Source organism: Rosa rugosa, chromosome 4 (assembly GCF_958449725.1).
Source record: "Rosa rugosa chromosome 4, drRosRugo1.1, whole genome shotgun sequence".
Lineage (NCBI taxonomy): Eukaryota > Viridiplantae > Streptophyta > Magnoliopsida > Rosales > Rosaceae > Rosa > Rosa rugosa.
The window spans coordinates 27,337,857-27,480,465 of NC_084823.1; the positions used below are offsets into that span (position 1 = coordinate 27,337,857).

Here is a 142,609-nt window from a genome sequence, read left to right on the forward strand (position 1 = left end):
TTCACTTGGTGGAAACAGCAAACTTCTCATGATAGGTAACCCCATACTTGACTGTTACCAAGCTGATTTCTTTGGTCTTAGGCCACTAATGATCAGCATATATATATATATATATATATTCCTACTTCCCGTGCCAAATGATTTCATGAAACTGTGTGCTTCTATCCTCATATTCTCTGTATATTTGGTTCCTCTTTGGAGGCTTTTCATGCTAATCTTACTTTTCGTGAATTTGCTATTGTTCCAGCTTGCAACAATCTTGCTAATATCACTGCCAAGGAGAGACTCAACAATCTTAAATATTCAAGTTGGGCTTCTTGCTAGGATGAACACTAGCATCTTCATTTTCAATTAGAATCATAAGACAGCTGAATCTGACTCCACTTTCACGTTTAAGAATATAGAGCTCATGGCAAGCTTCAAACGAGTAAATAATAATCCCCAAGCCCTTCAGCCTGCAGAACTTCTCCACTACCAATAGAGTACATAAAAGCATTAACGCATTCACCAAATCATTCCTTACGACGCCACCAGCCCCAATCATACGCTGCAAAGTTCTAGAGCCATCCACATAGAGCTCAAATCATCGAGCATTAGGCTTTTGACAAGGCTAACAATTCGGCCCTGTGAATCCATCTCTCTGGGAAAGACTAGTTGACTTCCAAGGACCATATATATTCAATGATAATCTCAGGAATATTGTAAGGAGTTTTGAAAATGGAATTTAAAAAAATCCCCTTATTCCTCCTCCACTTCCAGATAAACAAACAACAGAGAATAAACATAGTATTATATTCCAAAGAAGAAGACGATGCATTGCATAAAAATCTGACATACACTAGCAGTAATCCAGCCATTCCAATTTAAATGAGAGGGAAAGTACCTTGCTAAAAAGAAAAACTAAGCTTACACAGTTAGAGAGCAGCCTACAACAAATATGCATAACTAGTTATACAGAGAAACGCCCAACGTTAATAACAGAGAGAGAATGAATGAATGAATTAAAATTAGCAAAGAGATATGGTGGTTGGATGGAGACAATCGAGGAGTTGACTGCGGCACAAGGGACATGTGCTCTTGTCCATAACTAACCATCGAACAACACATGATTTGTGGAAGGCATGAGAGCACGTACGGGGTTCGAATGAGAGTACGAGTCCCATCAAAGTCTTCCATACAAAGAGTGCACTTATCCGAATCCTTCTCGGCCACAAAGCTATTAGCCATGAATTTGTCTAGAACAGTTGAACCTTCAGCAGTAGATGAAATTCTCGCAAACAAAGCATCCAAGTCAGTACTCGAATCAAGACCGCCGCTTTGACCAACTTCAGCAGTGATGCAGAAGGGCATTGCCGCCGAATGAGGAGGACGAGTCGCAAGAGCCGAAATCTGGGGGCCAGATCCTCATATAGAGTCGGAATCCCGGGTTTAAGGAAAGATGAGAGAGTGCCTAAATGTGCCCTAAAATTTACCTAAACAGCAAATTGTTTCCATATATATCACAACAACAAGGCGAAAATGATCTCACCGCATCTAAGAAGCACCGATACGGGTACAAGTACCCGGATACGATACGATCGGATACGTGGAAACGGCAAATCTTAAATGTAATAAGAAACGGAAACGTGAATGAAACGGCAATTAAATATATATATATATATATATATATATATATATAAGGATATAAGGAGAAGTCATGAGCATAAAAGATTCCGAGCAGAAGAGGAACGACCGAACGACGAAGGAACGACTGAACCACGAAAGAGAAACGCTCAATCTGGGTCTCGTTTTTGCAGAAGAGAAACGATCTCAATCTGGGTCTCGTCCAAGCAGAAGAGAAATGATCTCGATCTGGGTCTCATTTTTGCAGAACGATGCTTTGGCTGAGGTCGCGTCTCTCTCTCGATCTAAGTCTTTTGTTTGTTTGTTTGTTTTTTTTTTTTTTTTTTTTCAATTTTTGCAGAGTAAAAAGTCAGTATTACCCCCACGTTCCCTATTTATTTACATTCTGGCGTTTCCGCATTGGATACGGACGTATCCAAACCGTTTCCAAATTCGGATACCCGTTTCCGAGCCGTTTCCCTTTTCGATACTGGATACGCGGGCATTTTCGCGTTTCCGTGCATCATAGCACCGCATAGACATTAGAATCTGAATCTTACGGCGTTGCAATTCCTCGGCGAGTTGTTGCCGTTCTGTTCTCAGGGCCTCGAGGATAAAGTCGGAGTCTAGCGAAGATAGGGCGAAAACCCTTTCTAGATTAACCCTGACATCGTCGTCGACTGAACCGATTTGGCATTTTCGGGTGGCTCTGGCTCTGCATCTGCGCGGGGGCGTCGGCGATGAGGATGGTTGCGATTCCAGTGGTGGTGGAGTACCTTGCTGTGAATCTGAGGGTACCAAACACAAGGAAGAACTCTCAAGCTTCACTGGGAGGCCCATTTGATAGATCGATCCTGATCTTATTTTCCAATTGATCGAAACCCTTAACTATCAATTTGAGATCTAAGAACTGAGAGATTTGGGGGAGAGCGAGATTTGATCGATCGCGAGAGAAATTGCAATTGGGATTAGGAGTGAATCTGCAGGGGTTTATGCATATTTATTCCAGAGGAAATGAGATCGTTGCGCCTTATGGCGGTTCACGCGTTTCCAGCTGCCACGCGTTTCCAGCAGCCACGACGCGCTTCCAGTTTTTTTTTTTTCTTCCTCTTATTTGTAAAAGATGATCAAAGGATTTCACTCCTACCCCCATGGTGACTCGAACCCATGACTTCGTCATTAGGTAGTGGGTGCTCTAAGCACTGAGTTAACACCACTTCGTCAGCTTATTTAGGGTTTACGCGCTTCCAGCTGATACGACGCGCTTTTGCAATTCGTTGCTTTTTATATATATATTTTTTGAAATCGTAGTTTTTTTTTTCCTTTAAATTTGAATCTTTTTTCTTTTTCCCAGTAAGAATCATCTCAAGAGAAATTTTATAAATGCAAGTGTTGTTATTTTGCTCTCGATTGGACATTAAATTAACCATCATCCTTTGACTAATCTCTGGTGAGTCTACTTAAAGAAATTAAATAATATGTTAAAAACTTGCCTTGTCTTGATATCACTACAACTAAAAAACCAAACACGTGACACTAGTCCTTATCGGAAAAAAAAAACACGTGACACTAGTTATACGATGTCACACACATTTCCGTGGTTTGAATGATTTTGATTTATTGAGATGATGCTTTTAAAATATCGGTCTTATGGTATAAATTCAACCAACGACTGCCTTTGATAATTGACTTACACTACTAACCGAATTATTATACACTTGATACATCTTATGGTCCATAGGCATCATTGTCTAACCGTTTGATTTATGACCTTTTGATTAATTTCTGTGTTATGAATGTTTGATTAATTCTTTAAAGTTCAAAAAATCTATTTTGGGCATTTGTTAGGGTTGCATGCAAAAAAAAAAAGGAATGGAGGTGTAGTGAGTGAATTTAAGGTATAATGAGTATTTTATTGTCTTGTATGTGAATAGTATAAGGGAAGTTCTATTCATACCTCCTAAAATGATAGTTGGACCTCCAACAAATTTTGGAAGTTTTTAAATCCAACTTTACCCTTCTAAAAAATGAACAAAATGAAAGATAAAAAATAAATAAATAAAATCTGCACCTTCTCTCTCTCTTAAAATGGAATAAAGAACAAAAATTATAGAGAAGAACAATTGAGAAAATAATGATCGAAAAGCAATTTCTATTTCCTATTCTTTTTGTTTCTTTCTAGTTTGGCTTAATTGCTTCACTTCATGGAGTTGATCGTTAATTGTTATCTTGGTCTCTTTTTATGGTTTTTTTTTTTTTGCTAGAGTAGACTATGTTGCTAGCCTGATTTGGGTTTAGAGAAATTGATTTTGATAATAGTCCTCCTGTGGTATTATAAATTGCACGATTTATTAAGAAATAGAAGGAGGTTCATAAGAGTATCCAAGCTTACAAGGTGAATGGTGTTAAGTCATGGCCATGAACTGAGTTTTAAGTGATGAAAAAAAAGATATTAATAGTAGATTTGTATTGGGAAAAATTGTGTGGATACAAAAAAGGGCAAGATTGGAAGTTTTGTTTAAATTTTAGAATGGGAGGTCCAAATACCAATTTAGGAGGTATGAAAGTCGTTATTTGAGAAATTCAAACGGAGGTTTACTGAGCAAATATTTGTATTTAAAAGCAAAAAGGAGGTAATGTAGAGAGTATAAGAGGTCAAATGAGCAAATTTGGAGGTCTCAATAGAAACTCTCATTATTTTCTTAAAAACCAAGCATGCAGTAAGGTCTTGTGAAAAACTCTTAATCCTCCTGTTTAATGAAATCTCAAAATCCTTTCAAAACCTCTCATAAAGAAATATCTCAAATCACTTTAACATCTCATATGATAAGTACCTCAAAATCATTTAGAAATCTCGGAAATCTCGTTAAAATTTTCATATCTCAAAATAGGCGATGACCAGAGGGAACTGCCGACTAGTCATCTCATGTGTGGTGACCCGAGAGGGGGGTCCCATAGTGCCGCGACTCCGAGCCAATGAGGAACCGACATGTCACGAATGACATCCCGATAACTCATCAACCCGAAACCGCAAGGCCTTTTGAGTTTAGGTTGTTGGTTTACAAAACACTTTCTTGGACAAGTCATTCTAGCAACCTAACAACATATTTTTAGAGGCGGAATTCAAAGTGGGCTAAAGGATTTGGGCTTATAATAGGAGTCCAATTTGGAAAATAACAAATCACTAAGTAAATACGAGTATGAGAGACGCGCCCCAGGGTTACGGGTCTCCCAAAGTTTTGTAAATAAGTGAGTAGAAAACAAACAATTAAATAAGAAGTAAATAGGTAAGTTACTTCAAAATCCGATAAGGGACCAAAACCATCTCTTGATAAAGCTAAAGAGAAATGCGCCAAGCCGGGTCATGTGCCTCCCCTGTACGCTTCCCGACCACATGCTCGAAACCTGCACACTATAGTAGGGGTGAGCTTTCGTCCTCGCATGCCCAATAGGGGCCGACCCAACCATGCTAGGTTTGAAAAATAATATACTTGAAAATATTACTACATAATATTGTGCACGTTTATCGAAAAATGCTTTAAGAAAAGTGGCAACCACAAACATTTGTTTTCTTTCATAAAACATGTGCAGTATGCTTCACACACTTGGAGCTCCGACATACTTACCCGCCGGCTAAAGTAAAATAAATCAGTGACCGATCTGGTTCGTCCTGAGTAAGAGAACCAGCCAACTACTCTGTAGTCCTTGTGACTACAAGTAGCGAAAGTGTCCATTTCCTGGCTCTGAGTCTCCTATGACTGGTTCACTGTCTGTACTTACCTTTCCCCGACAAACATAGGAGCACAGCCCCCTCCGGAGGTTCACGGTTATCGACACCGTGGGATCCCTAGGAATCAACGCGTCTAGGTCCCATTCACTTTCAGGTCACAAGTACACACATACAAGGGTACAGTATCTCAACATGCAAGTCTAGCCTCGGTTTTCACAATTTGCAATTATCAGTTCTGAAAACACATGTATCACGAGGCATCGACTAATGAACAACCAAAAACGTTCTTGCAGGCAACATACTATCATAGTATAGCATTCCACATATACTGAAAAGCCTCTAACAAGGAAGGGACAACTCACCCTACCTGGAATTGGAGTGCTCGTCCACATTTTGGTTCGTTCCCGACTTTCGATACTTCTTCCAATTTCATGTGCACACGCTCGAGTCCTTTATAATAAAAATTATATCCGATGAGTAATTAATTCATAACTCACTTTAAAATTCACCAAGTAACCCATGATCGATAATTATTAGAAACCATTCCCGAACAATTCACTTAGAATGGTAAACTCATTCGGGATATGGTGATCATATTTCTTTCGATAATATAGTTCGAGTTAAATAGTTGATGTCATTGTCTAGTATTCATTTCTTAAGCAACAAACACCCTTACCATTCCCAAATAGTCCAAATGAAATGGCATTTGAAACATTTGAGATATGGTGATTAAACTTAACACAAATGTCCCTTAAATATAGTTCGGTTCAACTCAATTGTTTTTCCTTTGTTTTAGCATTCATTTACCATTCCCGTATGAGTTGGTTTACTACGTTCATTCCGGGATATGGTAAACTAAGAAAGCACCTCTAATTGTAACAGTTTCATAACTTTAATCCAATATCCTAATTTAGCTCAATCAAATAAAAATCCACCATTTTCATAATCAATTTCTCAAACAATTGTGGTTACTTAATCCCTTTGACCTCGTTCAACACATCGAGTTTTAATTCTCAATTACCACCAAAATAAACTCTTTGGCAAAAGACATTTCCAAAATTGATATCAGATACACCTTCTTAATTGACAAAACCAACTACGTCACATTCAACCAGTTTCAATCTCAACTACCAAACTGTTTAAGCATTTGACTAAAAATGTCATCTTAAATTAACTTCATTCAATCCATTTTCCAACCCATTCAACAACATGCTCTAATCACCCAACTCAACCACAACAATTGCAAGATCACCAAACCAGGCCCTTACCATTTCTTCTTTTCTGGGTTAGAAGCTAATTCAACGTATCTTCATTTCACCACTGTTAACCATCCACATTCCTAGCAAGCAAAACACAAGTTAACAGACAACCCTCATTCAGTTTCATATTCAACAGAGTCTATGATCCTCACCTTGATCGATTTAAATCGAAACTGTCCCAGTAGCTCCTCTCTTCCCCAAAGCTTCAAAAACGCAGATCCCACAACACCTCACACAATCCCAATTAAATGACAAAGTTAGGGATTTTGTTTCACGTCAAAGCAGAAGCTCCAATCAAAGGGGAAACGTGAAGATTACCTAATAGAGGCGGTCTTAAGCTCCAACAGCCGTGAGCGGCGGAGCTAGAAATTTCTCACGCGCCTGCGGTGGCGTGTGCGGCGCACGAGGTGGCTCTGGTCGGAGTCGAAGGTCTGGACGATTGGGTTTTGGTGAACAAGAACACGCTGACTCCATTCACAGTGGTGGTTTGGCTTGATTCGTGCTGGAGATGGGAGAACGAAGGCATGCAGAGCCTTGGGCTCCGACGTTGTGTGTTCGGCCTCGTTCAACGTCGGCTGGCGACGGGGCCTTGAGAGCTTGATGTTCGGTGCTCTCTGAGCTCACTGGTGGCGACGGTGTACTGAAGAGGTGGCCGAAAATCAAAGAAGGATGAAGAACAGTGATTGCACAGGTTTGGAAATCGGGTGTGGAGGTTGAGGCTGATGCATGGTTGTAATTTCTCTTGGGTTTTGGTCGGATTTGGATTGTGGTTCGATTGGTGGTAGCAGTGACGAGAGGTGGTGGCCGGACAGTGTGCTTCCGGCGATGGCAGAGAGAAGGAGAGCGGAAGAGAGAGGTCGGGGTCGATGCATGGCTTCGATCTCTCTTTGGTTTGGGTCGGATTCAGGTGGTGCGTCGATTGGTGGTGGTGGTGTGGTGAGATGGTGGCCGGAGATGGAGTCTCCGGTGATGGCAGAGGGATGAAGAAGAGAGAGGGAGCGAGAGGTCGGGGAGAGAGAGAGAGAGAGGACGCGGCTGCAAAGGAGAAATGAGAGAGTTTAGGTTTTTAGGGTTTCCAATTTCCTATTTATATTCATGAATGTGGAATGACGAATTTGCCCTTCTGACAAGTTTCACAATTCTCGTAGCTAATTACTTCCGGGATTTAGGTTCGTAACTTTTCTTTTGTTCGTTTTTCATCGGAAACTTCCTAAGTCACTTCTCGACTTCATCTTAGGCCCAAAACTCGATCTCGTAAAAACCCAAAATCCAAAACTTTGTCATAACTCAATGTATCGTCTTCGAAACTTCAACAAACGGTTGCCTCACTAAACTTCTGTAACCTTCTAGGCCCAAATGAAAGAATCTCGGTCCAAACTTAAATCATAAGGCCCAATAGGTGGTCTCGACACCCAAAACAATTTTCGAAATCGATTTCTTCACTTAAATCACCTTGCGAAAATCTTATTGGTGAAAAATTACCTTTAAAAATTAAACAAAATTTTCGGGGGCTCACATCATGCAACTTAGAGGGAACTGCCAACCAATGACGCATTGGAGAGTACTGCCATCCGGACAAGGAGGTGATGGTTAGAGGGTATCGCCGACTAACTATCTCATGCCACATGGAGGGGACTGCCGACCAGACTATTACCTGGAGGGTCTGCAGACCAGGTAATGCATGCATGCGCTGACATATTTACCTCCTCGAATAAACTGAAATCGATCTCCTTAAAATAGAAAATAGTTAACTCATGAAATATCGAGCAATCAATCATACTCAAATACTTGATTATCATAATCGTAACATATGAATCTTCATTATTCTCTCAATAACTAGACACTCAAAATGTTTTTGGGAATGAAACTCAATATCAACTCCGTAACTCATCAATTTAAATCATCGAAAGCATAATTCAATAAATCTCGATAACTCAAATATTCGAAATCAATAATTCTAATAATATTTCTTAATCAACCACTTTCTGAAAACTATTTCTCAATAACTCATAATTTAAATAGCTCGATAAATAATAAAGTTCTCGGAAGAAAATTCAATACTAATCTCGTAAATCATAAATAAATCTCATTAACCTAAGCTCATAAAATCATAAAACTCAATAATTCAAATCATAAATTAAATCTCAATCGGAAAATAATAATATACTGCATGCACAGTTAATTTAAAAACAAATGTCCACTCACAGATTGCGGCTACGACGGTCGTCCAGCTATTTCTTCCTCGAACTCGAATTACCCATCGTCCTGAATAGATCAATATAATATATAATTGTTTCTCAAGAATAGGAACCAAATTTACGATAATAAATTCGAACCCCTAAAACCGATAAATCATCGGATGCTCGAAATCATAACGGAACGAGCCCAACTTCATACGTTATATCGACTCAATAATTATAACAGCCTATCAAAAACTAGGGTCGATCCAACGGTCGGATCTTCCCCAAATCAAAACCCGAACTTCTCAAAACTTTGGAAATTCATATCATTCTCAATGTGCACCAATCGATACAAAGTTCATATCTACACGCTCGTAACGATACACTCGACCCAAAAAACCAAACTAGGATGTCGGGAACGGCCAGACGCTCCCCCACATGCCGCTACAGACGGCTACGACTGGGCTCCATGTGCCGCTGGTTCCAACCCCGAATTGGGTCACCAAATTTCATCAACACGATCATCTCAACATCCCCAACAACTTTCTCAATTATGACAAAGCTCAATTTCAAGTCTAATTATCAGAATTTACCTCGAAAGCCCTAGATTTCTTCTTGCCGTCAATTCACCTTATTCCGGCAAAATTGGAGTTACCCACAAGTTGGTTTCGAACCATGAAGAAGAGAGCTTCAAGATGTGGGTGGTGGCGCGGCCTGAGGTGGCCGAAAAACCAAGATTTGGCTGGAAAACCCAAAAACTCGTCGGCAAGAATTCTTGCTTGCTACACCTTCCACCGCCACAATCGCAGTACGCCGCTGCTGCAGAGAGGGAGAGGAAGACAAGAAGGTCCAGATGGGACCAGTTTCACTGCTGGAGGTGGTCGGAAACGTCGCCGGCGAGGCCGAGAAGGGTCACCAAATTCTCTCTCTTTGGGCTCTCTCTCTCTCTCTCTCTGACTTCCCAAAATGGAAGCCCCCAAAAATAGTAAGTTTCCCCTTCGGGAAACACCCCAATATACTACAATGAACTCCCAAAATTACAAAATTGCCACCATGTTTAAACCTTTATAACTTCTTCGTTACAACTCCAATTTTAACGTGTCGCCTGTCCACGAACTCGGTTTAACGTTCTCTACAACTTTCTAGAAAGAAGTTTTCTCGAAAAGTGTACAGAACAAAAAGTCAACCTTTTGACCCCCCCCCCCCCCCCCCCCCCCCCCCAAGTTCGAAACGAAAGCAAAAGTAAAGATAATTATCATTTACCGTTCAAATGACTAGTAAACAAGTAAGTTTGGGTACGGTGTGTAACAATTTCACCTCAAGCAATTTCTCAAATAGGTTGGGCTGCCTCTCTCTCAGTCCATTTCTTGACTAAAACTCGATTTCGCCTCACCCAGATCTGCTTTAAAGGGATTTCACGTCGAGCTGTCCAATTCTTCCTTACTTAGAGAGAGTCCAAGTAGATTCGTCCTTTTAGAAATTTCTTGAATGGATTGGACTGCTTCTCCTTCAACCCATTTCTTAATTAGGAACCAATTCTAATATTTTACAGTCCTACACCCATGTTATCTGTTTTTGCCCACATTTAGATGGGTTGCAAGCACCTAATCTCTTCTTGCCCACATTAAATGGGCATGAAAATTCTCCACCTCCAAAAGTTGGCCCAGACCAAAATTACCCAATAAGTTCACTCCATTTTTGTTATTTAAAAAAAAAAATTATATCTGGAGGTCGCAAAAGATTTCAATTAAATCAAATTTATGGTAAAAATGAAACAAGTCCAAGTAAAATCAAAGTTGGAGTAAGCGCGAAGCACGAAACTAGAGACAGATAGCGAGAAGAAGGTGAAATTGCAAGCTCTAAGTGCTCGTAAAGCAAAGCCATCTAATAAGGAAATGAAGGAAAATGATTTCAAGCAAATGTTGTGTGATGACAATGAAAAGCCTGCTCAACAAGAAGTGGGGATCAATTTCTTTGTGGAAATATTTGCTAAAAGGAAGGAAGAAGATGCTCAGACATTTGTTGAGGATATACCTGAAGCAGAAATCATAGATTGCTTTACTGAAGAGGAGCAAAAAGAAGATGTGGCGGATGAAGAATACCAACCTCCTTTGGATCAAGAAGAACCTGCCATGAGAAACTGTTCGAGTGAGAGTGACTGATGGACTTTCTGTAAAACCTAATTGGACTATCATACAATATGGAACTTCATTAATCACAATATAAGATCATCTTAGGAACAAGAATTAAGGATTACACAATGTGATGCAATCCGGATAACTTGCAAATAAGGAAAGTGTGATTATACTCTTTGCAGGTTGAGGAAACCTAATTCTATGTGGACTATAATTAGTTTACTAAGACATGAAGTAAAGTATGCTTTGCAGAGGAGTTGAATCCATGATTCACAAGGAAATCTTTATGGGAAGGTTTAGGAATCATCAACTCATATATAAAGCAAGGTCCCTGTTCTCACAATTAATCAAGCAATATTGTCTACCCCATTATAGACTACTAAAGCATTGGAGAGAACAGAAGACTTGTGCTTTCGGCATTGCGATGGCTTCTACATCATCAGGTTAGTAATTCTTCATCGAGTTATGGTTTGTGTTTCTTGAATGTATATGATGGATGTTTGTTTGTGTTACTCTAACAATTGGTATCAGAGCCTATCATATGCCTTTTGAAACCGAACCTAAATTTAAGATTTATTTATTGGTGTTGAAAAACCTAAAGAAACAAAAAAAAAAAAAAAGGGGGTTTATGAAAAACTCACGGATAATTAGAAGCCCACTTAGCCCATTAGTTGTTGTATCTTGGAAAGTCAAAAACAACGGACAAAAATTTTCTACTCTCGCTTCTCTTCTTCACGTCAAAACACAAAAGGGGAACTTTTCTGGGTTCCTTAATTTCTGGAGATAATTTTCGAATTGCTCCAAATTTTCAATACACATGATGCTTGATGACTTCTTTTGGGTGTATGTATTTTGAATTGCACTAATATGCAGGAACAATTTGCTTAAGGTACACAACTCTTGAACTCTTCATCTCTGCTATGAAATTTTTCGATTCTGGGATATTGATTGCTTTTGTGATATATGGATAGTGAAAAGCATGTTATATCGTATTGTTCTTGCTTGATTAGATTACATAATTGAATTGTTTGATTGCTTATATGGTATTACGTTATCATTAGCTGTCAGGATTGCAAATTAGTTTCAATCCTAAAGAACAAGTTTTTTTTTTTTTAGGAGCTGTGTTTTTATAAGAAAGACTAAAGCAAGCACTCATATACAGATTGGTCAATCCACCTAAAGATATCCTAAAGTTCTCATCATGTTTGTTCACACACACAAAATTTCTTCAAATTTTTTTTTCTTTTTCCGCTGCAAAACCTTGATAAAAATAAAAGCTTTTTGTCTGTATGAACAAACATTAAAGAACCTCAATCTCGTTTTAGGAATTTCAGTAATGTCTCTCACCATAGTGGTTATGTTGTTGGAATTCTTAACTCAAGGATTTAAGATTGAGATTGCAATTCTATTCTGAGCTACTGAATGTTCTTCCACAGAAGGTTTAAAATTTCATTAGTAAGGCATAGAATTGGCACATTACAGAGACATTAAAACACATAAAGTGGGGGTGTTTTCTTTTAGCCACAGCAAAGAAACATTCATAGAAACTAGTGTTTTAAGAATTCTGGTGGTGTGGTAAAGAAACTAAAGGCTTGTTGTATCTTCTTGCTCATATGTGTTGTGCAATAAGCAAACTGCAGAATGGGGTTAAAATTTAAAGAATGAACTCAAATGCTTGATAAAGAATGTTTCATGCATATTTTCTACAGAATGTATGAATTTTACTGAGTGCTTATTAAGGTTATTTCTTTCTTTTTCAGTTATGAGTCAGATGACAAAAATTGAAACACTTACTGGTAGCAACTTTAAGAAGTGGAAAGAAGATGTAGAAATAGCTCTAGGACTTATGGACATTGACTTGCCACTTAGAGTTCCTGAACCACCAAAAATTACTGATACTAGCACCAGACTTGAAAAGGATAAAGCTGAAAAATGGGAGAGCAACAATAGGATGTGCATCAAGATTATGCAGAGGGCAATGACTGATACGGTAAGGGGAGGGATTCCTGTTTGTGAGAGAGCCGCAGATTTTTTAGCAGCCATAGAAGAAAAATTTAAGGAAAGTGATAAAGCTGAAATAACAAATCTCATGAATACCCTTTCGACCATGAAGTATGATGGTAATGGAAGTGTTAGGGAGCACTGTTTGAAGATGATTGATATTGCAAGTAAGCTGAAAACTCTAGAAGTTCCTGTAGCAGATCCATGGCTAGTTTATTTAGCTCTTTCTTCTCTGCCTCCTCAGTTTAGTCAACTAGTCACAACCTACAACACTCAGAGAGATAAGTGGACGATTAATGAACTCATATCCATTTGTGTGCAAGAAGAGGATAGGATTAAGAAGGAGAAAGGCAAAGTTGTTGCCACAGTGAACTTGGTGACAAAAGGGCAGTCAAAGAACTATGGAGTTAAGAAGCCTACATTCAAAAAATTTTCTAAGGGTTCATCTTCTGCTGGAGGATCTCACTTTTCTAAGGATAACAAAACTTCCAACTCAAATGTTTTCAAATGTTTTTTCTGTGACAAAGTTGGGCATCTAAAGAGGAACTGTCACAAATACAGAAATTGGTTGACAAAAAAGGGTATGTTTTCTGTTTTTGTTTGCTTTGAGTCTAACTTAGTACATGTTCCTTCTAATTCTTGGTGCCTAGATAGTGGTTCCCCTATTCACATAGCTCATACCTTGCAGGGATTCATAAAAAGGAGAACACCAAATAAAGAAGAACAAAACTTGTTCGTAGGGAATGGAATGAAGGTTGCAGTAGAGGCCATAGGAGTTGTTAGGCTTTTGTTAGGATCTGGTTTTTTGTTAGAATTGGATAATGTTTTCTATGTACCTTCCATGAGAAGGAATTTAATTTCTTGTTCTCAACTTGTTGACAATGATTTCAGTTTTTTCGTTAATAAAATTGAGTGGAAATTATTTTATGATAATTCTGCTGTTGGCAATGCTTTTCGATTTAATGGCTTGTGGCAATTGGAATGTTCATATCCAAATGAGTCTTTTCTTGTTGAATCTGCTGGTGTCAAAAGAAATTTAATCAATGAAAAATCTTCTACTCTTTGGCATAAAAGATTAGGACATATTTCTAAAGAAAGAATGCAGAAATTAATCAAAGAAAACATTTTGCCTGTTTTGGATTTTTCTGATTATGATGTCTGTGTTGATTGCATTAAAGGAAAGCTGACAAACTTTAGAAAGAAAGGGTCAACTAGGAGTCTGCAACCTTTAGAGCTAATTCATACTGATATTTGTGGTCCATTCTCTACCCAAACCATATGTAGGAACCACTATTTTATCACCTTCATTGATGACTATTCTAGGTTTTGTTATTTGTACCTTATTTCAGAAAAATCACAAGCACTTGAAAAATTTAAGATTTTTAAAATGGAAGTTGAAAATCAGTTGGAAAGAACAATTAAGGTAGTGAGATCTGACAGGGGAGGTGAATACTATGGGAAATATGATGAAATTGGGCAACATAAAGGACCTTTTGCATTGTTCTTAGAGGAATGTGGAATTGTAGCTCAATACACAACACCGGGGACACCTGAGCAGAATGGGGTAGCTGAGAGGAAGAATAGGACATTGTTGAATATGGTTAGAAGCATGATGTGCACTACTGGACTTCCTAAATTTTTGTGGGGTGAGGCACTGAAGACGGCAAATTATATATGCAATAGGGTGCCTAGTAAAGCAGTAGATAAAACTCCCTTTGAACTTTGGATTGGTAGAAAACCTAGTTTGGCACACCTACACGTTTGGGGAAGCAAGGCTGAAGCTAGACCATATAATCCGCAGGAGAAAAAGCTAGATTCCAAGACTGTCAGTGGTTTCTTCATAGGTTTTCCAGAAAAATCTAAGGGTTTTAGGTTCTACTGTCCCAAATATCATCTGAGAATCATTGAAACAAGGAATGCTAAATTGTGATGACCTGGATTTCTGTTATTTAATTTTGGTAATTAATAATGGACCAGTTGTACGAATAATTATTATTGTGCTTTATTCGTAGATTGTATGTGAAGTGGAATGGTTTTCGTACGTATAAATATTTGAATTTCACAGTTTAGGGGGTCGTGTGAAGTTTGACTTTTTATATGTTGGGATTCTTGGAAAACTTCCTTCACGAAAGTTGTAGAGCGCGTCGATACGAGTTCGTGGACATGCGGAATGTGGGAATCGGAGTTCGTATGAGGAAGTTATGGCTATCGGAAGAAGTTTCCGTTTTAGTATAAATATGGAAAATCTGAAATTTTATTTCATTTTTCCCTTTCCTTTTCCGGAAACCCTTTCCCTTCTCTCTCTTCTCTCTCGGTCGACCCCTTCAGAAACGAAAATCTTCGACTGACCCGACCCGGACTCGGCCGACCCGACCCGACTTTTCCGGCGGACTGCGGCGGTCTCCGGCGACGAAACTTTCCAGACAGGTTCGCCTCCTTGCTCCGGTCGTCTCTGTGGTGGTCTCTATCGACGATTCTCCTCCACGGCGGCGCTGCAAGGCGGTGCAGTTCGTGGTTTTTCAACCCGACCGGAAAACGCAGCTCCGACGTCGGCGGCGCTTCAACCTTGGCCTGGGGAGTTCGCAGCAGCCTCCTTGTGCGAGCTGTGGTGGTTGTTTGGAAGGATACACGTGAAAACTCGATCAACTCAGTTGGGTTTACTGTTCACGGCTTGTGAGGTAGTTTTCGATCCCTTATGGTTGTTTTCTGACTTCGAGCTAGTTATGTGTTGGCACAAGCATGCTTAGATGAAGCTTTTTGATGTTGGGAGTTTTGTGAAATATTGAGTTTTGGTCGGCGGCGGTGCGCCTCCGTCTGTGGCGGCGTTCCGGCGGTGTTCCGTCCATGTATGAGACAGTTTCTGGTATTATATGTCTTCTACTCGTTGATACGAGCGTTTCGATATATAATATGCAAGTTTTGGAGTTCGAATGAATTTGTTATGATTTTTATCGTTTCATATCGATGAATTTATTCGATCCGTGAGGATTTGAGTATCCGATCGACTTGTGGTTTGGACACATCGATCATGGAAGTGTTCCGGTGACCTTGGGAGGTCTCGGATGTGGTTTTGCCTCGATTGGCGCCACTTTGGGGATTTTAGTCCAAAACAGGGGTTTCGGATTTAAATCAAATGTGAATCGTTACTAAGTGGATACCGTTGTGATTAGGTACTTGACGAAGTATTTGGACGGTTAATTGGCGGATTTACCACTTTGTTCTTTGTTGAAGACGCAGCGGGAATTCAAGGTGAGTAAATCTCACAAGGATCTTTATGAACAGAAGTACCATTATTGTTTTGGCGTTAATTATTTAACTGCAAACTATAGTTGGTATTAGTAGGCATTCCTGAGCGAATGACTACATATATATATATTTACGTGAAATATATATATTCTTGTGGATGGTATTTGATGAATAATATGCATGATGATGCTTATATTATTGTTGAATATGACTTTTCATGGAAACAATATTGTGGAAAAAGATGTTTTCTATTGTTGAAATGTATTGATGTTTGATGTTACATTTTTGAGTCAAGCGTGATTCATTTAAATGTATTGGTCTTTGTACCAAGAGTCACAGATGGTGAGCAGGGATAAGGAAAGCCGAGATTAGATGTTAGTAACGTTTTAGGTCAGGTGTGACTTACTTAACGTTCGACTTTGAGACCGGACGGGGTCTGAAGGTCATAGGTCACAGATGGTGACAGGTTGCAGATGGCGACCTTGATGTTTGATTTCACGATCAGACGGGGTCTGAAATCATATGTCACAGATGGTGACAGGTCGCAGATGGTGACCAAGGCAGGAAATTGGAAATCACGTCCTTGGTAGGACGAGTGATTACGATTTCAATAGAGCTCTAGTCTGTCTGTCATGATAGCTTATGGGAGTAACGGTCGAGGTTGCTTGAGACTCATAGGTATGCAGCTTAAAGGAGAGTTCCGATGGCATTCTTCTTTAATTGTCTAGATGAGACTTGAATTGCTACTTGATGGTTAAGTTAGCAAATAGGGCATGGTCATAGCGGTGACTCATGTTGTCCTTTCTATGGAAAGGATATGGAATGTTAGAAGGAAATCATGGTGGCATGTTTCCTTAAGTAGATTGACGTGAGTTGTTGATTGATGTTCATGAGTTACTCATACGAGCTTGAAGAAGCTTACCGGGTTTGTTGTTTGGCAACCCCGGTGCACCATTCAATGGTGTAGGGGCTAATCCTGCAGGTCAGGAAAATCGTGGCTGAAGTTGAAGGAGCTTGTTGGCAGCAGAACGGGTAGGAAGCAATTTTTGTTGGCTTTGCCAATATATGACTTCCGCTATGCAGTAAACTCTGAGGAGCATTTACGTTTTATTTTGTGATGACAATTTAAATTCGTAAATCTTTGTAATATATAACTCTGTGGAGCGAGTGTATATTAACTTGGATGGTTCAGTGTATCAGTAAGTACTTGTTTTAAGGGAAAGATGTTCCAGGTATTTGTATTGATGACTGAACATTCACGCATGTATAATTATGGGATTATATATATCGATTTTTATTGTTGTTAAAAATCAGGGGCGTGACAGATTGGTATCAGAGCGTAAGGTACATATTTGGTGACAGTCAATACTCCTCGAGTGATGGCCCGTCTGCAGCGGATCCCCATCGGATGCTCTTCGGTATTGATATAGTCATTGGGTATGTAGTGAGCGTTAGGAAGTGAGTCGTCAGGGTAGTGTTGGCTCAGTGGATGAAGGTTAGGAGCTAGATGTAGCTTCTATGAGTTAAAGACTTTTGAGGAATGATGACCTTTAGTTTTAACTCAAGATTGACGTAGGGGATGGAATTGTATCCTCTGACGTAGTATCGTGGTTGATTGAGTCATAGCGTTGACTTATACTTGTGTTTGAGAGTTATACAGGTATTAACCACATGTTGCTATGCTCCTTAGGTGATGGATTCTCAAGGAGGCAGAGCTAGGGGTCGCGGTAGACCCAGAGGCAGGGGTAGAGCCCGAGGTAGGGGCAGGATTCCTCCTCCTGTTGAAGAGGTATTCGATAATGACGTTGAGGCATCGAATGTTGAGCTGCCTGTTCCACCTGTTGTGGAGGCCGCAAATGTTGTGGATCCCATTCGTTTGTCAAAGTTGGCAAAGGAGATATCGAGGTTGGGAGGAGTCCCATTTCAGGGAGGTACGGATCACATGTTGGCAGATCAATGGATCGAGAACATGAAGACCTACTTCGAGATGGTCGTCTGCGACGACATTGAGAAGAGGAAGATTGCCACATTTATGCTCCAAGGCGATGCACGGGTGTGGTGGAACGGCACACAGAGGGTGATGGATGTGTCCACCATGACCTGGGACGGTTTTGTGGAACTGTTCAGGAGGAAGTACTTTCCGCCTTCTGTGAGGGAGCAATTGGAAAGGGATTTTGTCTCGTTAGTCCAAGGGACTAAGAGTGTGAGGGAGTATGAGGCTGAGTTCTCAAGGTTGTACCGCTTTGTAAGGCAGATGGATGCTGAGAGCTTAGCTATGAAGTTTCAGTGGGGACTGAATGCTTCAATCCGGCGCGATGTCGCTGTTCTGGAACTGAAGACGGTGGAACTCATTTTCGCTAAGGCTATGGCCATTGAGCAGGAGAACCTGACTTTCCAGGAACAGGAATCGGCTGAGAGAGATTTCCAAAGAAAGGGAAAGGCAATTGCGGGGGGCAGTAAAGCATCTGGAAATCGAAGTGGATTCTGGAAGAGACAGAGGACTAATCAGCAGGCGCCAGCTAGGGCTGCAGCTGCACCTGCTAGGGTTGCACCTAATAGGCCGGTGGCGAACCCGAAGTGTTTCAATTGCAATGAGATGGGCCACGTTGCTCGAGCTTGCACGAAACCTAAGAACTTGGCATGCTTCACATGTGGCCAGACGGGGCACTTCTCAAAGGATTGTACCCAGCAGGGTAGGGGACAAGGGAATCAGCAGAGGCAACTGCCTCAGGGGCAGGCTAGGGTGTTTGCTATTGGTCAGCAGAATGCCGGAGTGGAAGGTACCTTATCCTTATTTGATTTCTTTGCTAGGGTGTTATTTGATACGGGAGCGTCCCACTCTTTCATATCTAGTTCTGTGGTTGATATGTTAGGTTTGACTCCTAGGCCTCTTGCTAGACCCTTGTGTGTTATTTCCCCACTTGGTGTTTCCCTTGAGCTTGATATGTTTTGTGATGCATGTCCAATTGTGATTGGTGGTAAGGAGTTTACCGCGACCTTGATTGTGTTAGCAGATCATAAGTATGATGTCATTTTGGGTATTGATTGGCTGAGGCCAAATCATGCTATGATTGATTGCTTTGAAATGGTAGTGTCATTTCATATACCTGGACAGCCAGTATTTCGTTACCGGTGTCTTAGGTCAGATACTGCTATGAGGGCAGGATTCTTAGCTCACGTGGAGTCAGTGAGTTGTGCTGCGGTTATGACAGAGATTTCTGTGGTTTCCGAGTACAGTGATGTATTTCAGGATATACCAGGGTTACCTCCAAGGAGGGTAGTGGACTTTGCTATCGATGTGATACCAGGTACTGCACCTGTATCTATGGCACCATTTCGGATGGCACCAACTGAACTTAGAGAGTTGAAGGAGCAAATTGATGGTTTACTTGAGCAGGGGTTCATTAGACCTAGTACTTCTCCTTGGGGTGCACCTGTGGTGTTTGCGAAGAAGAAGGATGGTTCACTAAGGTTGTGTGTGGATTATCGGCAGTTGAACAAGGTGACGATTAAGAATAGGTACCCTTTACCTAGGATTGATGACTTGTTTGACCAGCTTAAGAAAGCTACTGTATTCTCGAAGATTGATTTGAGATCTGGATATCACCAGTTGAGGGTGAAGGACGAGGATATTCCTAAGACTGCTTTTAGGACCAGGTATGGACACTTTGAGTTTGTTGTCATGCCTTTTGGTCTAACCAATGCACCTGCTACATTTATGGACTTGATGAACCGTATGTTCAGTCCGTACTTAGATAAGTTCGTGGTAGTGTTCGTGGATGATATTTTGGTTTATTCCAAGACGTTGGAAGATCATGATAGGCATCTGCGGATTGTGCTACAGATTTTGAGAGAAAAGGAGTTGTTTGCGAAATTCGAGAAGTGCGAATTTTGGCAAAGAGAAGTTAAGTTCCTTGGTCATGTAGTTTCGAAGGATGGAGTCTCTGTGGATCCTTCTAAGGTGGAAGCAGTGATGAACTGGGGCCAACCCACTACAGTTACTGAGGTACGTAGTTTTCTGGGTTTGGCAGGTTATTATCGGAGATTCATTGAAGGATTTGCTAGTATTGCTTCAGCTTTGACCAAGTTGACCAGGAAGGATGTTCAGTTTGTGTGGACTGAGAAATGTGAGCGAGCATTCAATGAGTTGAAGAGAAGATTGACCACAGCCCCAGTGTTGACTATTCCCACAAGCGGTGGTGGTTTAGTCATCTATAGTGATGCATCTCATCAGGGTTTGGGGTGTGTGTTGATGCAGCATGGCGGTGTTGTCGCTTATGGCTCTAGACAGTTGAAGGTGCATGAGCGTAATTACCCCACTCATGATTTGGAGTTGGCTGCAGTTGTGTTTGCCTTGAAAATTTGGAGGCATTACTTGTATGGAGAGAAGTTCGAACTCTTTTCGGATCATAAGAGTTTGAAGTATCTGTTCTCTCAGAAGGAGTTGAACATGAGACAGAGAAGGTGGATGGAACTCATAAAGGACTATGATTTCACCTTGGAGTATCATCCAGGAAAGGCCAATGTGGTGGCGGATGCTTTGAGTAGGAAGCCCAAAGGTATTGTTGCTTCTGTTATGGTCCAGGAGTGGCTTATGTTGGAGACTGCATCTGAATTTGACCTTGTACAACCAAGAGTTGAGAATGGGAGTTTCCTTGGAAGTATCACGGTACAGCCTACCCTGATTTCCAGGATTATTCAGGGTCAAGCGCAGGATGTGTTCTCACGTGCAAGGCTGGCAGAGTTAGTTGCAGATTTGATTGATGATTGTCCTTCTGAGTGGGCAGTTGGATCCGATGGTGGTTTGAGGTTGAGATCGAGGTTGTGTGTTCCGGATTTTGATGAACTCAAGGGGGAGATCCTTCGGGAAGCACATCGATCTCGATACACTGTACACCCTGGAAATACTAAGATGTATCGGGATTTGCGAAGGCAATTCTGGTGGAATGGGATGAAGAAGGACGTGGCAGAGTATGTTTCCAAGTGTCTTACTTGCCAACGTGTGAAGGCTGAGCATCAGAGACCTGCAGGTATGTTGAAGCCATTACCTTTTCCCGTGTGGAAATGGGAGCAGATCTCAATGGATTTTGTCACTGGACTGCCTAGGTCCAAACGGAATCACGATGCAGTGTGGGTGATCGTGGACCGTTTGACGAAGTCGGCGCACTTCCTACCTGTGTCAATGACGTATTCGGTTGACAAGTTATGCGAGCTTTACATCGAGGTGATCGTGAAACTTCATGGAGTGCCTGTGTCGATTGTTTCTGATCGTGATGCTCGGTTTACTTCAAAATTTTGGAGCGGTTTCCAAAAGGCCTTGGGAACTGATTTAGATATGAGTACGGCATTTCACCCTCAGACTGATGGGCAGACTGAGCGAGTGAATCAGGTGTTGGAGGATATGTTGAGAGCCTGTGTGTTGGACTTCAAGGGAAGTTGGGAGGATCATCTGCCGTTGATTGAATTCTCCTACAACAACAGTTATCACTCCAGTATTGGCATGGCACCATATGAGGCCCTGTATGGTAGGCCATGTAGATCTCCGATCTGCTGGGCAGAAGCGGGAGATAAAGTGTTATTGGGTCCTGAGATTGTGCAGGAGACCACTGAAAAGATTTCAGTTATCAGGGACCGGATTCGAACAGCACAGAGTAGACAGAAGAGTTATGCAGATTTGAAAAGGAGACATGTTGAATTTAATGAGGGTGATCATGTGTTCTTGAAGGTCTCACCCATGAAGGGTGTGGTGAGATTTGGCAAGAAGGGGAAGTTGACTTGGTCAAGGTATTGTGGAGTCACCATGACGAGGGTGATGCTTCTTGGGAGTTGGAGTCGGATATGAGAGCGAAGTACCCACAGTTGTTTGTTGATGAGCAAGCGTGAATTTCGGGACGAAATTCCTTTAAGGAGGGTAGAATGTGATGACCTGGATTTCTGTTATTTAATTTTGGTAATTAATAATGGACCAGTTGTACGAATAATTATTATTGTGCTTTATTCGTAGATTGTATGTGAAGTGGAATGGTTTTCGTACGTATAAATATTTGAATTTCACAGTTTAGGGGGTCGTGTGAAGTTTGACTTTTTATATGTTGGGATTCTTGGAAAACTTCCTTCACGAAAGTTGTAGAGCGCGTCGATACGAGTTCGTGGACATGCGGAATGTGGGAATCGGAGTTCGTATGAGGAAGTTATGGCTATCGGAAGAAGTTTCCGTTTTAGTATAAATATGGAAAATCTGAAATTTTATTTCATTTTTCCCTTTCCTTTTCCGGAAACCCTTTCCCTTCTCTCTCTTCTCTCTCGGTCGACCCCTTCAGAAACGAAAATCTTCGACTGACCCGACCCGGACTCGGCCGACCCGACCCGACTTTTCCGGCGGACTGCGGCGGTCTCCGGCGACGAAACTTTCCAGACAGGTTCGCCTCCTTGCTCCGGTCGTCTCTGTGGTGGTCTCTATCGACGATTCTCCTCCACGGCGGCGCTGCAAGGCGGTGCAGTTCGTGGTTTTTCAACCCGACCGGAAAACGCAGCTCCGACGTCGGCGGCGCTTCAACCTTGGCCTGGGGAGTTCGCAGCAGCCTCCTTGTGCGAGCTGTGGTGGTTGTTTGGAAGGATACACGTGAAAACTCGATCAACTCAGTTGGGTTTACTGTTCACGGCTTGTGAGGTAGTTTTCGATCCCTTATGGTTGTTTTCTGACTTCGAGCTAGTTATGTGTTGGCACAAGCATGCTTAGATGAAGCTTTTTGATGTTGGGAGTTTTGTGAAATATTGAGTTTTGGTCGGCGGCGGTGCGCCTCCGTCTGTGGCGGCGTTCCGGCGGTGTTCCGTCCATGTATGAGACAGTTTCTGGTATTATATGTCTTCTACTCGTTGATACGAGCGTTTCGATATATAATATGCAAGTTTTGGAGTTCGAATGAATTTGTTATGATTTTTATCGTTTCATATCGATGAATTTATTCGATCCGTGAGGATTTGAGTATCCGATCGACTTGTGGTTTGGACACATCGATCATGGAAGTGTTCCGGTGACCTTGGGAGGTCTCGGATGTGGTTTTGCCTCGATTGGCGCCACTTTGGGGATTTTAGTCCAAAACAGGGGTTTCGGATTTAAATCAAATGTGAATCGTTACTAAGTGGATACCGTTGTGATTAGGTACTTGACGAAGTATTTGGACGGTTAATTGGCGGATTTACCACTTTGTTCTTTGTTGAAGACGCAGCGGGAATTCAAGGTGAGTAAATCTCACAAGGATCTTTATGAACAGAAGTACCATTATTGTTTTGGCGTTAATTATTTAACTGCAAACTATAGTTGGTATTAGTAGGCATTCCTGAGCGAATGACTACATATATATATATTTACGTGAAATATATATATTCTTGTGGATGGTATTTGATGAATAATATGCATGATGATGCTTATATTATTGTTGAATATGACTTTTCATGGAAACAATATTGTGGAAAAAGATGTTTTCTATTGTTGAAATGTATTGATGTTTGATGTTACATTTTTGAGTCAAGCGTGATTCATTTAAATGTATTGGTCTTTGTACCAAGAGTCACAGATGGTGAGCAGGGATAAGGAAAGCCGAGATTAGATGTTAGTAACGTTTTAGGTCAGGTGTGACTTACTTAACGTTCGACTTTGAGACCGGACGGGGTCTGAAGGTCATAGGTCACAGATGGTGACAGGTTGCAGATGGCGACCTTGATGTTTGATTTCACGATCAGACGGGGTCTGAAATCATATGTCACAGATGGTGACAGGTCGCAGATGGTGACCAAGGCAGGAAATTGGAAATCACGTCCTTGGTAGGACGAGTGATTACGATTTCAATAGAGCTCTAGTCTGTCTGTCATGATAGCTTATGGGAGTAACGGTCGAGGTTGCTTGAGACTCATAGGTATGCAGCTTAAAGGAGAGTTCCGATGGCATTCTTCTTTAATTGTCTAGATGAGACTTGAATTGCTACTTGATGGTTAAGTTAGCAAATAGGGCATGGTCATAGCGGTGACTCATGTTGTCCTTTCTATGGAAAGGATATGGAATGTTAGAAGGAAATCATGGTGGCATGTTTCCTTAAGTAGATTGACGTGAGTTGTTGATTGATGTTCATGAGTTACTCATACGAGCTTGAAGAAGCTTACCGGGTTTGTTGTTTGGCAACCCCGGTGCACCATTCAATGGTGTAGGGGCTAATCCTGCAGGTCAGGAAAATCGTGGCTGAAGTTGAAGGAGCTTGTTGGCAGCAGAACGGGTAGGAAGCAATTTTTGTTGGCTTTGCCAATATATGACTTCCGCTATGCAGTAAACTCTGAGGAGCATTTACGTTTTATTTTGTGATGACAATTTAAATTCGTAAATCTTTGTAATATATAACTCTGTGGAGCGAGTGTATATTAACTTGGATGGTTCAGTGTATCAGTAAGTACTTGTTTTAAGGGAAAGATGTTCCAGGTATTTGTATTGATGACTGAACATTCACGCATGTATAATTATGGGATTATATATATCGATTTTTATTGTTGTTAAAAATCAGGGGCGTGACATAAATTTATTGAAGAAACTCAGTTGCAAGAAAAGGAGGATTTAAGCGATTTTCTCATAGAACAAGAAGAAGCAGTAGCTAAAAGTTTATCTCAGCAACATCAAAATTCAGAAACCTCCTTCTCACCTATGTCAGTTGTTCACTCTTCTATTAGTACACTTCCTGATGAAGAAAATCTGGAAAACCATGTTCCTGAGCCGATCATTCCCATTGAAAATCATCACAATCATGATCCGCAGATGCTAGATCAACTTGTAGTGCAGGAACCTCCACCTCAACCACAACCACAGCCTATTCAACCATTAAGACAATCACAGAGAGTAAGGAGGTCAGCAATCCCTAATGATTACATAGTTTACTTACAAGAAACAGATTTTGATTTAGGGGAAGAGAGCGATCCTGTCACCTACAAACAAGCTGTAGATAGTATTCAATCTAAACAATGGAAGAAAGCTATGGAGTCTGAATTGCAATCTATGAGTGACAATGCAGTTTGGGAATTATCAGAGTTGCCTCCTAATGTCAAACCTATAGGCTGCAAGTGGGTGTTCAAAACAAAGAAAAATTCAGATAGGAGTGTAGAACGACATAAAGCTAGACTAGTGGCAAAGGGTTTTACACAGAGAGAAGGGGTAGATTACAATGAGACTTTTTCCCCTGTTTCAACAAAGGATTCTTTTCGAATTATTATGGCTTTGGTTGCACACTATAACATGGAACTACACCAAATGGACGTTAAAACTGCCTTTTTGAATGGAGATTTGCATGAGGATATTTATATGACACAACCTGAGGGGTTTATTGCTTCTGGGAATGAAAGGTTAGTCTGCAAACTTAAGAAATCTATCTACGGATTAAAACAAGCTTCGAGACAGTGGTATTTAAAATTTGATTCTGTGATGGTAAAGTTTGGTTTTGAAGAAAATCCTCTTGATGAATGTGTATACTTGAAAACTAGTGGGAGCAAATTTATTTTTCTGATTTTGTATGTGGATGATATTCTTCTTGCCAGCAGTGACTTAAATTTGCTTAATGAAACTAAGTCTTTTCTGTCTAGAAACTTCGATATGAAAGATTTAGGAGATTCATCTTATGTTCTGGGTATAGAGATTGTCAGGGATAGAACTCGAGGTCTTCTGGGATTATCTCAAAGGAATTATATAGAAAAGGTGTTGAAGAGGTTTAAGATGGAAAAATGTGCTCCTGGTGATGCTCCTATGACAAAAGGAGATATGTTGCATAAAGATCAATGCCCTAGAAACAGCTTAGAGCAAGAAGCAATGAAGGATAAGCCTTATGCCTCATTGGTAGGCAGCCTCATGTATGCGCAGGTCTGCACTAGACCTGACATAGCCTACTCAGTTGGAATACTTGGAAGATTTCAAACTAATCCTGGACATGCACATTGGGTTGCTGGAAAAAAGGTCTTGAGATATTTGCAGAAAACCAAGGATTATATGCTAGTGTATAAGAAGATAGATGGTCAAGAACTTGCTGTGTTTGGTTTCTCTGATGCAGATTTTGTGGGAAAGCAGAAGGTTCAGCAACAAAGAAAATCAACTTCTGGTTTTATTTTTATGTTGGCTGGTGGCGCTATTTCTTGGAAGAGTGTGAAACAGACTAATATCACTACATCTACCATGTATGCTGAATTTGTTGCTTTATATGAGGCAACTATTCATGGAGTGTGGCTTAGAAATTTTATTAGAGGCATGAAAGTTATAGATACCATACACAGACCCTTGCCAATATATTGTGATAACAGTGTTGCAGTGTTCTTTTCGAAGAACAATAAGAGATCTTCAAAATCTAAATTTGTGGATCCAAAATATCTGTTGGTAAGAGAGAAAGTAAAGCTTGATGAAATTTGTGTAGAGCATGTGTCTTTTGAGGATATGTTGGCTGATCCATTCACTAAACCATTATCTGTTGCAGTTTTTAAAGAACATGTTAAGAATATGGGTTTAGTTGAGTCTTTAGATGTTGTTTGAATCAGTGGGAGCTCATAATTTGTTTTAGAAGCTCAGCTTGGATGTAATTTTCATTAAAGAACATCTTTGTATTTTCTGATTTATATGGATGATGAACTATCAGTTAAGTTTTATTATTGCAGCTTGAATTTGGTGTTTGTATTACTGCAGTAAATTATGAAATATATGTATCTATGTGCCTGTGTTTGGAAATTTGATTTTATGCAGGATAAGAAGACTAAGAGCAGCTGCTTATGATCCATACTAAACTGTCATTTTGGTTTTGGACAGTGAGCAGAGGATCAGGATTCTCTTTGAGATTTTGCAGGCTTCAATTTGAAGCATTTATAGCTCTGAAACTTTTTAGAAGCTAAAGGAGGACCATGTGTGAGGTATAAAGTATAAATCACAATGCAGACGCCTCATATGTTAATTTTCATGTTCTGTTGGGGACTTGCATGATTATAGTTCTGTTCTTGTGATCATAGAGTGCTATCATTGTCAGTTTTCTTTGGTAGTTTTCTATGGTTCATTTACAGCAATTATTTTTGTGAAAGTCTTGAAATTAGGTTCTGCGTTATTGTGTAATAATAAGTGATCACTAAGGAGTTCTTGTAAATCTTGTTTTGTTGGTTAATGAAGCTAGTATGAAAGTCCAAGTGGGAGAATGTAAAACCTAATTGGACTATCATACAATATGGAACTTCATTAATCACAATATAAGATCATCTTAGGAACAAGAATTAAGGATTACACAATGTGATGCAATCCGGATAACTTGCAAATAAGGAAAGTGTGATTATACTCTTTGCAGGTTGAGGAAACCTAATTCTATGTGGACTATAATTAGTTTACTAAGACATGAAGTAAAGTATGCTTTGCAGAGGAGTTGAATCCATGATTCACAAGGAAATCTTTATGGGAAGGTTTAGGAATCATCAACTCATATATAAAGCAAGGTCCCTGTTCTCACAATTAATCAAGCAATATTGTCTACCCCATTATAGACTACTAAAGCATTGGAGAGAACAGAAGACTTGTGCTTTCGGCATTGCGATGGCTTCTACATCATCAGGTTAGTAATTCTTCATCGAGTTATGGTTTGTGTTTCTTGAATGTATATGATGGATGTTTGTTTGTGTTACTCTAACACTTTCGAGCATTGAAGTAGATTATGCCAATTCTGAAGCAACTGACATGGAGTGGGAGGAAGGGCAGTTTTCCCTTGCAGTGCTGTATGATGATGATGATGATGATGAATCTAGTTCAAATGCTGGGTTTTCATCAATTCAAGATGGTGATATGCATGAAGCACCTGTGATCAAGTCTGATGCCATTGTTACCGACTGCAATGACATCATTCATGATTACTATGAAGTACTGCAAGAACTTTTCATAGAGAAAACTCCATCTTTTGAGACCCAACTCAAAAATGATGGCACAAAACAGAATTTCTGGCATTGAAGAATCTGAAAGATTGACCTATGACCAATTTTCTTACACTGAGGATTCATTTGAAGAAGACAGTGAACTATCAGAGACAGAAATAGAGATATCTTCATCTTCAATACAAGAGCCAACTGAGGACCTAACAGCAACCAGTGAGGAAGTTCAAGAGAAAACCAGAGTTTTTGAAGCAGAGGATCATGAAATGGAGTCCCATCTTGGAGATGTTGAAAGCCACTACACTGCTGCTTGTGAGACGAATGAAGCTTCAAATAGCCAACCAAGGAATGAATTTCAAGATAATGGAACAACTATGTCGACAAGTAACCACATTTCCAATGCTGCTCAGGATATCAGCACAACATATGAAGCTGAAACAAACGCAGAGAAAGAGGATTCAGAAACAGATAAAAGTGTTGTCACTGTTGTTTCTGGAAGAGGCACAGAAAGTTGAAGACACCAAATCCTCAGCAGATATCCAGATTTCTGATTCAGCAAAAACTATGGTTGTACATGATGAAGATGCTAGTAAGGTTGGTGATAATGCAGACACTGCTTAAGATTGTAATTCAGGCTAAGGTATTGTTGATGAAAACACTTTTGTTGACAGTAAAGATAACCTGGCCAATGGGGAGTACACGGATAATGCTAAAGCTGAATATGACTATCATATCTTCACAGGGAAGGATCAAAGTGAATTTAAGAAGGAAAAGATCTCAAGTTCCAGTGAAGGTGAGGATCAGAGTGATCTAAAGCTGAAGCAAATAGATGTAGCAGAAAACAGTGGCGGAGACATTGATAGAATGGAAGTGGACAACACTTCAGAGCCAGAAGCAGCAGAAACTTTCCTCATGGCCAATAGTAGCATCAGTCCAGGGATGAAGAGAAAGTTTTCCCATCAAGAAAGCAATTCGGATGAAGAACTGCAATACACAAACTGGAAATGGAAAATCAATTGCAAGAGAAGTATCAAGGATGAGGAAGAACAATGGAAATATAATCAAAGAAAACCCAATTACCTGCCATTGGTTCCTGGCCCTGAAGCAGAGAAGGTTGACTTGAGGCATCAGATAATAGATGAAAAGAAAAATGCAGAGGAATGGATGCTCGACTTTGCAATCCAACAAGCTGTAACTAAACTTGCTCCAGCTAGGAAGAAGAAGGTGGCATTGCTTGTTGAAGCTTTTGAGAAAGTCATGCCAGTGCCGCAATATGAACCCCGTTTGAAGCATTCTTCAGCAGCCTTCAGTCATGCAAGACCTATGCAAGCTTGTAGCTGATGATAGTCGCTGAGGTGAGTACAATATCATAACTTCCGAGATCTATTTCTAAGTTCGTATTTGTAGTTGTTGAAAGGAATTCGTATCTCATACATACAGGAGGAAATTTCAGAGTGCTATATCTACAAAAAGTCAATGAAGTAGGAGGTATCCACAGGTCCAGAGAAACAACTATCATTTCTCAGTTCCTATCTGAATTTATAGAGGAAAACCATCATGCAATGATGGGATTCGACATTTGGAATCGATTCTGAGATGTGGGTGTAGTAGTATAGCTTGCACAATAATTTATGTAATGCCAGTTTAACATTATAATGGTGTTGAACAGATGTTATCAAGCAATCTTTTGCTGTTGTAAGGGTGCACTTATCTCCCAGACATTGTACTATTGCTTGCTTGATAAGTCAAGTGCAGAATGACTGCAGTGTTCACCTCCTATTTCATGTTAGCAACTTAGCAACAATGATGGAGCAAACAAATCTAAAGTTCATGCATGCCACAATTGCTGTGAGTAGGTTATAAGTTGCAACTTATCTTGTATGTCAAAAGGACTGCGAATCTTAACAGAAAAACAGGGCAAGAAAATGATGACTGCGATCATCTAAAGTCTAGTTCTCACTATTCCTCATAGTTTGAAATTCTAAGCAAGATCATACATAAAAATCATCAACAAAATTGACAACACTGCTCAATGCACAATTCTTAAAAAATTGAACTCAACTGTTGGCTTGTAGTACAGCAAAGTATTTTCAATTTTTCTTTTACAAATTTCAAATAATTACAAAATTATGGCACTAACTTCTTGTCTAGGGGAACTTGACTTTGATTCCAGGCGACTCCAAAAGAAGTGAACAGAGCTTTGCAGAGTAATTTCCTAGACCACTGAGGTCTAATCTTTGCTCTTCCAGACCAGTTTCAACTTCAAAAGAACTAGTCTCTGAACTTTCAACTTGTTCTCTATCATTTTTACTTGTGATTTCATCGTTAAACAACCCAAGGGCATCTGTTGTAGAAAGGGAATGAACAGATTCATACAATCCCTGAAATCGAGTCCTTTGTTCTTCCGTTTCAATCAACTTCTCCCTTATACCATCTGGAAGGGAAGCCAATGTACTTCATTTTGGTTGAAGATAGACCAGAATAAGTAAAGAGAAAAAGAACATATAAGATATGAGGAACAAAAAAAATAATTGCAAGTGAAAAATTTAGTGTGGAATGAAGAACTTACAATAAGAAAAAAAGAAAAAAGAAAAAAGAAAAAAAAAAGGGAACTAACAATAAGAAATACAAACTTCATATATTTAATTTTACCTTGTAACACCTCTCACAAGACCCCAGTTGTAACCAACAAGGACTGATTGCTTAAAGCCAATATTGAATCCCTCCTGAGAAGAAGCTTCCTTTCCGGCTATAACACCATCACGGTATCCCATCTGCATATTATCAAAAATTAAGGATAAACTAGGACCACTTGATATAAAAAAAACAACAGAACATAGAAAAAGAAAAAATTTTGAAAGTTTGAACTGTAAAACAACCGTATGGAATTGGTCACGTCTCCTCTGCCATTCCTTGTCCATATCAGAGGCTTCATTCACTTCGTTATCAGAACCACACCATGAAGATCCATCTTCATCCGACAACTGAACCTTAACATGATCTGAAACCAAAAGTTGAACAAATAACTAAACACAAAAATCAGCAAAACTACAATAATCACCTGACGGACAAAATTTGAAGTTAATCTAATACACATCGTTGCAAGAACATATCAGAGGCAAACTTTTAAATCACCAATTATCAAAAAAAAATTGAATTACCATCTAAACCACTTTGTTTACTGGTGACATTCAATGTGGAACCCAATTGCGATTTTGATAGCTGTAAACTTTCTGAGTAAAGCTCATCAGCAAAACTGCCCTCCATCTCTAGAAAAACATATGAAAGAAAACCCAAATCAGTATTGCAATAAGGCAATGAACTGAAGTAGCATACACAATTATAACAAAAACATTTTCTTGAGTCCATATGCAACACACTTCAAAAATTCATTTTCATTTTAAACACGTTGACGAAAACGTGCAAAATTATAGTCAATTGAAAGGCCAGTCTTATAATTGTACAAAATAAGCTGACTACTCTTCTCTTAATAATACTCTTCTCTTAATAATAGTATAGATAAGACACATTGAAATAAAAAGTGCATTTGATCGTGGGAGCAGTACATGCTTCAACAATTGCAGTTTATGATTTCAACAATGTTACATCTTCTGACAGAAAAAGCAGTGTACAGAAAATTACAGAACAGCTACATCTTCTGACATATCCATTTCGAAAAATGAAGTTAGTTGAGATTCAGCTTGCTCTTCATAAGACTCGTAGTCACCAGCATCTTGTACATATCCATGTCGCTTCATTTGTTCTGTGAGAAAATTCAAAAGACAATAAATTTCATTCTTTTGACAATGCCTTTTATCTTTCACCAGGAAAACATTCAGATGACCCTGTATTTCAATCCAACTGCAACCCGGCTGCTTGACAACCCCCCGTTGCCTCATCAGCTTCCTTACTCTTACAACATCGCTCCATCTCCCAAGCTCAGCATACATGTTTGAGAGAAGAACATAAGGTCCAGAATTCCTCGGTTCAATAGCTAACAGCTTCTCTGCCACATATTTCCCCAAGTTAATGTTACGATGAACTTTACAAGCAGCAAGCAAAGAACCCCATATAACGGCATCGGGTTGCATTGGCATGACCTCTATTAAATTCTTAGCTTCGTCAAGGCAACCCGCTCGACCAAGTAGATCAACCATACATGTATAATGGTCCTTCAATGGTACCACCCCATGCTCTTCATTCATTGTGTAAAAAATATTTCTCCCTTCTTCAACCAATCCTGCGTGGCTACAAGCACATAGAACACCAATCATAGTAACATGGTCTGGTTGCTCCCCTGATACCAGCATTTTTCTAAATATTTCAAGAGCTTCAGTCCCATAACCATTTTGCGCATGTCCCACAATCATAGCATTCCATGAGACATGATCCCTTTCCAACATATTTCTAAACACCTGACAGCCATCTTCAATAGACCCACATTTCATGTACATATCTATTAGAGAATTTCCAACAAATATATCAGGCTCTTCACCAACCTGGAATTGAAATCCATGCTTCAATATGTGTGAATGAGCTTGCTTGCCAAGCTGCAGATCAACAAGACTTGCACAAGCATTGAGTAGATTTGCAAATGTGTAGTGGGTGGGCCAAACAGACTCTCTTTTCAAGAGGAGAAAGAGACCAAGGGCCTCTTCATTCTCTCCATTCTGTGTGTACCCTGCAATAAGTGCATTCCAAGAGACTACATTCCTCTCCATCATCTTTGTAAACAACGACCTTGCAACTTCTACACTTGCCGCCTTTGCATATCCACTTACCATGGAAGTTTCTGAGACCACATTTCTGATAGACATCCCATCGAAAACCCTTCTGGCCTCATTTATTCTGTTGCATTTTGCATACATATCAACTAATGCATTTCCCAATACAACATCGTTCCTATATTTATCACATTTCATAATGCAAGCATGTATTTGCTGACCTTCTTTCACGGCGGACAAGCTCGCACAAGCACTTACCATACTGGCTAAAGTCAACTCGTCCGGTTTGAACCCACAAGCCATCATCCTCACAAACACTTGTACGGCTTCGCTTGCTGGACCATTTTGCTCATAACAAGTAATCAAACTGTTCCAAGAAACAACATTTCGCACACTCATGGAATCAAATACCCTTTGTGCAAAAGCAACATTCCCACATTTTGAGTACATATCAATAAGTGCAGACCCCATATAAACATCTGAAGAGTAACAAGATTTCGCAATGAAACCATGAATTTGGACACCCATTTTCAGCTCTCTTAAACCCGCACAAGCACTAAGAGCGCTACCGAACGTGTATTCATTCAGAACAAAATCCTCCCCATGCATGTTAACAAAATATTCCAAAGCTTGTTCAAAGCGACCATGCTGTGCAAACCCCGAAACCATCGAGTTCCATGAGCACTGGTCAGGCTCCGGCATCGACCTAAAACTCTGCAAAGCCTCATCAACAAAACCCAATTTCATAAATGCGGTAATGATGCAGTTCCAACTGAAAGTGTTCCTCTCAGGCATTTTATCAAACACCTTACGTGCATCATCGAGTGAACCACATTTCCCATACGCGTCGATGAGCCTGTTCTGGATGAAAACCTCCGACGAAAACTGGGTTTTGATGACGCGGGCGTGGACGCGACGGGCATCACGCGCCGACTTGGTACGAATGCAGGAGTCCAAAAGCTTCCCGAAGGGTGAGGAGTCGACGAAAGCAAGGTCACCCACAATTTGTTTGAGCAATCCTTGTCTAAATCCCACCATTCCATTATGTTAGCAACTCATCAAAATGGAAGCAGAGTCGAGAGATTTGGGTTTTCAGTGGAAGCACCGAGACTCCTACTGATGGAGGGACTTCCAGTAGGAGTCTAATAAGATTAAGACTAATAGGACAATTAAGACTAATAGGATTGAAAATCATAAGCGAAATCAGATAAAAATTAGCTAAATGAACCACAATCCAGATGAGTAAAGATATAGCTTGAGCATATGAAGCATCACCTCCTTATCAACAGCTAATGTTGTGTGGACAATAGAAGCAATTTCTTCAGACTCATAATGTACCTCTAAGTCACTGCACAAAAGAATTCTGTGTTAAAAAGAACAACTGCTCCTCCACAGGTAAAACAAATCCCAAATTCAGATCAAGTGGTAAAAAATGAAAGTGGAACAAACGATCTCAACTTCCCAGAGATAAATATCCCTTTAGTCCTTGATACAGAGTTGGCTACAACATTACCTATAAGTCTCAAACTCGGTAGCATTCTCACCCATTACTTCAATATACCAGATTCACCACACTACTTCAAAATGTATCGAAGTTTCTCAAACTGGATCTACCCCAACATATCTTATTCTTCCTCCCTAATTAATACTTACGTCACTAGAACTGCTCCCTAAGTTGGTTGTACCTATAAAACTGAAACTTTGATTTCATCTAGTAACAGTTCCTGTTTTCAAGCAATCTAAGTACATCTTCCATAGTTTCACATCCTGAATATACATTCCATTCAAACCTACTAACTCTACTTATTGCAATATTGCATCCAAACCACAAACAAGATCAGCACATCAAAAGTAGGGATCATAAAACAAACGTAGAAACTGAAAATAAGGAAAAGAACAGAGAGCCCGAAAGCTACAAATACAAATAGCAGAACCAAAAATGAAAATAGTTCTCCAAAAACCCAAACCCAAAATGAGGCATTTGCAGCTAACAGAAACCATAATTCAAATGAAAGAAACACAAGCCAGCAGCCAATGGAGTCAAGTTAGATAACAAAACCATAAACACAGATGAAGAAGATCGATCAAATTAGAGATGCAGAGATCCAAAACGTAATGATAAAACCCTAGAATACAAAAGAGAAACGAAAGCCCAAGGTGGAGATCGAACCTGAAGATGAGCGATGCAAGAAGAAGAGAGAGCGAGAAATCGAGACGTTGGGCAATCGTCGTTGTTCGCGTACTGGAATTTCGAACTCAAGGGAGGGAGTTATCCCGTCTAATAGTCCGCCCTTTAAATCCCGTAATCTGTTTTGTTTACCAAACGACGGACTTTTAATCCCATCTAAGAGTCATCTCCCTCATCCAAACACTGCCTAGAAGTTTGGCTGCGTTCCGAATTATAATCTGGTTTGATGCCAAATCAAACTAACCGATGAGCATTCTGTTGCTAAACCTAAACCAACAGATTGTTAATTTGCACCTGTAGTCTGAGTTTTTATTGCAATGATCTGTTCATAGGGCCACAAGCAATTGCAATATTGTAACTTTTCGAAATTTTTTGATAATTAAATGGAGAATTCTGTCTTGCGATACACTTTCATAATCTGAATTGTTCGGTTATTTGATAAGTTAGAGTCTTCAAAAATCATCTTTAGAAAATAATAAATCAAATGGTTGATGTTAAAATCATCTGGATAAATTGTCTATTTATTTGATAGAATTAGATGCTTTAGAGCATCTCCAACAAGTTGGTCAAAAAACTTGTGTCAAATTCGAATTTGAATGATGATGTGTTATTTTTTTTTTTGGGTTAATGCTTATACACCCCATAATCCTGAGAATACTTCTCATACACCCCACTGTATGATTTTTCTTCCTCTCTACACAAGTCTTTCCCCTTTCTATTCCTACCTACCCGTCTTGTCAATTTCTCTACCATCAGTACCCCTTGTTGCTTTCCTTTTCAGTTGTTGTTTGTCTGCCTTAGAGTCTGCATATTTAATTTTGTTTTGAAACGTAGTGGGCCCATCAGAGTTTTATTCGTTTGAATATATATACAGATGTTGCAATCATCCTCTATTTCAAAGGTAAACAGTACACTTTATTATCCAGAATTTCGATAGTTGACAGACTTGAGTTAAATGCTATCTGCAAAAACACTAGCAAAGAATTGAATCAGGAAAGAGAAAAATTGAGAAAATTGAAAGACTATAGAGAACGTCTTCCTAGAGAAACTCCCAATTATTGGGATATCCTCTATAGACTTCAGACAAGAATTTATAAACTAGAACAAGATATTGATAATCTTTTATATGTTCTAGAAGAGGAACAAAAACCTCTTGATTATTTGAGCATTGGTTAGATCCGCAAATCACTGGTATCAGAGCTTGTAAAATAGCTCAGCAGGGGAATCCCCGATGGGGACAATGTCTGATTTAATAATAGAGAGACTGAATTCTCTATTAAAATCTTCTGATGAAAAATATCAGATCCTGCAGAAAGAAATTTCTAGATATCAAGAACATCTAGAAAAAATTCCTGTTATAATCCACCAATTGGAAAAATTGGAAAACAAACTGGATTATATCAAAGATCTTCCAAAAACGGAAGAAGAAAAGCTAACAAGTGTTAGTAGAAAAATCAATGAACAGCAAAAAACGCTGGATTCTATGAAAAATATACTGAAGGACAAGAAAGTGCCTACAGTAAAACCAAAGAAGGCTAATGGATTCAAACCATTAGAAAGACCAGAAAAAAATCCTGTTCCAAACATGATTTTTCTGGATCCCTCAACTAGTTCTACTAGTATTCGGTATGAAAAGCCGAAAGAAACTCGAGATGTCAAGATGATGAGTATCTTTGGGAAAAAGAAAGGAGTGAAGAATTTGAATACAATGAAATCGAGCATGAGGTAAAAAACGCCTCAATTCCAAAGCTAGATTTCAAACAAATTTACAAAAGGGGAACGTTTGACCTGATGGATAGCCATCATTTCAAATTACTTGAATTTACAACCCCCTCTACAACAGGAGAAACAGATCTATTACTGATCACTCCTGCAGAAGTTGCCCGAGCAAAAGCAAAAAATTATCAATTTATGCATATTGGAGCAGTCCAAATAGGCATAAAGCTTCTAGCTCGTGAAGGCATAAACTGTTCAGTCCTGTGTGTCTTACAAGACAACAGACTAACAGATTTTCAAGCCAGTCTGTTGGGAACCCTTGAAGCATCTTTGTGCAACCAAGTGGCATATTTCAACTGCTTCCCCAACTTCTCAACCAGCTTGAAAGATGCAGCTCACTGTCTAAGACTGAGAGTCAAGACAGATGGCATATCCATGAAAAATGATATGCAAGAATTGGCAATAGTATACAGGATATACTATAAACTGATGAGTACTACAGTAGAGCCAAAGACAAGGATATCAAACATCCCTGGTCTTACTACTGGATTCCTCACCAGTCAGAAGAACCATTCACAGCAGATCCACAAGGTTACTTGGAATGAAGTAACTTTTCCTATTGAATGGAAGTTATCTGGTCCGAAGCTACCAGCAGAAAGTGCAAAAGCTAAAATTTACGAAAGTAGAAAGACTGGAGAAATCAGTCTAAATTTTGACAATCACAGAAAAAGTGATGTCTGTCCTGAGAATATCAGGATAAACAAAAATCTTCTCAGAAGAAGTTACAGCACTAGAGAAGCTAGTGTCAGTGGCACAAAAGGCTCTGAAGAACCATCAGAGTCCATCTCCATCACTGAAGAAGAATTGGAAGCTGATCTAAGCAGACCAGCTAATATGTTTAGAGCACAAAAGCTCTATGATCTCTATGAAGAAGCAGAATTTTGCGAAAATCCTGAAAGATTAGAAAAACTAATCGAAGAAATGAAAAACTTCAGTCCAGGAAAGGAAAGGAAACTCCTTCCCTACCAAGATATTGAAATGGAAGAAGGAGAAAGCTCCAAAACTTCCATCACCAGAGAAAAGGGAAAAGTGAAACTCCCTATACAAAAGGCCCCTACGGGCAGAAATGGAGAAAGAAATTCTCAAAGATTTGTCCCAGAGGACAAGATTCCCAGAGTACCAATTTCCAACTATGGTATCTGGCTAGATCTAGACAAAGCTCTAGACAAGAGGAAAACTCTTGACCAATGGGTAGACAGCCTAATGATGGCATCCGCTCTTACCCTTGGAAAATTTGAAACTCCTGATCTTCAGATGTATTTTGAGACTACTCTCACTGGGGTAGCCAAGAAGTACTACTTTTCCTTCAAAGAAACTACCAGAGGAAAAGAATGGCTAGAAGAGATCAGAACTTCAAAATCTCCGTATGATTTTGCAGCACCGCTGTACGATCAGTTTTGTGGAGATCTTTCAAATTTTAGTGAAAAGGCTAAAGAAATGGCCAAATCAAATATCCATGCACTAAAGATTTGTGACATGAGATATTTTGAAGAATACTTGAATGAATTTCAAGAATATTACTGTACAATCGGAGAACTAGAAAATACTGATCTAGTCAACCTGTTGCACAGGAAACTCCCTGAACCATGGAGAACAGCTGTGCGAGAAAGCATAGCAGAAAAACCAATTGAAAGATTTTCAGTTGGAGGAATTGCCGACAGAATCCGGCAACTATTGAAAGAACAATGCAAAGCCAATCTTAGAGCTAAGATGGCCAAGAAACAACTCAAAGGAGTTGAAAATTTCTGCTATGGAATATTGGATATACCCACTAATTGGGGATGTCATGAATCCAAATTCCTCAGAAAAAGAAAAGAAAAATATTACTCCAAAAGATTCAGCAAGGGTAATAAGAAGAGAGATTGGAAGTTTAAGAAAAGCTACAATCACAAGAAACAACAGGAGAAAAATCCTGAAAAGAAATTCTTCAAGAAAAAGAAGAATACTCATCAGCATAAACAACAACCCAGCAAGAAAGCTTGCAGATGTTGGTTATGTAAAGCTGAAGGGCACTATGCCAATGAATGCCCAGAAAAGGGTAAAAGATCTACTAAAGCGCTGTTCGAGGAATACGAGCCTATAGTAGAAATAGCTAACATGAAGGGCTACGAAATAGCCTATTCTGATGATGAAGAAGACGACAGGTCAGTTTACTCTGCCTGATCCGAAGAAGAAGATTCATCTGAGTCTGAGACAGATTCTGAAGTAGAGTACTTCGAATCCAGACAAATGAATGTTTTGAAAATCAAAAACTGGGATGAGAGCAAGACAGAATCCTTAATGTCTTCTTATCAGGTAAACCCTGGTACATTCGTTTGTGACTACTGCCTATGTCACGAAAAGAATGGTCTCCCTATGTTTTGTGAGGAGTCAAAAAAGACTTATCACAAAGAATGCTTCATAGCTGAAGCAAGAAGAAAAACCAAGAACGGTCTTGTTAGCCAACTGGTTGAACAAGAATATGAAGAATATTTCTCTGAACAAAAAGAGAAAGAAGTAGAAACTATGTTCCAAAAAAATTACGGAACCATCTTCCTCAAAAATAAAGGAAGAAATCATCGATGAAGAAAAAATCGATAAAGATATTGAACTGGTCGAAATACCAGAAAAGGTAGAAATGGTGAAACCACCAGAAATCGCTCATCTTTTAGAAAGACAAGAAGCAGCTACAGCAGCCACTGAAACATGGGATCTACTTGGTCAACCTTCTGGCAAGTTTGACTATAGAGTCAGATATGACCCTCCCTCATGGTTCAGAAATCCAGACTGCGAAGAGATAATTCCTACAGACTGGGATGATACAGCACCCAGGAGTTCTGATAAATCTCCCACTCAGGAAAATGTTCCAGAAGAATGTCAACCATTCATTCCAAAGGAACAAGTTCAAGAAAATGAGCTTCAGCAATCAAAAGTCGTCTCTACAAGTAGATACAGCAACTACATAGAGATTGGACTAAAATTCCCTGATCATGAAAAATATCATCTACATGCCTTTGTAGATAATGGATCAGGATTTACAGTTGCAAAGAGATTTGCAATTCCAGAAAAACTCTGGAAAGAAGAAAAGAAAACAGCTACTGGTGTTACTTTTGATGGAAGCCATCTCACCATGAATAAAGTAGCAAAAAATGTTCATATCACCATTGGTGGAGGAACATTTACCATCCATAACGTTTGGCAATCTGAAGGCCAAGGCGCAGATTTCTTGTTGGGTAATGATTTCATTCTCCAACAGAGATTTATTCAGGATGAAAAAGCAATTGGCTTCAGAAAAGGAGAACGGGTGTTCTGGGCTGATAGGCTTACTCAGGCCAAAAGTGTAGTAAGTCCTCACTTTACTACCCAATATCAGAGATCGCAACAGAATAGTGGTGATCTTAACCCCTACAAACCGAAAAAATTTGTACCCATACTCCAAATCAAACAACAAGAAGAATTACTTGTTGAAGAATCTTCTGAAGAAGAAGTTAAAGAATCTTCTGAAGAAGAAGAAGAAGAAGAATCTTCTGAAGAAGAAGAAAAAGAAGCAGAAGCAGAAACTAGTAAAGAAGAAGAAGCTAGTTTCCTCCATGAGCATTACCTCAAGCACTTTCAGAATAAGCTTGAGTCTCAGAAAATTCCCACTCTTGAAAAAAGCAAGAAGCTACTCGAGGAAAACATCGATGATGTAAACCCTCAGAAGTTTTGGGAAAAAGACCCAGTGGTCTGTAAGTTGAAAATACATGACAAAAATGCTATCAGTCATATCAAAACCATTCCTCAATACAAAGAGGAAGCTCAAAAAGGTTTCAGAACAGATATGAAAGATCTCCTGAAAAAGAGATTAATTCATCCTCATATCTTTGAGAAGATCTGGAAGTTCCCAGATAGAATTCCTGATGCTAAGAGTCTAGAGAGATTCCTTGGTATCCTAAATTATGGGAGAGACTTAATCCCCCAAATCTCAGGGTTAACAGCAATGTTATCTCCTAAGACAAGTTCCAAAAGAAAATGGAACTTCACAGAAGATGATGAAAAAAATGTGAAGCAGATAAAAAATCTCTGCAAAAACCTCCCTCCTCTTCAACAACCAGAAGAGAATGATGAGATTATCCTCCAAACAGATGCGAGTGATAATTACTGGTCCGGTGTAGTTCTGGCGAAAGCGCCTGGAACTAACATTGAAAAGATCTGTAAATTTTGTAGTGGCAAGTTCAGCCCTGCAGAACTAAATTATCCCACAGGGGAAAAAGAAATTTTGGCTGTTAAGAAAACAATTTTAAATTCTCCAGCTTTTCTTGGAAAACCCTTTACTGTTCGCACCGATTGTGCCAGGGTAAAGAATTTCAAAAATTTCAAACTTGATAAAGCTGCTGACAGAGGAAGACTAGCAAACTGGCAATTATTCCTTAACCAATATGATTATGTTGTTGAATTAATTGCAGGAAACAAGAACTATCTTCCAGACGCCTTAACAAGAGAATTAGCCATGTTCAGTAGAAGAAATGATGATGACGACGAAGGTCGCAATCCCAGAAGCAGAAAAACTGGGAAAGAACATGAACTCAATGAGGATCCCAAAGAAAAAGTCCTCAAGAGAATCTTGCTGAGTCCAAAAGGCTTAGCCACAACTGATCAATCCCAGGGTAAAGGATTGGCTAGCCCGTCTCAAACGGCAGACGGTAAAGGCTCATCAAGACCGTTGACGGCTGTTGCTTTGCCAAAAAGCAAACCCACTCCAACTGGAGTAATAAATGTTTTCAATTATGAACTTAGAACGTTCGATACTCCTGTGTTCAGAACTGGCAGGAGATTAGCTTACCACCAGAAGGCAATTCTGGATAATCTTTTATTTGCCTTTCAGGAAAGAAGCAGTGGTCTAATGTTTCCAGCTCTATTTGCTTTAGCTGAAGAACTATACGAGAATGCTAGACCACAGTTCGAAGAGATACAGCAGAGTGCTGTCAAGAAAGAAAAAATTAACTTCCTTGAACATCCAGAAAGTGCTAAGGTCCCTATCATGGCACTCAATGAATCAGATTGGCATGATTTCCACAATCTGATAGGAAGACACAATTCAGAAGACCTAGTTCCTCCAACCCTATTCATTGTCTCAGGATCATACGTTGGGAGATACTTGGTTAATGTTCAGAGTGAACATCCTCAAGAACACAAGCTTTGGCTTGTTGAAAATGGTTTTGTCCATAATCTATGGAGCAAAACGAATGATGATCTAAAAGGTTTGCCGCCCATCATTGTCAACACAGTCAAAAATATCAGAAGAAATGACTATACACTTCGACTGAAGTTCAGATCCACTCCCCCAGAATGGATCCAGAAGGCAAACGGTAAGGTTGAATATATTCCTCCATATCATTATGTGAGAATTATTCAAAGAAAATATCTTCAACCAGCCTGTGTAGCATACAATGGCCAACCGAACTCAAGCATCCCGTGGATGAAGGCCATGGCCTTAGACTACATCAAGAAGATCATCTCTGAAGATGTCAACAATACCTTCCTGGCAGCAGGAGAAAAGACAATCATCACTGCTTACGATCATTCTGACGTAGTCAGCAGTGACCTATTCCTATCTCTCACCAAAAAAGAGATAGACTCGACGATGGCATGCATGCAATGGGTGGAAAGACTTGAAAATGACAACCACTACAAGATGTATGTTGATACAGACGTCGAGGACAATGCGACAACCACTCGTATGGCCCAGGCAGACAACAACTCCTTTGTCTTTGGCCACCACTCTGAAACAGATGAGAACATGTGAAGCAACAGGTGAAGAATCAGCACCAAATTTGCAACTGTAGACCTTTAGACTTTTCTAAAAGCTACTTTTGCTTTGTCCTTTTTCAAAAAAGGAACAAGTAAAAAATACTTCACTCTTCACCTAACATCCTTTTGCTTTTCCCGAACGACCTCTACCAACAAGAGCACTCAGAAAAGCAGAAGATCACGGAGTTGTCCTGTACATTTTTGTGTTTTGAATTCTAGTTTGAGTTCCGCTCTCTATATAAAGAGCTTTAGTTTCATTTGTAAGGCATTCGAAACGGAAGACATCAGTCCGATATCGAAAATATCCATATCAGTTCTAAATTCGAAAAACAGAATTAGAAACTTGAGCAGAAGAGTCTTCTCTCAAATAATAGTGTAGCAGTGTGCTTCCCTTCTTGTTTAAGTGTGAAGTAGTGTGCTCTCAGTACAAGTAAGTACCTGTTCTCATTCTTATGGATAGCTAAACAGCCTTTTGCTGTTTACCTGAGAATGAGGCTCTGAATGTTCAGCATGTATGTATATTTGAATAAATGAATTCAGATGGTTGCTCACCCACTTCTTCAACTAATATAAGTCAGCATTATATTTTCATAATTATAGATGTTGTTGTCATAATCATCGTTGTCAATCATGTTTCTAAATGCATGCATCCTATAGAAATCCAAAGTCTTAATAGTATTGTTCATCTGGAAAAAATCAGTCTTAGAACCAAAAATTAGACCAAGCCGCAGTGATTCCGCCAGTTAAAGTAGCCGTTAGGCAGGAGGCCGTTAGGTGAAAAAACTTGGGCATGTTGAAGGCTAGTTTTGTTTGAATTTTTGTCGTCTAGGGCAAAGTTTTTTTTGGTCGAACAATATTGTTAAAATCACGGGTCAACATAGGATACAGAAGACCTTTTTCAAAAGAAACCATCTTGTTAGTCTTTTTCTATCAGCAATAGTGAAATACAAAAGTTTTGGGCAGTTGGGAAAAATACAAGAGCTTTTTGGGTATCCGGGAAAAGACCCTTTTTTTTTTTTTGATCGGGTTAGTTGTTAGTAACTCACACACCCATGCAGTGGTATCCCAGCGCCAGGACACCTGCACCGACATTGCGGCGAAAGCCCTGGTAAAGCCAGACTAATCCACTGCACCGCAGATGCAGTGGTATCCCAGCGCCAGGACACCTGCACCGGCATTGCGGCGAAAGCCCTGGTAAAGCCAGACTAATCCACTGCACCGCAGACGCACGAACCTAAAGGATCCCTCAAATCTGCTGGCCACGGGATGGAGCTGGGATTCGAACGCTAGACCTGGGGGTTCCAGACTAGGCCATTCGACCAACACACCACACCACGTGATTTGAATGATGATGTGTTATGGTCATTTTTGACAAATTTTTTGTCCAATGGATTATTTATATTTAAATATTATTTTATTATTTTTCGAAATTTTTTATAACAAAAAGATTCTCTTTCTTCTCTATCTCCTGTTCAGCACTTCAACCCAACCATTTTGGGTCTGGTTCAGAAGCTCTATGTCTTCTTCTTCTTCTTCTGCTTCTCTCTCTCTCCGATTCTCCCCCTCTCCCTCCCTTCCCCCTTCTTCCCCCACCCCACAAAAGCAACCAACCCAAAACCAAAATTTTCCCCTTTTTATGCTCAGACCAAGATCTGCAAAAAGCATCAAAACAGAGAAAGAAAGATTAAAGTTTGAGTCTTGATCAGGAAAGAGCTTAGCTTGACTTTGCAATAAGGATGGACACAAGCAAGCAAAGCCCAATTAATAGAAGAAGCAGAAAGATATCGAATTATTGGGATTCATTTTGATCTGCATTTGGGTGTAAGATGTTCTTCATTTTGCTTATCTCCATTAAATCACCAACACCAAATCTCAGATCAGAAATTATACTTTGCGAATATTTGCCAGAAATTCATGAATGTTTGCCATAATTGTTTCTGGTATGGTAGAAAGAAATTGAGAGATGAAAATCAGAGAATGATTCATGAAAGGTTTGTCATAAGTGGCTTTGTTCTGGGTAAGACGAAAGAGAGAGACTGAGAGAGAGGTGAAGAGAAGCAAAGAGCGAGAACAGAAAAAATTTGACAGAGTTGGGGAGAACTGTCAAATTTGACAGATTGGTTTGATATGTCAAATCCACATAGGATTTGACAGATCTGTTGGAGTTGGGTTGCTCTATCAATTCTTACCGTTACCTTGTCCATCTGGCAAAAGACCTCTCCGTTGGAGATGGTCTTAGTGCTTTATGTAATTGTATAATTGTTTTTGGGAAAAGAAAAACCGTCGCAGTGTTTAACACATAAACAGTTTCCATCGCTACGTTGTAATCGAGTTACATATCGGGTTATCTTTCCGTTATGTCACCGTTATTTCAAAGCAAATAGAGTCGCCAGTAGAGCGCTCTTTGCTAGTTGGTGCCTAGTTGAATACAGTTATTTGGTAGAGACTCATGATAGTATTTCAGGATGTTCTCTAGATGTTTATTATTGTAATCAGGGGTTTAGGCTTAATGTCCCCCCCCCTTGTATTCGACAGTTTCATTAATCAAGGCTTGAGGGCAGTCGCACCAGCCCTTTATTCAAAAAAAAAAAAACATTTTCCACCGTAATGAATAGTTTCCATTAATTTCTAAGGAGTATTACGTCAACAAAGTTGGTGCAGCAACTCACTAGGCAACAGATTGTTGTTTTTCTTGCATCTTATTTCCCACCGTCCATCTCTTTTATTACCTTATTTGGCTAATAGGAATTTGTTTTCAACAATTGTTTCATCATCTCTAGTAATGTATGGTTTTCTCCGGTCATGTTCACCTACTTAGTTTATTTCTTACTCAATTCTGTTAAACTGTCATTGGATATAAATCCAACGGTGAAGAATAATGAGGGTCACACGTTAAATCTAAATAAAATGACAGTTGAGCACATTTGAGTAACGAACTAACTGAATATGTGAACAAGACTATGATTTCCCTTATTTATAGAATTGGATTGCCTAGGGGATGAATGTTGCTCAACTTTCTCGTTCAACATTCCCCGATTATTAACTGCCACATGGATTATGCATCACTCAAATTTATAACATTAATGTTTTGATTCAAATTTACATTTTTTTTTTCGAATTTACCCATCATAAAGGAAAATTTGTTTTCGTGTCAACATATCCTGAAGAAAAGAGAGTAAACCCCAAGTCGCGACGCCTCTACGACGTTCAAGTCATCTTTCTGGCCACCTTGCTACAAGGAAATATCCTTGTATGGAACTACAGGGGTATTGTTAACCTCGAAACCCAATATGCATTGATTGATTTGGTCCATTCTAAGAGGCCTTATCTCATCTTCTTAGCTGAAACCCTAGCAACTCCACAACTGATCAATTCTCTCACATCTCGTCTAGGGTTTGCGGACAACATTTGCTTCCCAAAAGAGCAGGATTTTCAGGGCCTGGCTCTGCTGTGGAGTTCTGAACTCCATGTAGATCTACGAACTAGGTCTGCACATCATATTGACGCTGAAGTCAAGGAATTAGAAACCAATGAGGTATGACGCTTCACCGGTGTATATGATTTTGCTGTAAGGGAGGAGAGGTATAAGACGTGGTCCTTGATTGAAGCTCTGGCAACAGAAGCGTGTTCTATGTCATGGTTGATGGCTGGGGATTTCAACTAACTAATGACACAGGCTGATAAGTCTGGTGGCCCTCCTAGGGCGTTTGCACCAATGGAAAAGTTCCGGTCTACCATGAACGCTGCAAGCTTACTAGACATGGGTTTCTTTGGATATCACTTTACCTAGTTCAATAAATTTACAAAGGAAAGATTGGATCGCTGCTTCCAGTCACTATCTTGGAAGCAAATCTTCCCTTTAAGCAGAATAGTCACATTACCTCCATCGGACTCGGACCATAATCCTCTGCTTGTAGAGGTTAGGGCTGAACGTGCACCATTGCTTAAAGGTAACAGATGATTTTGTTTCGAGGAGATTTGGCATGGTAATGAGCAGTGTACTGAGATTATCAAGCGAAATTGGGCTACTCCTTTAATCGGCAACATGCTGCAACAACTTGGCTCCAAAATACATATTACTAGTAATGACCTTATGCAATGGCATGGACCAGAGTTTAAAAAGAAGAAGGCTGAGCTCCGGCAAATTCAAGAGAAATTGTATGATCTTATGAGACAACCCTACTCTCCCTGGAAATATGAAGAACAACATGTTTTACATGTCCAACAAAGTCAGCTACTAGCACAGCAAGAAAAGTATTGGCGGCAAAGATCCAGAGTTATTTGGCTAAAGGATGGTGACCGGAACTCTGCATGCTTTCACCGCAAGGCATCTAATAGGAAAAGTAGGAATTCAATCCGTTGTCTCAAAAAGAGTGGATTGACGATCCTAGAGAGGTCAAGCATCTCTTGCTTGATTTTTATAACATGACATTCACTTCTAATGGTGTAGATGATGATGCCATCTCTGAGATATTCAGAGCAACTCCAATGAAAGTCACTGCCATGATGAATGATGATTTGAACTTACCCTACTCAGACGATGAGATCAAAGCAACTTTGTTTCAAATGCATCTCCAAGAGTCCCGGGCCAGCGCAGTCCATACATCAAGACCAACAATATGCCAATATTTTTGAAAGAAGAAAGGAAGCATACCATCCGGCCCGGGACTCTTGGACGGATGCATTTGAAACAGGTGAAACATCTAGCATGCTATTTGTAATTTCTTGGAAAAAGGTGAAATTTGGAAAGAGTCAAACTACACCAGACCTCATTCCAAAGATCAAAGCCCCTACTATTGCTTAACATTTTCGGCCTATAGCATTATGCAATGTCATTTGTAGGATCAGTTCAAAGGTCGTTGCAAATAGGTTGAAAAAATGTCTTCTGGAAATCATCTCTCCACTTCAAAGCGCTTATGCTCCTGGAAGATTAATTTCAGACAACACTTTGGTTGCTACTGAGGTTGCTCATTTCATGCACAAGCTTAAAACTCAGGAAGAAGGTTTCTTTTCTCTCAAGCTTGATATTAGTAAAGCTTATGACAGGCTTGAATGGCCTTTTCTTCAGTCCATGTTAGTAAAACTCAATTTATTCTCCAAGTGGATTGATATGGTTATGAGTTGTGTTACTTCTGTCAGTTACAGTATACTTGTGCAGGGTGAACCATCTAAACAAATCTACCCTACTAGGGGTATCAGACAGGGTGATCCTCTATCACATACCTTACTTATTTATATTGTGTGCTGAGGGTTTGTCTGCCTTAATTTCACAAGCAGTTGATTCTAGGGCCATTTAGGGCTTAAAAATGTGTCCACAGGCTCCAATTCTGCATCATTTGGTTTTTTGCAGATGATAGTCTCTTATTTGGAGCGGCTACTATTGCAGAATGTATCACTTACAGACAAATCTTGAACACATATGAAAGGGCCTCTGGTCAGAAAGTGAATTTTCAGAAGAGTAGTATGGTTTTTAGGTGGATTTCAAAGTGAATTGGCTACAATTTTGGAGGTTGAACGTGTAGAGGAACATGACCGGTATCTGGGACTCGCTATGCGTGTTGAAAAATCAAAAACTCAGATTTTCCAATACATAAAGGAGAAACTATCCAACAAGATGGAAAATTGGAAAGCAAAAATATTAAGTTGTGCAGGCAAGGAGATTTTGATCAAAGCAGTGGCTCAAACTATGCCATTATATGCTATGAATTGTTACTTGCTACCAAAGACATTATGTGATGATATTCACAAGCTTTGTGCCTCTTTCTTCTGGGGCGACACAAATGACAAAATGAAAATTCATTGGAGAAGTTGGAAGAGACTCTGTCTGACTAAGCATGAAGGAGGTATGGGGTTTAAAAATATTTATGCTTATAATCTTGCTATGTTAGCTAAGCAAGGTTGGAGGATTGTTACGAACCCTACTTCTTTTATTGCTAGACTTTATAAAGCCAAATACTTTCCACATTGTGACTTCTGGCAGGCTGAACTTGGAGATGCACCCTCCTTTTCTTGGCGTAGTATCCTAGCTGGTAGTCCGATTTTGAAAGATGGCACCAAATAGATAATTGGTGATGGCCTTCAAGTAAATGTTTGGAAAGATAGTTGGATACTGAATTATCCACAGTATTTGGTTCAGAAGCAAGTTGACACTCCAATTGAAATGGTAGCTGATCTCATTGACTCACAATCGAGACAATGGATTTCAGACATTATCCATGCTGTTTTTCATCCAAATGTGGCAGTCCAAGTGCTCAGCATACCATAAGCATTACTGGTACCTAGAAAGAAGAGGAGGCTTTACGATGAAGAGTGCTTATTGGATCGCTCGTACTCAGGTTCTAGACAATGTTCTCGCAACCACTTCTAATGGGGATCCCTTCAAAGAGCTCTGGAGGAAATTATGGAAAGCTCAAGTCCCTGGAAAAGTCCAAATCTGTGCTTGGAGAGCCTTCTGCAACTTATTACCTACAAGAGAGAGACTTAAAACAAAAGGATACGAAGGGGAGCTTCAGTGCCTTTTGTGCAACTACATGGTTGAAGACACAACTCATTTGTTTTGTAAGTGTCCTATAAGGTCTCAATCTCCTTTTAATCTGCAAAACTCCTTGCTCCCTTAAATTAACTTTAAAGAGTGGATGTTGGAACAAGCACTGCACCTTAAGATGGAGACTTTTGAGAAGTTACTTATGTTGGTCTGGGGACTGTGGACAAATCGGAATACAAAGCTGTGGGAAGACACTACTGTTGGCGTGAGTCATGCCATGTAATTAGGATTGTGAATATTGTGTATTATTAGGATTATTCTGTTGTTATTAGTTTCCTAATAGGACTCGATGTATCTTGTATATATACTCCGTTCTTGGAGAAGGTAAATAAAATAACAAAATCCCAAGTCTCTTGTTCCTTTGTCCTTCTTGACTTGGTATCAGAGCCGAGATCCATTCGGACTCGGTGGTACTATTTGGTTTCCGCTGCGAAGAAAAAACAACCCCGGAATTAATTTTGTTCCCTTGTCCTTTTGTTTGAACACAATTAATCTTTTGTTTCTCTGGTCCCTTTGTTTCTCGTTGGTCCATCCAGTTTGTTATTGGTCCTTTGTCCTTTTGCATCAAACTGTTATTGGTCCTTTGCCCTTTGCATCAAACTATAATTAACCTTGGTTTCCCTTGGAGGCGTCCTGCATCAACGAAACAAGTCTGCACCAACGTTTTGCATCAACGTTCCTTTGTTTTGTTACCTTTTGCTCTACATCTTGGATACGTGTTTCTTTGGTTTGTGGTTTGTTAATTCGGGTATTTGAAAAAAAAAAAAAAGGATGGTGGATTTGACTATTACTGATGGGAATAATGGAGCATCTCAGAGTGGAGGGGCTAACTCTGTGGCCCGTGAGGTTGTGATTGTTCAGAATGTGACAGATAATTCAAGTTTTGGTGTCAAGCTTGACAGCACCAATTATCAGTTATGGCAGAGGCTTATGAAGATCCATATTCAGGGGATTGGAAAGTGGAGTTATGTCACCGGTAGTGCAGCAAGACCTGCTGCAGGACCAAAAGCCGATGAATGGGATACGACAAATACTAATGTGATGGGAATTCTTCTCAAAGCTATGACTCCAGAGGTAATGAGATTATTTGCTAACTATGATTCTCCCAAAGCAATTTGGGATTCTGTTGCTGCTACATATTATGATGGGAGTGACTTTGCTCGTGTTCATGAATTAAATGTCAAAGCTTTCAAAATAACTCAGAGTGGACAGCCTGTTGCAACCTTTTATGCAAATTTGAAGACAATTTGGCAGGAGCTTGATCAACGAAATCCTAATCCTATGACTTGTGAAGCTGATATTAATTCCTATCGGACTGAACAGGACAAGATGCGTGTCCATATTTTTCTTGCTGGCCTGGATCCTCATTTTGAAGGGGCAAAGAATGAGTTATTGCGTCTTGCAACTCCACCTACATTGGAACAAGCTTTTGCCTATATCTGAAGAGATGAAGGTAATATGGCTGCCGCTTAGAACCTTCATACTGAAATTTCTGGTTTAGCAATCCATGCTACACCTCCACCTCAACCTCAGATTGGAAATTCTACCCTAGTTCCATCTCAGAGTCAGTATCAACCACGGAATCAGGGATATCAGCAGAATCAGAATTATAACCAAATGACTTGCAACTATTGCAAGGAAGTTGGCCATTTCAAGAATCAATGTCCTAAGCTGCGAAGGTTTAATTACAACAACTCTGGTTGGAGAGGAGGCAATAATACTGGAGAACGTGGAGGACGTGGTGGTGGTCAAAGAGGCAAAGCAGCAGTCCAATTGGTGTCAGAACCTGACTTCTACAACATTGCAGAGCAAGATCCCTCAAAGGGTAATGTTTCCTTAACACGAGGTAAAATTGGTGTTGCTTTACATGTTTCTGACTTTACTGGTAGTGACACATGGATAATTGATTCTGGTGCGTCTGACCATATGACCTATGATAAGTCCTTCTTTATGTCTATGTCGTCTCCTTCTATATCCCATGTCTCTAATGCGAATGGTGTGTCTTTTCCTGTCTTAGGTATTGGGTCTGTTCAGGTTACACCATCCATTGTATTGCATGATGTGCTTTATGTACCCTCATTGTCTCATCATCTTTTGTCTGTATCCCAGTTGGGGTCACAAAATCAGTGTTCTGTAACCTTTTATCCAACGTATGTTATTTTTCAGAATCTGTGCACCAGGGTGATCATGGGCAAGGGAGACCTGAGGGGGAGACTGTTTCACTTGGATTGCATGTACGCAGAGCCAACACAACCATCGGAACAGCCTTTGGCCTTGACATTGAATTCTGATAGATTAAGTGAGCTATGGTTGTGGCACAGGCGTTTGGGTCATCCATCTTTTGGAGTTATGAAGAAGTCTATGCCTTCGTTGTTTTTGGGAGTTAGTGAGTCTAGCCTGCATTGTGAAACTTGTGCTTTGGCTAAGAGTCATAGGTCTAGTTATCCTTCGAGTTTTCATTCTAGTACTATGCCTTTTGAGTTAATTCATTCAGATGTATGGGGTCCTTCTAAACATTCTACCCTTTCTGGAATGCGATATTTTGTGTTATTCATTGATGACTTTACTCGATTATCTTGGGTGGTTTTACTTAAGTCCAAAGATTCTGTTTTCTATGCTTTTACAGCATTCCATAAGCTTGTTCGTACTCAATATGATGCTCATGTTAAGGTCTTTCGTTCCGATAATGGGGGTGAGTTTGTCAATCATTCTTTTCATGAATATTTCCAACACCATGGCATAATACATCAAACTTCATGTCCACAGACACCTGAGCAAAATGGGGTGTCTGATCGGAAAAATCGCCATCTTCTGGACATGGCTCGGTCTCTTCTACTTAGTGCTAACATGCCTAAGTATCTTTGGGGAGAGGCCGTTTTGTGTGCTTCTCATCTCATTAATCGTCTTCCATCTGCCCCTCTTCAAGGTCGTGTCCCACTTGAGGTCCTGTCTAACTATGTTTCTATTCCATCTTCTAATACTCTTCCTGCTCGTGTCTTTGGTTGTATTGCTTATGTTCATTTGTATAAGAATCAGAGGTCAAAGTTGGATGCTAGAGCCCTTAGGTGTGTGTTTGTGGGGTATGGTTCTCATCAGAAAGGTTATAAATGTTATCATCCTCAATCCCAGAAGTTTTATGTCACCATGGATGTTACATTCAGTGAAGATGCATGTTATTTTTTGTCTCCTGTGACTCCTTGTCAGGGGGAGAAGTCTTGTTATTATGAAGATTTGTTTAGTGGGCAAGATGTGAGACTGACATCTGAGTTCTCAAGGCTGGAGTATTTGGGAACGGAACTTGGAGAAGAGGAACTTGGAAAAGAAGACAGCAGCCTACCGACCGGAGAATAGAATTTGGGCAGTCAGCTACCGACCAGTCGACCGGATCAGTCCGACAGGTCTGCCAGAGATGAAATTTGTGATACTGTTTCCGATGAAATTCCCGATGCCGCCAATGCCGTTTTGAACAGTTCTCCTGTCTCTCCCTCTCCTTCAGCGGTCTCACCAGCTCAATCATCACTCGAGGTATGTTCTAATCCTTCTTTATCTAATACTCCTTCTGTGTCAGCTAGTGTTCCTTCTTCTGTGTCAGATATTCACTACAAGAAAATGACTCTTTTACCGCGCACATTTTACGGCGTGCATTAATGCGTGCCGTAATAGACACACATTTACGGCGCATTTTCATGCAGGCCGTTAATATCCTTTCTGATATGGTCTTTTACGGTGTGCATCTAATGCGTGCCGTAATAGACACACATTTACTGCGCATTTTCACGCAGGCCGTTAATACCCTTTCTGATATGGTCTTTTACGGCGTGCACTAGATGCACGCCATTAATGTCATTGTTCATTTAGTCTTTTATGGCATGCATTGATGTGTGCCGTAAAAGTAAAATGCGCAAAAATTTTCACCAAAGTTTTTATTTCCCTCCATCTTTTCCCTCTACACATTTCATTTTTATTTTTTTCATTTCATAACACAAAAACTTTTCTCTCTCCCTACACATACCTCAATTTTCGCCATCTCTTCCTTCCATGTCTCTTCCCATCGCCAAGTCGCCGTTCACTGGATTTGCTCCACCGCCGAGTCGCCGGCCGCGTATCTCCCACCACCACCACGTTCTCTGCTCCTCTCATCGAGATGTCATGGATCGATTGAGCTACGAATTAAAGAACATTGAAGTGGTTGCCGCTCTCGGAGATTGGGGCCACTGGTTTCAGGGTCTTGAAGTTTCTGAAACCCTTTTGGAGAAAGTTGAGAACTTTGGCCTTGTCTTGCTCATTGGTTTTTTTCTCTGGCCAAATCAAGGTACAATTTTATTCACCTACACTGTGAATGTAGGGTTCTATGGTTGAGTTTTTCGTTTTTCGATCACTAATTTGGGCGATCTATGGTTATGTGTTTATTATACTTGAAAGTTCTTCAATTCTTCCCATGCTTTTCTTTATCAATTTTGATGCGATTGTTCTGGGTTTTCTGGGTTGTGTTTGAGGGTTCGTGTGTATTGCTATTGATCAAAACAGAGCTTTAACTATCTATAGTATCTGTAATGGGTTTGCTTTCCATTGTTTAGTTTTGTTTTAGTTTTAGTTTTAGCAGCACTGCATAACTGGGTTTGAGTCTCTATATTTTCATATCTGTCAAGATATTGGTTTACTGAAAGTTAAGAATTGAGATGGGTATTTGATGGGTTTGGGCTGAGTGTGAGTATTTCTTGAGATTGAAAAACATATGCATTTGTTCTGATCCTTTTGTCTTTGCTGATTCATCTAGAATGGCACAAAAGACTCAATCAGCAAGCTAGTGCCAGACTCAATTTTCAGTAGATTTACTAGACTCCACTGGTAATCTTCTCGCTGTGTAGTGAAATCCATACGTTTCTGAAAAAAGATAGTGCTACTGTCTACATTTTGGTTTAAATGCTTTTCAGTTTCTGAGTTCATTCTCGACGAGGTGTGTGTAATTTAATCAAATGTATAATCGAGAAAAAGAATTAGAAGTCATTTTTAAACAGAGAATGCTTGACTAGATAGCTGAAATGTTTTAATGAAAACATTTCTATCAATATTCTTTAGATCACTCATTCAAACCTTTTATTCTGTATTTGTAGGTTGTGGAGCCCATAGTTCCAGTTATTTTTCAACACACAAAGGCAACCACTTCCATATAGAGAAACAGGTTAGCAGCCTCTCAAATTTAGATTAGTTTCTATTTGACTTTAGATACTGCAATCTGTGGATTTGGACTAAATGTCAGTAGGTTTGGTAGATGCTCTTTCTGAAATTCTCTCTGTCACGAACTATAGTTTTCCACTTTTCCCAACAGCAAACAAATACATATGACCTAACTCTTCATAGTCTTTTCATGTCTTTTTGTTTAACTGTATTCTCATTAACATGGAAAGGTGATTAACTAGGAGACTCGATCTATCAAATTTCTTTTGCCTTCTTATGGTCTCAGATTCTTCTTAGTGGGTTCTGAATGGGAAAACTTAATACCACAAATTAAGCATCTTGTTTGAGCCGAGCAGGTTTAGGTGTGTGTGTGTATATTACAGAAATTAAGATGCTTGTAACATATATAAATGTATATAGAAGTATTGGCTGTATTGGCTGTGTGCTTGCCTTGGATGAAATTTGAATGATTAGCTTTTTCCTTGTGCTGTATGGAGTTCTTGTGTTATGTTCAGTCATAGCTTTCTACATTTTCTGCCTGCTTTTCTTCTTGTGATGCAACTCAGTTAGCAAGAACTAAATTACTTAAATCACAAAGTGAAGGACTAATGACTCTGTTGATGGCATTACTTTTATATTATGTATTATGAGTTTCTGGAATGGTTTGTGTAGTGTATCACTTTTGAACTACATATTTAAGCTGATTAGTTCTCAAAAGTTGGAAAGGATCAAGTCCATTTCAGTAAATCATTGCCTTTTAATCTATACCATATCTAAATTATTTTGGCTTCAACCCCCAGGTTCGAGTTGTTGATTGTTTGTTTAGTTTCCTGGTAATTTCTGTAGTCAAATGTCTTTTCATCCTTCATTCATTGATATCTTTTGTTGACATATTTATTTGCTCAATAGGTAAGGGGGCTCTATGAGAAGGCCCAGGAGATATTGATGAAAGAAAGCAATGTTCAGGTTAGTCTTTTTATTTAATTCTTTTTCTTTTTCTTTATACAATTATGTGTAATTCCCCAAGATCTTGATTTATATTGTAGACGTATGCATTGATATTGTTAACTAGAGCATTAAGTTGCTTAAATCACAAAGTTTTTGCAGTTTATAAGCCAGCCCGTGTCTTCACTAATAAAGATTGCAGTAGAAGTAGGCAAATGAACTCAGTTTTTGGGAAACTCATACAGAGTCTCTCTTTTAATAATTTTATCATGCTGCTGTTTAAGTACAAATGAATCTAGGTTGTCAGTTTAGATTGTTAAAAAATAAACCACTTTTTTTTTCTATTTAAGACTGTATTTGGTTGAGAAATAGTGATTGTTCTATATTGTCGTAGCAGACGAGTGAATACATTATCCAGAAAATACTTATTTGTTGTGATATATGACAAGTTAACAATAAGTTGCCACATTACTACATTGAAAATTTATTAATTTATCAGTGCTAGGAAAATCACTAGCTTGAGAGGCTCTTTTTGTATATTTGAATCTCTACATAGAGGTTCGAGTTTATGTTTCTATCAGCTGTAATCATGTAGTTTGTCATTTGCAGGACTGGATTTGAAGCAAACAAGGATCTGCCTACTGTGAAAAACACCATGATTGCAGGCAGATATTATGTAACTAAATATCTGGGTTCAGCTGCTTTAGTAAGATTTCCCTCTAAATTTGGGTTTAATTCACTTCTTCCTTCGGCGTACAGTTTCAAAATTATGAACTTCATGCCTGTGTCATTTTTTGGTGGATTGAAAGAACGGATAACGAATTATCATTTATCTGTGAGCTAGTTATGTTTGCTATTAGTTGCGAAAGTAGTAAATTCAAATTTCGGTTTGATCTGTTTGGAAAGGTAGAACTAGATGATGGCATTATGTGCTTCAATTTGATGAAGAGTCCCATGATTCTGTTGTGCATGATATTTTTCTACAGCATATTGTTTACCTGATGGCAGCGTCTAGGCAACAATGCTGCCAGCACTCTCTTCTTCATGCACCGCATAGTTGATGTAAGATCTATTGGAAATTATGAACTTCATGCCTGTGTAGTTTGGTTTTGGTTTGAATTGCGTAATTGGTAATTGTAATTTATAAACCTACCAAAGCCTCTACCTTCCATAACCAGTAGATCTACTTGCTTTAATTCTAGCGACTGGCAACAATATTTTGATTATGCAGATAGATTTGTGATGATTGTATCAACCACCACCTTTCAAGTGGCCATGCTGGTCATAGTAATGGGGTTTCAGTTCCAGCTGGAAACCTGGGAATTCCTAGCGCTGATGTTAATGCCATTCCCAGTGATTTCATAATTCCTCCTGCAGGTTTTGATGGTGTACAGAATGACATAAGAATGCTAACGGCCACCTATACAAATGAGCAGGCTAGGAGTTAGTTTTGATAAACTTGGTTTGGTATATATTTTCAGATTATGTGGGTTTAAGTTGTAGAGTTGAAGTTTGATGTAATGTAATCTACTACTTATACATTTTCAAATTTCAAATATTGTCATGCATTTTGTAAAAGAAATTAATTATAATTTGATTAAATTATTTCTCATTCATTTAATTTGTCATGGATGCATAAGTGATCAGTGGTGATAATAATGTGAAATTGGTTGAGCTAAAATTTATTAATTTTTTTTTTTGTTTTTGAAACCTTATTTACGGCGTGCGAAGTACGCCTTAAATAGGATCTCAATAGCTCTTTTACGGCACACATTATACGCCTTAAAAAGAAAGTCTTTTACGGCGTGCAGCATGTGCCGTAAATAACGTGAGTGACATTTGTGATATTACTTTGACGGCGTTCTTGGATGCACTTTAACGGCGCATTTTAGTGTGCCGTAAGTGAGGTATGTCTTTTACGGCTCGGGCATTTATAGCCTATTTTTTTACACCGTAAATACCCTTTTACGGCGCACATTGTGGGCGGTAAAAGACCATTTTTGGTGTAGTGATTGTTCCCATTGTTCCCACCAAAACTCTGCCTAGTCGTTCCACCCGTGGTCAGCCTCTGAAACACTATGAACCTACTCTAAGTGCAAAAGCTAAATACCCTGTTGCTAATTATGTGTCGACCCATAGACTGTCTAAACCGTATGTAGCCTTTGTGAATCAATTATCTTATGTGTCTCTCCCTAGTAAAGTGCAGGATGCAATGAGAGATGAGAAGTGGATGCAGGCAATGACAGTCGAAATGGATGCTCTTGAGAAGAATTGTACGTGGGAGTTAGTATCATTACCACCCGGGAAGAAGACAGTTGGTTGTCGGTGGGTGTATACCGTGAAACATAATTCAGATGGATCGGTGGATAGGTACAAGGCAAGACTAGTGGCTAAAGGCTATACTCAGAAGTATGGAGTGGATTATGATGAGACATTTGCACCAGTGGCCAAGATTAACACAATTCAAGTACTTCTTTCGTTAGCTGCTAATCTTGATTGGCCGTTACAACAGTTTGATGTTAAGAATGCATTCTTGCATGGTGATCTGCATGAAGAGGTTTATATGGATTTGCCTCCTGTATATGGTACTTCTACTGGAGAGCAAGTGGTGTGCAAATTGAGAAAATCTCTTTATGGTTTGAAGCAATCTCCCAGAGCTTGGTTTGGCAGATTTACCAAGTTCATGAAGAAAATTGGGTACCGGCAGAGCAATTCAGATCACACCTTGTTCCTTAAACATCGGTGTGGTAAAGTGACTGCCTTGATTATTTATGTTGATGACATGGTTGTGACAGGTGATGACTTTGAGGAGATTCAAAGGTTACAAGGTCAGTTATCTTCTGAATTTGAGATGAAAGATTTGGGTAATTTGAAATATTTCTTGGGAATTGAAGTTGCTCGTGGGAAGGATTGTATTGTGTTGAGTCAGAGGAAATATGTTCTCGACTTGCTGGCAGAAACAGGTATGCTTGACTGTCAACCTGTTGATACTCCTATTGAGCAGAACCATAGGTTAACAGAGTATTTGGATCAAGTGCCTACGAATAAAGCAAGATACCAGAGGTTAGTTGGCCGGTTGATTTATTTATCCCACACTAGACCAAATCTAGCCTATGCAGTTAGTGTGGTGAGTCAGTTTATGCATAATCCCAGTAAGACTCATATGGATGTTGTATTTCGTATTTTGCGGTATTTAAAGTCTGCTCTAGGGAAGGGATTACTCTTTTCAAAACATAGTCACTTGGATGTTTCTGGGTACACAGACGCGGACTGGGCAGGTAATATTACAGACCGCAGGTCTACTTCGGGCTACTTCACGTTTGTGGGTGGTAATTTGGTTACTTGGAAGAGCAAGAAACAGAAGGTGGTGGCTCGTTCTAGTGCAGAAGCGGAGTATAGAGGAATGGCTCGAGGACTGTGTGAGATGTTGTGGTTGAGAAATTTGTTGAGGGATTTGGGGTTCAGACAGAAAAAGGCTATGCCGCTTTATTGTGATAATAAGGCTGCAATTGAAATTGCTCACAATCATGTTCAGCATGATCGCACGAAGCATGTGGAGGTAGATCGACACTTCATTAAAGAGAAGCTGGATGGACATGTCATTATGTTTCCCTTTGTTCCTACTGAAGAACAGTTGGCGGATATTCTTACAAAGACTCTCTCAAGTAAAGCCTTCCGTGACTCACTTGACAAGTTGGGCATCCGTGATCTGTATGCACCAACTTGAGGGGGAGTGTTGGCGTGAGTCATGCCATGTAATTAGGATTGTGAATATTGTGTATTATTAGGATTATTCTGTTGTTATTAGTTTCCTAATAGGACTCGATGTATCTTGTATATATACTCCGTTCTTGGAGAAGGTAAATAAAATAACAAAATCCCAAGTCTCTTGTTGCTTTGTCCTTCTTGACTACTACTAGCAGTACTACAGATATATTGTTCAAGTGCTTCTCTTGGCTTGAAAAAATTTCAAAAATCTCGAGCTACTACTTCTGCATCGAGATCATCTACTCTGCATACTTGGAAGCCTGCTAGTACTGCCGAGTTCAAACTTAATATTGATGGGGCTTTTGTGCCGCACATGACAAAAGGAGGAATTGGTGGACTTCTCCGGACATCAAATGGCTCAGTAGCAGCCGCCTTTCACTCTGTTTCTCAGTATGTTAGTTCAGCATATCATGCAAGGCTGGAACTTCTCAAACAATATAACTAATTGCTCTGTTATCATTGAAACTGATTGTCAGGTTGCAGTTCATGATATCTATATCAACTCTTCAATGCCTACAGTGTATGGATCCCTCATTGAAGACATTCAAGCTACCTTAAGAGGTCTGCAGCAGGTGCAAATCAGCTATGCCCCTCGAACTTGCAACAGAGCAGCGCATAGCTTTTGAGTCTGAGCAATGTATGTTTTCGCTAAAATCAACTCCAGATTGTATGGGATTTAGTCCAAAAGGAGACTCCTTCTCCTACTTAATCTAATAAAGCTCAAGTTCTTTTGCCTTAAAAAAAAAAATTAAAATTTGTTTTCTATTTCCATACAAAATTAATTGATGTAAAAACATCTCTCTCTCGATATCTTTAGTGCTTCAACAAAATTTTGAGAAAAAAAAAAATAAGTACACAAAAAAAAAAATGCGTCTACACACATTGGGGGGTTAAATAGAAGAGTAGTATGGTGTTTCAAGTCTTATGCGATTCAATTTGCAGCATTTTGTGCTGCAAGAGAACATGTTGGAAGTTGACTACCTTTTTGTTGAAATTGGCTTCTCTGCTATAACTATAATTTGCTAGAAAAAAAAGTGCATCATCTGGCCCTTAAAACTTCTTGATGTTTCTTGATGTGACATCAGCTGACCCTTAAAACTATATCTGACGGTTGTGATAGAATCCAAGCAAATTATAGCATGTCATATTATAGCAGAGAAGCCAAGTCCCTTTTTGTTACACCTGAGGTTTTGAAAGCATCTGGTTCGTTTTGAATTCATGAGTGGGTATGCTAATTAAGGCTGCGGACCTTTTCTTTTTTCAGTTATGTGTTAGCAAGGTTGCTGTCATGGGCACATTGTTGCATTGAACAACTTAGAAGAAGCTAATATAGGTTGCGAGGTGTATAATTTATGAACTGGTAAAGGAACTAGGCTAATATAGGAACTAATAGTTCATATGCTTCACAAATTTAGTTTAGTGGTTACCATCAGTGGCACTAGGCTAGGCAAATCCATATTTATGGATCTCCATTTGATTAGCTATGACCCTAAAGTATATAGCTTATTATAACTTTCCATGGTTTGGTTTATATATCCCCTGTGGTTTGGTTTCTCAAAGCTTTGATATGATTTGGCTTACCAACCCCTTGATACAGTGGAGACATAGGAACTTTCGCAGAGAATATGCTAGGAGATGGAGTAAATTAGATGAAGATGTCTAATTAAGGGAAAGGGGGAAAAAATCCTGTATTTCCACACAACTACAGTTGAGTGGAATATAGAGCATCTATGCAGTGTGCCAATGTTTCATTAATGAGCCAGATGAAGAAGTCAATATATTTTGGAATGCTTTTTTCTCGAGTTGGACTATAACACATACTTCTAGTGTGTTACGGTGTGAAGTGATCCATATTCGAACTTCGGTACATTTATCAAAAGAAGGGAAATTTTTTTTGAATGCCTGTTTTAGGGTTGTAGCATTGATTCTCTAACCCAGAAAAATCAGTAGACAACATTTTAATATGTAATTTTCAATTGATTCTTGTTTTACTTTGGGTTAAGTACACCTTGATAAGAGGCTCTGCAAATTCATCTTGTTGATTTATTTGATCATTATACCTCATATGACGTGCAGAATTGGGGGGAAGACCACAGACCAAAATCTTTGATTTAGGCATGATTGATTAATCAAACATTCATACTTGGAAGACCACAGACCAAAGTCGTAACTTAACCACTGCAAGTGGCCTAGTGGTTCTTGCCTAGTTGGGTGTGATCCCCAACCTAGGTTCGAACCCTGAAGCTGTCAAAGTGGCCAGACACTGTGCTGCAATGCACAGTTGGAGCATTTCACATGCGCCGAAGGGGTTTATCTTGAGCCTAGGAAGCCTTTGGGTTTCCCTTGACAAAGTCAAAAAAAAAAGTCTCACCTTCTTTTGCTTTCTTATGTCGGGTTTTTTTACTCTTTTTATTTTTTTCCTTGTGTCCTTGCTTTTCAAAATCTTTCAACTAATTTAGTATCTTGTTGTCATAGGTACTAAAGCTTGGACTAGATTTGATAGCAAAGACAGTAATTTTATCCGCAATGAAGGAAGTTCGGGTGATAGGTCAAGTGGTGTGATAGAAATAGATGATGATGTAGAAGAAGAATATCATGGTCATGGTGCACAAGAAATGGAAACAATAAGAAATAGCATTACTCAGAGTTTGATGAGTACGCGTAATAACGTGGACATTTGAAAATGTTATGATTTTTTTTTGTGGTTACTTGATGCCAATCAGAAATCAATTGTTATTAATGTTACTAATATATTTGTATAAGTTATTTTTAAAATTGTCCAATATTAATCATATGGTCACCATGATTTATAAAAATTGAAAGTTAACAAAAATTTATAAGGAAATAATAAAGATTGAAAATGATAGCAGGAGCATTTGAACAACATTGTATTACCAAATAATCAAGGCAAAATAATCTTTCATGTCCAAATTAGTCATTCTACAAACAAAAAGCACAAGCCAGTTTGAGTTGACCAAACACTTTCCAATGCTTTTGCCACTGATAGCACTTATAAAAAGCCAGTTTACCAAACACGCAGCTGCTTTGTTTTTCAGCTACTTATTCTCAGAAATAAACAGAAGCCAGCTTTTCTTTAAAGCACAGCTATATCAAACATAGCCTTAATCGTTCAGGTACAATGAGAAGTGGAATCGAGAAGACGTCTAGAATGGGAATCCCACAATGGAATCCTAATCATCTCTAATGTTATTTTTTTGTGATAAGTCAGAAATTATTTTTCTTTATGAAGACTAATTCTGCAAAGGAGAAAATTGGGGATGCCCATTAAATAAACCATCCTGCTAAAAGAATGATGAGAAATACCAGAAGACTGTTCTCAGAACTGCCTTCCTTAAAAGTATCTTTTTTTTTTTAATCAATTCAATAACTTACGGTAGATGCAGCACAGCAAAAGCAACAGAACGAAAAGGGCAATAGTAAAGTGGACAAACCGCACTAAAAATTACAAAGCCCACATCTCCAAATTAAGCATGATCCCTAGTTCCCTACCCAAGCCCACAAAATCAAAACAACCAAAACCCGAGAATTTATAAACCTACACCATGACTACCACCACAAACTGAAGATTGCCTTACCAGCATAGAACCCACCACATCTCACCAACCAAGAAGAAACTGCAGATTAAGCGCATAATATTGAACCCAACAAACTCTTAAACACACAAGGATCAAGCAAAGATCGCCAAAAGCAAGTAGGTATATATATAAGAGTGAAATTCTTCAAATCGGGTGTAGACACGGAAGTTCAAGGAGGGTTTTCGGGGAAGGGTCGGACTCACTGAGAAGGGAAAAAGATCTGACAAGAAATGAGATAAAGTCAGCACGAGGGACTTGGTATTCACTACAAAAGACTTAACCAAAGGAGAAAGGAATAGAGAAATAGCATAAAGGAGAGTAGGGGAAGCCCCCCCCCCCACTCTGTACTTGGTGCTACGTGACTAGGGTTTCTTTTCTTCTGTTTGAGAGTAGAGAATTGACTAAAGATTTTCTTGTCTTTGGTATACAATATTTCTATTTTTCTTGGTCTTAGTTTTGAATGAGAATGAGAGATGAGGCCTTGCTTCAAAGTTTGGCTATAAGAATTAACATTTAATACGAGATAATCATAACTAGCTGGGAAATGAATAGCAAAGTGCAACAATAACATCCAGCTAGTATCAAGTAACAAAGCAAAATATTTAAATCTTGGCTTCCATTTTATGTAATCCCTGGCACAAAAAATGGGCCCCACTGGGCCAGAGTATCCAAACACTACGCCATTTCACATGTGGCATACCACTGAACTATTTCACTATGCAAGTTTACTTAAATAGGAACAAAATCACATCTATACAACTTAGGGAAAACAAACTTTTTACCTACAGTCAAATCTACTCTTATTAGTCATTACTACGATTATCAGGTCCTTTAAGAAGTATATAGCTAACAAGAATACCTGCGCTAGACCAGGCTACAGCCTGTAGAGCACACTGTATCATTAACCGCCCAATCACATCATGTGCTACTACTGTTTCAGTGAGTTCTCCTCCAACAAGCTTCACCAGAGGCTCATTATCCAGGTCACTCAACGATCTCTACAACAACATGTCCCCTCAAACCCTCTTTCACCCCTCAAACCCTCAAACCGGCGGTTCGGTGCGGTTCTTAGGTGGTAGTTGTTTGAACCAATATTTGGCAAGGCTCACGTGGCAGATAAGTGCGCCTGACCCACAATGCGTAATGAATGATCGCGGCTAATTAGCCACGACACATTAAAGATTTACAAAGTTGATTCTCGAATTTATGATAGAAGATAACGTGTTCAGAGAACCGTTACTGAGATCAAATGACTCACAAGGCTTAATGAATGACCGCGGACCCATAAGGCGTAATGAATGACTGCGACTAATTAGCCACGACACTTTGAAGAGCTTGATTGTCAGGAGAAACGTTACCAAAGCTTGGTTTAATTAACTTGATAAGCATTAAGGGGTTTTACTGCCAATCATCAGTTACAAGGCCTGATTGATTGCTCATGAAAGAATCAATCATTGATAACGTCAAAAATATCACAAACGTAAATACTTTTCTATTTGTAATCAATGCGGTCTTAGCTGTAAAGGCTGAGATTGCTTCTTTTCCTTCATTCAGTAGTTTAGCTTCACTATAAAAAGGATCTTAGGATTCATTGTTAGAAGTCATCGACCAAACGCTCTACGCGATTACTCAAATTTTATCTCAATACATTTCAGCTTTTCTACAACACTTATCAGTCTTTACGTGTTTATCTTATCGCTCTCTTTATCGGTATTTATCTTTCATGTACTTTACATTGTCGTTCTTTACATTCATGTAATTTATCTTTTCGTTGTTTACTTTGTCTGCACTTTATTTCCCGCGGCTTACATTCTTGTTCTTTATCTTCCTGCATTTTATTTGCTGCACTTTATTCTTGCACTTTCATTTATGGGGAGCTTCTATTCATACTTCCAAATTTGGCATTTGGACCTCCTTACTTAATAGACCTCCAACTTACTTTTATAAATAACCAATTTGCTATCTACAACTCTCTAATTTTCCTATAATGCCCATCGTCCAATAAAATCAATAACATACCTTTTTTTTTTTTTTTTTTTAGATTCTATTCATACTTTCAAAATCAGTTTTTGAAGATTTGGAAGGCAATTTTTTTTTTTGGAAGTTCATCCTCCATATACGAGTAACAGAGGTGCTAGCACTTTTTCAATGAATTGTCGACTCTTGGTTAGAGTAGGCAACAATACCATGTTTGCTCATCATCTCGTACAATTAAATATGTTTTTCAAGTATTATTTTCATTGCATTTAGGTGTCATTGTCCCCAAACTGATTCTCTCCTACTTGGTTCTATAGCAACTTGAAATGAACATGCTTGGTGCTTTTGTTTTAGATATGTATAGGATAGTGGAGGAAATTACAATAATCAACCATGAGACTAGTGCATTCTCCATAGATTTATATTAGAGGGTCGAATTTTTCATCATATCTATAGAATAGTTCCTCATAAAATTGCTCTGCACTGATGATGTGCGGGAAGATCTTGTGGACAACTACCTATTGCTGCGTTTGTCATATAAACGTGCTGGAGTAGTACTACTGTTTTTTGTCGCCGCTCGTTCACATGTTTGATTGCATTCAAAATGAGTAGGGCTTCATCAACTGAGGTGTCTTTGTATTTCCCATTTTCTTTCCTTTTTTTTTTATTTTTATTTTTTATAGCGCAGTGATAGATCTTGTAAATTATCAGTTGTGTGAGCAAGGAAGTCTATCACTTTACGAGGACAAAGTCAAATTCAGAAAATTTTGACTTCAACGTTAAATAACGTTTGGCGATATATATTTTAGGGTTTACATTTGTTCGCTCAAAAATCGTCTCGGCCGTGTGTCAGTGGGCCAAGAGCTTCTTTGGTTTACATGTGTCCTTCTGGAGTGGTGACGTGTGCGCGGGCGTGCCAACTCGCGGCCGGGAGGCCAAGCGAGATTTTGTTCTAGATTGTAGATCTTGCGCCGATCTGACTTCTGATCAGTTGATTGTGGGCCGAGGAAGGTGAGTGAAAGTGAAAGTGCGAGTGACAACTGATAAATCTATGGGATGCAGATACTCACAAGTCACGGTAAAAACAAAATCAAAGTATAAAGTCTTACCCTGATGCCTTGATTCAATGCGGGCTTGTGGTTGAGTCTCAATTCGAATTCGATCCCCGTTATTAGCAGTCCTGCGTTGAGTCGCATGCATGATCTGTAAATCTTCTGCGGGAATCCATACCTGGGAGTTGTGGAGACAGATACGTGTCCCAAGTCAGTCCTTCAGTATTGAGATTGTAGGTTTGCCCTTGTGCAGAAGTGCAGGATAGCCTTCCTCCCTCCAAACTATTTATAACAAAAAATAAAAAGTCATTTAGGGTCGAGATTGTAGGTCTGTCCTAACGCAGAGGTGTAGGATATATTCTTCCTCCCTCCAAACTCTTTATAACAAAAAATAAAAAGTCAGTCATTCATGATCAAGATTGTAGGTCTATCTTGACGCGGAGGTGTAGGATATAGTCTTCCTCTCTCCAAACTTTTAATAACAAAAAATAAATAAATAACCAAAAAAAATAAAAATAAAAATGTAGGAGTGGAGATGCAGGGTATCGATCCCCGTACCTCTCGCATGCTAAGCGAGCGCTCTACCATCTGAGCTACATCCCCACACACTACTCTCTTCTCGATCTCTTCTGGATTTGAAAACTGAATGCTCTTAATTAAGGAAGGAATAGGAAATTGGATAGGGTTGGAAATTTATAAGACACGAACAGTTTGATCATGAAAATTAAAGGGAAAATGCTCAAGTACATTATCCTAAAACAAATGTTTAGGACATGTCCAAGGACAAACATGCTTGTTCAACCCCACTTGTGATTGATTCTTAACAAAAGAACTCCAGTTGTGATTGGTGAATCGGCACTTGATAGTTTTATGATGGAAACCGTTCATATTTAATTAATTCCTTTGCAGGCAACATACATGAGCACTGATCACATGAGCACTGATCCTGACTACCTCAGTTGCAAGAAGAAGGAATGCAAAAGTTATCAGAATGGTACCAGTCAATGTGCTATCTCCACCTGCAGTGGTTCGTTAACATTTCATGTTATTAACAATTTAACATCAGAACCGACATTGAATTCGTCTTGTTTTCTGGTGAATTTGAGGTCCCTTGCATTTTGAAGAAAGCAAACCCTCTGAAATTTGCCAATCCAAACAAGCCACTGTATGGACATCTCTCGAGCATAGACTCAACTGGAACATCGGTAAATAAATAGACATTTACCAATTCGATCAATCGTGTTTAGAGTATTGTCATATTCAAGTTGTGTCAAGCAATGGTCGAAACCCAAGTTGACATAGTGACACGTACTGTTGTAAGTTTGTAACTATGAACTTGGGATAGCATTTAGCTAGTTCTAAAAGAATGAAACATGAGTTATGGTGCAGATGAAATTAACATGGGTCAGTGGAGATGAGAAACCTCAGCAAGTACAATATGGAGATGGAAAATCACAGAGTTCAGTAGTTACCACATTTTCACAAGATGACATGCAGAGTGAGTCTCATCATTGTAAAAATATATATATATTTTTTTATAGGAGAAATGCTTAATATCACATATATGTACAAAATTACTTAATGTCACAGATTACATATATACGTACCACATTTACTGACCACATTCCTCATCACATATACAGAGGTAATGTGAAACCATGTAGGGTAAAGTTAGAAAACCTTACCTTATATGGTTTTCAATCTCTTATCCCTTCTAATTATTTCCTTTACTAATTGATAGGTTCACCTGCTATTCCAAGTCCAGCCAAAGACTTTGGGTGGCATGATCCAGGCTTCATTCATTCAGCAGTGATGACAGGACTTAAGCCTTCATCTAGCTTCTCTTATAGATATGGAAGGTAAATTCATTCATAATAAACCTCAAAATGATTACTGGAAAAAGAAGACAGATTGATTCTTATTTGGGGGTTGAAAAAAAAAATGCAGTGATTCAGTTGGTTGGAGTGATCGAATCCAATTCCACACTCCCCCTGTGGGAGGATCTGATGAACTCAAATTTCTTGCATTTGGCGACATGGGAAAGGCTCCTCGTGATTCTTCTGTCGAGCATTATATTCAGGTATATGAATTGTGATGCTTTTTTAGTACTGCAGAAATTTAGACTCAAACAATAGTAATTGAGCATCGTTCTAACTCACAGAACAACATGTCGTGTTTAATTTAGTAAATCAACATGGATAAAATTAGTAAAATGAGGGGGAAAAAAGAAACTAACTATACAGTACATTGTTTTTCTTCTACGTACCTCGAAGGAAAAGAAAAGGCTGATTTTAATCTTGCGGCATGAATACTTGAAAATAAGAATTCAATGTGTTTGGAATAATTCAATAAATATTTACCCTCAAAGGCCCACCATTGTACCGATACTGTCCCAACTTAACCACCCGTTAGGTGTTGGGTTTTAACCACAAAAGGCTTCGGTACAATTGGGTGAGATCCACCAACTTATAAGTTATATTTTATTTGTCACTTTTCCAGATTGGGATCTTTCATCTCCAACATGCCCCCTCACGTGCAACCTAACTCTAGGTCTGCACGTGAAATTAATTAATCCAATTTCCACATTGGAAATTGGGACACAAGTCTCATATCGGAGACTTGGTCAATAGTCAATACAATCCAAGTGTCCAATTCTCCAATTCCTTTTTCGTTCCCTGCCTCTCCCAATTCTTTTTCGTTTCCTGCCAATTCTTTTTCGTTTCCTGCCTCAACATCAATGTCGTTTTCAACTAATATTTGCCCAACTCCAAATTTGGACTCCAAGGCCTCTAAATCTTTGAATTCTTCAAATGCAAATAAATCCCGAGGATTTCCTTCACAATTTCCTTCACAGTTTCTCTCCCCCTGAAGGGAAGACTTGGAAACTCCCCCTGAATAATAAGGCTCAGATTCGCGAAACGCAACATCAAGAGAAACATACATAGTGCTAGTAAGGGGATCATAACAACGATAACCCTTTTGAAATTCCACATAACCAACAAATATACACTTACGGGCACGAGGATCAAGCTTGCTGCGTTGAGGCTTGGGAATGTGAACATAGGCTACGCACCCAAACACGTGAGGTTCAAGATTTGGTAGCGACGGAAGTGACAGAAGTTTCTAAAGTTTCTGCTGAGGATTTTGAAATTCAATTACCCGAGAAGGAGTATGATTAATGAGGTAGGCGGCGGACTTTACAGCTTCTCCCCAATATTCACGAGGTACATGCATGCCAAACAAAGAAGCACGGACAACTTCAAGTAACTGTCGATTCTTTCTTTCTGCCAATCCATTCTGTTGAGGAGTATATGAGTTTGAAGTCTGATGTCGAATTCCATGAGATTGCATAAACTTCTGCATAGGGCCATTGACATATTCACCACCATTGTCAGACTGGAAAATACAAATAGACTGTTGGTATTGCGTGGACACCATTTTATGAAAATCTTGGAACATGGAACATACATCACTCTTGTTCTTTAACAGAGATACCCAAGTCATACGAGTACAATCATCAATAAAAGTCACATAATACCGAGCTCCAGAAAGAGAAAGGATCTTGGCAGGACCCCAGACATCTGAATGAATCTTCATAAATGGAATGGGATTTTTATTAAGACTAGGTGAATACGAAATTCTATGACTTTTAGCCAATTCACATACATCACAACGAAAATCAGAATCACTAACAACCGAAACAAATGAGGTTGTAGTTTCTTAAGATAACTAAAAGATAGATGACCCAAACGACGATGTCATAGCCACACTGTTTCCTTAGCATTCTCTACTCCATTGACCTGATTCACTTGTCCTAACAACTGTTGTTCTCCACTCTCTGTCAGATCCAAGTAGTAGAGTTTCCCCCTTCTAACACCATAACCAAGAATCCGCCGAGTCAGAATGTCCTGAAACACACAGAAAGAGGGATAAAAGGTCACAATACATGCTAGTGCTAGAATAATTTGGCCAACAGATAGGAGATTATATGCCAATGAGGGAACAACCAACACAGAATCAAGGGTCAATGTATTAGACATGACAATAGAACCTTCTCCGGTAACCGGAGTTGGAGTACCGTCAGCAGTAGAAACAATATGTTGAGAGGAGGGTTTTAGCTTTTCTAAGAGACTAGGATCATTAGTCATATGGTCAGATGCACTTGTATCAATTATCCAAGAACTATTCATAGATACCTTACCCTTCATACCTGACTGTGCTACATTGGCGAAGCTGCGTTTCCTCTGTAGTAGCCACATCAGCTTTTCCAAGGTTCTTCCGCGGTTTCTTGGTGAAGTCCCACCTATCAGGGTAGCCAATCACTTCATAACACCGTTGCTTGCTATGACCCAAATCTCCACAAACTGGACACTTTGTATTTGCATATGGATTTGTTTTACCTGGAGGGCGATGTTGTGAGGGAGTTGAGAAGCCTGAGGAGGGTCCCTGTTTACGTTGGACAGCCATGGCAGAGGATTCAGAGGCGTGTCCCATTGCCTGCCTCTCAGAATGCACCTTCCGAACATATGCATAACTTTGTTCCAAGTCAAATTTCGGGTCTTTTCGCAGAATCTCACCACGGACTTGATCATACTCTGAATCGAGTCCACTAAGGAACATGTGAACTCGCATTCGTGCCATGGCAGTGGTCTCTTGAACAACTGCAGCCACTGTGTTATTCTGAGAAGCCATACGCTGATCAATTTCCTGAAACATTCCCACCAATTCATTGTAGTAGGTAGGAAGAGTCCGACCATTCTGTTTTGCTCCAAAGCACTTCTTATTTAATTCAAAAATCCTTGTTTCATCAGAATCATCATAAAAGGTCTTCTCAACAGCTTCCCACACATCTTTGGCTGTTGGAAGTCGGATATACCGATTCATGAGTGATGGCTCCATGGAATCAATTAGCCAACTCTTTACTTTTTCATTCTCCGTGGTCCAAACTTCAAATTCAACAGAATCTACATTCGGTCCAACTCTAGCTCCAGTGAGGTAGCCAACTTTTCCTCGTGCTCCAATCCTCATCTTCATAAGAGGTGCCCATATGGTGTAATTGGATTCATTCAAGGCAACGCCAGTTGGAAACGCTGAGTTGTCTTGAGTGGTGGTATGATAATGATTAATAATAGGGGGCATGTTGTGGAGTGCAAGGGTGGCAGCGTCGTCCTCCATTTAGTAGAAAGAGGGACCTGCTCATGAGAAATAATAAAAGAAAAAGAAAAAAAAACGGAACTGTAGAAGACTAGCTGGAGCAGTGCAGCCGGCTTGGGCGGCAGAGCTTCTCCGCTGCAGCAGGTCCTGTCGGTTTACCAGCTAACCGACAGGACCTGCTCTGATACCAACTTGAAAATAAGAATTCAATGTGTTTGGAATGCTTCAATAAATATTTACCCTCAAAGAATAGGGTTTATAAAGTGATACAAGAGTAATCCTAAAAGGAAACGATCTCCTACAATTATACAGAGAGACAAAATCTATATGTACAAGGAAAGTAAATATTTACATAATATTCTACATGAATAGCTAGGATCCCTCTCAGTGATTGAGGCCGTGACGGATGAAATAAATTCCGGGAATGTAGACTCTGTCTTCCACATTGGAGATATAAGCTATGCCACTGGGTTTTTAGTTGAATGAGATTTTTTCCTTCACCAAATCAACCCTATTGCTTCTCGAGTTTCATACATGACAGCTATCGGGAACCATCAGAGGTACGTGCACTCATAAGACGTGCTCTAGGAACTTAATTTGAAGTTCTCTGAGAGGCTTCGATACCATTTTATAGTATATCTAGCTATCTTGGTGTACATTGTTGGTACATTATCTAACAACTCGTTTTGGGATCTAGTGGTTGTTTAACACGTACAAACAGACAACTACAAGTATAATGTCATATTTTCTTGTTTACTTAATTCTATATATGCTTGCTTCTACACTTTTCAGGGACTATATAGACTCTGGATCAGTGTACATTCTTGCAGATTCAGGTGGGGAAGTTGGAGTTCCCTATGAGACTTACTTTCCAATGCCAACCCCAACAAAGGATAAACCATGGTATTCCATAGAACAAGGAAGTGTCCACATCACGATGATTTCAACAGAGCATGACTGGACCAAAAATTCTGAGCAGGTAAAGATGATTAAGCACTGGTCTATAGTATTCTACAGCTGTGGACTGCACTTCTATTTGCATTTGATGTTTTTTTATATGCTCTTGCAGTATCAATGGATGAAAAAGGACATGGCTTCAGTTGATCGATCTAAAACTCCTTGGTTGATATTTATGGGGTAAGTACTTAAATGCTTCAAAACTATTCAAGTTTATGTAATTTTTCTATAGGAACACCATACAATATAAATCAGTTCTTTCAACCGTTGGTTGTTATACCAAGTGGGGTATGAGTACCCTCCTGATCAATCTTTTGTCGCAAATACACAATATATATTTAAGAACTAAATAAAAGAATCGCAACTATAATATACTATAATATATATCCAAAGATCACAATACTAAAACAAATTGAATTAACAAAAATGCAATCACTGACTTGGTTGGTTGAGAGAGGCTTGCGTATGCAACGCAATGTCCTAAGACAGAATTTCGTCCCCACACAGGTGCTGTGGTTGATCGTAGACGACTGCCCTGCAGGATACAACTCTCGTTCCAAGGCGTGGCACTGTTGCCTTGAAACCTAGCGAACTTCACTTATGTTTCTCTCGAGTGTTTATGAGAAGAGATGTAAAAAACGATTTTTTCTTATTTTGCAAATGAACCTTCATGCCTCTTTTATAAAGAGCGGACAAGAAGAAGAAGACGTAACTGTTCAATCAATTTGAATTTGATTTGAACAGTTACAACTGTTTTGGGATCAGTTTTTCCAAAAACTGTTTTATCAGATTTTCCAAAAATATTGTCTTTATCCGAATTTATAAAAAGAAATGGTTTTATTGGAATTTTAATTTCGGCCCAAGGCCCAAGTGCCCCAAGGACTAACAACTCTGATGAAGAAAGGACAGAGACAGATGGAAAAGACAGAGACGAAGAACTCTGATGAAGAAAGGATTTTGATCTGAGGTTCCGAACTAGATGTTTTGGAGCCTGTAAGCAGACGGACGTGCACAGGAAAGGAGAAGGATGCAGTCGGTGTGCGTTGGCGCTGCAGGGGCAGCAGGGATGCGTGCGCAGGGGCGCGTAGGTGCTGCAGGGGCAGGTGCGCAGGTGAGGCTAGCGTGGGCTAGGAGCTGTGGCAGTGAGGCTCGAAGGTGGCAGTGGCAGGTTTTGAAGAATTTTATGGTTTGGTTTTTTTTCCTGTGGTTAGGGCTCGTGCTGATAACGTGTTGTAGAGAATTGGAAAAATTGTATATCTCTTGTATTCATCTCACCATGAGGTTTATATATGGTTACATCATGTATACAAATGGCAATATATAATAGCTATACTAATCAATCGCACATTACAAGTATGTTAATCGCATACATTACGAGTCTGTCAATCGCACATTACAAGTATGTCAATCGCACACATTAAGCAATACCTATTGCATGAATAGTCATTATCATTTACAACACTACTGAGATTTCTATTGCTTTCAAGCCTAGTATTGATAGGCCTCATCAGTTTGTAACCCTTCAATGGATGAAACCCGCTGCAAACAATTTCAAATTGAACATTGATGGTTCCAGATCTTATGCAGGTGTGATTGGAGCTGGTGGTCTCATTAGGAACAGTTCTGGTGTTTAGATTAAAGGGTTCACTCACAGTATTTGAGTTGGTGAGATTGTCGAAGCTGAAGCTTGGGGCCTTTACATTGGCTTAAAGCTTGCCCTTGATCTCTACATTAAAATATTGGAAGTTGAAAGTGATTCGGCCATTGTGGTTAACCTCATAAATTCTAGAAATATTGATAGTCACCCTCTTGGGACTCTTATTGCCAATTGCAGAGATATAATACAAGAGTTTGATCTCTGTTCTATCCACCACATCCATAGGGAATGGAACTTTGCAGCGGATATTTTGGCAAAGGATGGTATCAACTTCTCTAGAGGAACAATTTTCTGGGATCAACCTCCCCCTCATACAATTCAGATCCTCCTTGATGATGTTATTGGCAGTGGCCATACTAGAGTTGTAGGCTCTAACTTCTTGTTATCTAGTTAGTTTCTTTCTTTCTTAGGCCCTTTCGGGCTTCCTTGTAACCAAAAAAAAAAAAACGGGAGTGAACACCAAGAGTAAACGAAAAAATTATACAAAAGTAACATGAGAGTGTGTTATACTCTTAAAAGAATAAGTGAATAATATAATGGTTGAAAATTAATGAAAATTGTTACAATTTCAATTTTTTAATTCTACACATGTGATTGAAGAACTGGGTCGCCTGACTGGTCAAACACAGCTCCTATTGGATCGCCTTGATCGGATTGCACCACCGCGTTGCCTTCGGGGACGTAGCCACGTTATGGGCTGATTCTTCCAATAATTTACATAGTATAAGTATGCTTCCCTAACAACGGATCTAACCTTGGTCCAGTTGGCAAAGTGGTAAGAATTTTAACTCTTTCTAAAATGCAGACTGAGTTCGAGTCTCAGGGATGTTCTCTTTGCTAATAACTAATATATTTCTCCCTTTTTTGCATCATTTTCTTCTCTTTAGTTGCTGTTTTTTTTTTGGTCTCTTTCCCCATTTTCTTGTAAGCAAACTGGGTTCGAATTATTATCGACAAAGGAAAAAAAAATCTTGTAAGCAAACCTTAAATTAGCCCACCCCAAATGTAGATCCTGGCTACATCCCTGGCTGCCTGCCACCACCTGCATCACCAAACGCCCTAGCTTCAACCACGCTTTTTATCCATGCCTAAAAGCCTCTTTTAAGAGCCACCAAGCTCCCCTGAAAAACACCCTGCCCGGCTGCACTAACTGCACTCCAACGAGGCCAGAGGCCTAGCTTAGCGGGGGAGCCGCCAGACGAGAATGAAGATAAAGGTAGAGAAACCCTAAGTTGGAGCCACCAGTAGGTAATACCAATTTAATGTAGATCAGTTCCCTTTTTTTCGGTTGATCTCAATTGAAATCAATCATTAAGTGTAAATGTCAATCAGATTAAATTTGATTGATATCGAGCATTAGATAAAATCATCATTGATTGATATATTCCTTAAACAAATATAATTAAATCAGTGTATCAAAATAGAATGATTTGCTTACACAATTAAGGAATATTTTGATTAATATCATGGATTAAGTATGATTTTATTTGGTAGACATATTTCGCCCGTGAGCTGTGACTTGTTGGTAAGTTATAATTCCAACATTGTAAAGGTTATAGGTTCGATTCTCACTGACATATGTAAGGGTGGGGTGGGCTAATAGTTTTTTTTTGTTTTTTTTAAGATGTACATATTCCTTAAATAAAATTAATAAAATTAATTAAATCAATCAATTAAAACTGATTGATTTAATTACATAATTAAGGAAAGAAATTAATGTCACATCATTATTGCATTCTAAATTGAGAAAGACGCTGACACTGTAAATACCTCTTTTCAAATCAAGAGAAGACATAGCAGATAGACAAAAAAAATCTCTCCAAAGCTCAAAGACCTACAAGCTCAGAAGTTGCCAAACTTGTGGAATCAACAAGCACCAAGCACACATCGATTCATCTGCCATCAAAGCCGAACAGCACTCACCACGTGACACCACTCGTGGAATCGATCAAGATTAATCCTCTGCAACCCTTGATCAACCATCATCTTCAAGTCGTCAACAAAGAAAATCCTCTTTGCAAGGTTCTTCATCAAGCTCGTGGACAGTCAATGCAACAAGCACCAAACATACATGCAGATTCGTCTACTACTAAAGATGAAGAACGCTCACTATGTGACACCATTTGTGGCCAAATCAGATCAAGGTCAAGCCTCTATGGCTCTTGATCGATCAACTGCCATCTTTTAATCTCCAACACGACAAAAAGTTCAAACTACAACCGTTCGATTCAAGATCAAGTGCTCGCCACCTTTGGATCAAATCAACGTGGGAGATCGAATCAGAGAAAATTCTTGTAAAGAATACTCACAGAGATTGTAACCCTCAAGTTCATAAATAAAAGGGCAAATTTTATTTTACCTCCCTGATCTTTACACCCTAATTCATTTGTGCTCTTGCACTTTTAATTTCATCACGGGTGCCCTTGTACTTACCAATTTTAATCAATCTTGTCTAACCTTTGGCTTTCTTCCCAACTATTGTATGATGTATTTTGAAATTGTAGTCACATACGATATAATTAATTGTGCATGTCACATTAGTGAATCATCATTATACATGGGATCCCATTAGATCCACATTTTCAATTTATAAAATACTTGACAAAAAACTAATGATTGGTGATTGATTAAATTGGAGAGCACAAGAGTATATGTGATAAAATTAAAAGTGTAGGGCCACAATTGATTTAACATGTAAAGTTTAAGGAGGTAAAATGAAATTAGCTCTAATCAAACATATTATTTTGTACACATGTTCTTTTATTCATTGCAGGATTTTCGTGTTTACACTTAGATCATCAATAGTCTAAGAAATAAAAATGCATTTATTTCCAACAAAATGTTGGAGAGGACCAAATTCGAATACCGTACCCCGTTTTTTTTTTTTTTTCCCCAGAGGAAATCATCTTCCGCATAATGTGAGGTGAGTATTCCCAAGAATATAATCACTGAAGTTGTGAAAGGAACAAGTGACATAGTATCTGAAACTATAAAAACCTTGAACAACCTTCTATCTAGTTGGAAGGGAAGGCTTGTCTTGTCATTATTTCCACCAAGAACTGCGAAAGCTGCAGCAAACATCATTATAACAATAAGAGCACCTGCAAGAAGTTGCTATTTTTTTCGTCAATTTTTCTGCATCCTCTATCAATTTCTTATGATTGTTGATAAATACTTCATGTGCTTTTAAACCGTGTGAACTTTTTCGATATTCATGCAGTTTGAGAGGTACCCCTTCTCCTTTGATAAAATAAAATATAAAAAATAAAAAATCTCCAAGGTATAAAAGAAGAAGGTATTCCCTTAAAAAAATAAAAATAAAAAATAAAAAAATTTGGAGTGTTAGGGTTTCTTTTAGTCCCCTATCTTTACACGCAGAAACCAATTAAGAACAACAAAGGTTTCTTTTCTTTTAGTCTTTACCAGTTTTCTTCTCCCTCGTCTATCAGTCTCCAGGCAGGTATCATCTCTCTCTCACTCTCTCTCTCTCTCTCTCTCTCTCTCTCTCTCCGGGCAGGTATCAATTCATGTATGATTTTGTTCTTTTGTTTATGGCCTCCATCGATGGCCGTCATGGCCCCTCCACTGCCAAATTCCCAGGGTTGATTACAATTAATACAATCTATGATATTTCATTCTTAAGTGAAATACATATGAATTCACTATTACTTAATTGATTGGAATTCATTCTCTTGTTGGAATTAAGGAATGGGTGACAAGAAGAAGAAGAAGGCTACTATGCTCATCCGACTTGTGTCATCTGCTAGGACTGGATATTTCTATGTCACCAAGAAGCCGTCCGGGATGACAGAAAAACTTGAGTTGCGAAAATATGATCCTCGGGTAAAACTTCATGTTCTATTTACTGAGGCCAAATTGAAAATTAAATAAGTATGCTCTTCTATATCATTATCATACACCAATTTGGATCCATGTTTTGTTATTGATGATTGGCGATGAGATGCTAGCCTGTATCTAAGTAGACCCAAGTGCGCATAATAATATTTGGGGTTGTTTAATTGATTTCTGTTAATAAGATTTCTTGGTTTGGTTTCAAATTTTACTAGTGTTACGTATATTGCAACTAGTAATCTCGTGCCTGTGAAGAAACAATGGTTACAAGCTTATTATTTTCAATACTTGCGTCTAACAAAAGTAAAATTTTATTCACTAACGAAGTCAAAAGGAAAACAAACAAGTGCCCCAGACAGAAGTAGAAAGCTGAAGCTAAACCAGCTACAAACCCTAGATGCAGAAACAGTAGCCGTAACAGCTAACCAATACACACCAAAGCCGGCCGCACCAAAATGAACAAAAGCAAGGTCAAAACCTGTTTGGAAAACTAAATAAAAGACATATCTAATTGGCGATACCTTCTTGTCATCGTCTCATAGTGATATGCATCACCTGATCGATAATACTCTTTTGGTGATATACGATGTCTGATGGACAATCTCTTCTAGACATCCCCTTCTTGCTTTTGTGGCAAAAAAGATATTTCATTCTGGCGAGGAGATATACTGTACACCTACATGGTGTACAATAGCAATAATATGGCGTAATTTCTACCCGGTAATTTAGATGATGGCTCAGTTATAATTTTTTTTTTCTGGATAATTCTCGTTTTACTTGAGATCTTTATCAGTTTTTAATTGAACTTCATGCTTGGTAGTAGAAAAAGAAAAGAGAATTCAAATTGGATTTTAGTTTTATAACCTCTTTGTTTTTATACTTTATTTATTTTTATCCACTCACTCTAACGATTTCTTTTAGTAAAAACGATAATTATTTTTCCCACCTCGCCTCACCACTCTTTCACTATATTTAGGAGCCCAGAGTTTACTATTTAACGATTACGAGGGAATTTGTTTGCATCATGCACGTACAATCTATCATGAAACAAACACTAACGTACATGGGGATTTTAATTTATTGTTATGAATAGTAAATATCATGGATTTGATTATTGATTATTCCAGTAGATTCATATGAAGTCTTTTAGGTTACATAAGGATGATGAACTGCGTCTTTATTTCAACGAGCACTTCATTTAACTCCGATACATATATGGAGATGCATATGTATCACTTCAACCACTTGACGGTGGAACTGTATAACCTGCGGTGGATAGCCAAACTTATGAGAGTCATTATCAAATATGTCAAATTAAGCAGCAGATCCCTTGTGCATATTAACTATGAGAAAGAGATTAATTTGGAATCTTACTTCCACACTTCATTCCACGAGGAATATCGATACCACAGGATCTAACGACCTTAACCACCTTGTCCATGTCAACCAGCTGCTCGACCATCTTCGTCATGTGCTGGCACGCGCATGGAATGTCTAACGTTCTGATTGCCGTGCAGCATCCTTGAGACGGCGTTGGCGGCAATAGAGTACCCTTCCGAACATAAGCTGCACATTGCGTCATCAGACCTTGAATGTCACCTTGGCAAGCCTGCCCCAGAACCACATCGACTTCACTGGAGAGAAGAATTCCTATCACCGCAAAGGCAGCCAAAACCATGAAAGGAAGATTGAGCATTTCCATCTTGCTCGCTCTTTGTGTTTGTGCTTTTGTTGTTGGGGGCCGATGAGTTATTGTGTGGTTTATATAAGGATCTCGATACAGATTTTACGTTTGTAGCGTTACAGATTTTGTTACTTTTAAACTTGGGGTTGCATATTGCATGAGAAGTTATGGGGCTTTTAATTACTGTGCATTGTAGAAAACATGGAACGAACTACTTTATTATCTTTTTGAGAAATTACTGGGGAAAAAGTATAGCTTTAACTGATGGAGCTGTCAATTAAGCATGAACAAAAAGCCGGACTCGTATCCTTCTGTAAGGTGTAACGTACAAGCCAACGGCCGGGTTTGTTCGATTTTCCTAAAAGGAACCCTCGTAGAATTACAGCATATCTTTGTTTGAATTATCTTGATTTGCGGAATTAAACCTCGTTAGAGATTAAGTCTTGATCTATTTGGTTTTGATTTGGTCTTGATTCATTACTTTAAATTGATGATCTTGTAAACCACCAAAAAAAAATAAGAGTAATTGAATATTGAATAGATGGCTTTTGTTATAATTAGAACTTAGATCATGGAGTTATTTTTCTTTTATAAAGTAATTGAGATTTCATTTAATCCCAAAACCATAACTTTAATTAATAGACATAGCAAATAGACAATCACACTATACTCGTAAGGGCTCATTAAGTATCTAATAATCATAATGCCCTAAAAAAAATAGGGAATTATTAAGCTAAAACAACATTAAACTAAAATAGAGGCCACAGCCCAATAACTCAATCTGCCTTAGCCTAAGCCCAACAGCAAGCGGCCCAGCCAGCACTTGTCCCATTGTGCAAAGCTGTCAACAGCACATAGCAGCCTCGCCGCTACCGCGAGGAACACCACCATCATCACGTAACGCCGCCATCCGGAGCCCTCAGTGAAACCTTCCACCTGAAAACCCTGCTGCCTACACCTCCATCAAAGCCACTATCTATGCATTGCTCCTTGATCACTATGTTGCCGTCAATTCCATAAGCATCAGCGCAGTAATAGATCGGGATCCGCTGTCGATGTTGTCAAACTCAAAACCAAGAACAAACGCAGCCGCCACCGTAGCTCAGAAACCATCCACCCGAATCTGCATCATTGGATCCCGCACACCAAGAAACCTCTTCGACCAAGCTAGAGCACAGCCTTGCTATCCAGTGGCGGATCCAGGATCCAAAACCTGTCTAGGCTAATTAGACAATCATCTATAGATTTTTTTTGGGTACAATGACGACAGCTCACAGCTCTCTTTACAAAATTGAATGTATAGAGGTGCCTAGGTATATACTCACAGCTTCAAGCCAATGCGATATATCATGAAAGATATAAACCTAAACAGAATAATTCCAAAAGTTGTGCTAACCTTGAAAGTTGAAACCCAGATATGGGAATGTATAAAGCAGCAAGAACAACGATGACCCAGAACACAAAAAGTCAAGTCCTGTAATCAAAATCCGCCACTGCCCAGAGTCTAACAAACAAACAATTAAACAAACAAAAACAACTCTAATTGCACCTCCACTCTAGCTAGGCAGGAACAGATTAAAAGATTTGGAACTTTTGGGTGTTCATCACATTACACCCCCCACAAAAATCCAAAGAATCAAAAACGGAAACCCACCACCTCGGCACCTCCATTCTCCCAGATTGAAATTCCACGTTGGCTGGTTCTGATGGAATTTCAAAATTAATTGAAAAAAAAAACAGAAATTGAAAATGGTGAGAGAGAGAAACAGAGAGAGAGGTGAGGAGGACGATGATGATGATGATCTGTGAAGATAGCTGGCAGTTTGAAATTTCAAAAATTTGGGGAGTGTGGTTTATCACAAAAGGTTTGGGGGTTTGTGGGTTCAAGTCGAGTAGCTCCAGTCTCCAGATAGTTTTTTTTTTTCTTTTCTCCTTTGGGTATGGGCTGAAAGGAAATATACATTTACTTTGAGGTTTTTGAGCCAAATTCTTGTCTAGGCTGCAGCCTAGATAGCCCACCATTTGGTTCCGCCCCTGTTGCCATCAGGAGCCACAATCCAGCCCCACAAAACTCCCTGTCGTGCAGCATAGAACGCACGCCAACAAGGCCAGCGGCCAAGCGCGACACGGGGCCGCCGGATGAGAACTGAAGGAACCTTGAAGGAGCCCTAGCCGCCCTCTAGTTTCTGGTGAGAAGAGATCTTCAATAAGATGATTCATACTTTAAATTGATGATCTTGTTGAGAAAAAAAAAACAAAAAAAAAAGAGCAATTGGATATTGAATATTTGGCTTATGTTATCATTAGAATTTAGATCATGGAGTTTTTATAAAGTAATAGAGATTTCATTTAATCCCAAGGTCAGAACGACACATACAAATAATCTTCTTATGCTTGTAGCATAACTAAGTGGCCAAGCAGGTAAGAGAAAACGAGTACCATCCACTAGTACATTGTTGCTCACTGATGCAAGAGCCTACACAACTATGCAAATTCATCATTAATTCACAAAAAAAATTAACCATCTTGAATCTCATTTCAGACCTAGAGTTCGCATCCCTTATCACCACCTTCCCTTTCTCCTTCCAAGGCTTCCTACCATACTGCAGATTTGTAAATAGAGAACGTGCCACAACTTAGGGGAAATAAGATTGAAGCTTGAAAGTTGCACTCCTCAATTGAAACCCTCAATAAAGTTTATCCTTGAAGTCCTAGCCCTATTTACTGTCCCCTTCGAAGTCAAAGCAACAACAGTGCACACACCATTTGCATCATAAACCAAAGCACAATTACGGCACCTACCGATCAAATTCTCAAAGAAAAAAGTGATTTCCTCCTTAATACCTTGAGCAAGTTTCAGTTTTTATTTTGGAAGAATTTTACAAACGGTCACTTGAAAATGACTTATTCGACACTTTGGTCACTCAGTTTTCAAATATATCATTTTAATCACTCAACTATTACTCTGTCAATCACTTTAGTCACTTTGTCAAAATCTCAGTTAAATAGACGATATTTGTGTAAATATGCATTTTTTAGAGGGTAATATTATCAAAATCTTACTTTAGTCACTTCCCCCAATTATTCAAATTTAGACTTCTCAATTTTTCACGATTGGTTGGACAAAAATATCTTTGATATTGTGGCAAAAAAAAAAGAAATTAATGGAAAAATTAACGGAGTGACCGAGTGACTAAGGGCATCTCCAACAGACTAGCTATTTCAACAAAAAGTTAAAAATTTGGCTAATTTGAGATAGTTTAGCACTCCAGCAGAATAGCTATATGAAAGTCAAATTTGGCTTTTGCTAAAATCTCTAGCTAAATTTAGCTAGGGAGGAGAGAGAAAATAACAAAAAACTAAACACTCCATGTTCTATTTTTTTAGTTTAGCTAACACTGCTGGAGGAAAAGCTGCAAATTTACTACCTAAATTTAACTTTTAAATGATTTAGCTAAAAAAATAGCTTTTACTGTTGGAGATGCTCTAAGTGACTAACAAAGTTAAAATTGAGCAACCAAAGTGATATATTTAAAAAGTGAGTGAGTAAAATGTTGAACAGGCCAGTAATATAGTTGAGTGACCAGTTGTGATATTCTTTTTTTAATTTTATTTTATTTTTTATTTTATTTTTTTATAGAGATTTCGTGTGAAACCCTAACCTTAATTTCCTTCTTGTAATTAAAAAGCTTCTCATCCATATCAAGATATTTCCCTGAAGCAATATTCACAACAGTTTTTTTCACCTTAAGCAATGGTGGAATATCAGTAATACATACCCAATAGATGATCGACAACAAGTTCACCTTGTCAATCAGGGTTAAGCCATCATACTCATACAAGATCAGTGTAACACGATTGAAATTCTATGCTCTTTACTTTAAGACTATACTGCAATCCCCACGATCATCAAAAGAAAACAAAAATCAACCTTGGGCTTCCCCTGAATCTAAAACCCCTTCTCTAGAATCCACACTAGTTAAAAATGCCGGCGCACCTCCCTAACATCTACTATCTTGGTGGTCAAGAACCTCCCTTGCAGAAATGCCTTAGAGGAGCGCTTCACAGGTCCTATTGTCAACTTGGTGATATCCACCACTTTATCACCTGCAAGCGCGACGGAGGAAGTAAAACTTGTCGTCATGTCTTCAATTGCTGCATGGAGAGAGATCAAATGAGTCAGAAAGGGACGCCGAGTAGGGGACCGAGGCCGCACGAACATGACTGCGCTAGGGTTAGGGTTTTCTCACAGAGAGAAAACATAACTTGGACGAAACTAATTGAGCATGGAGTTACTTAAAAAAAAATTAAAAAAAAGGAAAAATTCAGAAACTCTTAGCAATCATTGACTTACACTGCCTCCTAGTCAAAGTCTCTAACTGTCATCTCTCATTTGCAAGAAAAAGTGGTCACTTGAAGCAACACCTAGCACAAGAGGTGCTGACACTTCTTCATATGATGAATATTACATCTGTTTAAGTATTTGTAACAATCCAGATGGTTTTACCAACAAGTAATGTTCTCTTAGCAGATAGATAGTCTAACATTTTATATATATATATATCAGACACTTTTAGTGGATCACATCAAACCTAAAAATTGTGTCAGACTATTTAACAAGTAATGCCTTTGAGGATTTGTCAAGATCCTCATTTCTAGATGTGCTTTATATACATAGATTCTTTTTGTCTTCCATTTGATTATTTCTATGTTAATCACATTTTATGCTCTTATTATAATCAATGATAAGAACTGTTGCAATTATTGTCCCAAATTAACATGACTGAATGTTGTTAGAGGTGGACAAAAAGGAATTTGTGTTGTATCACTTAGTGGAGCAAAATGCATAAACTAGAGATAGGGTAGCCTAAACCAGAGATAGTAACAAGTAAACTTAATCTTTAAGGTATGAACGGAATGCCTCTACATTAACCGTAAATAGTTTCAAGTAATATAACTTCGAAATGAAGATACAAAAGTATCACAGTCCATCTTACAGCAGAAGTACGCAGCGAAGTACAAAAGTTCTTGTTTCAACCATGCACCTACTATTTTTCTTTCTTTGTTGCTACACCATGACCAATTATTTAAATTAGGTCGTGTAAAAGGAGCTACAAGCCTACCAAATGGAGCAATAAAATAAATAAACCACTGCTTTATAGTTCTGGTGGAACTACTACAGTTCATTAATTTTCGATTATACTATGCTTTTATGTTTTTTCACTCAATTATTCTCTTAGGCTAAATGAAATAGCAGAAACTAAACTTCAAAGCCATACCAAGGGATCATAACTATACTCAAATTCAAGTAACTGGTTTGAATGCTTTCGCGCTGTGCTTTCAACATGTTTGAATTGCTATATTCCATTTGGCTTTCAATGGTCTTGTTTAAAATGCGTAAGATCTGCGTGAAGTAAAGAATCATACCATACTACTGTTTGAACCTATATTTGGCAAGGCCCATGTGGCAGATAGGTGGGCCTGACCCACAAGTCTTAATGAATGACCACGGCTAATTAGCCGCGGTACATAAAAGATTTACAAAGTTAATTCTCAAATTTATGGCAGAAGATAACGTGTTTAGAGAACCGTTACTAAATCTGAAGAGATCAAATGACCCATAAGGCGTAATAAATGACCGCGGACCCACAAGGCATAATTAGTCGCGACACATCAAAGAACTAGATTATCAGTTTCATAACAGGAAAAACTTTACCAAAGCTTGGATTAATTAGCTTGAATGAGCATTAAGGGTTTTATTGTCAATCATCAGTTACAAGACCTGAGTAATTGCTCATGAAAGCATCGATCATTGATAACGTCAAAAATATCAGAAATGTGAATATTGTTTTGTTTGTAATCAATGTGGTCTTAGCTGTAAAGGCTGAGATTGTGTCTTTTCCTTCATTCAGTAGTTTAGCTTCACTGTAAAAAGGATCATCTGATTCATTATTAGAGGTCCTCGACCAAACGCTCTACGCGAGTACTCAAATTTTATCTCAATACATTTCAACATTTCAGCAACATTTATCAATCTTTATGTGTTTATCTTATCGCTTTCTTTATAGGTATTTATCTTTCCCGCACTTTACATTGTTGCTCTTTACATTCATGCAATTTATCTTTTCGTTGTTTACTTTGTCTGCACTTTATTTCTCATGGTTTACATTCCTGTTGTTTATCTTTATTTGCTGCACTTTTACATTCTTGTTGGTTACTTTGCATTATTTACATGGGAGAATTTTTCAAACAGTACCTAAACTAAAGGTCACTGTGAATTAACGTTCCTCACTTTACACTAATTACACTTTGGTACCTGGACTATAAATCTCGACCCACTTTTGGTACACACTGTCAATAACTCCGTTAGTTGGCATGCCACCTCGCATATTTTGAAGGGTAAAGTTGTCACTTGACTATCCACTTTCAGAAAGTTAATTTTTTTAATAAAAAAAAATTTGTGGTGCGATCTTGACCGTAGATCCACCTTTGGAAAGTCTATTTTTCTTTTAAATAAAAAAGAAAATAAAATGTCTTGCCTTTGGGTTTCTGGGTTGGGAAACCATGGATCAAAGATTTATCCAAATTGGAATTGGAATCAGAATTGGAAGAAAGAGAGAGGGAGTGGATGATGGTGTGGTGGACGAAGGAGAGATTGTGGGAGATGGAGTGGGAAGAGCGCTTCATGAGGACGATGGAGTCCGTGGAGTCGATGAGGTCCGTCACCAACCAAAACCCGAAGTCGCCATCGCCGCCGCGAGTTCGAGGGTCCGTTCACGGTGGTGGGGAAGAGCAGAAGCAAAGCGGTGAGGATTGACGCGGTTCCGGTGTGAAATTAAGGAGAGTCCTCTTCTCCTACCTCTGTGTTGATTGCTTGCTTGGATTGATTAGACTGAAATAGAAAGAAGCTTTGGGAAGGTGGTCAGTGCCAGTGACAGAGACGAAGAACGACTCTGTTTCTCGAGGTGCGGCAGCGTGACAAAGACGAGTGAGTTCATGTTTTGTGCACAGGGGCCAAGCTATCAATTTGGAGATTCAAAGACTCAACCTTTTCTTCATTTGTTTATCTCCAATTTCAGCCTAGCTATCAATTCAGCTTTCTGGGTCAAGAAACCATGGATCGAAGATCAGAACTTTGAGAGAGAAAGAGAGAGAATAAGAGGAATGAAGGAAGAAGAGAGAGAAAAATTGGGTCGGCCCGGTTGGAGGCTGGGGCGTGGTTGCCACGCAAGGCTCGGCCCAGAGAGGCTAGGGCGGCTGACAACGACTTGGCTTGGAGGAATGACAGCTACGGTTTATTTGGGCTTCTGGGCAGTAGGTGAAGGCAAAGCTGAGATTGCAGAAAGTAGGGAAATGAGATTAGAGCTGAGATTTGATCATGACCCCGAGAGACAGAGAGAGAGAGAGAGAGAGAGAGAGAGAGAGTGTGTGTGTGTGTGAAAATATCAAACTACCCTTTACAAAATTAAATAATGACATGAGGTTAACGGAGTTATTGACGGTGTGTACCAAAAGTGGGTCGAGATGTATAGTCCAGGTACCAAAGTGTAATTAGTGTAAAGTTAGGAACGTTAATTAACAGTGACCTTTAGTTCAGGTACTGTTTGAAAAATTCTCCCTATTTACATTCCTGCACTCATTTTAAGAAAATCACCAAAAAGAGACATCACCAGAATGTTTGAATCTAGTAAACGAGTTTTCTAGCACTCATGCATTTCTTTGTTCGTACCCATATTGAATCAAGGTATCAAGGTTACACTTTATGCCTTGACTTTATTTGTCAATTGTCACTGCTCGCACTTTCACGTTCACTCACCGAGTTGCACATCACGAACATTCTAGCTAGGTAAGGCCGATCCGTGCTAAAGTCCTTGCATTCAAGGCAGAGAGAACCCTGCGGCCGAGATTGATCCTTTCTTAGCCCACAATCAATTGATCAGAAGTTAGATCAGCACAAGATCTACAAACAGTACAAAACCTCGCTTGGCCTCCAAGCCGTGGGTTGGCATGCCTGCGCACACATGACCGCTCCAGAAGGACACGTCTAAACCAAAGAAGCCCTTGGCCTAGTGATATGTGGCCGAGACAATTTTTGAGCGAACATGTTTTGGCACGCCCAGTGGGACAACATTAGGTGAATGTTATCAGATTCCTACGCCAAGTCTCGAGGGAATCGTTGTTATAGGTGTAGGCAACAATGCCATACCTCTTCTTCTTGTCCAAACAGATCAGCTGCCTCAAGAGATCCCATTGTACCCATGTCAAGTCTCCCAATGGCATCAATTCAACCAGCTTCAACGTCAAGTGGGATCTCTACAAGTGGAGTCATGGCACATCCTGCATCGTCAGTTGCCGCGACCGCCATGTTAGTGTCAGCCTCTACTACAGCGAGTCATCCATCTTTCAGTCAGCAGCCGCAGTCACATATCGTCCAAACCTCAGGGATAACAAACATAGCTGATTTTACAACTGCGACTGGTACTCGACCGTATGATGCTGTAGCTTATCCATAGGGCCTGCCACCAGGGTATACCCCAGTCGGTCAGTGTGCCAGCAACTACAGCCACTAACGGATCATTCCCTTGGGGTTTCTCTCCAGGCTATAATCTGTTGTATGAACCATTTAATGCATCTGCAACAATTAGTACAAGTCAGACTCCGTGGCCATCAGGATTTAATCCATTGTATGAACCAGCACCTACAATTGCACCTGCAACCACTGGAGCCGATGTATCTTGGTAGAGTCTTAACCATGATCTTGACAACGTTGATGATGGCATCGGCTGGTTAGACTGAAATCTTGAAAATTGTTTATGTTAATGTTTAGAAACCGAAGGCTCTAATTAACGTTAAAGAAAGAAATAGAGAGAGAGAGAGAGTAAATGAGACACAAGAAGTATAGTGGTTCGTCTCCCACCTTAGCGTGAGACTACGTCCACTCGTCCACTTGAAAGTTTAACTAGTGTGTTTGGGCCTTGCGGCCTAAGGGGATTACAAGAGATGTAATGGGATGAATTTTAAGTGGGAGGAGGGGTCCCTTTTATAGGTAAAGGAACCCCTCTCCTTTACATGTTTTCCAATGTGGGATGCAAAAGATAACTATTCTAGTGTACAAAGGCTTATTATGAAGGCAACTTGGCAAGGCCGGGAAGGTGGCTTCCTGGCGAGGTATTGGCCGCTTCCGACTACCGTGGAGTAGCTTGAACATCGGGCTACGGGATGCATGTCGCGGTTGGGTCCCACCATGGCTTGTGGGTCCCCTAAAGAGGGTGTCACATATGCTTGATGACATAGCGAATCCCCCATAATAGTGGTGGTATATACAGTTTCACTCGGCTAGATCGTAATCTTGAAAATAGTTTTGGGCAACTCAACCGCAGCATGGGAGTCCAGTTTGATATGATGAACGCGTGGCTACGTTGGTTTCAAACTGGAACAAGAACACATGTGTCGTAGAGTAGTCAGAATGAAGGTAATAGAAATTGGTCTTTTGAGCAAGGTCAAAGCAGCCAAACACAACAAATACCACCTCCAACTGGACAATCTACACCAACGCCGATAAGACCAGCCACAACCGTTCATCCTCTCAGTCAACAACAGTCTTTTTTAGAGCCGCGACAGTAGTTAGTTTAACAAGTGTCAACTCAACAAGCTTTTCCTAGTGGACACTTAGGGAAAAATACAGGCAACCAGAATCATGTATACCAGATTCCACGGCCTCAGAACCACCTAGCTCACCAAGCCTTCAACCAGAATAATGTTGCGCGTCCTGTTCAACCTCTCAATCAACATGTATATACGCAACAACAGACTACTGGTCCGCAGCCATGGCTATCCGAAGCAGCAAATCAAGGATATGGCCAACAAATTCCCCTGCATCACAATCCACCACATAACGCGAAGCATGGAATACGATGGTAGCCTATCCAGAACCAGCAACAACCAATGCAGCAATGGCATGGCGATCATAATAGACCTATTCTCTTTAATGAAAGTTCAGAATCTGGTGGAAGCCATGGTGGGTGATTTGCTCCCGCCGGTAAATAGACCAACTTATACAAAGATGTATCCACCTCATATTGACCAAGTTCCCTTACCGTATCGATACCACGTTCCCGTTTTCCATTTATTTTTTGGGGATGCTTATCAGTCCACAGTTGAACATATCGGGCAGTTTATTTCACAATGTGTTGAGACGAATAGCGAAGAGAACCGCATGCAGTTGTTCGTCAATTCTCTAATTCATGGTTCGTTAACCTACCACCCAATTCCATCCAAAATTGGCAAGATCTCGAGCGAGCATTCCACAAGGCAGCGCGGAACATATCAGTAGCTGAGTTGGCTAAATCATTTCAGACGGCCAATGAGACCGCTCAAGAGTATATAAGGAGATTTAAACTCCTAAGAGCCAGATGCAAAGCGCAGTTGCCAGAATCCGAGTTTGTTGAGATGGCATTAGCTGGACTTGGCTTCGAGTTCAGGAAAAAGTTTGAAGGTCTGACTTCAGAGATCTTTACAAACTTGAATCCAGAGAGTCATAAGATACAATGCAATTTTGAAAGAAGAAGTGCAGAAAAGACTTGCTTCAAAAGGCACATACTACACTAGTCAGGCTGTAGCCGCGGCCCATATTAAGGAGTGAAGTAGCGATGAAGATATGGCTGAAATTAATTCGGCCGAGCTGACTGTGAAACGGCATTTTATGTTTTACCATCTGTTAAACAAATGAAAGGAATAATGTTTTGTAAGTTATATAATTCCTAGAAACATTCTACTAATAATTGTGTTATCTTTCGTGATGTTGTGCAGGACTTAATCGATCAAGAAAAGCTCAAGTTCCCTGACAAGCCAAGTTCTACAATGAAGGTGGATAGCGACCCTTTCCCGACTACAAAAGTGAATATGATCAGTGCCGCGGTTCCCATGGCAGCTGACATGAGTGCAAAGCAGAAGGATCTCTCTATGGCTGAAAGAGTGATCGATAGTGGGTTCAATCAAGCTTTCTCCTTCTAAGTTAACAACTGCTCAAGTCCCAGTGGCCGCAGTGCTATACGGAAGGTGCCAGAAGGAGGTTGGTCTCCATAAAATTCTGCAACCAAAGACTTATGACAACGATAGAGCCAAGTAGAAGGGTAAGCTGCTTGATCAAGGGGTTTCTCAAAGGTCTTAATCACAAGTGCAATGCGGTTAGAGAATTTCCTCTGTTGTAGAACCAAGTTGTTATAGAAGATGTGGAGAAGAGCACTCTAAGAGAGAGAGACCAGCAACCGCAAAGATTAAGCCAAAGCCTGTTTGTAGAAAGCTTTGTTATGATAACCCTCCTTATGACAACAATAAGAGGGCAAGTTCTCCAATGAAGCACGGTCAGCCTGATCGAGATAAGGGAAAGTCTCCAATGGAATATAACCGAACTGGCTGCAGTAGTTGGGTCAGCAGAAATTTCACTCAGAACAATGGAGGCGTCCAGGGATATGATGAAACAAGGCCACGAACATACAAATTAACCTCCGGTCACCCACGATAACAGGTGGTATGGCAGAGTGTCTAGAGATCACCATATTGAGCCTTTATCCAAAACCCAGAAACGCCGACAGCAATGAGAGCTTGCCTTGGCTAGAAGGTTGGAGTTGGCAAGAAAAGATCAGGAGGCATAGAAGAAACTTGAATATAGAGGCAACACACAAAGGTTCTGTGGATGGCAGGGAAGATAGAATCAACAAAAGCTGTATGGCAGTCGTCATCAAACAAGGAAATTTGATTCAGATCCACTTCTATGTCAACAACAACCCCAGAGCCACTTGCAGAGGATGTGAAGAAAGGAACCAGTTATGTTTCTGCTACAGAGAAAGCTTCAGCAACTGCATCTGACAAACTACCCCCAGGAGTCAAGGGGAACTCTTAAGTTGAGAAGTTGAAAGTTGAAGTCCTGAAAAACAAGCTACCTCCTTTTTCCTCAAAGAATTGGACTACCATGAAGGAATACCACAGGACACATTCGACTTTAGCTTTGTACGGGCCGACGTGGGAAGAACTTGATACTCTGAAGGCTTTAACAAAAAACCCAGGGCTTGAGCCTTTAATGGTGCAAAGTACATCAAGTGCGCGCAGGATTGAAAATTTTGTATCAAGCACAAATAGATGGTGTGGAGTTGGTGGCAGACCCTGTTGATTTACCAGTATCATAGCGAGATCTCAAGTATATATATGAAGGACTACCATAAAATGTATTCGGTTATCAGTACATATGGAGTAACTCCACAAGAGAGGAAACTGTTGGTAAAGATGGAGGAATGCATTCACCAACGAGAACTTGAGTATGCTGCAGAACTAGACAAAGGAGATTCTGATTTTAAGTTGGAAGAGGAACTAGCAAACATGGACATAGACTGCAATGAAAATCATCAACAAACAAGTTTTCTTGTGTGCGATGGAAAAGTCAACCAAATGCCAGCGGATGAGCAGCCAATGATTGAGGTAGAAGAAGAACCAGAACTTGAGAAGCCAACTGGTGTTAACTGTGAAGAAGACTTCATTGGCAACGGCGAGAGCTTCACTAGCCGCAGCTGTGGTGAAGACATCATCGACCGATGTGAAAGAGGTCAGGTAGATGCAGGCATTGCAGAGTCATCACCACAGAATCAGGTGATAGCATTGTCAACTGACGGAGGAGAGGTCACAGTAAGTATGGTTTATGTTCTTCCAATGGACTTCTTAGCACAGCCTAACCAGCCACTTGCAATGGACGGGGATGTTGAGGATACAGTGTTACCGAAAGTTCTTATTAAAGAGCAGTCTTAAGCTCAGTTCTCCATACCAACTTCGGACATGGTGAAGCACATCAAACCATTGTATATCACTGCATGTTTGAAAGGATATCCAGTTTCTAAAGTCCTAGTTGATGGTGGTGTTGCGGTGAATGTTATTCCGATGATTGTAGTTTCAAAGTTGAAGAAAGCAGAGAAGGACATTCTACCTGCTGATCTGGCTGTGTATGATTTCTCTGGTAGCCAAAAGAAGACTATGGGAGTGATTCCACTGGAGATTAAGGTTGGGAGTAAAAGCATTGTTACTGGCTTCTATGTGATTAATGCTGATACCACCTACAATGCCATATTGGGCTGCGATTGGATCCACAAGAACATGTGCATCCCTTCCACCCTTCATCAAATGCTCATATTCTGGAATGAAGATGAGATTGAGATCGTGAGAGCTGATGATAAGTCGTTCATGGCCACAGCTAATGTCGTAGAGGCTGCATACCATGATGAACAGGTTGGCCCATCTGAGATCCAGAGGGAAGACCATACCAGCAAAATTACAAGTGTTACCATGCGCAAGATGATTTCACTTGGCGCCAAGACTGTTTTGGAAGACTCGGAGAATCCTGCCTTGGCTAAACTTTTTGATTCAGTTCTTAATGAGTGACACCAGAAAAGAAGATGAGAAGATGGCCGCAATTGAGAATTACATGTGCAATCTGCTGGCCTATTGGCACAAGAGGGCCGCCCACTTGGGTGCGGCCATTAACTTGGTAGAGTTTTTGTCTGAAGGCAGATATGAAGACGAGATCCAAATGGAACAGCTCGGCCCTGCTCTGGCCGAGTTAGAAGATACTCCAACAGAGGTAGAAGATCCTAGAGAAGAAATCAATCTTGGTACTCCTGAAGATCTGAGGCCACTCTTCATTAGCAAGTTGCTTTCGAGTGAGTTTAAGGAAGAGCTAGTAGCTTTACTTAGGGAATATAAAGATTGTTTTGTTTGGGATTATCATGAAATGCCTGGTTTACCGGAGCGTTGTAGAACATAAACTATCTTTGTATAATGATTGTAAACCACATAAACAGCCACTGCGGCGATTTTCCGCCAAGGTACAGCTAGAAATAAAAAATGAGATAGAACAATTGCTTATGCTGGCTTTATTCATACTGCTAGGTATGTGGAATGGATATCTAATGTTGTGCCAGTTAAAAAGAAAAATGGCAAAATTAGAGTGTGCATTGACTTTCGAGATCTGAATGTGGCTACTCCTAAGGATGAATATCCCATGCCAATGGCCGATCTTCTTGTAGATGGAGTAGCACGCCATTAAATTTTATCTTTCATGGATGGCCACACTGGGTACAATCAAATCTTTATAGCTAAAGAAGATGTGCACAAGACAGCTTTCAGATGCCCCGGTGCACTTGGAACATATGAACGAGTTGTTATGCCATTCGGCCTTAAAAATGCTGGGGCTACATATCAACGGGCCATGAACATGATCTCATTGGCCGGACAGTAGAAGTATACATAGATGACGTCATCGTCAAGTCTGGCAAGAAAATGAATCACATTGTTGATTTACGACAAGCATTCGAGAGGATGCGAGCTCATAAACTCAAGATGAACCCACAAAAATGTCTTTTTGGGGTTTAGCTGGAAATTTCTTGGGTTTTCTTATGCATAAATTGGGGATTGAGGTGGACAAGGATAAAGCAAAATCTATCATCAACGCACGACCTTTTTTGAAAGAAGAAGAAGAAGGAGTTACAATTTTTTTTAGCAAAGTTAACTTTTTGAGAAGATTTATAGCAAATTCAGCAGGAAAGATCCAACCATTTTGGCCTCTGTTACGGTTAAAGAATGAGGAACAATTTGTTTGGAAGGAGGAGCACCAGCGCACATTGCATGTCATTAAGTACTACCTTGTGAACCCACCAGTTCGAGGCCGGCCGCTCAAGCTATACTTAGCCGCGGCTGAGAATTCAATTGGTAGCTTCTTAGCCCAAGATAACGATCAAGGGAAGAAACGAGCTGTATACTACTTGAGTCAAATTCTGACGCCAATAGAGGAAAGGTACACCCCTGTTAAAAAGTTGTGTTTAGCATTGTACTTTTCAGCAATAAAGCTATAGCATTACATGTTGCCGTTAGTAGTCCATATTATATCAAAGACAGATTTGATTAAATACATGCTTACTCGACCAATCATCTGCGGTCGTATTGACAAATGGACTATGCATCTTTCAGAGTTTACGTTTAAATACGTGGCGCAAAAATCAGTTAAGGGACAAGCATTGGCCTACTTTTTAGCTCACCATTCGTCCACAGATTAAGAACTAACAGAAGAAGTTGAAATTGGAACCATTGCCACCAAGTCTATGCAAAACAACTTTTGGACTATGCATTTTGATGGTTCCAGCACAGAGACTTCAGCCGGAGCTGGAGTTATGATTGAATCTCTTGAAGGAAAAGTGTTCCAATTTGCGTTTCAACTGGATTTTTCTTGTACAAACAATCAAGCTAAATATGAGGCCCTGATCATTGGAATGGAGATGTTACAAGAGATAGGAGCTCGTCATGTCCTGATACTTAGGGACTCACAGTTGGTTATTAATCAGCTAGTTAAGGAGTTCAAATGTACAAGTTGGTCATTGTTACCTTATTATGCATTAGCAGACCAGCTGGTTGAGGCTTTTGATAGGATTTCTTCCGTCCATATACCGCAGAAGGAAAACTCTGAGGCCAACGAAATGGCACAACTTGCTTCTGGTATAAAAGATGGGAAAAAATGAGACAAGTCGGACTATTAAAGTTTTGAGGAGAACAATGCCTGCCTTGCAAGATCGTGGCGTGCCCGTGGAAATTTCTGTAATTACTGTGGATCCATCCGATTAGAGATATCCCATATGGTTACATGACAATATTGAAGGTACACATGATCGTAAGATCCAATATTTAGCCATGAACTTCATACTCTACAAGGATCAGATGTATCGTAAAAGTGGTCATGATAACTTGCTTCTACTGTGCGTTGGGGGACAAGATGCCCTTTAAAGTTATGCGTGAAGTTCATCAGGATATTTGTGGAGCTCATCAAGCAGGGATAAAAATGCGTTGGTTAATCCGTAGACAAGGTTACTATTAGTCGACTATAATGAAGGACTACATTGAATTTGCTCATGGCTGCAAACAATGTCAAATCCATGGCTCAAGTCACCAAGTACCGGTTGATTTGTTGCATCCTATTGTTAATCCATGGCCGTTCCGTAGTTGGGTCATGGATATTATTGGAAAAATTCAACCCCCATCATCCAAGCAACATGTGTCGATCCTTGTCGCGACGGATTTTTCACAAAAAGGGTCGAGGCCAAGCCGTATACTTCTATCTCAAGTGAAACAGTGATTACCTTCATTAAACAAGAGATTGTACATCAATTTGGCATCCCAGAAACAACTGTGGTAGACCGAGGATCTGTCTCTATCTCAGATGTTGTGTATAGTGCCGCCAAGGATTTGGGAATACAAATGATTCATTCTACCCCCTATTACCCCAAAGCAAAAGGTCAGGCAGAAGCTTCCAACAAGGTGGTGATTAACGTACTAAAGAGAATGATAATAGACAAACAGCACAATTGGCATAAGAATTTGTCTGAGACGTTATGGGCCCTTTGAACCTTAAAGCAGTCGGCAACTGGTACAACACCATTCGCCTTGACATGTGGCCATGATGCCATGCTTCTAGTTGAAACAAAAATCAAAGCCCTACGAGTAGCAGAACAAAACAGTCTAACTGTTGGTGACTACACTCAAGCCATGCTACAAGAATTGGAAGCACTAGACCAAGCTAGATTGGATTATGTTGAAACCGGAAAAAAAAAATCACGAGTCCAAAAATTACATGGTGATGGTCTTTCAAAATAAATCAGAAAAGTGGGAGCCCATTACAACAAATGTCGGTGCACATACGCTTGTACAAGCTGTTGTGAGTCCAAAAAAAAGGGGAACACATTCATATATCTCTACTGATAAGCTTACGGTTTGTTAGCTTTGAATGAAGATAATTGCCATTCAAAGTTTGATTGGCTTTGACCAAATTCAAACGGCAAGCAGATGAGATATATTGCTATTCAAAGCTTTGCCTGGTTTCAAACGGCAAGCAAAGAGATGTTAAATTATCTATCCAACAAGGATAACAAAAGCCACAAGAATTTCAAGGCTGAGAATATGAGTTAGTTGCTGCTTTGATCATATATTTAAATTTGAATTTGAATGAGAGATATTGTCATCTTCAGCTCACACGGTGATCCATTGTTGCCTATAAAAAGGCACACTCTCTACAACAAAAGTGACACAAAAAATACATCAAGAAAGAGGCAAAGCCTTGCTGCAGAGGAGAGAGGAAGAGTTCAGCAATTTTGATCGAAGCAAGGAGCCAACAAGCAAACAACACAAAGGTTGGGGCCTCTTTGATCCACCCGTGCTACTTTCTTTTTCTGTGTAGCACCTCTTTTACCTGTGTCACCATGGAGCTATGGAGGTCCTCGGAGCGGTCGCAATCCCGTTTACGATACAAGTGTATCAACGGGTGTATGGCCAATCCGGTGGAATTTTTTTAAGCCTTGTTGAGTACCAACAAGTGCTTTGCAGCAGAAAACAGTGTCATCATACAAGGCCAATGTCCATTTGCTTCCACAAGTGCTGTTTTGCAAAAGCAACAACGGTCACCACCAAAAGTCTTCTACCTCCTGCCTTCATTTCCACCGCAACACAACAAATGGCCTCTTGCACCACTTGCAAACAAGCCACACAAGGAATTGACCAAGCGAGACAAACCACAAATCATCAAAATTGGTGTCTGGAGAGGAAACCTCACCATTGATGTTCTCTTGGAGTATTTCCAACAACCTGCAAGCAAGGATGAAAGAAATCAGAAACCTGAGACCAAGTTGTGAAGCATAAGTCTTTCACTTCTATGTGATAAATCTGGACTCACTTTGTCCATCAAATCCCAGCGGTGAAATCACGCTGTCAAAGTTCCTGCCTCCACTTGTACCTGCAGGCAATGACAAAAAACTTTAAATATGGGCTTGTTAAAACATGCTGCAAGTCATAGCCCTTCAAAATACATAATTGAATATATGTGCTGCAAGTCAAGCTCTTAAGCATATATAATTGATTATTAAGTCATGGTGCTGTAGGTTTCTTTCATATGCAAAAGACAAGACTCTAGAATATTTGGCATAATTCAAAACATGAAAGGCATGTTGTACTTTTTGACAAAAATGATGGCAAGAGTCTTCAAATATATATTGCATGATTAACAATTGCAAACGGTGGTCAAATGGGTCTAATGAGCAAGAAGACAAAAGACCAAGCTTAATTTTGCAAGTATATATGCGAACATGTGTGCAGAAGCAAAGTATAATTAACCAAATTGCTTTGCTTTCTGGAATCAGTACAAAGGATGGTGGCAAATATAATACTCGATCTGAGGCGGTGGTACATGGTCAACAAAGGAAGAAAAGTATATTTGATAAATTGTGGCATTTACAGAAGGGTCGTACCAGAAGAAGAGTCGCACCAACTTTTCGTTCCTGCACACTGACTAATCGCTCAAGTGCTGTAATGGGGAATTGAACCTGCAGCAGTAAAGAAACAAATTTGGAATCTTAGTGGGTGTTTCGGTTGATCGAAATCCATTGAGAAGAAATAAGAAATATGGAGGCTTTACCCAATTCGTAGTTGCAGCATCACGGACATGCAACCCTCTATTTATGCAGAGCCAGGCTTCAAGTTTCCCTCTCCAAGACGAACTGCAAGAGTTAGCTTCCAATACGATCTCCACTGGCTCGAGGCAATGATGAAAGATCCCACTTTTCTGATGTGAGGATAGAGTTCATCAGTTTAGTCTCATGGATGGAGTGGACCGTTTCAATTGGGCCTAACGCATAATAAAGCTAAAGGCCTGGAAAATGGGTGTCCAAATCATTCGGGCCTGACCCAGCATGGAGCTAAAGGCCCAGAAATACATATTCCAATGAACTATAGTGGTTTGATCCCTTCACAGGGTATGTAGGCAGTCTAGCGACCCACTAGATGCAGCCGCAACTCCAAACAGAATCCCTGACTCCACCAGTCAAATTCAGCCAGTCCCAAATGAATCACTGACTCCAGTCAAATTCTCCCAACACTAGAAAAATCAAATTCATTCCCAAATCACACAAATAAATTCCAAACCAAATTCAAGGGCTTTAAACACTTTCCCAAACACAAATTCAAAATAAATGGGTCATCTACCCATTTAAATCTCAAATGTCGGAACTACATGTGGTTTGATCCCGCAAAGGGTATGTAGGCAATCTAGAACCAAATTTATCTAGATGCAACCGCGTCCTAAACATAAAAATCGAATCTCTGGTCCACTCAAACCAAATTCGTCCCAAACACTATTCTCATTCAAAAATCACAGCCCTCCAATGAGTCATCTACTCATTGGAACTCTTGAACTACGAGTGGCTTGATCCCTCTCCAAGGGTACGTAGGCAACCCATTCAAACATCCGGGTGCAGCCGCAAAAACAAACAAACACACATCCCATCAATTGGTTTCTTCATAAATGGAATCAAAGGGTGTTTCCCTATAACAAGGGATTGTAATTAAGAGACACATTCAGTCTTGAATGGGTCAAACTCAAAATAATAAAAACTCTATTCACTAAATGAATACGAGCGAAATTATGTTGGGTGACATTTACGCTCACTGTGTGCAATTTTTACTCAACAGATTCCTACAACAGGATTGAAGCTCAAAAACGTGTAATGGCAAGGGCATATGACAAACGGGTTAGAAGCAAAACTTTCGCTCAAGATGATTTGGTTTGGAAGGCGGTCCTTCCTGAGACCGCAAAAGATTCAAAATACGGAAAATGGTCACCCAAATGGGAAGGACCATTCGCAGTAGATCGAATACTGGTAATGGAGCGTATCATCTTCAAGACCTTGATGGCGAGCTACATTACATGCCTATAAATGGCTAGCACTTGAAAAATTGTTATCCATCTACATGGGATATGTCAGAACCTGTTAAGTGATTCGACTTTATGCCTAGGCAAACTATAGTCGACTCACTTGGGGGGGGGGGGGGGAGTTACATCTCATGAATTTAATAAATAGCTGTAGCCGACGAAAGACCACCGCTGAATAAGTATCACGAGTACCGCGGCTGCTGAAAAGCCGCAGTCGAATGATCGCGGTTGAATAATTGTTTAGTGGGTATGTGAACGGCTAGTTTGTATCACAAATACCGCAGCTGCTGAAGAGCCGCAGTCGAATGATCGTGCTTGATAATGGACAGCGGTTGAATAATTATTTCGTAGGCTTTGTTGGGAACCAACGGTTGAATAGTCGCGGCTACTAGGGGGAAATTATGACTGAGATGCATGAATCAAGAGTTTATTGAATGTTGCTCAAAGCACAGAAGTCTAAAGAGTTTATTGAATGTTTGCTCAAACACAAAAGTCTAAAAAAAAAAAAAGGAAAAGAAGGGGAAATCTCCTAGTATAGCTAAGAAAGCATCAAATCAAACTAAAGCAGCATTCGATCAAGGCAAGATTGTTTCTCACACAGCCCAATTAGCGTCATACTTCTTCATTGCTTCATCAAGATCATGCTTGATTTCTATAAAAGCTTGTGTGTCCCTGCCATGTGTGGAAAACAACTTGAGCTCTTCATGATGTTCTTTATACTCTTGGTTTATAACATTTGAAGCTGGCTGTGGTCATACGCTCCCGGATCACATTCACTCGACTTTCTAGCTCGACCAACTCTTGGGCATCTTTGTTGAACTCATCACGTAGTTGGGTGAGTTTTGCGGCCCTTGAAGATTGACGCTCGACAGTCGGTCTATATTTTTGTTCAAGAGTGCGGCCAACATCCCACTTTTCCAAAGCATGTGTATAGGCAATTACACTGACATCTGCAACTTTGAGATGATCTTCAATTGTAGCATGCGGTCGGGACTGAAATGATTGACCGAAATTAAACATTTTATCTCTTGTTTGAAACGGTCATAAAGATTGTTGTCGACCACGGTCAAAAGGGGCTTGCGGCAATAATGCAGTTACAAACTCGAGGACCGTCTTCTCCCGATCATTGCCAATCTATTTTGGTGTTATCTTCATTGGCACAGCAAGCTCGTCCAAGAAGACTAAGGCCTCTGCAGACAGCAAAGGTGTAGAAGAGGTTGCCTATGAGAGAAAGAAAAACAGTGTTAGCATGATGAGCTCAACCATAGTGGACAGCGATATTACAAAAAAATTAAAAAATATATCGCAGGCAACTTACTTGGTTAAAAGTACTTTGTTGAATGGTTGTCATTTCTCGCTCGACACTTAATGCCTCTCTCATTTGTTGCACCTCCATGTATACCTATATAATTGAAGACTTAACAGCCAAGACAACAAGTAGATACCGTGACTAAATAAGGGCCGCGATGAAATGATAAAAGAGATAATATTTTCTCTACCAACAAATAAATGTGTACCTTATGATCATCAGGGGAAGAATGAACTGTTTCTTCAATTGAAGCGTTGTCTTCACTATTGACAAGAGTCTCGGCCTGCTTATCATCAATAATCAATTCAATGGTATGGCCATTGTTGTTGTCCGAATTCGCAGGAGAATTTTCTTCAGAAGAGGATGAACTCTGTTTTCCTAAAGCTGGAGTTTCCTTATGACTATCAGTAGTAGTCCGCTTTCTTTTCCTCCCACCTTGGCTCTTCAAGACATCACCAACTCCTTGGACAATCTGCTTTGTGAATAATTCCCTTAAATCTGGGTCAACGAATTTCTTTGAGTAATCCGACCACCAATTGACGAAAAGAGGTGTAGCCGTACAACTCGTCTGGTAAGGTTCCATCTTGAAATGGCAGACACGTTCTTGGTAACGTCGTGAGACTGAATCACACATACCCTGTGTCTTGAGCTTTTGACTCCATGAGCAGAGATAATTCAATGAGTTGTTTGAAAGAACCAGACAACTCTGAAGAAATCCAAACTGACAAGCGAAATAATTGGGAAGATAGACTTCTACCCCTGGCTCACAATGACAGCTTAGTGTTAGGCCGTAGTGCCCCAGGTTCCTTTCCATTCATCATCAGACAAGCATTATTCTGACTCCTCGTTGTCTGCAAGAAATGCTATTTTCCATTTGGTGTAGCAAACATGAAAGTTTTTGAAGTTTTTGAGGGTATAGAACATAGTAAAACACTTCTCCACTGACATATGAGATGATGTTGTAGCCATAAGATGCCACCCATATGACATCTTATAGTCAAATTCGGGTACGACTTTTGACATTTGAGGGAAGTAGACCCGCAACCAAAGTTGGAACATCCAGAGTGGTCCACCAGGCTGGGATCCATGTCATTAGTCACAATTTTGTACAGACACCTGTACTAGTACGCAAGGACAAATTGGCTGAGAGCTAATTGGATGCCCGAAGCTAATGCCTCGGCTAGTATTGCAAAATCAAGAGGACATTGTCGTCCTTTGCAGTAGAACACATACTTGCATAGTCAATAATACAGAAACGCTGCATGCTCATTCTCCTTGACTGGTTCTTTGTCTGGCAAAGCATACTGTTTGTACAAGGTGCTATAGTTGTGTGACATTTTGGATTTATTCGTGGCTTGAACCTATGCATCTTTATCCTTGAATTTTGGAGCTTGCAGGTTATCTCTAAAAGCAGTTGAAAGATTGTGATTCGCGCTGATTTCAACCCCAATAGGCCGCAGACCAAAAATAGTGCACATATCCATAATTGTAGGACTCATAAGACCCAGCTGCAAGTTCATGGTGTTCATGGCCGATGACCAAAAACATAAAGCCACTGCTAGTATGGGCTTCTCAGTGACTATGTCTTGCTCCGTGAGCTTAATGGCGTCGTAAATGCCGAGTTTCCGCCAAGTGTCAGCGTAGAAAAACTCCATTCTTGGCACCCATGCTTTCCGATCTTCTGTAAGGGTTGGCCAACCTTCAAGTCGGGAACAAGCCCAATAAGACCAATTATGTTGGACAAAGTGGCTAGAGTGGTCTGATTGATATTTGTAAAGGACTCTTGTGATAATTGGAGGTGTACCATCAGGATTGGCTTCTTGCAAGATATAAAAATAAATAAATAAATAAAAGGCCTTACTTTGATTTCAGTTTTAAACCACCACATTAGTCATATATAACTCAGGTTTAGGTTGTGATAGCAGGGCCAGATCTTGCAAAGCCAACCTCAACCTGCAACCATCATCTTTGTGGCCCACCACCACCGTCGTACTGCCATCTCCCTCAGCGGCCACTCTCATCAACGTACCTAGATATGAACCCAGGTTAACCCCAGATCCACATCCAAGCAGATTCCACGACAATCTACAAGCCATTGCACAGGGATTTCGAACTGAAAATCCCTTGCCGCTGACGACCATACTCAAAACCGCCGCCACCCAACCATTCGCTTCAGCCCTTTTGGATCCCAACCCAGCGACCGCGATCAGTCCTTCTGGTGTTCATCTGACCTGCAATCCAGACCTGCAGAATCCAAAACCCAACCTCCTATTGGCCTGAAACTCTCCTGCCTCCTCCCACCTACCACCGTCGTCTACCAACAAAGCCCATCCGACGACAACGTCATGGACGCATCGTCAGACGGAGGAAGAGATTATTTTTTTTTGAAGAAACCCTGCACTCTCAAAAGTCTTTAAAACAAAACAAAAGTATCCTGTATTAGTTCTCTTTAATTTAACTAATTTTAAATTTATATTATTTTGAATGAAGAAAAAATAGTTTAAATATATTTATCAATTACAAACAACAACTTAAAAAAATATTTTAAATTAATAAAAATAATAGAGAGTCTCCTCTTGCTCTTTATATTTAGGAGTAAGAACCTCTAGGCTGCTTCTAAAATCTGCTGCCAGTGACCTATAACTTTCAATTAAAACTGGTTTTTATTTATTTACCAAACACAATAAAATCTAAAATTTTGAACAAAAGCTGATTTTTTTAAAAGCGAAGCAATCCCAAACGGGGCCTTAATCTAGCTCGATATCTTAACGATCATCAATTTAGTTGAAAATTTGCAGAAATAATCTATTCATTAGAACCTAAAAACTGAATGGTGGAGATGCCTAAATACGATCGAAAAGTAGGTACCACAAAGGATCCCTTAAAATGACCAAAAAAATATTAATGGGAGGACCCTCACACGTGTCCACAACATATATAACTTTTTTTTTTTTTTAGGTTGTTTTTGGTCCGAGGGAGGTAAAGAAGTTAAAAGGAGGAAAAAAAAAAAAACGAAGAGAGTCTAAAATCAAAGTCTGCTTCGTTCTAGTAGAAGAAATTGAAAGGCTAATTGAGATTTCAATCTCCTTCAGAGGCATCCATGGACGACGATTTGCTTCTCAAGAACTTCTACGCCGAAGTCAGCGAAGTTGAGAGGGATAACCAAGTCCTCAGGTCTCCCTACTTTCTCCCTCTCTTATATTCCTATACGTATATGCCTTTCTCTCTCTCTCTATGTATTTACATATTGAAATACAAGTACCGAATTGTTCCTGAGCCTCTACTTATGGTCATAATTCCACTGGAAGCTAGGGTTTAGGATTATAATTCATTTTATGATTAAAATTGAATTGTTTGCAATATGGTCTGGCTGCGAATTGGAAATTGTGGATATGCTCTACTGCAATTGCAATTGCAAATTTGATGTATGTGTGTATGCGTGTGTGTTCTAGTTGTGATCACAAGGTTTAGGATTGATATCATTGGAGTTCAGCCTGCAGATGAGTGTTGAGGTTTGGGAGAATACCGTGGCCATTTGTGGTTTAAAGAATTGAAGTTGTTATCTACATCATGATAACATGTGTGTGTGTGTGAGAGAGAGAGAGAGAGAGAAGATAAAATCTTAATACTGTTTTTATTTTTCAGCTGAGAAGAGGGATGGATTTTACTAAAATTTGAGAGGCATCGTTGTTTCTTACGGTTATAGGAAGAGATAAATTTCAGTGCTTTGCACTCTGAAAGAAGCTTTTCGTCGTTTCTTTTTTAGAATCACTAGTTATTGGTAGGGATGGACAATGCTTTGAGAGAGGTCATAATTTGTTAATGGGCGGATTTTTCTTTTTCCAGCAAGGGGGATTGAGAGACTGCTTTTTCTTTGTTCTTTGGTTTGTTTGTACTTTTTAATTAGTAGCATTTTTTTCTATGGAGACATAAATGTTAAATGTTTGTAGTTATCAGTAAATATGATGAAACATTTCTTATATATTGACTTGTCAGTATATAATTGATCTTGACATGGTGAAAAATGTGCAGGATCCTCTCCTGCTTCAAGTTAAATCCCTTCGAATATCTTAACTTACCATTTGATGCAACCGAAGAAGATGTTAAAAAACAGTATCGAAAGGTAAGTTTATCCAAGTTTAGATTGGTATGGCCATTTCTTGACTTTGCGTACTTATAATCTAATCATTTATTGACATATTTTTATGGGAATTGTTTGCAGTTGTCCTTGATGGTTCACCCTGATAAATGCAAGCATCCACAGGCTAAGGAGGCATTTGGAGGTATTAATATGTGCTTTGATACTTTGTGTACTGGATTAAATACAGTTGTTAAAGTTCCTATTTTATTTCAGTTATTTTAATAAGCCTGCGTTTAAGATATAGATGTTAATTTTTATTACATTTGTTATGGTCCTTTAGTTTTTCAGGCAGAGATAATCAACTACTTTATGCTTACATCACTTAATCCAGTAGTGTGAGGGTGACAGAGTGGATGAAAAGTTAACTATCCTTACTGAGTGTGAATAATTCCATTTTGAGGCTTGTTATTAGTCTCCAACTTTCTGTACCGTTGGGTTAGTCTCCAACTTTCTGTACCGTTGGGTGCTATTATTTGATAAAAATAGCCTTGCCAGGGAGGCGAAGGTGGGGGCTTTGGGAGGTGGAAAAGGTTGTGGACTTACGTGGTGACATCTTAGTTATTGTTAACATAATACTATCACATTCATCTTAATTTGTTGGACACATTTGAATGAGATGGAATTTTTGTTATGATTTTGATGCATGGCATTCTTATATGAAGGAATTATGAGATTATACTGTATTCTAAAACTGAAAGTAGGGGTAACCTGTTAGTCACTCAGAAATTTAATCTTTAAATCCATTATACTAATGATGATATTCAGTCTGTCAATTTTGGGGTAAAGCTGTGATCTAAGCTGAGTTTTGCATTCTGTGTTTTTGTTGTATTCGTGATGCGAGAGAGTTGACATTTGATTGTTTGGCCTAGATTGTTAATACATAGGTGTGATGTTTTTTCAATTACCAGATTTTGTCAATTAAGTCTTTGTTTTTCTATTCAAAAGAAAAATAAAGAGATATTCAATCTCATCAGTTCTATAACTTCTATTAGTATTGTGTTTTAGGTTAGAAAATTATACTTTGAATATTTGCCCTGATTGACATCACCTTAGATACAGTCCTTGTCGGTTGGCAACTGTAGTGTGATGTGTGGTAATATGTTGGATTTTGTAAGAGAAACATTGAGGGATACATCGATGCCCATTTGTCTTTATTAATGTATGCTTAAATTAACATAGGGTTGTTCATTTATTTTCAGCATTGGCGAAAGCCCACCAACTTTTACTCGATCAACAAGAAAGGGACTATATCATTAGCCAAGTCACTGCTGCCAAAGGTCAGAAATTTTGGTTTTATTATCGTCTTGGTGTCTGGATGTTCCTATGCATGATGGACTCTTCATTCATCTGAAGTTCATATGAAAAGAAAAAAAAAATCACGTGGTTTGATAATCGAATCATTTACTTGCAGATCTGAAAATTGCTATGTTACCCATCTGCCCATAATCTATATAGACAGACTTTTATATAGGTTCAGATGAAAACTTGATGCTTAAAATGTAGAAGTATTGCATGATCCAGTATACCTTATGTATATCTTTTAGGTCTCTCATAAAGAAACTACCTTACGTATCTTCTTTTGGTCATTAAGTTTCAGTATTCTCATTGGCCAAAAAAAAAAAAAGTTTCGGTATTCTCTCCTAAAAAAAAAAAAAAAAACCTTTTTACTTTATTTTGTAAAATTCTTCCTTGGTGAAGGGATTGTATTATTGGAGTGGGAAGGATCACTCATTGTTCTTAATATGGGCTACAGACGAACTCAGAGCAAAAAGGAAGAAGCAGTTGAAGAAAGATACAGCTTCTAAAATAAAGTCATTGGTCGATGAGGTAATTTTGTTCCCATATCTTTGATAATTGCATATGATTGTGTATATGTTTGTTCATCATTTTGGCCAATCTGATAACATTATTATGGACTTCATACTTGTAAGTTGTAAATTGTAATTAGTATCCCAGATTTGGACCTTATAAAATTAGTTAGTACCTGACGAAATGACAGAACTAGGATGGTTATATCCAGATGCTGATAGTAAAAGAAATCCACACAAGGCATGCAGTATAAAGGATATGACTGACCCTTTACTGGGTTGAGCTAATAACCCCTATCCTTTGAGTTTTGCTGCAAACTAAAACAAAAGACTCATGTTGGTACATAGGATATGATTCCTTGTACCTTTATTCATTTTACATCGATTTTCTTCCCGTTTAAATGGAGGGAATATGGAGGAAGAAACACCGGTCCCTATTTCATGCAATTGTTTTTATTTTATTGGGCTTTCCCAATTCCTACACAGTAAATTGTAAACATTATGCTTTGATATATTTTTCAGGGAAAATATGAGCAACAGTATGAGCAGTCTGAAGAGTTTCAGCAAGAACTAAAAATGAAGGTTCGAGAAATATTAACAGAACAAGAATGGCGGAGGAGAAAAATGCAAATGAGGGTACGCTGGAAATTTGGATGTTTTCTTTGCTTGTGCCGTACTCGTTTAAGGTTTCATAGTAGTTTTCTTTGTCTTTCATTGCCATGTAGATATCAGAAGAGGAAGGAAGATTGAAAAAAGATGAAGAAGAAGCCAAAGAGATGTGGAAAAGAAAACGAGATCATGAGGCAGAATGGGAAGGAACAAGAGAAAAAAGGGTATTTTTTCTATCCTTTTCAATTTTCTGTACGACACTATGGCATGGGCTTAAATTTTCATTGTTGTGAGGTTATTATAGTTGGTTCCTTAAAGCAGGATTTTGCAAATTCTTTTATATGCTTAGTAGGATTGTAGAGACTAGCCAAAGTGTAATCTGTTGGATGTCCTTGATTGTTCTCATTGATTACACTATCTGCGATCTAAGCCTCTAAGGTCAATGTAAGATGTCACTGTCATCCCTAGGTTAATACTCTGCTGAATCAGAAAATTCTGCCCATAAGTTCTTTGAACTGAATTTTGTAGAAAGGTATGGGATCTTCCCATTTAAGGTAACTGGACAGTGGTTCAACTGCTTAATCATATACCCTGCTGAATCAGAACATTCTTTCTGTTCATAAGTTCTTTGAACTGAATTTTGTATACTCCGATCTTCCCACTTAAGGTAGCTGGACAATTGAACTGCTTGTTTTTTGTACTCCTGAAAATCAACTGATAATATAAAAGAATGATAAACTGATGAGAAACAGGAGATAGAGCAGTCATATATACATAATTATATTAATGAAATGTTATAGATGACCACATAGAAGCACCTAACTGGGCCATGTCAATCACATACATTGTTTGTCTCCTTGTGCACTTGGGGAGTTTAAACCACCTCACATTCTACATACTGTTTTATGCCATTCTTTTTTAAGGTGCTTTGGCAACCTAATTCAGTCCTGAATAATCTCTTTTGATATATGTATTAGATATCTAATATAATTTTTTAGAATTTAAACTTGATTGTTCAATGCTGCAAACTTCCTTCTTTTTTGTTTTTTGTTTTTATATTTTTTTTATGAGAATTCATCTTATTTCCTGTTGTGCACAAGGTGTATGGAGATATGGTGTACAGTATGCAGTTTCAAAACTCCATATTATGCCCTTGAGCCTGATAAATGCAGAAATCTTTCTTTCGAAACCTTTGCAGATATTTATCAGGACATAGTTTGTCAATTAACTCTCATCTTCAATAACACCTGTCCAATTTAAATGACACTTAAATTTCGTACTCTACATTGCATTATAAGTAATTATTAAAAAAAATCTATTACCAGGGATATAAGAGTATAGTGATGATCTCATACATATTATATTTTTTCCTACCAAGCTAGCTCCTTCATGTGACTTGGGTTTGATTTCCTTTATTTCTTCATGATCAGGTTTCAAGCTGGAGAGATTTTATGAAGGGTGGAAAGAAGGTGAGATGTTGCACTACGAAACTAAGAAATTGATCTCTGTTTCTTACTTAAAAGTTTGAGTTGAGAAAAAAATGATAATGGCCTCAATATACTAACATCTGTGTGCATTCAGGCCAAGAAAGGAGAACTTCGACCTCCCAAACTGAAAACTGAAGATCCTAACAAGTCTTATGTTCAAAGGCCAGTAAAACGAGGTTGACTGGCTTGGTTTTTGCCGGGTTGGGTCTTGGTAGATTACCGTTGATGATTACCCAAGCTTTCTGGGGATCAGAAAGTTGAATGATATGTACGGTTATGTGTCTTTGACTTGTTTGTAAACAGGATTATCATTGTACCAATGCGGGATGGATGATCGTTTGATATTACTAAGTTGTTAATTTAAATCATTGTAACTAATTCTGGCCCTTGATTGTTGATGATATTGATGCTATTAATTCTTCTGAACCGCCATGGCATACACAGATTATTACTAGATAAGATAGAAAAAGGAGAAAACCGTTGGGAAAATCTTTATAGTTTTCATTATTTGTCTATCATTGTAATGCATATTTAATCGTATGTAAATGAAATCCGAGCCATAGAAGAGGATGTAGATCATGACGAGAGGTATTTTTTCATACGCATATCAAAAGCGGGAAACAATCTTTGGAGAATCATGAGCTTTTAGGGTTTGATATGTTGTCTTCTAGGGCTGTAAATAGGCTCGATACAGCTTGTGTTCGACTCGTATTCGGCTCGATTTTAGCTCGTTCGGCTCGTGTTCGTAAGATAAATGAGCCAAGTTTGAGCTCAATATGAAGCTCGACAAAAAAACGAGCTGAGCTTGAACAATGATATATTCGGCTCGTCTAGCTCGTGAGTAGCTCGTATTTTTCATGAGTAGATCTAATTTGTTAAAACTCGGCTTGTTTATTAAAACTCGACTCATGAAAATTTATAGTATAAATAAAAATATAATTTTTCTAATCTCAAATATGTATTTCTTTTTATTACCTTCCTTTTCAATTGGAAGAGAATCTAAGAATTTAAGTACAATAAATCCAAATTTGATGGTTAGACATCAAATTTGGTTTACTATTTTAAATTTTCCTTCTTCCTTTTATTTTTTTATTTTTTTTATATTATTTATTAAATTTAAAGTCAAATGAGCCAAGCCGAACCTATTCAAGCTTAAACTCGTCCAATAAATCAAACTGAGCCGAGCTCAGCTCGAGCTTAAGAAAAATATTCAAGCCGAGCCGAGCTTGAGCATGGAAAAAAATATTCAAGCTTTAGGCCGGCTCGAACTCGATAAAAAGCAAATGAGCCGAACATGATCACCTTGGTATTCGCTCCGACTCGGCTCATTTACACCCCTATTGTCTTCATTGATCAGATGGATGATCTATGAGCATTATAGGTTAAGTAAAGTTGAAGCACTCAAAAGAAAATTTAATGAGATTCATAAGCATTCAACCATCTGTTAAGCAGTTAACTTACAAACATGATCCTATATACTTTGGAAAAAATCTACTTCAACAAGAAGTGCAGTCAACCAAAAATCCGTCAGTCAACCCTTCATGTTTCTCCAACCACCTAAATTTTGACAGATTTTTGGCTGACTACACTTGTTTTAAGGGGCCGTGACCACTTACCCAATTTTAACTAAAAAATTGCCCACTTGCTCCACTAAGGGTTTTTTGACCCCATTTACCCAATCTAACTTGTACCGACATAATTACCCTCATTTTAATCTCTCTCCTCCCCCCTCACCGATCTCTCTCTCTCTCTCTCTCTCTCTCTCTCTCTCTCTCTCTCTCTCTCTCTCTCCCCACATCCGCACCTCCGGTGCGGCGTCGAAATTAGGATTAGCGCTTTCTCTCTCCGGTGCGGCGTCGAACTCCAGATCATGCCTGAAGCTCTCTCTCCGGTGTGGCGGTGCGGCGTCGAACTCCGAATCACGCCTGAAGCTCTCTCTCTCCACCGGCGGGGCGGCCTCGAACTCCAGATCTTGCCTGAAGCTCTCTTTTCACCTCCGGTGCCGCGTCGAACTCCGGAATCACCCTGAAGCTCCAGTCGGAACTATCAGAGTTTAACTAAGTCTAGATGCAGAGCGTCGACGGAAAGGCCGATAACAGGTTGGTGTAGACCATTGCTTTGCTTATGCTGCTCTTCGCAATTCCGTTCACTGTTTCTGCTATGGGTATCGGGCCTCACCCATCTTCAATCTGTTTTGTCCATGGCAATTCCCTTCACTGCTTCTGCAATGGGTCTCGGGCCTCACCCATTGAAGTCGGAGAAGGGAGATCCGCAACCGTCGAAGTCAATGATGGGAGGAGAAGAAGAAGTGGGTGCCCAGACTTTTTTTTTTTCCGGCATCCTGAGTTTTTTTTTTTTTTTTTAAATTTTTTTCGGCAGTAGACACATTATTGGCCCCCAGTAGACTTTGATACGATGGACAGGGATCACTATAGTGTGGTGTTTTGATAAGTTACCTGTTGTTTTCTGTGTATTAAAGTCAAATTATCTGTGAATCCTACAAAATGGTGCATTTTTGGTGGTCTATTAGGCAGTAGAGACATTGGACTTTGTATTGGGGGCACTAGGCCAAAAAAGCTAACAGACAACGGACCAAATTCGTTGTGTGATTTGGACGATCTCCGTTGTGTATCGGAGCGTTGTGTGATGAAAAATGGCACAACGGTGGAAACCCGTTGTATGAAACACAAACAGACAACACTTATTTAGTTAAAAGTGTTGTGCCTTCTCTCGACAGATGGCAGCCATAGTTGTCGCGCAGTCATGCTGTGCGTGGCATGTCCATCCTTCAGACAACAGAACTTGTTCCAAAGCTGTTGTTGGAAAGCCTAGTCAGACAACAATTTTTTTAATTTCACCGTCGTCTGATATACCATCACACTTCAGTTGTGCAGTATGCTTGTTGTGTGAATTGGTTTTGGACAATAGAATTTAGTTTTTACCGTTGTGTGATTGTAATGAATGCATTGTGTGAATGGCCTAATTTTGTGTATTCAAACAATGTTGAATTGCTACACTATAAAACTGTTGTACAATCATTTTCATTTTCTATATTTTGTGCACAATAATACTCCATTTTACCTAATGAACGCAATCAATTAGAAAGAAAACACATTACAAACCATCAAATGAGTAATCCAACCCATTCTATATACATCAAATGTTAAAAGGGAGCATTTCTCAATCATCCAACCCAACATTAAAAAAAAAAAGTATTCCAATACATGCCCATCTACTTGGGATATCCAAAACTGATACAAATTATTCCAAAACAAGATAGCATTCTAGTGCCATGCCATTATCAATATCAATAAACCATCAAAAATTAATATGATTATTGACAAAAATATGAGCAGCTGCTGCATGTAAATATTATATGCCAGCAGAAGCAGAAAACGGTGCGCCCATCAATATTTTCCCTCTCTTTTGCAGAATCTAGAATGAGTCTGTAAAACCTTCTTACTAGCTTGAGGATCTCAGTTATCTGCAAAAGCAAGAGGATAGGCTGGATTAATATAGAACTTTAATCTGTACATGTACGCACAATTGGGACTTTCAAAGTGATACTACTATGTTAGTTAAGTCCACGACCTATGTTATTAGCTGAAGCAAAAGAAAATACAAATCTCCAAAAACAACTTTAGGATGCATCCTAGCAAAATTTTATACATTCTGCAAAAACTTACCAGAAATTTGACCCTTTATATCCTGGTATTGGAGATCTCACAGAATGTGAGCAGATGATTATCACATTGCAAAATATCTAAACTCATGTTAATGTAAAAATGCAGCAAGTAGAATACATAATACAATAAGTTGGAACAATTTAAAGTGGAACTCAATTCATGTGGTCATTTTAGAGCTGAAGACACTAAGGGAAAACAATAAAGGGCTCTAAAACGACCTCTTTATATTGCAAGCAGAGATATAATACAATCTCCTCATAATACTTGCTTTCATGTCCTTATACTAACTCATGAGTTATGTGTAAGGAGACTGTACGTAATCAATATAGCAGCAATAGCACAAGGAGACTGCAAATTTCCAGAAATTGAAGCAACTTACACCAAACACTGCTCTTCTCATGGGCCCATTGTATTTGATTTGGATGTTGACTGTTGTAGCTAGTCACAACTGCTATACAAGAAACATCAACAGATAGTACGTACCTTGCCCACCTCAAGATTTTTTTGTACAACTAGCATCAATGGAGAAAGCCAAAAAAATTCTAAGATTAGTCCAAGTCCAACTAAGGGATGACTAGCTAGATTGGTCAAGAAAGAAACATTATTCCAAGAGTTTTCAACAAAAGTAGAGATGTAACAGAACCATTAATTCCTTAAGGAACTACGCAAGGAAGATTTTTACTATTCACAACCTGACATGCCAAATAAAACATAGTAATTATAAGGGAAACAGGCAACCATTAATTCCTATCAGACTTACTGCCAGCAAATGTGTAACAGAAGGACAATATAAGACAGCTTTCCGTGGGTTATGTGGCAGAGTAGGATCTGCAATATCTTAAGAGTAGTTAATGCAGCCGGCTTATAGAGATGCTAGTATTACCTATGGTTTCCGAGGAGGAAGAGGTGAACTTGTTCTATTGCTGAAAGCAAGTACCTCTCCTTGCCATTTATATGACCTGTTAATTCATAATAACACTTCAGACTATGATATAGGGCAGCCCACCATCCTCTATAAAGTCTGGATATAGCAAAGTTATATTAGGGCATCAACACAATCATGTTATCTTATTCTATCCTTCTTAATGAACATTAGAAAACCAATAGACATGTCAAAGAATCCAAATGGAGCTCGTGTAAGATTAACAACAGCATGTCCATGTTAGAAGGGAAATGAAATATTGGTTTGTACCTGGCAAACTTAGTAAAGTTGGCAGAAGGCAATGATCAGTGGCATTTTCTGCCTTTCCCAACGTACTAGCTCAGCTCTGTATCTCTTTAAGGCCAGGCTACCCCAATATACATTCTGACAACTCTACCTACTATAAAAATCACCAAATAAAAGATTGCTTCAACAACCAAAGAGTTTCTCTTGCAGAATTAAACCCACAAAATAGCAATGGTCAGTAAGAAATTGAAAGAGAAACAAGAAACAAAGCAAACATCATTCCATTGCTCTATGTGATCAAAGAAAGCTGTGGGGAAAAATATACTTAACAGGTTATTTATCTAAAAGGATCCATTGCACTTGAGAGAAGTTTTTGTTTGATTCTTAACAAAGAAACTTTTCATAAACACCAAAAGAAAAAAATATAGTTACAGTGCTGTTAAAAATATTGCAGAGCATATAAAGAGAAAAGGAGATGAGGGACCTAAATGGGTATTGCAGTTTCAATATTTACATTAGTTTCTACACCTTATAATCTGAATTGACAAAGGCATAGCCAACTCATTAAACATGCTATACAACAGAGAAGGTACGTGTAGTCTCACCGAGTGAATACAATTACAATACGGCGCGGAGGAACACCACCAAACAAACACAGTTCCTGTTTCACAGCATTTTGATTTTACTTCTTCGATTCCAAAGTAATAGGTCCTAGCCTTCAAACTCCCCACTAACAACAAAAACAAAGGACGAAAACAAAGTTAACCAAACCTTATAACACATTTACATCTCAAGTCAGCTAGCAGAATACATAACACAGATAAGGATAGTAGCTTGGATAATGAAACAAGTACAAAGAAAACCACAAAAATTGAACAATCAAAGACATTTTATGATGTCGATCTGGAAAAAGCAAAGAATAAAAAACGGATTAACTGAGATTAATCTAAGCACCATAGTTCCAACATAACCCAAATTCATGAGACCAAATTAACGAATCTAAGCACCATAGTTTCGACAGAAAACCCAAATTCATGAGACCAAACCAAGCAATCTAAGCACCATAGTTCATAGTTTCAACAGAAACCCAAATTCATGAGACCAAACCAAGCAATCTAAGCACCACAGCAATCTAAGCACCACAGTTTCAATAGAAAACCCAAGTTCGTGAGACGAAACCAAGAACTAAAATTTTCAAAAATCAAATAGAATCGACATGTACCAGCTCAAAAGATCAGAGCTTTAAGCCATTCGAAAGCAAACCCAACTCAAATACACAAGAATTAAACAAAAAGGACTGAAACTTTAGATCAAAACCAGCCACAAAATCAGCATTGGTGGGGAAGAGAAGAGAGAGAGCGAACCTATGATGGTGGCGGTCGGAGAAGTACCTCGAGCCGGCTCAGGTCGGAGAGCGACGAGCTCAGGCCGGACAATGACGAGTTCAGATCGGAGAATGAATTAGTGGTCAGGTCGAAGAAGGAAGTCGAGGCTACTTTGGGTCGGTGAAGGAGCTTGAGGCGGCTCTGGTCGTTGAAGGAGCTCGAGGTCGGGTCCGAGAACGGGCTCAGGTCGTAGAACGAGGTCGGGGAGAGTGAGGTTGGGGAGAGTGAGGTCGGGCAAGATGAAAGAGCTGCGCGAAGTCAAGGTGGGAGTCGTTATAATTAGCTAGGGTTGGAGAGTTTTTTGTCTGAAAAGTACTAAGTGTTGGAGGGAACGAAAATTTGGTCCCCGCGTCTCTAAAATTTGGTCCCTCCGCATTTTTTCAAAATTTTCGAACGAAACTTTACACATCGGCTAATTTGATAACCGATGTTTATAATGACAATAGAAATCGATTATTTGATGAACCGATGTTAGATCCTTTTTTTACATCGCGTGCAATTCCGACCGATTTAATAGTGATGATGTCTAAGGGCATTTTTCTAGTAGTGTGTATAAAGGCACCTCGCATTAATTTTTTTTATTTTTTTTAATTACTCAGACAACATATAGAGTTATATATGTTGTATGAAGTGTAGCAAAGCTGAGGGAACAAAGATGGAAATTTCCCGCCTGTGCAATCAAAATTTCAGTTTTGGCGCTGAGATTAGACATTTCTCAATCACACAACAGAAATAATTCATTGTGTTGTAGGAACTTGCAAGCATAACAAACCATTGAAGCCAAATTTACTCGTTTTGGGGAGAGAATGAATGTCATTTTGGAGACTTCTCCAAATTTTGCCACTCACTTGCACAACGGCACATTAAAAACCATTGTATGATAATTTGCAAGTACACTCCTACAACACAAGTAACTAAACTGTTGTACAATTTAGTGGCATCTAGGGTACAATTTGGAGCCAAATTTGAGTCCATCTAGGAGGGAAATCCGCCACATTTTTTTTATAATTCACACAACAGATTATTCTTGTAACCGTTGTGCAATGACCTTCTAAAAAAAAAATTCAGAATTTTAACCACCTTATACAACGTAAGTTTAGTAAACATGTTGTGTGATTCACTTTCCCACATCACACAACGAAATTTTTTTTTTCGTTGTGTAAAAAGTGTTGTATATTAAGGTTATTGGCCTAGTGGGGGCAATAATATGATTACTCGGGGGCAGTAATATGATTATAAATTGATCAATTGTGCCTGTAGTGTATTCATTTTGGTTTTGGGAGTTCATACAATTCACTGGACGGCAATAATATGATTTTTGGAAGGCAATAATATGATTACTGGGGGGCAATAATAGCCGGATTCCGGTCATCGGTCGCCGGATTTCGGTTACCGGTTTCCGGAATCCGGTTACCGTTCGCCGGAGTCCGGTCGCCGGAGACCGCGCCGGCCACTGGTCACCGGAGCACAGCAAGGTGGAAGGTGACTTATCTCTCTAAGTGAGAAAGAAGGAGAGGGCAAAAAAGTCTCAAAAAAAAAAGAAAAAAGAATTAATTGGGTAAAGGGGAAATAATCCCTTATAGTGTTTTGGGTAAATGGGGTTAAAAAACAGTTGGTGGAGCAAGTGGGCAATTTTTAGCCTAAAATCGGGTAAATGATCATTTTCCCTTGTTTTAATGTTATTGCTATCTTATGTTTACTTTTACTTCGTTTTTCAGAGTTGAATTAGTGATATTAAAAACATATTGGAACTTCTAAAATTAAAAGTTGCTATATACTTCTTGAATTGTCCCATGTACTATGAAAACTTTCTTAAATGTGCATGACTACTCCTGAAAGAACCGAGGCAGCTTTAACTCTGTTGCATGGGAAATGTTGTGTGTAGCCGAATTATTTGTACTTTCATGCTCATGTTTGATTGGTTTACCTTCTGTGACATTCCAGCGGTTCGCAAATACATTATCTGTCTAGCACCAATTTTAATGGAACAGATAATTACTGTGAACAACTTGGGTGGAAAAGACTTCAGGAATATAGCCCAAATCAGAGGTCTTGGAAGTATCTTAGCACATTAGCGGAAGGCAATGCCATGCAGGAGGACAGCTTGCCCTTTGAAGGTGAATTTGAAGAAGAAGAATATTACTACCCAAGCTTGCCTTTCATAGCTCGCTTTTCTTGCTTCAAGGTATTCTTTTTTAGTTATGCCAATATTGCAATAAGTGGACCTAGTCATACATTTTACTGAAAGTAATTGAGGTGTTACACAAGTTGAAACTTCCAAAAAAAAAAAAAAGTATTAATTTTTGGTTTTCTCCTTTCTGAACACCCTATTAATGTATGGAAAAAATAGTGACCCCTCCACTCATTGAATCAATTCTTGCTTAGCCGCTATCCACAGCCACAGCCACGTGAAAAATGAAAACCACAGATCAAAACACAGTGTTTAGATTCACAAGCTTGAACATGAGATTAAGGTGATTTCTTATCCTAGGATTGCTTTTATTATATCAGGCTACGGAATTGAAGGTGACTTGCTTACTATGCTACTGCTTAGAAGGAGACAACATACATGATGCTTTCCATTTGGCTGAGGCAGCATGCAAGGTTCTGGGTCAGAGTCCCACTAATTTCCATGGTTAGTTTCTCCTATAGAATAAATACATTTATTTTTACTAATTAGAAGCTTCTGTTTGAGAGGAGTTTGGTCGTGCCCATACTGTACTTTCTTCTATTCCTGTTGTTGCTCTTCTTCTTTTTTTCAAAGTAAAAAAGAAGAAATAAAATAGAAAGAGAGGAGTCTAGCCATTTCCACAAGCATACTTACTTTTCATTCCCTGTTCTTTTGATGCACCTATTGTTTTCACAGGATGCATCTTTGTCGTCAAATGCAAAAGTGTTCTTTGCTGTAAATCCTGTAATCTTGATAAATTTGTATTCTTGAAAGGGAAAATTTCAGGAACAGTACATGAAGTATCGGTCATTCTAACCTTTCGTGAATCAACTTTCGAAACTATCAAAACGGTACATCAAGTTCAAATCTCGACCTAATTTTGGTGTATGCCGTTACATGCTCCGTTAATTAATGTGTTTTCTGTCAAATTTTTTAGGGTAAATCCGTCTTTTCAAGGATGGTGAGAAAAAAAAAACCAACTAAACTAAGCACCCATATCTCCCTCTTTCTCCCTCGTACTAACCGCAGCCGACCACAGTAGCTGAATTCCTATTCCCTTTAATGACCACCCATCACCGAAAACCCATAAAACCCAGCTTCCCCTCACTCTCCAAACCATGTTCCTCCCTATCCAAACCCTCCAAATTCCTCTTCATCTCCATGGCCTCCCTCGTCTTCCTCTCCCTCCTCACCCTTACTCTCTTCCTCTCCCTCTCCTCCGCCGCCCACCACAACCATCATTCCACCACCGCCGCCGTTACTCAGATCCAACTTGCCTGCAAAGCCACCCACTTCCCCGACACGTGTCAATCCTCCCTCACCCAGCTCTCTAACCTTCCCCCGAACCCGACCCCAATCGAGACCATCAGACTGGCCATCCGGGTCTTCGACGACGACCATCGGACCTACGTCGCCGCCTCAATCGTCATACATCCTCAACAGCCCCTCATACGTTAGCCCCTTGTCGCCATTGATGACGTCGCTATAGGTCCAAAACACCTCTTGACCTTCTCTGATCTGCTCCCTCTCATCGCCATTATACCCCGTAATTAATTTTCTTCAATTCTCGGTACGGTTTGAAAGGGAAGAAGAGGAAATTGGTACAGGCTGTGATGTGATTGGTATAAATGGAGAAGGAGTGAGGGACCAACAAAAAGAAAAAAGGGAAATCTAATTCATCTGGGGGGTTTAAATTTGTTGAATACAAAAATTACAGGGGAGTTTGGTTTGGTAGATGTGGATTTGGAAGTGGAGGAGATGTGGTGGTCGCGACATGGAGGAAGAGTTGGGTCTGTGGGGGAGAGAGAGAGAACCAAAGTCAGAGTGTCGGAGAGGGTGGGTGAGAGAGAGAGAGAGAGAGAGAGAGAGAGAGAGAGAGAGAGAGAGAGAGAGAGAGAGAGAGAGAGAGAGAGAGAGAGAGAGAGAGAGAGAGAGAGAGAGAGAGAGAGAGAGAGAGGAAACTGTAAAAATACTATATTACCCTTTAACAATTGAATAATTACATAAAATTAACGGAGTCCATAATGACATGTATCCATATTGGGTAGAAATTTGAACTTGATGTACCGTTTTGATTTTAACAAAATTTGATTCGCGAAAGGTTAGAATGGTCGATACTTCATGTACTATTCTTGAAATTTTCCCTTCTTGAAAACAAGCTTGACCGTTTTAATCTAAAGCCTGTCATTTTAAAGCCTCTTCACCAATTGCATGACTGAGTGGCCGGCAATGTCACTTTCCATTAGATATTGGGTCTCTGTGTGTGTGTGTGCGCGCGCGCGCGTGCATGCGCGAGTATGCAAGTGTTGGCATGTGTATGACTTTGTGTTTCACAGTATTCTGCAATTCAGACTTGCAGATTAAAACATGCATGATGTGCCAATTACTCAAAGAGTGAGATGACCACCATGCCAATCCCTAAGAATTGTTTCCATTAGTTCTATTCTTCTTCCTACAAGTTTTGAACTTTAATGTAAATCATGATTTTGGTTAGTGATATACTCATCTGTTGCTAATGGCTTTGTGTAGGCAACGGTAATGATAAATGGCTTATTCCAATTTCTTGGAAGACTCTATATGGACCTCCGATATATATGTCTCTATTTTAGGAGGGAATAGGATTCCTTAGATCTAACTATCCAAGGCAAGAGATCTGCAAGAATTAATGTACCTTCTTTATGCTCCACAGCTTGACTTCTTGTATTGGTAGATATTGATGCTTTTTTAGTTGCATTGATCAAGCCAATCAAGGTTACATGTCTAAACATCTCTTATTCTTGTTTTTCTTCTTCTTAGGTAGAATTAGTCAGTTGAGAAATTGAATGTGAACATTCATTTACACAAGCATACCCATATCCTATTAAAGCATGTCTCTTCCATCTTATTGAGCTGAGCCTATAAAGCATGTTTCTTCTGTTCTGGGTAGATTCTTCATCTGCAGGCTAAATATGATATGCTAATTTTTGCTTCATTATGATTTACACATCTGAACTTTTGAAAAATAAGATTGGTGTGCGGTTACTTCTACCACCGGAAATTTCCACCTCGTAAAAGTTAAAACAATACAAAAGCTATTTGTCAATAGGTCACACGTTCCAACTAAAGTTTGTAGTGGATAATATGACTAGTAAGGTTAATTTTGTTTTACAAAATGGTGCGGCTAATACTATTGCCACCCTATTAAACTCTTCTTTCATCCTACATACTCTTCTCCCTACTTATAAACTTTGAAGTTATAGTTTGTTTAGTTTACCCACTTATACTTCCCAAATTACCCTTAGGTGTAAAGAAATTTTACAACTAAAAAAATATATATATAAAGATTATCATCTCATGTGTTCGGTATGCAGGGGTGTAGCCATAGTACAGATTTTTACACTAAGCCATGATTGGTCTATCACATATATTCTGACACATATATTATATTTTAATCTAATCTTTGACCCTTCTGATAAGAAAGAGAAAAAGTTTGTTTTAAATATTATAATTACCAACTTGGGACAGAACTCCTACTCCTAGTCTCCCACTATCTCTTAATTTTTTAATATATTTTCTTAATCAATGATTGATTGTTTTCTGCATCTAATGTCCCAATTTGGATAGAAATCTAGTCTCCCACGTTTCTTTTAATTTTTTAATATATTTTCCTAATCAGTGATTGTTCTCTGCCATGTATGTCTTTATACATTTAGGCTTATGCAGTTTTTTTTGTCACATGGTCATTCTCTTAAGTCGTTTCCTCTCGTAATCTCGTCTTTTGTCTTTCTCAGATTTTCTCCCTACGAACGACAAGTTGAAGTCTTCATAGAGAGATATCATAAGAGAAAAGCAACGGATCAGTTGACACCACCTGAAGCTCCTCAAATAAGAAATACATCCAATGATGGTACTTCAAAAATCATCCCGAAGAATTGAACTTTACAAATCAGTTGGCACCCCCTCAATCCCATCTGATAAGTAATGCATCAGTTGCCACCACCCACTTTGATTAATATAGAAGACCTTCCTGGAGATCTTGGACTTCGAACTTCGATTTTAGAGTATCATCCTAATGTTCGAGATCGAGTGCGAAGACATTATTTGCTGCAAGGTCTTTGTCAACCAAAAAACTATAACTTTCTTCAATCAGAATTTAACAGTGTTAAGCAAAGGTTTAACGTCAATTGGTTTAAGGATCATCCTAGTTGGTTGGAGTATAGTATAGAAAAGGATGCTGCATGTTGTCAATTTTAATTTAGTACTCGCAAGTGCACGAATCAATTGTAGAATAAATGTGCAAGCACGAGGTCATTCCCTCAAGGACTGATTGAAACAATTTTGCTACGACAAGTGTGCTATACTTAAGTGAAACAAACTGATTTTTATGATGATTGAGTTTTAAACAGAAAATTAAAGAAAGAAAAACTAAAATTAAAGACAAGAATGAGCAATGAGATTCTTTAGAGTTTAAGAATAGATTATAAAGATGCTAAAGCATTGAATCCACCACCTAATACTTCTATCCGATTCTCTAGTTGATAACAATTGAATTCCCTAGAAATTATGCTAAAGATTTCCGTACATAAGCCTTATTGATCCCAGACATATGCCAAAGTTCTTCTAACCTATGAATTCCAACTTATTGATCCTGTATAGAACTCAAGTAGCCAAACTATAATTTACTCCACTTAATGATCAGGTTCAAGCAAACATGTTCAACTCCATTAAGCACAAAAGAACTAGAAAATCATGCAAACAAGAATATCGACTATGATCAAGCACTTGTATTCTTAATCCACAACTCTTTAATCACAAGATTGAATTATCTTTTGGCACCCTAGAAAACATCTACTCATTGATCAAGCATCATGTTCTCCAACCAAATAACTCATAAACAAAACCTAGGTCTTATTGATCCCGAGCAAAGATTTTGAATAAAAGTTCTATTGAAACGGTGATTAAGAGTTTAACATAGAAATCCAGAAATTCAATAGCAAACCAACTAAAGAAATAGAATAGTCATACTAGGGGCTTCATCTCAGCCCTAGCTTAGAAGTTTAGCAATCCATAACTATGAAAAACATGACTAGAATCAAAGAAATCATGAAACAGACAATGGAAGAATTGAGGAACTTGGAACCAGCGTTGGTGAGAGCTTCTCTTCTCCTTGTTCTCCCTAGAATCTGCTACCTCCCTTGTCTAAAACGTGCTAGGTTTTCTCCATGTATGTCTCTTTCCAAATCCTACTTGACTTGGGCTTCTTAGGTCTTCTAGTCCAACTTGGAATAGCTTTCTTCTCTCCAAAGAAACGCAGGGTTATTAAATTCAATGCAAGAAATTACTCCAAGTATACCAGATACGTTCAGTCTTATCCCATTCAAGTACTAAGAGCAACGGATTTGGGCTTCACAAACCAGATTCTCAAAAGATATGCAAAATCCGTCAGAATCTGCCTTCCCGAACTAGGTTCACTTAAATCATCATAACTTGCTCCAGAAAAATGCGAATCAACTTCCGTAAAATTCCTTAGAAAGCTAACATCCGTATCTTTCCAATGGTGTAAGGCTTGCCTACTAATTCCTTCTAAGAAGGTACAGTTTAATCTATGAAGTTGACGCACCGCAGAGACAATTCTGGACGCTCAGGATAGCAAGCATCCTTTCAATCCCGCGTGACTCTAAGCTCCAAATCTTTCTTTTCTCCAATTTAACCTACAAAACACAAACACAAAGTAAAAGACTCAAAAATGACAAGAACTAAGCCTAGAATCCGATATTTAAGGGTATAAAAATATATGAAATTATGAACCTATCACTGCATATTGTTTGCATTGTTATATTTTTAAACCAAATATTGGAGACCAAGAAGGTGGTGATGCATTTGTTGGTACGGGGTTTAATAATTGGAAGAAAAAAGATAAGCTTAAAGATCAAGTTGGAGGGACCAACAGCACTCACAACAATGCTAGAAGAATGTGTGAAGTTTTATTAAATCAACGATAACATGTTGATACAGTTTTGGTGAACCAAACACAACAAGATCGGATTAACTATCGCACTCGATTGAATGTATCAGTTGATTGTGCTCGTTTTCTACTACGACAAGGGTTGCCATTTCGTGGTCAAGATGAATCTAATTATTCAAAATAACCAAAGAAACTTTAGAGAGCTTTTGAAGTGGCATTCTGTACATACTAGAGAATACACTAGGTTTGTCACTATCAACTGGGGCCCCGTAGGGATACCCAGATACCATGCCATGGGCCGGGTTCACAACCCACCATGACGGGGCCCATTGGGGATGCCACCCCGGGCATCCTAAGCTTGGGACCTGGCCAGCACAGCCCATCTAATTACATGACATAAGAATGATAACAAGGACAACCTGTGTCCCACATCGAGAAGATGGGGAACTCCTCCCCCAGGCTTCAGTATAGAAGGATTAACACAACCACCTTTTGAGGGTAATAACTCCTTTATCCACTATTTACTTGATCCACTTATATATTTGTATCTCACTCAGGCATCAGAGAGGTGTAAACCGTCCGGTATGGTTTACCCCTCTAACGCTGTGTTCTTGGTACAGGATTGAGGAGTTGGATCGGTACCCCCTGTGGTATAGCATTCTGCATGAGGTACCCGGGGAAAGCCACCAGAAACATTGGCGCGCCAGATAGGGGATTGAATCATGACCGAGCCAGAAGCAACGGCAGGGGAAGTTAGAAGTGTCACCCGAGCACTGATATTCTCTCCGGGCACTTCATCAGCAGGGACGCCAAGTATCGGAGAGGCGTATGGTCTCGGATTCTTGGACCAGCAGAACGCAAATGACCCACCGGTCATCCAGGACCAAGTGGCCCTGGCCACAGTGTTGGAATCAATGCGAGCAAAGATCGCAGCCTTCCGGGAACAAGCCAGGATCGATCGGGAACAGCAAAGAATCGATAGGGAGACAAACCTCATTTCGCAACAGAGACTGCAGGAGCTGGAAGATGAAAACACCGCGCTGGCCCAAGCACTGGACCGAAGGTACCAGCATAACGAGGCACTAACCCAAGCTCTAGCTAGAGCATCCCAGGTAACGACGGAGTTAAATGTTGAACCCGGTACGGGAGTAGCTGGCATAGCGGCAACCCCGTCCCCAGGAAGTGGTCACCGAATCATTCAGATACCAGTAGATCTGCACCCGGAAAGCCTGAGGCATATGGCACTACCGCCTTTGCCCCAGCCTACTCAAAGTGAGCCATCGGTAACTGATCCAAACACAGCGTTACTCTTACAAATGAGCAACTCCTTCCATGCCCTTCAGGCAAGGGTAGAGGCAGCAGAGAATAGGGACACCTGGAGGCCCCTAACCACTTACGAGGATCGTCCGGGTCCTTTAACCCAACAAGTTAGAGGTGCCATTCGATCGAACATATCAAAGCCACTGAAGATTGACTATACGGGAATTGGGGACCCGTACCAGCACCTACAAGCTTTCCTCTCACAAACAAGCGCCAAGGGATACACGGATGAGGTGTGTTGTAACATGTTCCAGGAGACATTATCAAGGGAAGCTTTAAGTTGGTTCTACGAACTGCCGGCCGGTTCTGTAGGGAATTTCAAGGAGCTCGTGGACAAATTCTTAGCTCGGTTTATCCTACGTACCGATGGGATACACACCCCGAAGGGTCTACTGAAGGTTCAGCATGGGGAGAATGAAACGTTGAAATCCTTCGTCAACTGATGGCAAGCGGCTACCGCTAAGTGCCGAGACCTTAACAAGGAACTAGCTGCGCTGGCTTTCAGGAGGGGCTTAAGAGCTAGGGAGTTCCTCTACGGGATCAATCATCATCCCCCGGCTAGCTACGACTAGCTGATGGCCACAGCCATCAGACACTCCCAGGCCGAATTCGAAACATACGGGGATAACATCATACTAGAGCGGAGAACCCCTAACCTGGTCCCGGTGGCCAGGGAGGAGCCAAGAAAGTGGGAGTGGGTGCATGATCAGGGACGATCACCCCACAACTCTAGCAAGATAATCAAAGAGTCCTCGTCCAGGTCTAGCAGTTACGTGACCACTCAGCCTCACCGGGAAGAAAGGGCACAGCAGGCCCCGCGAACACCACCACCACCCCAGTATGAGGTATTTACTATCCTCAACGCTTCGTATGAAACTATTTTGAACAAGAACAAAGATGAGATACCTGGACCACCACCGAGTAGAGGTGGCAAACGGGCCGCTAAGCATGAGCACGGCACGGGCCCGGCACGTTTAAAAGCGGCCCGGCAAGGCCCAAGCCCGTTAGTGACCCGGCAAGACCCGAGCACGTTAGAATAACGGGCCGGGTTGGCCTAGGAATATTAGCCCATTGGCCCGGCCCGAGCCCGTAATGGGCCCGGCACGGTCTGAGCACGACATATTTGGGCCGGCCCGTTTCAAACACAAAATTTCATTTTGTTTTTAAAAATATTAAAAAACCACAATGATGAGATTTGAATATTATACCTCCTTTTTATGTTGTCAAAATAGTGAAAAAAAAACATTATATCCTTGTTTTGACATAAAGTATTTTTTCTAAATGTTAAATATATGTTTATGAATAAAGACTAATCTCATAATAATACAACTATAGAATGAAGGACAGAATAATATGATACTATATCTTCATTATATAAATCTTCATTATATTAATAAAGATTAATCTCACAATAATATACTAAAAGCAATATATTTTGAGTTATTTTTTCTTTCTTGTAGTGGAATATAAAAAATTATTAGAAAACTAATCTTTTTTTGAATGAATTAGAAAACTAATCTTAAAAAGCTAAGATTGAGAAAAACATTGTAGAACTTAATTTATTTGAATTTTCTAAATAGTTAAATAAAATTATTTTTTATTTATTCAAATTAAGATTTTAAAATCGTGTTTTATAGTGGGTAGGCACGAGCACGGCCCGGCACGATATGGGCTCGGGCCATGGGCCGGACCGGGCTTAATGTTTACGTAAATGGGCCGGCCCGAGCCCGGCACGATAATAAATGGGCCGGCCCAAGCACGGCACGAAGCACGACTAGGCCCGCTTAAAATGGGCTGGCCCGTTTGCCACCTCTACCACCGAGGAACTTCCTGAAGAGTAAACTTACTCAGCAGGATACAGGAAGATTCTGTACATATCATGAGGATGATGGGCACAATACCAACCTCTGCGTGGCTCTAAAGAACACGATCGAATCACTCATTCAAAAGGGTAAGCTTCAGCGATACATACCCGCTAAAGAAATAGGAGCTATCAACGTATACAGCCAAATCTTCACCATCCATGGTGGGGGCCCGAAGGAGTTACCTCCCCAGAGGAGGAAGAGGGATTCCAGCTGCGGCCACCTGGAAGTTTTCAATTTCCACAAAGCCCCGCAGCAGGACAACGACACTTGGTGGAAGTCAGTCATTTTCTTGCAGGAAGAGGAGGCTGACCTCAGAATGCCTCATGATGACCCCTTCCTGATCACGCTCTAAATGGACCACTATATAGTCTCCCGGGTACTCGTGGATGCCGGAGCCTCTGTTAGTGTACTGTTCCGTGATGCGTACAAAGTCCTGAACAGGGGGCGAGCCAAGCTTTCACAGGATAATGAGTGGTAGCTAACTTTAAAGCTATTGATTTTTCTTATTCTCCTGCAAATATGTCGATTGTAATATAGGAAAATAAGGGTCTCCCGCTGTTAATGCTCAAAGTCTGGCGGTAGCCAAACCTTCGTTTAACGCTAGTCCGGCGGGCGGACCGCTACTCGGTATACTTGGTGATTCTTGCTGGCTGCCAAATGAAAGACAGGGCGTCAGAGGGAGACCGCGTTGGACGGTCTTCACTTCTCCGATGCCTAAGTCAGTTGATATATAGACAGCACAATAATAAATGAGTAGTTAATGCGTAATAATGAAGAGAGAAGAGAGGACCTTTTATAGGTGAGGAGAGGTCTGATCTTCTCTCTGTTTTCGATGTGGGACTGATGTGCTTCAGTTCCCAGTTTCAGTAGCTTCTGATGCCGTCTTGGCAGAGTGCGTGGCGGCGCGTCAGCGGTGATCCCGGGGAACTCTTGTGCTCAGGCCGTGGCCCGCCTGGCTGCTTATCCGTGGGTCACTCCTTTGACGGTAGTTGGTACCTCTGGCGGTACGATGAACGTGGCTGATTATAGCTAATTATGCTTTGCAAACGTACATGTAGGTACAAGTCCCCAAGTCCCCAGTCAAGGAGGGCAATCTTGGTTGGGGAGTTGATCGGCGGTTTGAAGCGTTTTCTTCCGCTAGACTTTACAAAAGCATAATTAGCGTCAGTGCGTTGTCAACCATGGATATTACTGAGCAAACGCTTTATACCCTTTCGGGTGGGCCCCTGCTAGGCCCCCCAGGGAGTCCCCCACTCCCCGGCTAAGATGGACCTCCGGACGGTCGCAAAATTTGTTTGGTGAGGGGGCTGCACGGAGCAGAGGGTGTTGGGTAGCGAACCCAATCTTAGTACCCGAGTGACGGGGGTCAACGTACCTGATCAGGGCCGTCGTAGACTGTTGACTAGTCCCCGTGTCCCGTAGGGACGATCTGACTGTAACGCCGCGTGGCGGTCATTTGTCAGAATGAGGCGTGGCCTCGGGAACCGCCGCTGGCGGGTGTCCCCCCGCTGGTGTACAGCTGTAAACAGCGTCTAGTGGACGTGCTTGGCGTTACTTTATTGAGCGGTACCGCGCTGAATAAAGTACGCGACTTGCCAGATAAAAGAGGTTTCCGCTAGAGGTGTGTAGCGGAAGGCGCCCCGTTTGCATGATGACAAGGGAGAAGTTCCGCTGTTGGGAGACTTCGTGAATAACAGCTAGTGAGAAGTTCCGCTGGCGGGGTTCCGCCCAGCGGAGACAGACTTGGAGAGGACCAGTGAGAAGTTCCGCTGGCGGGGTTTCGCTCAGCGGAGACCGTCACTTGGAGAGGGCAAGTGAGAAGTTCCGCTGGCGGGGTTTCGCTCAGCGGAGACCGTCACTTGGAGAGGACAAGTGAGAAGTTCCGCTGGCGGGGTTTCGCTCAGCAGATACCGTCACTTGGAGAGGACAAGTGAGAAGTTCCGCTGGCGGGGTTTCGCTCAGCGGAGACCGTCACTTGGAGAGGACAAGTGAGAAGTTCCGCTGGCGGGGTTTCGCTCAGCGGATACCGTCACTTGGAGAGGACAAGTGAGAAGTTCCGCTGGCGGGGTTTCGCTCAGCGGATACCGTCACTTGGAGAGGACAAGTGAGAAGTTCCGCTGGCGGGGTTTCGCTCAGCGGAGACCGTCACTTGGAGAGGACAAGTGAGAAGTTCCGCTGGCGGGGTTTCGCTCAGCGGATACCGTCACTTGGAGAAGGGTGTGCTTGTGATGGCTTCCATGATACGCCTTGTCTGACGGAGGGTGACACGTGGCAAATAACTAGAGGGTTAGCGTGCGGAGACGCGTCTCCTCAGTCCGGCCGTCTTCTCGTCATTAATGCGAGTAATGATGGATTTCGTAACCGGGGCGACGCCTCGGTTAACCCGGAGGGTTAATGCGAGCAGGGGACACGTGTACGGCTGGGGCGTGATGTCGTTTTCTAGCGGACGGCCCAGAAGCTTCTGATGTTGACATAAAAGGGGGGGAACGCATCGAGAAGGGACATCACAAAATCCATTCGAACCTGAGTCGTCTTCAAGCTCTGCCCATCCCAGACTGCAGAGAGAGTGCCGCGCGTTGGTGGAGTTCTCGTGGTTGGAGAGACGAAAACGTCCGTCGTCGAGGCATAGCGAGCATCAGTGCGCCGGAGAGTTCACGACTGAGGTTAGTGCTCTGGTAATCCTTTTTGTCGGTTTAGTGTTTTTGTCGATTTATGGGTTTGGTGCTTGTTTCTGGGATTGGTGTGTGAACTGGGTTTGTTGATGTTCGTCGGGGGTGTAAGATGAGATTTGGGGGTAGGTTATGGTGTTTGACAGAGAGTTGTCAGTTAGGGTTTTGCTAGATGGTTGAATCTGGGTTGAGGGGGTTTGTTCATATTTTGGTTTTTTCTGGGTAGCTGTTCGTGGTGTTTCTGTGCTATGCCTGATATAGGGATAGGTTAGATCCTTCTGTGGGCTAACTGATTTGGGTTTTAGGGTTTTGGGATGGCCAACGTCATAGAGATCTCGAGCAGTGAGGACTCCGGGTCTGACGTGTCAATCAATGCGGCGGATAGGGTTTTTATTGACTCGTTGCGTCCGTCTGCCCGTGCAGGAACCTCACTGCCAGAGCCGCTAGACATCGAGCCGCTACAAACCATACCCTGGGAAGTTGTCATGGGCGGTACGTCGCGTCCGGAGAGTTCTAGGGCGGGTGAGAATGCTGCTGCGCGGGATAGGGATGAGGAGCGGCTAGCGAGTAACAGTGCCGCCAGTGGTTCCACTGACGGGGGAAACGTGACGGGGGAGGAAACAGAGTCGGCGTGGGTTCTCCAGGATGGGACCCCCGTTGACGAGGCGGGAGGGCGGATGACTGCCGCCGCTGTCAACCGGATGAAGCGGATATACCGGCTGCCGGGAGTGGTGAAACTTCGTCAACCGACGGCGGACGAGAAGGCCTCAATTCTTCCAGCAGGGTTCGCCACTGTTCACGAGGCAATATTTCGCCAGGGAGTGACATTGCCGCTCGTACCCAACCTTCAGATCTTGGTGTGCGAGTTCGGCGTCGCCTTTGGGCAAATCTGTCCCAACATGTGGCGGTTGATGCTGGCGATGAACTCCTTGTGGCGGCTATCCGGGTGCGAGGGGCCGAGTGTGGCGGAGGTTTTGCACTTCTACGAACTGGTGTACGTTAATCGCCAAGGGTGCAGAGGGCAAGTAAATTTGAGCCGCCGGCAGGGAGCGCCCAAGCTGATAGAGAATTTGAGGGATTCGATGTCCTACTGGCGGGGGACGTTTTGCGTGGCAATGACAGGGTGGGAGTACCAATCAGAGTTGAACGAGGGGGAACCGACGTTTAGGATTAAGTCGGAGTTTCAGCCAATCAGAGGTTGTTCGTCGATCTCCGCTGAACATAGTTGGCGGTTTACCGTATGTATTTCAACTGTTGTACTGACGCCTTGTTTCTTGTTTTGTAGCGGGACTGCGTTATAACCTGACACGTGAGGAAGAGTGCCGTATTGCGCGTATCAAAGGCTGTTGGAAGAATCGCAATTTGCTGGACTTTCGTCTCCTTACCGGCTGGGAGTTGTTGGTCGACCAACAGCTAACGCGCGCTATTGGTAAGAGATCTCCGCCACATTGTATCTCTTGATAACTTGGTTAAAGCTGACGGGTGTATGCATGTTCTCAGACACTCCGCCAGGCAACAAAGCGAGCCGCGACGCCTTTGACAAAGCCATGGATCGTGCGGAGATCGACAACTTCTTGGAGGCGATGTATACGTCAGGGGAGGCGGCCCAAAGGACAGTTGTGGACCCGGAGACTCTGGAGGTGAGTGCATCCGAGGTTCCGGTGGTGCTGCCCATGCCGCACCACTCCCACCTAGGGGCCGACGGTCTGCCCAGCGTGCAAGCGGATGGGAATGCGGGCGGGGGAAAAAAGGGGTCCTCTACCGTGCCACAGAAGGAGAGAGTGGTTGCCACTCGACGTGGGCCACAGAGAGAAAAAGTAGTGGCGCCAGTGGGGGCTGCCGCTACAGAGGTGGGGAGACAACCGCCGAAGGGGTCCAGGGCTGCGCCCACTGGAGATACACGGGGGATCCAGCGGAAGCGGCGCCAGTGTGACTCGGCCGGGGAGGAGGATGATGACGAGACCCTCGGGGTCCACAGGCAGAAGAAGGGCCGACAAGACCCGTCGAAGGCCCCTGTGACGGCCGAGAGAGAGATGCCCGTGAGCGAACTGGACTCTTTCGCCGCCTTCACCGAGTTCATGACCGACAGCGAGCGGGAGTTTCTCTATCACCTGTGCGAGCGGTTGGGGTTCGGCGGTCTGGCAGGGATGACGCGGCCAACGGCGATCGAGCAGTCGCCCTTTAGCTCAGCCTTTGGGCACCTGGCGGTTGGGCTGAACGAAATGTTCTTGGCGGCCTCCAAGCAACCCCGAATTGAGGGACAGCTCCGGGAGGAGGTTAAGAGGCTTGAGAGGGAGCTGGCGGAGGCCAAGGACAGGCTGGGGTTCGGCGGTCTGGCAGGGATGACGCGGCCAACGGCGATCGAGCAGTCGCCCTTTAGCTCAGCCTTTGGGCACCTGGCGGTTGGGCTGAACGAAATGTTCTTGGCGGCCTCCAAGCAACCCCGAATTGAGGGACAGCTCCGGGAGGAGGTTAAGAGGCTTGAGAGGGAGCTGGCGGAGGCCAAGGACAGGCTGGCGGATGTGGAGCGACGCCTGATGAAAGCGGACTGTGATGCTGCGGATGCTCGAGGCAAGCTAGACGTGGCCATCCAGCGGGACATAGAACGAAATGATCATGTCTCAAAGCTGGAGCAAGACATGGCCTTGCTGCGAGAGCGTGTGGCCGCCAAGGAGAAGAAAATTGATATCCTGCAGCGGGAGTCTGCCGCCAGGCAAGGGGAAGTGAAGAGACTGGAGGGTGAGGTGACCCGGCTGAGGGACGATGGAAGCCGAGCCGCCGCCGCCGCTGTGGAGAATTTCAAGCAGTCGGCGGAATACAAAAACTCGATGAATGAAGCGGCGAAGGCCGGCGCCCTGGCGAATGTCGAGATGCTGCAAGCGAAGGGTGCCATTGACTGGGCCAAGGCATCCCTGCCCAAGGCGCCGCAAGCAAAAAATGTAGCGCCGACGAAGAAACCCACGCCAGTACCCAGTCCCCCAGCAGGAGGTGGCAGCTCAGGCAGTGGGTATCATACTCCGGCGGATGGGACCATAGAGACGCCAAGTCCCACCGCTCGAGGGACTGACCAAACAAGCTGCGTACAGCCGCCGCAGTCCGAAGTAGGCGACGCCGGGGCCAACCCTTGAGATGCCGGACGTGCCCTGTTTTGATTGTGCAGCCGCTGAGGCTGAAAATATATGTACTCTTTTTTTTTTTGAATGTAAGGAACATTTTTGGGTGGGGAGTCCCAGCCCTGAATATATGAAGTATGGACTTTTTGACGTTGTGTGATGACATGTCTATACCGCTAGAGTTTTGACTTGGGATTTTCTTTTGCAATCAATGAAATATTAAAGGAATTAAGATTGGTCCAAGTGCACAACGTAGCGGACGTGGTCCGCTGACGATTGCTGGCGTTGCCAGCTGCCCTCAGTGCTAGACTTGGTAACAATGGTTTGAACAATTCCTCGTTTCATTGATAACTGACTGGTCAGTGTTTAACAAAAGTGGGGATGTACCCGTTGGGTAGCTTCCCTTAGCTAAATATTGAACAAAAATTTAGCTAAGTCAAGATGCTCCTGGGTAGCGACATGACTATTTGTAGTAATACCGAAGGTGTTCGGTATTCCAAGGGTGGGTCGTAGTGACGCCGTCCTTGTCCATTAAGTAGAAGGTGCCTGGGCTAACGACTTCTACTATTTTGTATGGACCTTCCCAAGTTGGGCGGAGTTTTGTTGGTGCTGGAATGACTTCCTTCATTACCCAGTCCCCCAGCTGGAGGTTCCGGGCCTTGACTCTGGCGTTGTAGAAACGCGATACTCGTTGCTTGTTTTGCAGGTTTTGCAAATGGGCCTTGTGTCGTTTTTCCTCTAGGAGGTCCAAGTCCAGGTGGATGCCATCGTCGTTGGTCTCTGGGTGGTAGCACTCGACCCGAGCGGTGGGTTGAGTTACCTCGATAGGTAGAACGGCCTCAGTTCCAAACGTCATACAAAAAGGGGTTTCACCAGTGGCGGAGGATGGAGTCGTCCTGATAGCCCATAGGACTTCTGGAAGCTTTTCCGCCCACAAGCCCTTGGCAGTGTCGAGTTTCTTCTTTAGAAGCTTCTTGATTATCTTGTTTGCCGCTTCGACCTGGCCGTTGGTTTGGGGGTGGGCGACAGATGCGAAGCTCATCTTGGTGCCCAGATTGGTGGTGAATGAGATGAGCTCCTCATTGTTGAACTGTGTGCCGTTGTCTGTAATGATTGTGTGTGGGACACCATAGCGGCAGTAAATGTTTTTCCAGAGGAAGTGAATGACTTTGGCGGTAGTGATGGCCGTCAGTGGCTCTGCCTCTATCCACTTGCTGTTGTAGTCGATAGCAACAATGATGTACTTGAACTGTCCTTTGGCGGTTGGGAATTTTCCCATCAAATCGAGGCCCCATGTAGAGTGGACCCATGGACCAATGATGATTGAAAGCGGTTCCGCCGGCGCATGTGGGAGATCGGCGAACTGCTGGCATTTGTGGCAAGATCTTGATACCTGCCGGGCGTCCTCACCAAGCGTAGGCCAAAAGTAGCCCTGTCGCATTGTGCGATTGGCCAGGGATCTGGCGCCCGAGTGGTTTCCGCACTCCCCGCCGTGGATTCCTGCCAACACGACCCTTCCTTCCTCCGGGGTTAAACAGCGAAGGTTGGGGTGAGTGAACCCCTGGCCGTAAAGCTTGCCATTCTGGATATTGTAGCGGGTTGCTCTCCGCTGAATTTGGCGTGTCTTGACCTTATCCTCTGGTAATGTGCCGCTGCGCTTGTATGCAGTGATCTCGTCCATCCAGCTGGGGTTGATTTCAATGTTGAAGATCTCTGCTAGGGTCTTTGTGATGCTTGGCTTGTCAAGGCGTTCCACCTTTGTGTCCGCTGGACTTTGATGTGGCTGGGCGGTCGCCAGTCTCGCCAGTGAATCAGCCTTGGCGTTCTTTTCCCTGGGGATTTGTGTGATGGTGTGAAAGTCGAACTTTTTTAGCAATGTTTTGACGTATCCCAAGTATGCCGCTAACTGCTGGTCCTTGGCTTGGAAGCTGTCGTTGACCTGGTTAACGACTAATTGAGAGTCGCTGAATATGTTGACGCTGTCAGCCCCTGAGTCAATGGCGAGGAGCAGACCGGCGATGAATGCCTCGTACTCCGCCACATTGTTTGAAGCTTTGAAGTTGAATTTCAACGCGTACTCCGCTTTCAGTCCCCCGGGTCCTGTTAAGATGACTCCGGCGCCGCTGGCCTTGGCGCTGGCGGACCCGTCCACATGTAGGTTCCAATCCGACTGGAGGGGACTTGCCTCCCCGACGGTTACCACTTCCGCTCCGGGTACTATCTCTACACCGGGTTCAGGTTGACGTTCGGTGAGTTCAGCGATGAAGTCCGCCACTGCCTGGCCCTTCATGGCGGTTCTTGGTTTGTATTCTATGTCGAACTCGCTGAGCTCGATGGCCCACTTGCTGAGGCGCCCTGAGTGTTCAGGGTTCTGCATTACTTGCCTCAGCGGTTGATTGGTTAACACATGGATCGTGTGGGCCTGGAAGTATTGGCGGAGGCGCCTGGCGGCAACGATAAGTGCAAGGGCCAGTTGCTCCAAGGGAGGATACCTTGTTTCTGCTCCGTTCATGCCTCTGCCGGCGTAGAAAACCGGGAGCTCATCTTGGCCTTCCCTTCGGACAATTGCGCAACTTACTGCTGATGCGGATACCGCTAGGTATATTGTAATACCCCGAAAAATCCAAATTAATTTCCGTGGATTTTTAGAAATGATTTCACGATAGTGGGAGCGAGTACGAGGCTTGGAGAAGTTATGGAATTAGTTCGAACGATTAATTTTCGAAAACGAACGTTATTTAGGAGGTCTCAAAAAGTGACTTTTTATACATTGGGAATTTGGGAAAACTTCATTCATGAAAGTTGTAGAGCGCGTCGATACGAGTTCGTGGACATATGGAATGCGAAAATCGGAATTCGTATGAGAAAGTTATAAGCGATTGAAAATCGGGAAAATTCTATAAATACAAAAAAAAGTTCCGGAAATTGCATTGGAGGACAGAAATTTCAGAAACCCATATTTTCTCCCCAATTCTCTCCCGAGCCCAGATTTGTTCCTCTCTCTTCCACCGGCCATATCTCCCTCCACAGACCTCCGATCGACTTGATTCCAAAAGTATTTTCATTCGCCTTGAAGTCAGTTAAAACTTCCTAGAAGACATCAAAGTGAGAAAAGAACCATGGAAGGTGCTAGGAGGCCGAGAAGCTGCACAGCTCGAGCTGGAATTCGCCCGATGCTGCTCTTCCTTCACCGGCCGATATCTCTCTCATCCAACCTCGAATCGAGTTGATTCCAAAAGGGATTTTGCTGGGCCTGAGCTATATTACAACTTTGTAGAAGACACCGAGGGGAAATAACCAACGTGGTAGCCGCTACAAGTCGAAGAACACGGTGCAGTCGAGCTGGAAATCACCTCCTTTCCCCACCGTCGTTCTCCCTCCTCCGGCCACCTTTTGCCGTGATTCTTGAGAGGATTCTGCACTTCTGAGGATGTAGATCATTTCCCCTAAGGTGGATTGCATCGATTTCATCTGTGGAGATCGAATTGGAACGAATTCAAAACTAGGGTTCTTCGGGTTTCAAACCTTATAAGGTAAAATTCTACTTTTTGGCTTATAATCTGACTTTGGTGTAGTTATGAAAGTTTCAATTCGAGTTAAGATGAAGAACTTTCGTGTTGGGAGTTTTGTCTAATTTTGACTTTGGATGGGTGGCGGTGCCGCCACTGTGATGGTGGTTTCCGGCGACCTCCGGCCACCCCAAGGACAGTTTCTGTCCATTTTTGTGTTCTACGTGTCGATACGATCGTTTGCATATATAATTCATAATTTTTGGATATCGTATGATTAAGTTATGAATTTTTAAGTTTCGATCGATTTCGATCGTTCGATTTGTGATCTGTGAAGATCAGACCGTCCGATGGACTTGTAGTTTTGTTATGTTGATCTTATGACTGTCCCAGTGGCTTTGTGTGGTCATGGGCGAAGATCCGACCGTTGGATCTTCGTATAATTGTGAAATAGTGATTCGGAAGGCGATTCGTGAGAATCTAACCGTCGGATTTTCGTATAATTTTGAGGAGATGTTTGTTAGAGTGATTCAAGAAGATCTGACCGTTGGATCTTTGTGATAATTTTGGAGGATGATCCTAAGGGCGATCCGTGAGGATCCGACCGTTGGATCATCATATAAATTCGATCTGGCCGTTGGATCATCATTAAATTAGAATCCGACCGTTGGATTTCCGTATATGTGTGGTTTATGAATGATTGCTAAGTTAAGATCGTATCTGACTAGGTGATTGACGGTTTGAGTTAGTGGACGATTGTGGATCGTATTTTGAGCGGAATTGAAGACGCAGCGGGATTATCGAGGTGAGTAAACCTCACGTGGTTCATATTACGAACCGAGTACTTTTAATTAATTTATTTTTGTCGTCATTGTGTGAGCTATAGTTGGTATTAATGGGCATTCCTGTGTGAATGTCTATCTATATATATATATTATTTATGTGAAATAATATGTATTGTTGAAATTGTGAGATATTATGTACTGTTATGGTTGTGTTGAGTTTATTGTTGAAAAGCAACAATATTGTGAGAGGTATTAAATTTATTGTTGAGAAACAATAAATTGTTGATTTGTTGAGATATATTGATCTGTGGAGATCAATAGGTCACGGGGGTGACCATGGCATCTATTAGTGAACCACGCCCTTGTACCGGGTAGGTGGAAACTAATAGCATTAAATCGTGAACCACGCCCTCGCGCCGGGTAGGTGGAAACGATCAGTTAGAGCTCTAGTCTGTCTGCCAAATGTTGAGTGACCTTATGAGGGTAACGGGGAGTGACTCATAAGTGTATAATATTTATATATATATATATTTATATATATATGAGAGTGAGAAAGTGAAGTGGTTTTGTGGTGATCATTGTAATTGTGATGTTTCTACATTTCTATACTTGAGTTAAAGGAAATGTATTTTATTAAATCAACAGTTCTTCTTGTTTACTCATACTGGCTGTAAAAAGCTTACCGGGTTTTGTGTTGTTGCAACTCCCGGTACACTATTCAAATTGTGTAGCGGGTAATCCTACAGGACAGGAGAACCAGGACGGTGATCGTGCGGTTAGAGCAATTGTTAGAGTTTTACAGCAATTGTACGTTGTGAGGTGTGTTATGCTCATTTGAGCTTTACAATATTGCTTGTGAGAGTGAATTGTAATAATGAACTCGAAGTTTCGAGATTTGGATTTTGTAATTGTAATTATTCATGTTTCGGATTTGAATTTATTATTCAAAATTCGGGGCGTGACAGTTTGGTATCAGAGCGTAAGGTACATATTTGGTGATAATCAGTACTCCCCGAGTGATGGCCCGTCTGCAGCGGATCCCCATCATATACTCTTCGGTACTGGTATAATCATTGGGTATGTCTTAGTATGGGGTCTAGACAGCGTGTATGTCTGTAGGACGGTAGAGTTGTCTTCTAAGTTCGTATTAGAATAAATTTAGTTTCCGCAGGTTGTAATCTTCGAGGAATAGAGACCTCTAGATTTAACTCTGATGAGTCGGTGAGATTTGTTTTATGGAAGTGAGGTCCTTTTGGATGTTGAAGTGTTGGTTGAAGGCATGATGTTGACCTATGCACGTACCTAGTGTGGATACGAGTATGAATTGTTATAAATTTTGTCTTCTTAAGTTGGACGTACAGACGTTTGGATGGGATGTACGTATCAAGGATTAAATATCTTGTTTTGTAATGAGATGTCCTTGTGGAGTTTGTTAGTAGGGTTGAGGTTAGGAAAGAAATTATTGTGGTTACTTCTTCCTTGTGCTTGTAAGTTGTTAAGCAGGGTTTAAGGTGCGAGACAAGAATTTTATTTTGTGCTCGATGGTTAGAGATGAGAGACCATTGTTTTGGGTTGTCGTTGAGTACTATAATTCCTTCAGAATCAGGATTGTTGGTAGAATTGGAATTAGTAGTAGTTTTGATGATTCGGAATTTGAATTGAGTTCGCGAGACGTGTCTTATATACGTGGTTGATGTTGCTTGCATCATTTTGGAACGATACGTTACGATTCAAAAGGAAAACTGGATTTGAAATTTATTCATTTGAACACCATGGGTTGATGACCTGACCGTGACTTGTGAATATAGTTTTGTTCAAGTGAATGAAATTGAATTTTGTGGCCTTTGTGTGGTGAACTAGTTTTCTTAAGTTTTGGATCATAGTATGGAGATGGACTGCAGTGAATTTGAAGTTGTTGTGTGTTTTAAGTTTAAGTAGGCGGGACACTTAAAGTTTTGCAAGGGAGTTGATTTTGGTGTAATTAATTGGGAGAGTTAGAATCAGTTCTTGTGAATGATGTTGGATGAGAGTGTGTGCCTTTGGTGATTGATTTTAGGTGATATAGTTAAACGCAATTTCGGATATTGATTTTAGTGACTTTGTTAGGTATCCATGGTGGTTCAAGTGAATTACTATGTGATATGGAGTTTGATTCGAATTCTGAATCGCTAAATGTTAGGGATTGAATTGTGGTGAGTTTTTGTTGAAGCAATTGATAGATGGAATTATCGAGATTCTATAAGAGTTGTAAGAGTAACTCTAAAGACGTGGGTTTTTCCTAGCTAACTCAGGATGTGTTTAGCTTTATAAATCCCTAATCCTATCGATGAAATTGTTGTGTTTGGTTTGACTCAGAGGATACTAGCTAGACCTCGATGCGACTTAATTGATTGTTGGATTCTTTTTGAGTGATTGTTTTTATTGCATCATTATGAAAGATGTGTGCAGTAGAGTTGTTTATGGTTTTGAAAATAGTATTGGGTGACCAAGGTTCGATCCTTGGTGTTGTCGTTGGTTAAACAAAAAGAAAGGAAAACATGCACACCATCTTATTGATTTTATATTACAAAAAAAAAAAAAAAAGGAAAACGAGGACTATGCTATGCTAAGCCTAGTCAGCAGCTCCGGATGGATTGAGGCTGAGCTCAAGAGAAACGTTAGAGCCACTGTTGTAACCGCCTGAGCCACCAGAATAGTAACCAAATACGCTACCTTCCTCGGATGTAGTCTTCGGGTTACCAAAGACGTCCTCGCCGTGCACGGGGAACAGAGGAAGAGTTTCAACCTCCTGGTGATCTCCTCCTCGTTGTTGCAGGGATGTTCGTCCTCCTGTTGTGCCAAAAGAGTTGTACTGGTATTAGTATTGAAGGGTGAGGAAGAATATGAAACAAAATTTAAATCAAGAAATCCTTCATTACCAGTAGAATAGGTGGAACCAAAGTTGAGATCAATGGATCTACCATCATCAGTAGAACTAGTGGACCCAAAATTGATGTCAATGGATCCACCAGCTGGCCCAAAATTGATGTCGATGGATCCACCAGCACCAGTAGAACCAGTGGACCCAAAATTGAGATCAATGGATCCACCAGTACCAAGAGAACTAGTTCCCATGGGCACTGGAGCAGCCTGATTACACCTATTCATCTGCTTCTCTCGAGCCCTGACGTTCTGGAACCAAAAGTAAATGTTCTTACCCTCAACATGTCCATACTGGTTCAGCTGGAGGCAGATCTCGTGAATGTGCTCTGTAGTTGGGCACTTAAATCCCTTGACGTAGTAAAGATCCTTGAGGATTCTTATTTGTTCTGGAGTAGGAATCCACCTGGTACGGCTTCGCCAGAAATCCATGTTGGCACTACTTCCAGCTGCTTGGGTGTTTCCTCCCTCCTCTGTTGGTTGCTGTTGTTGTGGTTCCATTTGTTGCGGGGTTTGGAGCTCCATTAGTTGCAGAGTTCGTGGCTCTTGGGTCATGGAGTGAGAGGATGTGAAAATCGAGGAATACATGGTTTAGTGTTTGAGGGAGATTTTGTTAGAAGGATTGGAGTTGTTGAACTGGTGATTGGAGATCTGAGATTCTCAGAGGAAAGATGAGATCGAATCTTCAAATGGAATAAAAGATCTGAGAAAGAAGGATTGAAGATTTGGAGGAAAAGATTGAAGATCTGAAAGTTCAGAGGAAAGATGGGATTGAATCAACTAGATAGGAGAGAAGATCAGAAGAGAAGGATCGAAATTGATGAAGAAAGGATTTGAGAAGAGAAAGGCTGAAGAGTTGAGAGAGAAAGACTTGAGCTGTTGGATTAAAGTCGCCCCGAAACCCGGAAAAGCTGTTGGCGCGTGTTGAGCGTGTAAGGGGACAGGCCGAACCTCGAGACGCTGTGGCAGACAGCTTTAGCCGAAAGTGATTTGCTTTCCGTAAATCACGGAAGAGACGTGTCGTGGCACGTGGAGTGTACCGACAGTTTGTTGTTATTCTATCGCTTATGATAGAATAAATAAAAGAAGTTGCATGGATAGTAACGAGAGCAGCTGGTGCTCTAGTGGTTGAAGAGCAAGGCTCTTGTACAAGAGGTCAGAGGTTCGAACCTTGCCTCTCGTTTATTTTTATTATGTTCGCTTATGACATAATAAGTATAACATTTGTACACATTATATTAAGCACAGCTTGTGCTCCAGTGGTTGGGGACAAAGGTTTCGTGCAGCAGGTTAAGGTTTCGAACCTTGCCTCCCCCGTTATTTTATTTATGTCGCTTATGACATAATAAATTTAACACGTGAGCATATATTAATGAAGGCAGCTCTTGCTTCAGTGGTTGGGAGCAAAACCTTCGTGTTCGAGGGTCGGGAGTTCGAACCTTACCTCTTACAAATATTTTTGGATCTCGTATATGCTTGATATACGGACGTATATACGGTATGTACGGTATACATACATATATACGGTCTGTACGGTATGCATACGTATATACAGTTGTACGTTATGCATACGTATATACGGTCTGTACGGTATGCATACGTATATACGGTATGTACAATTTCATACCGTAGCCGAGCTGGAAGTTGGTGGGCCGATTGGTAGGCCCAAATAGTAAGCCCAAATAGTGAGCCCAATTGTTCGGCCCGATTGGTAGGCCCAAATGGTAAGCCCAATTGTTCGGCCCGAATGGTAGGCCCAAATGTTAAACCCAATTTGGTTCGGGCCGGTTCGAAATGTGGATGGTCCGATTTCTTCGGCCCAATTGGCCAGCCCTAATGCTTAGCCCAAGGATTGAGCAAGCCCAAGTCATCGTCACTGGGTGACATATTTTATTGGCGTGCTTTTGGGGATGATTTGTTTTGAGTGATGCATCACTATTGTTGTGAAGAATGGTGCATGCTTGAGTTTTACTATAGAGATTTACCGTGATGCTAATTGAGTAGCGAAACACTTTGTGGGAGTGTTTACTGTGCTTGTATGCCAGTACAGAGTGATGATCTAAGTGAAGATCTATGTGATGATCTATGTGAGGATCTATGAGATGATCCATGTGACGATTTTGTGTATGTGATGTGGAGTGTTGTTGAGCAGTTGTTGTGTGAGTTTACGTTTGTGATGAAAGGATTTAGTGGCCATAGGAATGTATTTTTATACAAAGAGCTGAGGCTCTGTAGATTACTACAGATTTGGAAAAGATGGAGATTCTATGGTTAGGTCAACCTTAATCGAGAGGAATTGACTTACGCTCAAATTTCGGGACGAAATTTCTTTAAGGAGGGTAGATTGTAATACCCCGAAAAATCCAAATTAATTTCCGTGGATTTTTAGAAATGATTTCACGATAGTGGGAGCGAGTACGAGGCTTGGAGAAGTTATGGAATTAGTTCGAACGATTAATTTTCGAAAACGAACGTTATTTAGGAGGTCTCAAAAAGTGACTTTTTATACATTGGGAATTTGGGAAAACTTCATTCATGAAAGTTGTAGAGCGCGTCGATACGAGTTCGTGGACATATGGAATGCGAAAATCGGAATTCGTATGAGAAAGTTATAAGCGATTGAAAATCGGGAAAATTCTATAAATACAAAAAAAAGTTCCGGAAATTGCATTGGAGGACAGAAATTTCAGAAACCCATATTTTCTCCCCAATTCTCTCCCGAGCCCAGATTTGTTCCTCTCTCTTCCACCGGCCATATCTCCCTCCACAGACCTCCGATCGACTTGATTCCAAAAGTATTTTCATTCGCCTTGAAGTCAGTTAAAACTTCCTAGAAGACATCAAAGTGAGAAAAGAACCATGGAAGGTGCTAGGAGGCCGAGAAGCTGCACAGCTCGAGCTGGAATTCGCCCGATGCTGCTCTTCCTTCACCGGCCGATATCTCTCTCATCCAACCTCGAATCGAGTTGATTCCAAAAGGGATTTTGCTGGGCCTGAGCTATATTACAACTTTGTAGAAGACACCGAGGGGAAATAACCAACGTGGTAGCCGCTACAAGTCGAAGAACACGGTGCAGTCGAGCTGGAAATCACCTCCTTTCCCCACCGTCGTTCTCCCTCCTCCGGCCACCTTTTGCCGTGATTCTTGAGAGGATTCTGCACTTCTGAGGATGTAGATCATTTCCCCTAAGGTGGATTGCATCGATTTCATCTGTGGAGATCGAATTGGAACGAATTCAAAACTAGGGTTCTTCGGGTTTCAAACCTTATAAGGTAAAATTCTACTTTTTGGCTTATAATCTGACTTTGGTGTAGTTATGAAAGTTTCAATTCGAGTTAAGATGAAGAACTTTCGTGTTGGGAGTTCTGTCCATTTTTGTGTTCTACGTGTCGATACGATCGTTTGCATATATAATTCATAATTTTTGGATATCGTATGATTAAGTTATGAATTTTTAAGTTTCGATCGATTTCGATCGTTCGATTTGTGATCTGTGAAGATCAGACCGTCCGATGGACTTGTAGTTTTGTTATGTTGATCTTATGACTGTCCCAGTGGCTTTGTGTGGTCATGGGCGAAGATCCGACCGTTGGATCTTCGTATAATTGTGAAATAGTGATTCGGAAGGCGATTCGTGAGAATCTAACCGTCGGATTTTCGTATAATTTTGAGGAGATGTTTGTTAGAGTGATTCAAGAAGATCTGACCGTTGGATCTTTGTGATAATTTTGGAGGATGATCCTAAGGGCGATCCGTGAGGATCCGACCGTTGGATCATCATATAAATTCGATCTGGCCGTTGGATCATCATTAAATTAGAATCCGACCGTTGGATTTCCGTATATGTGTGGTTTATGAATGATTGCTAAGTTAAGATCGTATCTGACTAGGTGATTGACGGTTTGAGTTAGTGGACGATTGTGGATCGTATTTTGAGCGGAATTGAAGACGCAGCGGGATTATCGAGGTGAGTAAACCTCACGTGGTTCATATTACGAACCGAGTACTTTTAATTAATTTATTTTTGTCGTCATTGTGTGAGCTA

The 142,609-nt window shown here is 40.4% G+C and overlaps 10 protein-coding genes, 1 long non-coding RNA gene, 1 other non-coding gene and 1 pseudogene across 15 annotated transcripts; 8 read left to right on the plus strand and 5 right to left on the minus strand.

The window, feature by feature from the left end:
• The first annotated feature begins 18,248 nt into the window (after window positions 1-18,248).
• On the plus strand, window positions 18,249-22,036 carry LOC133744583 (uncharacterized). Its single transcript, XM_062172670.1, has 5 exons — window positions 18,249-20,037; window positions 20,080-20,349; window positions 20,668-20,726; window positions 21,543-21,878; window positions 21,962-22,036. Exons 1-5 carry the CDS (start codon window positions 18,249-18,251, stop codon window positions 22,034-22,036), a joined length of 2,529 nt encoding a protein of 842 aa, XP_062028654.1.
• A 5,776-nt stretch (window positions 22,037-27,812) lies between these two features.
• Window positions 27,813-29,821, plus strand: LOC133744585 (calmodulin binding protein PICBP-like). Its single transcript, XM_062172671.1, has 4 exons — window positions 27,813-28,061; window positions 28,192-28,570; window positions 28,710-29,424; window positions 29,510-29,821. Exons 1-3 carry the CDS (start codon window positions 27,813-27,815, stop codon window positions 29,408-29,410), a joined length of 1,329 nt encoding a protein of 442 aa, XP_062028655.1. The 3' UTR covers window positions 29,411-29,424; window positions 29,510-29,821.
• Window positions 29,822-30,102: 281 nt separating this feature from the next.
• LOC133706972 (uncharacterized) lies at window positions 30,103-35,089 on the minus strand. Of its 2 annotated transcripts, XM_062132514.1 has the most exons (6): window positions 34,964-35,031; window positions 34,069-34,141; window positions 31,231-31,338; window positions 30,949-31,070; window positions 30,722-30,843; window positions 30,103-30,523 (listed from the first exon to the last, which is right to left on the minus strand). In XM_062132514.1, exons 3-6 carry the CDS (start codon window positions 31,334-31,336, stop codon window positions 30,217-30,219), a joined length of 657 nt encoding a protein of 218 aa, XP_061988498.1. In that variant the 5' UTR covers window positions 31,337-31,338; window positions 34,069-34,141; window positions 34,964-35,031; the 3' UTR covers window positions 30,103-30,216. The 2 variants fall into 2 exon arrangements, with proteins under 2 accessions (XP_061988498.1, XP_061988499.1); XM_062132515.1 differs by lacking the exon at window positions 34,069-34,141 and having other exon boundaries at window positions 34,964-35,089.
• Window positions 31,246-34,075, minus strand: LOC133706970 (pentatricopeptide repeat-containing protein At2g13600-like). The gene is made up of 2 exons (XM_062132513.1): window positions 31,712-34,075; window positions 31,246-31,338 (listed from the first exon to the last, which is right to left on the minus strand). The coding sequence occupies exons 1-2, from the start codon at window positions 33,829-33,831 to the stop codon at window positions 31,317-31,319; spliced, it is 2,142 nt and encodes a 713-aa protein (XP_061988497.1). The 5' UTR covers window positions 33,832-34,075; the 3' UTR covers window positions 31,246-31,316.
• A 4,285-nt stretch (window positions 35,090-39,374) lies between the features above and the next one.
• On the plus strand, window positions 39,375-48,587 carry LOC133744586 (uncharacterized). The gene is made up of 5 exons (XM_062172672.1): window positions 39,375-39,612; window positions 46,977-47,106; window positions 47,369-47,599; window positions 47,685-47,776; window positions 48,001-48,587. The coding sequence occupies exons 1-5, from the start codon at window positions 39,375-39,377 to the stop codon at window positions 48,585-48,587; spliced, it is 1,278 nt and encodes a 425-aa protein (XP_062028656.1).
• Window positions 48,588-53,081: 4,494 nt separating this feature from the next.
• Window positions 53,082-56,556, plus strand: LOC133707155 (uncharacterized). Of its 3 annotated transcripts, none has more exons than XM_062132704.1 (4): window positions 53,082-53,382; window positions 54,185-54,252; window positions 55,158-55,214; window positions 56,180-56,382. In XM_062132704.1, the coding sequence occupies exons 1-4, from the start codon at window positions 53,109-53,111 to the stop codon at window positions 56,252-56,254; spliced, it is 474 nt and encodes a 157-aa protein (XP_061988688.1). In that variant the 5' UTR covers window positions 53,082-53,108; the 3' UTR covers window positions 56,255-56,382. The 3 variants fall into 3 exon arrangements, with proteins under 3 accessions (XP_061988688.1, XP_061988690.1, XP_061988689.1); XM_062132706.1 differs by lacking the exon at window positions 56,180-56,382 and adding an exon at window positions 56,425-56,556 and having other exon boundaries at window positions 53,084-53,382; XM_062132705.1 differs by having other exon boundaries at window positions 53,087-53,382; window positions 55,803-56,382.
• Window positions 56,557-59,274: 2,718 nt separating this feature from the next.
• Window positions 59,275-71,881, plus strand: LOC133744587 (probable inactive purple acid phosphatase 27; annotated as a pseudogene).
• TRNAA-AGC (transfer RNA alanine (anticodon AGC)) lies at window positions 66,117-66,189 on the minus strand. The gene has a single exon. It is a non-coding gene; the product is annotated as a tRNA-Ala (tRNA).
• A 4,822-nt stretch (window positions 71,882-76,703) lies between the features above and the next one.
• LOC133742400 (uncharacterized) lies at window positions 76,704-77,350 on the plus strand. The gene is made up of 2 exons (XM_062170053.1): window positions 76,704-76,814; window positions 77,061-77,350. The coding sequence occupies exon 2, from the start codon at window positions 77,063-77,065 to the stop codon at window positions 77,243-77,245; it is 183 nt and encodes a 60-aa protein (XP_062026037.1). The 5' UTR covers window positions 76,704-76,814; window positions 77,061-77,062; the 3' UTR covers window positions 77,246-77,350.
• Window positions 77,351-78,443: 1,093 nt separating this feature from the next.
• On the minus strand, window positions 78,444-78,908 carry LOC133744588 (protein LIM3-like). Its single transcript, XM_062172673.1, has 2 exons — window positions 78,581-78,908; window positions 78,444-78,472 (listed from the first exon to the last, which is right to left on the minus strand). Exons 1-2 carry the CDS (start codon window positions 78,906-78,908, stop codon window positions 78,444-78,446), a joined length of 357 nt encoding a protein of 118 aa, XP_062028657.1.
• A 16,952-nt stretch (window positions 78,909-95,860) lies between these two features.
• LOC133746046 (uncharacterized) lies at window positions 95,861-97,555 on the minus strand. The gene is made up of 4 exons (XR_009863921.1): window positions 97,384-97,555; window positions 97,217-97,291; window positions 96,646-96,705; window positions 95,861-96,557 (listed from the first exon to the last, which is right to left on the minus strand). It is a non-coding gene; the product is annotated as an uncharacterized LOC133746046 (long non-coding RNA).
• Window positions 97,556-102,971: 5,416 nt separating this feature from the next.
• Window positions 102,972-108,416, plus strand: LOC133707097 (uncharacterized). The gene is made up of 9 exons (XM_062132636.1): window positions 102,972-103,159; window positions 104,018-104,108; window positions 104,208-104,268; window positions 105,326-105,403; window positions 105,880-105,953; window positions 106,457-106,570; window positions 106,660-106,767; window positions 107,974-108,012; window positions 108,125-108,416. The coding sequence occupies exons 1-9, from the start codon at window positions 103,086-103,088 to the stop codon at window positions 108,209-108,211; spliced, it is 726 nt and encodes a 241-aa protein (XP_061988620.1). The 5' UTR covers window positions 102,972-103,085; the 3' UTR covers window positions 108,212-108,416.
• A 1,681-nt stretch (window positions 108,417-110,097) lies between these two features.
• On the plus strand, window positions 110,098-119,048 carry LOC133744589 (uncharacterized). Its single transcript, XM_062172674.1, has 4 exons — window positions 110,098-110,129; window positions 116,214-116,454; window positions 116,781-116,904; window positions 118,969-119,048. Exons 1-4 carry the CDS (start codon window positions 110,098-110,100, stop codon window positions 119,046-119,048), a joined length of 477 nt encoding a protein of 158 aa, XP_062028658.1.
• The last annotated feature ends 23,561 nt before the right edge of the window (window positions 119,049-142,609 follow it).

Coding starts and splice junctions, on each gene's coding strand:
- LOC133742400 (XM_062170053.1), top strand. CDS start 77,063: ATGGGTGACAAGAAGAAGAAGAAGGCTACTATGCTCATCCGACTTGTG.
- LOC133707097 (XM_062132636.1), top strand. CDS start 103,086: ATGGACGACGATTTGCTTCTCAAGAACTTCTACGCCGAAGTCAGCGAA. Junction 104,269..105,325: donor GGCTAAGGAGGCATTTGGAG/GTATTAATATGT, acceptor ATTTATTTTCAG/CATTGGCGAAAGCCCACCAA. Junction 105,404..105,879: donor CCAAGTCACTGCTGCCAAAG/GTCAGAAATTTT, acceptor TATGGGCTACAG/ACGAACTCAGAGCAAAAAGG.
- LOC133707155 (XM_062132704.1), top strand. CDS start 53,109: ATGTCTCTTCCCATCGCCAAGTCGCCGTTCACTGGATTTGCTCCACCG. Junction 53,383..54,184: donor TTTTCTCTGGCCAAATCAAG/GTACAATTTTAT, acceptor CTGTATTTGTAG/GTTGTGGAGCCCATAGTTCC. Junction 54,253..55,157: donor ACTTCCATATAGAGAAACAG/GTTAGCAGCCTC, acceptor TTTGCTCAATAG/GTAAGGGGGCTCTATGAGAA.
- LOC133744585 (XM_062172671.1), top strand. CDS start 27,813: ATGTTTGTTTGTGTTACTCTAACACTTTCGAGCATTGAAGTAGATTAT. Junction 28,062..28,191: donor TCATTCATGATTACTATGAA/GTACTGCAAGAA, acceptor TCTTACACTGAG/GATTCATTTGAAGAAGACAG. Junction 28,571..28,709: donor CACTGTTGTTTCTGGAAGAG/GCACAGAAAGTT, acceptor ATTCAGGCTAAG/GTATTGTTGATGAAAACACT.
- LOC133744589 (XM_062172674.1), top strand. CDS start 110,098: ATGCAGAGCGTCGACGGAAAGGCCGATAACAG. Junction 110,130..116,213: donor GACGGAAAGGCCGATAACAG/GTTGGTGTAGAC, acceptor GTGACATTCCAG/CGGTTCGCAAATACATTATC. Junction 116,455..116,780: donor CTCGCTTTTCTTGCTTCAAG/GTATTCTTTTTT, acceptor TTATTATATCAG/GCTACGGAATTGAAGGTGAC.
- LOC133744586 (XM_062172672.1), top strand. CDS start 39,375: ATGGTGAAACCACCAGAAATCGCTCATCTTTTAGAAAGACAAGAAGCA. Junction 47,600..47,684: donor TGGCCTTTTCTTCAGTCCAT/GTTAGTAAAACT, acceptor ATACTTGTGCAG/GGTGAACCATCTAAACAAAT. Junction 47,777..48,000: donor ATTTATATTGTGTGCTGAGG/GTTTGTCTGCCT, acceptor TATGGTTTTTAG/GTGGATTTCAAAGTGAATTG.
- LOC133744583 (XM_062172670.1), top strand. CDS start 18,249: ATGACCTGGGACGGTTTTGTGGAACTGTTCAGGAGGAAGTACTTTCCG. Junction 20,038..20,079: donor GTTTGCGAAATTCGAGAAGT/GCGAATTTTGGC, acceptor TTGGTCATGTAG/TTTCGAAGGATGGAGTCTCT. Junction 20,350..20,667: donor GTTGACTATTCCCACAAGCG/GTGGTGGTTTAG, acceptor AGTATCATCCAG/GAAAGGCCAATGTGGTGGCG.
- LOC133744588 (XM_062172673.1), bottom strand. CDS start 78,908: ATGGAAATGCTCAATCTTCCTTTCATGGTTTTGGCTGCCTTTGCGGTG. Junction 78,473..78,580: donor TCGTGGAATGAAGTGTGGAA/GTAAGATTCCAA, acceptor TATCCACCGCAG/GTTATACAGTTCCACCGTCA.
- LOC133706972 (XM_062132515.1), bottom strand. CDS start 31,336: ATGGAGGGCAGTTTTGCTGATGAGCTTTACTCAGAAAGTTTACAGCTA. Junction 31,071..31,230: donor TAAACAAAGTGGTTTAGATG/GTAATTCAATTT, acceptor TTTTGGTTTCAG/ATCATGTTAAGGTTCAGTTG. Junction 30,524..30,721: donor CTTGTGAGAGGTGTTACAAG/GTAAAATTAAAT, acceptor ACCAAAATGAAG/TACATTGGCTTCCCTTCCAG.
- LOC133706970 (XM_062132513.1), bottom strand. CDS start 33,831: ATGGTGGGATTTAGACAAGGATTGCTCAAACAAATTGTGGGTGACCTT. Junction 31,339..31,711: donor TCAGAAGATGTAGCTGTTCT/GTAATTTTCTGT, acceptor ATGTTTTTCTAG/AGATGGAGGGCAGTTTTGCT.